The sequence below is a fragment of the Monodon monoceros genome, unplaced genomic scaffold (genome assembly GCF_005190385.1).
Source record: "Monodon monoceros isolate NGI ecotype Baffin Bay Population unplaced genomic scaffold, NGI_Narwhal_1 Super_Scaffold_18, whole genome shotgun sequence".
Classification (NCBI taxonomy): Eukaryota; Metazoa; Chordata; class Mammalia; order Artiodactyla; family Monodontidae; genus Monodon; species Monodon monoceros.
The window spans coordinates 18001304-18102258 of record NW_021703774.1 but is presented as its reverse complement, the minus strand read 5'-3'; the positions used below and the strand labels follow the sequence as shown (position 1 = coordinate 18102258).

General features: G+C 37.7%; 2 protein-coding genes and 1 pseudogene across 2 annotated transcripts; 1 reads left to right on the top strand and 2 right to left on the bottom strand.

Annotated features, from left to right (window-relative positions):
- Positions 1-1457: 1457 nt before the first annotated feature.
- On the bottom strand, positions 1458-69840 carry IARS2 (isoleucyl-tRNA synthetase 2, mitochondrial). The gene is made up of 23 exons (XM_029231056.1): positions 69453-69840; positions 67954-68076; positions 41987-42146; positions 40229-40377; positions 40096-40145; positions 39906-40015; positions 39728-39818; positions 39006-39121; positions 35777-35946; positions 34958-35048; positions 33503-33654; positions 31291-31451; positions 21282-21384; positions 20558-20651; positions 11290-11398; positions 10253-10355; positions 9079-9204; positions 8331-8462; positions 7183-7289; positions 5807-5952; positions 4915-5105; positions 2999-3143; positions 1458-1791 (listed from the first exon to the last, which is right to left on the bottom strand). Exons 1-23 carry the CDS (start codon positions 69717-69719, stop codon positions 1649-1651), a joined length of 3039 nt encoding a protein of 1012 aa, XP_029086889.1. The 5' UTR covers positions 69720-69840; the 3' UTR covers positions 1458-1648.
- A 3391-nt stretch (positions 69841-73231) lies between these two features.
- On the top strand, positions 73232-93226 carry BPNT1 (3'(2'), 5'-bisphosphate nucleotidase 1). The gene is made up of 9 exons (XM_029228429.1): positions 73232-73364; positions 77488-77615; positions 80853-80957; positions 81651-81758; positions 83196-83244; positions 84474-84565; positions 88912-89109; positions 91487-91592; positions 92634-93226. Exons 2-9 carry the CDS (start codon positions 77496-77498, stop codon positions 92780-92782), a joined length of 927 nt encoding a protein of 308 aa, XP_029084262.1. The 5' UTR covers positions 73232-73364; positions 77488-77495; the 3' UTR covers positions 92783-93226.
- A 2513-nt stretch (positions 93227-95739) lies between these two features.
- LOC114899683 lies at positions 95740-97903 on the bottom strand (annotated as a pseudogene).
- Between the last annotated feature and the right edge of the window lie 3052 nt (positions 97904-100955).

The following is a 100955-nucleotide window of genomic DNA, read 5'->3' as shown; positions in this document are numbered from 1 at the left end:
GTTGAGAATATTAATCAGCTGAAATACGGCTCCTAGAACCATAACATCGAGTCTCTAGTTAGATTTATAATCCTAAACTTTGCCATTCAAAGAATTTTAAAATTGAATTCTCAGTTGTATGGTTAAAAAAAGCAGTTAAATATTTTACTACTTCATTAAGGGCTTTTAAAATAAATCCGATAGAGGAAAGGAAAATAAATACCTGTGTATGCATTGTGTAACCATGAAGAGCCACAAATAGCGATACAGAATGGACAGTTTCTGAAACAGGTATGTTGCACATACTGCAGTTACTGGTGGGAAACCGATAACCAGCGAGTAGTGTTTTCTTAGATCTACTCCCACCGCCAACCCCCCAATACACCTTTCCTCATGAACATTAAATAGGCATTTTATACCTTGTTAAATTCTGTTGTATAATGCAAAGGAAAACAAAAGCGTTCAAATAATCATAAATTCTACATTACAGGTTGTATTTAGATGTAGAACTAGAAGAGACAGGATAAATGCAAATGAAGAGGAATATAGCACACCAAGCTTCTAAATGGTTCATGCTTTTGCAAAAAGAAAAATGAGGTATGGAGAAAAGTGTTTCACCTTTGTTATAAAAATTAAACTAAGGTCGAAGTAAACACTGTTCAATTTAAATTGCTTTCTTTAAAAAAGAAATTGATTACAGTTTAAAATCACAGAAAACTCAGATTTAATAACACTAAGCATACATGGAATAATAGGTTCACTTAGCAGTTGCTGTGGTTCATTTCACTTATAAGAGACAAATATTTTTAAAGTACTCAATGGCAACAGTGAAAGCCCTCTCTCGCCCTGACAGGAATGGATTTGCTGTATTTCTGCTAAACAGAATTAACCATCCTTGGAAAGATTTTAATCCAGTACTGAATTGTTTATAAAATGCCCTGTTATCTACTGTAATGTATTGTAAGTAGTCAAATTCTGTATATACTGCTATTTTCTGTGTCTGTTCATTGTAGTGAACTTTTATGTGTATTAGTGAAATAAATTTTCAGCTTTCATGTTGTTTCCTATAAGTATTAAGATACTTTCCGCTCTTACAGGAGAATAACAAACTTGGTGATGTCTTCGCTTCCGAGGCAACCCAAAAACTAGCTGTTCTGAAAAGGTCGGTGCGTGCTGTGAAGGCGGAGTGAAATTACTCTTGTCATCTCGTAAGCGAGACACCCCTCTGCCATTCCCCTTCAAAACCACAGGTTTTTTACTGGATATTCACAACTTTTGCACCACCATCAGTCAGTAATTTCCCAGGTGCCTTTATTTTTAGACATTATAGAACTTAAATACTGAGTCAAGAAGACTGATAAAATATAAAACATTTTCTGCTGAGCCACATTTGTAGGCAAGCATTTTCAGTGTCTATGTTCTGAGGAAGTCCATTATAGATCCATCTGCATAGGTATATTTTTCCATGTGTATATATACACGTTATTTTTTATTTAGTTACAGGAAAAACTTGTAGCTGTAACTCTGACTCTCATCCTCTATCACTTACTCTTCCACTCATTACCTAAATCTTGGATTTCTTTGCAGTGCTGTGCACAATCCACCTAAACCCCCAGGCAGTCCCGTCAGGAAGTTCTTGCTCAGAAAGCCCTCAACACACAGCGAGGTATCACTTCCCTCTCACAACTTCTGCGCATCGCGGACAGAGTGTGTCTGATGACTCAGCAGTGTACTTCCAACAGCGAGGGCATTTTTCCTTGGTAGTTGGCATGACAATTACTTTATATGAAGACTCTTCACGAATATCACCACCTATGAAAGAAAAACACGTGAAGAGTATTTTTCATAGGCCACTGAACTTGTACAACTCTTTATTTTTTAATTGGTAGGCAGGTGCTCCTTTTTCAAAGCTTCCTCCTTCCTGCCTTGGAAAATACTGCTTCGTTTGCACATTTGTACATAAACAAACAGCCAAGACAGTGGACTCACTCACTCATATACAACCTGACTGACTGGGGAGAGATGAGGAATCTGAGACCCTGAGAGACCGATTTTTCCACAGGTCACTGAGTTCTGTATCTACTCAGGCAGAGCAGGCCTTCTAGCTCTTCATCTGGGTACAGTTCTGATAAATTACACTGCCTCTCCAGCTACGTACTGGTTTAAGAATTTTAAAAAGAGCCAAATTAGACTGACAATGGCAGTGTCCCCACATTAAACTTCTTGGTTTGGACAAAAGGAAACAAAAACTTCTCCACAATGAATAGACCTCAGACTGGTAATGTACAGTAAAGAAAGTAAATTATTTTCTAGTCATTGCACAGAGAATGTAGATTAACATTTTGAAAAGCAAATTAAGCCAGAAGCTACTACATGGTCAATGCTGCCAGGCCTCAGATTTCAACCGACGCCTCCCACCTCCTGCTGGTACCTAAAAGCTATTATGAAAAGCACAGACAGCATCACTTTTCCCAAAATAGCTGCATGTTTTTCTCTCTTAACATTACTTGGCCTCCTTTCCATCAACGAGAATGAATTAAGTTGACAAAATCCCCTATCAAACAAATAACTACAAAATGCTTATATCAGTGTGGGAATGAGTTCAATAAAACTTCCTTGATTCTTCATTAACAGTGGCTACATGACACTTTAATTTGGGGTGAGCATAATAAGAAATTTTAGACTCAACAGTGGGGAAGGGTAGCAGGGCTGGGCAGGACTAAGTATCAAAGGACAGAGGGCACAAAAGTCAACCAAAGTAAGGTAGACTGACTTCACATGCAGTGACAATGACTTATTCCCTCTCCTCCCCCTACCCCTGTGTTCCTAAGATCGGCAGGTACGGCACTTTGAGAGCTAGTTTTGAAACCTGACCATTGTTGACACTGCTTCCATAGAAAACCGTATTCCAAGTGTATATGTGCCTTTAGAATACAAGTAGTCCACTGCAGAGCTGGAGATGACCTATAATTATCATTCAGTTCCCCAGATACCGCTGTTACTCTCACATCCTTCTTACCTTCTAGGTTGATTAGAAATGTCCCTTTAAGCTCAGTGACATCTGCAGTTACTGCTCGTGGTTCCTGAGAAAGCAAAGTTGTCTGGGACGCCATCATTAATTCATTCAGCTGAGAGGTGCTGGAAGTCTCCTCAGCCTGTAGCATCTGGGCACGAGCATTTGCAAGTTACTATCTATCTAAATTAAGCTGTTACCATAAACAGGTTATAAAAAGAGATGCTGCAAGTTCTTGTGTTTGGTGAGGAACCCTTTGGGACCATTACCTCCTGAGCTAATACTATTAAATAAATCAATTCTTACTAGTATAAAAAGGTAATAACTAAAAACTTCTAATTAATTATATTGATTGAGAATACACTGGAAGCCAGGCACTTCACTTTGCTAGATGGCTAAATGTCCATCCAGTATTTGTAATGATCACAAAACAGCTACAGTGTTTTTTATCCCCATTTTACAAGTGAGGAAGCTTGCTCAGAGAGGTTAACTTGCCAGGCGTTCCCGACCAGTAAACAGTGCAGCTGCAGTTCCAGCCCAGGTCTGTCCACCTCAGAGCCCATACTTCTTCCCTGTATCATGCTTCCTACAGTAGGAGAGGGGTTAAGATACTATCTAAACAAGGATCTGCTTTTAGCAGTGTAGACCAATGGTGACAATCTGAGTAATGCACAGAGCTCTTCTGAAGCACACAATCTGGATATCTGATAAGCACTCTTACATTTTTTGTTGTAATTTCCATCTTCAAAACGAGTGTGTGAGCTAAGTAATACAAAATTCCTTAAGGAAAAAAAAAATCAGCTCATGACAAAACAGGAGATTCAGAGATTAATTTGGTTTTAACAAATTCATACAGTTAGTAACTGACAGATCCAGGACTCCATTAGCTAGTGTAATTCCTAAGAAAAGTACATTCACATTTTTGAAAATCCCAAAGTATTTTTTTTACAATATAAATGATCCAAGCAAGCTGCATTGTTTTCAGCTTATTACTCAGACCTAATGAAGTCAAAGGAAACATGACATGTAGGGGAAAAGCCCAGTACTAGGCTGTGTGGCCCCAGCCAGGTCACAGCTTCAATGGGGCTCAGTTTCCTGGCTCATAAAATGGAGTCATCAGCTTCCCAGCTTGTAAATTTTAAAATGTGAACATCTTACCAAATTCTGTTATCTGATCAACAGTCTTATACCTACTGGCTATGTCAAGCCTCAAATCTTAATCAATTTAATTATATTAAAAGTTTAAATTGAAGTGCCAACCAAACGAGATGGTCATTTTTTAGTAAACTATGATACCAGTAAAACTTTCTTAAAAAACATATTCACTACCAATTTTCTTCTCAAACGTTAAAACTAGAGAAAAATCTTGAGTCTATGTTAAGCTATAAGTCAGTCTGCCCAATCAACCCCTAAGAATCCCAAGAAGAAACTTCTGATGGCCCTTTTGAAAATTAAAAAATAGGATGAATGCTTTGAGATGACATGATAATTTGCTGGAGCAAATGAATTTTCTTCAGATCTCATGAGAAAAAGATAAAAAATATTTTTTGGGATTTGTTTTGAATCTGGTCCAGATGAACAAAATTCTCAAAAGCTCCTGATTTTTGTGTATTCTGATACGACTGCCATATTGTCTAATTAGCCCTGAGGGCTTACATTTCAAATAGAACTTTATTACACCTTCCCATCCCAACCTAAAAAATAAGTAGCAACAGTACATGTTTCATAAGAGAAGAAAAAGGAAGCACAGAGAAGTTGGAAACAAAGAATCAGTGATTAGTATTAGGATTAGAAAACAGAAATCCTAATTTATAAATTTTTTAAAATATATTATTTACACTGAGATTTTTTAAAACTAAATTTCACATGAAGCTGTATGATATGAATGAACACCATTTCAAAAGGAACAAATTTCTGCTTACTTCTATTATCTCAAAAAGCAGTCCAGGCTCAATCACAATGATAACCTCATACTCAGCTGCATTTCTGCCAGGGATGCTTCCAAGAAATGAATCTCTCATTGCACATGCACTCTCTATTGCTTCTTCCAGTCCAGGCTTCTTCCAGATAGAACTGGTTCTAATCCATCCAGTACGAAAAACACTCTTGGGTTCTTATAAAAAAAAAAAAAGTTAACCAATTTACATATATTTTAAACTGTATATAAAGCTCAAACCATTAAATATTTACTATGCATGGAAAATAATTATTATTTATGACAATTAGCACGGAGCCATCCTAAATGCTTACCAAACATTTATATCAACATTTGGAAATGTAAACAAAGGATAAAGATATACAGTGAGATCTCAAAGGATGCCTAGAAGAAAATAAAATAGAAATATCCCAATATTACAGTAGTTGTCTCTGGGTTATAAGTAAGATCATGAGTGACTTTTGTCCTCTTTCTAAAATTGTTATACAGTTTCTAATTTTCTGTAAGCTTATTAATACAACCAGACAGAAAAAACTATTATAAAAATATTCACAGGCACTATATGTTTGTTTTAGTAAAAGCCTAAAATATATTTCTGACATTTACAAAGGTATTTAAGAAAAAGTGATTTCTCAATATAGTCAAGCTGCTAATACATTTCAGAAAGCACTTTAAGGTGGCATGAAGACCACGCTGAAATTCATCCTACTCCACACACAGGTGCAGAAACTACTAAATGATCGAGATGAAAAATGATCGAGGCCACAAAACAGTCACTGTAGGTGAATAAGTGCCTCTTTTGTGAAGTAGGTAAAATGAGAAGCTGCACCCTTAGCCAGGGTCTTTCTCATTCAGAGAACAAATCAAGTATTTCTTACCTTTAATGTAAGGTACGTACAGGAATACCTCTTCAGCCAAGTGAGGAAGAATGGGAGCAAAAGAACGAACCATTACATCCAAAATTTCGGCTAACGCAGTCTGACAAGAGCGTCGTTTGGGATCATCTGCATTTTCACAATAAAGCCTGTTGAAGAACAACTTACTGAGCGGTTGGCAACACTTTGTACACGATGACTGCCAAGATGGGATCTGCCTCAGGCTGAGTTCATTCTGACAGTGCCTAAGCTTATGGCTCCAACGTCTTATAATTAAAGGATAAAATATTCCATCATACAACTTTATTTTTTTTTTTTATTTATTTTTGTGTGTGCTGGGTCTTTGTTTCTGTATGAGGGCTTTCTCCAGTTGCGGCGAGCGGGGGCCACTCACTGTCACAGCCTCTCCCGTTGCGGAGCACAGGCTCCAGACGCGCAGGCTCAGTAGTTGTGGCTCACAGGCCCAGCCGCTCCGCGGCATGTGGGACCTTCCCGGACCGGGGCACGAACCCGTGTCCCCTGCACTGGCAGGCGGATTCTTAACCACTGCGCCACCAGGGAAGCCCCATACAACTTTTTTGATAACATCCTCTATGCCTTCCAAGTGTGCCCACCTCCTCAAAAACTCTCATACCTACGCTATGTCCAATTCTGTTTTTCCGATCAATAACAGCTAGAATCTAGACAACTGTGTTAAAGGAAAATTAATGTTAGTTGAAGGTATTTAAAAATGTGACTCCCCACCCCTGTGACCCTCTCAGTGTGTCAAGGGAAGGACTGGGAGTTACAGTCCCATTGGAAGGTCCCTGAGGTGCGGATAGACTGCGGCTGACACCTCACACTGGCTCAGTTACTGTCACACATAAGAGTCACACCGTGTCGCCTGCATTCTGGAGCAAAACATGAAGACAGCACCAAGCCTGCCTCTAAAAGGGTATCGCTGATGTTATACAATGTCATTATATTAATAACTGGCTGAATACTTTTGAGAAATATCCCCCTCAAGGTCAGCAAACTCCTGAGGACAAGCAATACGTTCGCTACCTCATATTCACAGCTAGTACTTACTGAGCACTTACTCTGTCAAACACAGCATTCAGCACATGACTTATATTGTATCTTTTCATTTCCACATTCTGAGACAGGTATTATCATCACCATTTTACAGATTAAAAAACTGAGATTACAGGATAAGTTGCCTCAGCTCATAAAGCTAGTGACAGGATGAAACTTCCTAATCAGACTTGACTCAAGAACCCAACTTCTTAATAACGGTACAGGGCAGCCCCTCTTGCTCGCCTCTGCTTTCCAACATCTGCCAAGCAGCACAGACGTTCAAGCAGTGTTTGCTGAGTATTTCAATATTCAGTCATACATACCTATCTTTGATTATGCTGAAATAAAAGTTGGAGAGTTCTCTGGTATAAAATGCTCGTAATAGCCGAACAACTTTTCCAAAGTCATACTGCTTATATGAATCGGTAATCTAGGGAACAAAGCCAAAATAAATTTGGAAGCTGGGATAAGCAAATAAAAATGCAAGTCATCATGAGCAAAATTTGTTCCTTTTCAAAATATGTTTCAAAGGCAGACAAATACAAAACCGGCAAAACGCGAGAGCACTTAAGCATCTTTAAAACATCATTTCTGGATATGAAAGTCACCATCCTCAGAAAACACTGAATAGTCTACCCTGAAAACTACAAAAGAACACACACCAAATGAAAAGATCAGGTTTTAAATGATGAAGCCACACCATTTTAAAACAGCAAAGAGTTTAAGTTACCAATGTTCCTTCATTTATGCCTGAAAAGTAAAATTGGGCGAAAATCTGCATGTACGACTCTTAAGGGTATGTGGAAGCAATTCTAATTTTTGAGAAAACACAAAATATCTGTGTTTATATATGAGAGGATATCTTATAAGACAACATAGGAATCATCGTTTCAGTTATTTCTATACTTTTGAGATGTTTATTTCTATACTTCTGCAGTTAAATAAAGTACAACTCTATTTTATTCCTTCCTATTAAAGAAATACATGGAACTGATTTCAAGAGAAAAATGTGGTCTGAGGGGAGGCCTGGGCCTACTGCTGCCACCAGGTACTCCTGTAGTCTTTTGAGAGACCAGGAAAGAAATCATAAGACTTCATACCTAATCAACCTAGGACCATGTGGAATTTATCAACTTTTTTTTTTTTTTTTTTTTTTTTGCAGTACGCAGGCCCCTCACTGTTGTGGCCTCTCCCGTTGCGGAGCACAGGCTCCAGATGCGCAGGCTTAGTGGCCATGGCTCACGGGCCCAGCCGCTCCATGGCCTGTGGGATCTTCCTGGATCGGGGCACGAACCCGTGTCCCCTGCATCGGCTGGCAGACTCTCAACCACTGCGCCACCAGGGAAGCCCAAGTATAACTTTTTTTAGTGCTTTTAGATACTATTTCTAACAAGGAATGCTCCACTCGTGTACAACCCAAATTTCAACATACAACTGTGCTATTTCCAAAAGCTTATAAATGCACACTTACCTTGTTTGCTAAATCCTGCAGTAAGTGTAGCATATACTGGTCTATGAAATACATATTGTTAACAGGGACAGAATCTGTTTCTGGGTTGAAACCAGCCACATTTCCCAAAAGAAAGCGGAGAGTATTCCTAAGCTATAAATATTGAGGAAAAAAATATACAGTCAAAAAATATATGAGTCCTTCAATTATTACTGAAAAATTATTTTCTTTCTCTATAATTTTTATCCAACTCATGTTACTTTCTTAATGGGATACTTTGTTATATCATTCCTATAATAAGACTACAAATGCAGAAAACAAACTCATTTCAAAAGCTCAGTTGCAGAAACAACCACTGTACTTTATACATAAAAACTGAATTTTCATTATATTTCTTTAAAATCTAAGGGCAAATCGCCTTTCAGTGGCCCAAGTTTGTTCATCTGTGTCGGTAAGAATGTTGTGTAGGTAAAAATAAATGGAATAAATGTGCACAGTCATTGAGCACATAAAAAGTGTACAAAATTCGTATAATTTCATATTATATTAAAGTATAAAAAGACAGTGTATAAAATTATCAGCATTACTACTTATATTTTTAAACAAATAAATTAGCACAGGATATTTTTAAAAGCTCATAACATGTGGAGAACTCATTTTCATTCAGTTGTGAAGTGCCAACAAAAATGTGCCTCATTATTTTTTAACAACGACTCAGTAAACTTTTCATTCGGGAATAGTACATAATAGAAAGAGTAGTGACTCTGACCTTGCTAATATCATCTCTGGCAGCATTCAGTACAGATGGACTAATTATCACTTCAGTGAAGACATTGGACTCAGCGACCCACCAGCGAAGGACATCAGCACCATAGGGAGGCTCTTTGCTTTGATCCTTTTCATTGAAGGAAAAAACATATAAACATATAAATGGCTTTCGATTACAATTTGGTGAACAGAGGCTTTACGTAAGACTCCTATTCAGAAATGTTTGAGCAAAATGTAAGCATAAAATATAACCGTACTGTAACAAAATAAGGGCTAACGATCTCAGAGATCAGGCTGAATCTAAAACAACAAAACTGGAAATAGGGAGAGTTCGGCCTGCAGTCTTGTTCAGTGGCTTCCTGTCATGTCTGTAAACAGCCACTACAGCAGGTGGACAGAGTACTGCCCCAGATGCGTCTGTGATGGGGGAGCGGGCTGGGGGAGGGGAAGGATTGCTTTTCCCTCGCAATATTCCCAAGCTACTCCAACAAAGAGCGTTGATTACTGGACACTAGGAGGGCAGTAAAAAGCCAAGGGAGTAAAATAACAGAGAAGGGCTTTCTTTTCTGAAAGCAACTCCAAAATAAACCAAAGTATCAGCAACCCCAGACTGATGTTCATTAATGACTTGCTTTAAAGTGTATCATTTCCAAGAATATAACAACATTCATTCATTCATTCATTTACTCATGGCTGCGTGGCTTGCGGGATCTCAGTTCCCTGACCAGGGATCGAACCTGGGCCCCCAGAGGGAAAGCGCCAAGTCCTAACCACGGGGCCTCCAGGGAATTCCCTGAAACATGCATTTAGAAGATGCAATCTAATTTTTTTCCTATACTGTTTCTGTTTAACTGTAAAACTACAGTTTATAAAGTTTTAAAGTTCAGACAATTAAAAGAGGGATAGCATGGCTCAGGACCTAACTGGAGATTCAGACCTGAAATGAGTCAAAAGGGCCACAATCCCAACCCTGCCCTTTTTCAAAACAAAAGAAAAAATCACATATCATTTGAGAGTCTAGATTTAAAACATGGTAAAGCATTTGCTATTAGTATAAAAGATAGTTTTGTGAGTTTTTTTTTTTTTTTTTTACATTGAAGTAACTATATTAATGGTTCTGGCTGCCAACTTAGCCTTAAAACAAAAATAAAATGAATTTTTAGGGAACCACCTACTTGTCCTCCATTAATGACAACATCAGGATCAATGACATTCCCGAGAGACTTGGACATCTTTTCTCCCTTTTCTCCAAGGGTAAATCCATGAACAACCACTGTCCTAAGAAAACAAATTAGCTATTATAATAATGAACACAATGATGATGGTCTTTTTGAAGATGACTCACAGCTTAAAAAGAGTAACTTAGTTTGACATAAAAATCTTTTTTCTTGACAAATTATGTATGAAAACTTTTCTTCAAAGTCTGACTCTCACCTACTTGTTTATCCTGATAAATAGTAAGCTCTCTTATACACAAAATTTTTATGTTTACATTCACTAAACAATTATCTCCTGAGCATCTATTATGTACTGATTTTGAACATTAAAACTAACCAGGAAAAAGTATGTCTTAAAAAATTATCTTCAGAAGGACAATTTGAGAGAAATATATATCTGCTGTTCTATCGGCTTTTAAAAGCATGTTATACAAGAAACATAAAACATGCAAATTGTGAGATGGGTTTTCACTTTAAGATAGCAAAAATCTTAAGTTATTAAAGAATCTTTCTGATGAGAACCTCCATTCACATATTTGAATAAGGAAAAGCTATTCTCTGTAACTAAATAAGAATCCCTAATTTAATAAAATTCACTAAAGAAATATTTCCATCCATTAGCCACTTGTGGAAATTACAAATGTAAGGATATCTGACTGAGGCTGTCCTCAGTCAAGCTAGAATATCCTTCTCCACATCCATCGTGTGGGTTTCTCCACTACTCCAGTCAATGCCGGTTTTACCTCTTCTAGGAATTATGACCTGTATTAGAGTGACAAGGCTTCTTTGTATTGCTGTCTCCATTTCTGTTTTTTTTTTTTTTTTTTTTTTTTACTTCAAACCTATTTCTCTCCTGAGATTGCAGACTATAAGCTAATTAAGGGCAGTGTTTTATCATATACATATTATTCAGTACAGTGCTTCACACACTGGCGAGTATTCAGTAGAAATACTCAACTGTGTGCTGACTTGTTTAGCTCAGGTGTAATACTTACTTAAAAGGTGATTTATTCCTTGCTGCCACACTTGTTAATAAGGAAGACTGAAACCAACCCCCAAGCTGGTCTTTTCCTTCCAAGTACAAATCTGCTCTTTGGTCAGTACCTCAAAAATAAATATGAAAAAACAAATTTAAGTTAATTAAATAGGAAAATGGAAATGAATATTTATCAAGGTATTAAAATATTAAAAGTAATCATGTTACTTATTTCTTGTGTCATGCTATACCCAATGGCTAGGTTGCATTCACTTGGGCTGTTACCCTCACTGCCAATTTATTAATCAAGATAAAGAAAATAAACCTTGGAGTATGATCTCCCAAACCACAGATAACTAAAATATTATCTAAATTAGGGACTGATTCATATTAACTACCAATATCAATATTTCCAGTTAAATCTTTTATGAAAATAAACTATTAATTCAACAATTATTTGCTAAGTATCCAATAACTTTATATGTTGTCATTTAATTCTCATAGTAACTCTAGAAAGTAGATATTATTATTATCCCCATTTTACTGATGAGGAAAGTGAGACACTGAGAGATTTTATAACTTGCCCAAGGTTATGCAGACAGTAAGCAGTAGACATGGAGTCTAAATGTAGACCATCTGGCCACGGAGCATATGCACTTAACCAAGATATTAAACAAATTAGGAAAAAATGTCTTATAAAGGGCAAGTTATTAACTTCTAATTTGACAACGACCCAGTCAAAAGATGGGCAAAGCATAAAAAAGCCCTATGAGCCAGGGGTTGAGGCACGAGGTTGGTGGCGGGGCAGGGGAGGAATGGGCAGGCAGAGTGCAGAGGATTTTTAGAGCAGTGAAAATACTCCAAATGATACTATAATGATGGATACATGTCATTATACATTTGTCCAAACAGTAAACCCTAATGTAGACTATCTACTCTGGATGATGATGATGTGTCAAGGTAGGTCCATCCGTTGTAAGAAATGTACCACTCTGGTGGGGGACCTTGACAACAGGGAAGACTGCCTGTGTGAGGGCAGAGGGTACAGGGAGATCTCCGCACCTTCCTCTTCATTTTGCTGTGAACCTAAAACTGCTCTTAAAAAATTAAGTCTTTAAGAAAAAACACGGCAAAAGAAAAGAAAAATGCCGTACAAATAATTTAGCCTCAAATTCGTTAGAACATATATGTACCCAAGCTTGAGAGCTACTTCAGCATTCAACAAATAACAACAGTTAATTCAAGAGTTAAAAATCCGAAATACGGGACCATTTGGCAAACATCATTAAGTAATGATCATTTCAGTCAAAAATCATCAAGGACGCTTAAACACTAGGTGAAAATCTGGTGAGAAAACAGGATATTTCCACAGTCTTAAAGTATCTCTCTACAAGATACGGTTGACCCTTGAACAACACTGGTTTGAAATGTGAGTGCCCACTCACACCCGGAATTTTTTAACGAAATACGTGCTATAGTACTACATGATCTGCTGTTGGCTGAATCCATGGATGTGGAACCACGAATATGGAGGGCCAACTATGAAGTTAGACTTGGACTGCATGGAGGGTTGGTGCCCCTACCAACGTTGTTCAAGGGTCAACTGTACGTATAATAACAATTACGATGGGGAGATGGGGGTGGGGGAGGAGTAACCCTGTAAGAGAAAATGGGCAGGCACCACCTTAACCAAGTGATCAAAGTTAAACATCACCAGCAAAAGACATCATGTGACTTCTGACATGACGCACTGAAAAGGACACAGTATCACTTCTGTGATATTTCTGCCGAAAATGCACAATCTAAATCCAATCATGAGAACACGTCAAAGAAACCCAAGCTGAGGTACTATCTTCTACAAAATAAACCACCTGTACCTTCATGAATGTCAAGTTTATGAAAGACAAGGACAAAATGAGGAGACTAAAGAGATAACTAAATGTCACATGAGATCCTAGATTGGGTCTAGACCCCTTTTTATTTATTTTTTTCTTTTCCCATATAGGACATTACTGGGTGAAATTGGAGTAAGATCTATAGATAGGTAACAGTATGGAATCAGTGCTAATTTCCTGATTTTGGCGTTCATATTGGTTATACAAGAGACTGTCCATGTTTTTAGGAAATACACACTGAAATATTTTGGGATAAAAGAGCATCAAGTCTGCAACTTACCTTTAAATTGTACAGAAAAAAGTTTGTTTATATATCCATATAGAAAAAATATATATAAAGCAAATGTGGCCAGATGTTGACTATGGAAAATCTAGGTGAAGGTATGTACTTCTTTATACTATTCTGTGACTTTTCAGAATAAAAATGGTTTTCAAAAAAAGGAACATGAGGTCTTTGGGGAAGATTACTTCCATATTTTAAACCTAAACTCAGAACTCTAAGAAACCCCCACAATCCCTTTTTATTTTAAAATGATGGTGATTTGCTCTTATGTCCTAACATTGAGGATTCAGTGTTGTAATCCTTATGTGACAAAGAGTATCTGGGTGAAGGTGGGAGACAAAACTGAAATAATGTAATCAAACATTAAATTAGTTAAATTCAACTAACATTATCAAGCACCTAGCAGGCACTGTGCTATCTGCTCTCTTGGAGATGACAGCCAATAGGGTAGATTTTCTGTTAAACAAGAAATAACTATGTTGTTATCAGGGTGAAAACACAGGTTAGCCTAGTCTATGTAGTTAGGAAAGCCTAGGATAATATAAAATGGTAAATGCCTATGCAATGAGAACAAAAATTTTATCCTCGACATCTAGAATGTTACATCTATATCCTACTTTCCTTCTTCCTCTACCAATCTGTAACCATTTAAAGTTTTACAATACCAGTACTTAAACCCCATCCCACCCAAAATGTTAACTTCCTACTGGAGACCACACTTTGGATGTAGCAATAATTAATGAGAAGATTAATAACAGAATACTAGGGGAAATCCTTCTCTGAAATAAGTGGAAAATGAAATAGCAGGAAGTATTCCCAAGAAATTTTCATTTCTTCAGAAAATACCTACTTCTGGCCTAATGAAATGACAGTCCATAATCATGAAATCCAACTAACGTTGTGTCATCTTGGAGAAATCATTGCTTCCAAGCCTCGATTAACACACCTAAAAAAACAAGGGGTTTAAATAATCTCTAAAATCTCTGCCAGCTCTAAAATTTTTAGTTTTAAGAAAGCTGGCTGTTGCCTAAGGACTTACACTATGCCGAATAAAAGCAATTTGAAGACTGCACAGTGGCTAGATTCAGACTGCCTGGGTCCAAATCCTGGTTGTGGCGCTTACTACCCATGAGGCCTTAGCATACATAACCTTTCCATGCTTCCATTTCTTCCTCACTGAAATGAGGATAACACCAAAATCTACTTACAAGGTTGTTCTAGAGATTAAACACGTAATTTAACATGCTTAGGACATAGTAAATACTCAGTAAATGTTAATTATTATTAAGATACATCATAAAGAGCACTTGATAGTTGCTGATGGTATATTTTTTCAAACAGTTTTATATGAAGGAATACTTGCAAAAATGTGATTAGGTATACTAAATTACTTTTAAAATACATGGTCTCTGATTCTGTCCTAGAAACACATGTTGTACCTAATAAAATCAGGCCATTAATAATAGCACAACAAAACAACTAATTCATATTAAGGGTAAAGTCTTGGTGTCTTTCTCATTTCTCATATATGCTGAATTACTGGAATTGGGTAAGGAGCAAAATATCATTCTGGAAAAGGAAGTGTAACCCTAGAAAATTTCTGCAACAAGAGCCTGTCAAGATGGTGTATGAAACCAGAAGAAAAAGATGGAGGTGGGGAAGTTTTGGAGTAGCAAAGCACTGAGTAAGAAATGAAAAGATAAAGTTTATAGGAACTTTCAAAATGAAGATGAGAAGTTTAGTCTTGGATGGTAAGTAATACGAACCACAGTCAAACTCAAGTGCTGGTATACTGTAGAATCATTTAACAACCTCATATAATTAATTACTGGGACTATTTTCTGTTCTAGTAAGTTTATTTTTAGTAATGCTTAATTTTTTTTCTAACAACAAAAAGCACATTCTCACTTTAAGAAACTTGTAAAACAGTAAAGTTCAAGAAAATAAAATCACATATATTCCTGATACCTGGAGATAATCACTTTATTTCAGCATATTTCCTTCCACTATTTTGTCTATGCATACCAATATTTACATGAGTAAATATCCTACATCTTTGTACTCTGCACTTTTAAAAATTTAACACACCCTTAAATAATACTTTCCCATGACCATTTAATGTTCAAAAAATGTTCAGAAACATGACTTAATGGAGGCATATCATTCTATCATATGAATGTATGCCATATCACTTTAGCCATTTTTCTACAGATGGACATTGGGTTGTTGGTCAATGTCATTTACTATTTGAAATAACACTGTAATGAATATCTTCACACATAATTTTTCATCCAGATCTGATTACTTCTATACTACAGAACAGATTCCTATAAGTGGAATCACTCAGTCAAAAGACAGAAAACTACTTCAAAGCTTTTGACGCATAATGTGAAAACCCCTTCTGGTAGGTCTGTGCCAATTTACACTTCCACTAGCAGTGTACAAGAGGGAGAAACGGTACCGTTTTTTTTCTGCCTATTTTTTATCCTTTTTCCTTCCTGCATAGATTTTTTTGTAATTTTATTATTATTATCATTATTTTTTAATATTTTCTTGGCAGCATGTGGATCTTAGTTCCCCAACCAGGGATCAAACCTGTGCCCCTTGCACTGGAAGTGTGTAGTCTTAACCACTGGACCGCCGGGGAAGCCCCTGCATAGATCTTTTAGTGAAAGAAAAATTTAGAACCTTCTTATGGAGGCATAGTATGTTTGGTGTCTTAAAATTCCAGGAAAAGTAGCGATTAACCATGTGGTAAAAAGTATTTCTTTACAATAACTTTCGCTCTTATGAAAATTGTAGGAATTCCCTGGTGGCCTAGTAGTTAGGATTCTAGGCTTTCACTCCTGTGACCCGGGTTCAACCCCTAGTCAGGAAACTGAGATCCCACAAGTTGCCTGCGCAGCCAAAAAAAAAAGTAAAGATTCACGTTTAGAGGAAACAACTGTTCAATACCTCTAGGATTGTGATTTAGGTATGGTAAAAATTTAAAGAATAAACCAACTGCTAAAAAATTACTATCAAAGAGGAATTCGCAAAAAACTGAGTAATCTACAATTTCATTACTAAATTTGTATAATTTTGCTGAATTGATGAATTTTGAGCAAGATTATTATATTGAACTAAGAAGGCAGGTTGTAGAACCAACACAAACATTTGGCAAAACTACTGTTTAATGTACATACATTTAAAAATAATTTAAACAAAAAATAATTGCTAAAAATAATCATTAATTTTTGAAAGTAAGCTATTAGTACTGTATATGTCCTTAAAAGGGTAACTTTAAAAAAAACTTATTTGTAAATCTAAGTTTCTGTTTCAAAAAATGATCTCTTTTCTCTACTTCAAGTTATTTATCTGTTAAAAAGAATCAGAAATGATGTAGAATAAATATTTTAAAACACTAATTACTTCACCAGGTGAATGGATAAACCGTGGTACATCCAGACAATGAAGTATTGTTCAGCACTAAAAAGTAATGAGCTATCAAGCCATGAAAAGACATGGAGGAACCTTGAATACATATTATTAAGTAAATGAAGCCAAAGCGAAAAGGCTACATCCTGTATGACTCCAACTATACCACATTCTGGAAAGGGCAAAATTATGGAGACAGTAAAAAGATCAGTGGCTGCCAGGGGTTAGTAGGGAACAAGGGATGAAAAGGTGGAGCAGAAGATTTGGGGGGGGCCATAAAACTATTCTGTGTGATACATGCCATTATACATTTATCAAAACCCACAGAATGTACATCACCAACAGTGAACTCTAATGTAAACTATGGACCCTGGATGATAACGATTTGTCAACGTGGGGTCATCGAACGTAACAAATAGGCCACCCTGGTGTGGGATGCTGATAATGGGAAGGCTGTGGGGAAGGGGTTCAAGGGGTATGGATTCTCTCTACTTTTCTATTTTTAAAAAATTTTAAACATTAATTAGTTTTATTTTTTAGAATTTTTATTGGAGTATAGTTGCTTTACAATATTGTGTTAGTTTATACTGTACAGCAAAGTGAATCAGCTGTACATATAAGCCCTCTTTGGATTTCCTTCTCACCACAGAGCAATGAGTAGAGTTCCCTGTGCTATACAGTAGGTTCTCATTAGTTACGTATTTTATACATAGTATCAACAGTGTATATATGTCAATCCCAATCTCCCAATTCATCCCACCACCCCCTTTCTTTCCCCTTTGGTATCCATAAGTTGTCGTCTGTGTCTCTATTTCTGCTTTGTAAATAAGATCGTCTATACAAATTTTTTCAAAAAAATAAAGATATTTTTAAAAAAGTTTAAATATTAATTAGTTTTAAATCAATGCAATAATTAATATCTTTGGTTAACATTTAAGGAATGTTTTAGAAATATGGATATGACTTATTACTTATATTTAATTCACTTTAAATGCCATTCCCTTTCAGAAAGTGTTCAAGTTTCAATTTCTTAAGTTTTACTGACCTTGAACTCACTCACAGTGAAACTCACAAAGAACTCACCAGGTACTTGACCTGATGTGAAAACAGAAGCGAAATCTCTTTCACTGCCATAAAATCTGTCACCAAAAAGTAAAACTGGATATGTATGCTATGTAATCACCAAATTCAACTCGTTAAACATTAGTAGATACTGATGAAGACTGGTATCTAAAATTAAGCTCAAAATCAAGCTGATTTTACTTTGCAATAATACACTCTCAAGGAAACATGCAGACATTGAATCATTTCATATTAGACTTGATACAAGCCATCTGAGAATGAAAAGTACAATAAGCCTTCCCAGGAAAGTACATGACTGCTCATTTTGTTTTGGTTTTTAAAGGAAAATCACCTTTGCTTTATGGTTTTTTGAACTATGAATTCACCTAGTATCTGGACTCCTTCCCGCCTCATTCTTTCTGCCTATCTTTTGAGATTTTTTATCATGAAAGAAGAAAAGGGAGGAAAACAGGATGAAATATAAACCAATTAATCTAAGTTACTGATCAATCTCGTAAGTTTTTTATTTTATTTATTCTTTACTTTTTTTGAGGAAGAGGAATATAAGATCTCAGTGAAAAAGCAGAAACTACAGTCTAAAATTGGGTTTGTGGGAATTCCCTGATGGGCCAGTGGTTAGGACTCAGCACTTCCACTGCCGGGGGCCCAGGTTCAATCCCTCGTCGGGGAACTAAGAACCCACAAGCCGCACAGTGCGGCCAAAATGAAATAAAATAAAATAAAATAGGGTTTGTGTATTATCTGTGAAGATAGTTTACTTATGTTCTGGCATCCTCCTATGCATACAACACACATGTTTTAATGGCAAAATGATTTTCTTTCTTTGAATTAATTAGCTATATATGACATGGAAGGGAAAAATGATTTACTGATTAGGTGCATTTTTACCACTAATTTCATCTGATAAACTATTTCTGTCACTGTCAAATATTTGGTTAAGAACAAACTTGAAATAGTACGACTAAACTCTATCTGTACCACCGACAGCAGCACAGATAGGTTTTAATGACAATTTTCACACAGTTTAACAGTCAATGGCTCCAGGTATAATTTGCACGTGCTGCACTTGGTAACATAAAACCACTTTAGAAATGTGGTTTTTTTTGCTGCTACAATGCCAGTAGCAGCAATGCTAGTAGAATTGCTGCTACAATTGTAGCTGCTGCTACAATGCCAGTAGCAGCAATTCTCACCAAGGCTGAAGCAGCTAATGAACTTTGAAATATACTTTATAAGTACTATTTCACATATGGCATATTTATTCTATTTTGAAATTCAGGATGCTGCCCCAAATGTGGTAGGAGGTAACTCTTTATCCTGTTTATAACATAACACTATTTAACCTACCTACCTACGTTCTGTAGTGTTATCTGCTGACATTTTCAATAAAACTTAGGGAAAAAAGTACCTAAACTGGCAATATTTTCTCGAGTATGGTGGGAGAAACGTATGAAATAATAATTCTGAAAATTACTGCATACAATATTATAAAAATTATATTAGATCATTATGAATTTTTATGTACAGTTTAGCTATAATACACAGTAAACACGAATTTCTGTGTATTTTGCTTTTCAAATTTCCTACGCTGAAAGAAAGGCCCAATTAGAGCATTCCTAGCATTTATCTGCTAGGAATCACATTGCTGTCCTCTCAGTAATGAGGTCTACTACCAGAAGTATACCTCAGGTAAAACTTGACCACGATCCCTCTTCATCCCTTTAACAATGGTCAGCTGAACAGGCAAGCTGTTTTCCCACATTCCTTTGCTCCAGAAAGCAAACAGGATCTCCTGGGTAAAAGCCAGCACTCAGCAGCAATGTGAGGACCTATCTGATGCAGCGTTGCTTCCCTGGCACCTCATCCCAGTCTTTAACCTCACAGTGGGGACAAGCTCTATTTCATTTCACTTCTAGCTTCTCACTTAGTATCCTTGAAGGTATCTTCTCACATCCAAACACGTCCTCTGTGTGCCTGCTACTACTCCCTTCTAATTCCTGCCCAATCTCACCTCCCTTTTTATCCACGGAGTCAAAAGCTTCCCCTAACTGTGAGGAAGTAGAAATTAGTCAGCTGTCTGCATAGACAGGGGTAAAGCTGTGAGAAGGTAACAGAGTACAGACGAATGAGAACTGGAAAGCAGGGTACCCGACTTCTAGCCTGACACTAAGCTATGTAACCATCACCTAATTGGACCCTAATCCAATCTCATCTCCTCTTCTGAAAAATGATTGGGTCAGGCTATTTCAGTGATTTCCAAACTTTGTTTTACAGAACTGAGGGCCTTGGGGTCAAGGAGAATGAGCTGACCGAGAGGAGGAAGAAAATTCCCATTTTTATTAATCTTATATATTGTGGTTCTATATAAAAATTTCAAATGGAAAAAAAAAAGTTTAGAAAGCATTGGATTAAATGATTTTTAATCATTTTTTAAAAATGATTAAAAGATCCAATAGCTCTTCCAGATCTAAAATTATATTATATTATAGCCGATGTACTTCCAAATAAAGCATAAAAAAAAAAGAGTTCTTGATTATAGATTTCTTCTGATAGCATTTATTTATTTTCAAAACTGCTTGATTGGTATTTAATCTACTATTTTAAATTACCTGGAAGAACATAAGACCATGAAGTTCCACTGTCAAACCAGATGTCCAAAATATCCTGACCTGGCACATACTCCAAAGCATCAGGACCACCAACCTAGTAAGATAATGTAAAAACATTTTAATTACACAGCCATCACAACATTTACAATTAATACCCAAAAAGGTCTTAAGAAAATGAAATACTTACAACCATTAAATTCACATTTTAAAATGAAATTTCAGGCATTTTTAAGTATTTTGCAATTAGGTACAACTGCTTCATTTGCATGTAAAAGTGATTGTGGCCACTTAATTACACATTTACTAATGGAAATAGAAACTTTTTATTTCTTGAAATAATCTTCCAATTTGGATTCTTCAATATGTGATGCCATCAGTTAACTCGAATTCATGTCCTACAAAGTCCTGATACACCAATGTTAGGCACTGTTCCCTCACAGTCACAAGTGCCTCTCTCTGCTCAGCCAACAAAGCAGTTAAAATCAATCTTGGCCCTCAGTGAGACAGCAAATATCCCTCACACTCTACTGCTAAACTATATACCCAGCTTCTCTAGCTAAATAAAAATGTCTACTCTCAAACTGCACTGGCTCCTCATTTATGATGAATAAACTCATGAACTTGACATGATAACATAACTACTTTTTAACTCCCAGGGAATCTCGTGTTGTCATTAAATCATGCAATACATAACAAAGGCTGTTAAATACGAATAGAAATTTACCTGAGATAAGACTTCTTTTGGAAGAAGCTGCTCCGGGGGAAGAGTCCACCAGATATCACTGCCATGCTCTTCCACTAGTTTAATAATATGCTCAATAGTTTGGCTATTTTAGGGGGAACAGAGTAAAATTGTTCACTTAATTATTGTGGTTAATACCTAATATTTTAAATTTAAGAAACAGTAGTATTTTTTCCCTATCTGCAGAATATTTATCCCAATATGCAGGGTATTTTTTCCTATCTTTCCCCCCAAATTTATTGGTATTATCTTCAGTTACTTGCTTACTTAGTTCCTGCTGTCATCTTAAATTCAATAAAATAAAATAAAATTGATCATATGGAGCCCTTAAAAGAAAAAGAAAAAAAAAAGACTTCTCCTGATATCCCTATTTCAGTTACTGATTTCCCTGCTTCTATCAGTCTATTTTCTATCCAAGTACCTATATTCAAAACCTGCTAATTATCTACCTCCTCCAATTTCTGCTCAAATTAAGCCAACACATTCTGTCAGTTTCTACCTTGAAATATTACTCAAATTTATTCTTTGAGTAAATAAAAGAATATTAGTCCAACCTCACTGCATCAATACTAGATTGATGCAATGGTTTGACTTTTCCCCTATGCTCATTCCTCTACATGACACATGAAATTTAATTTATATGACACATCTTTGAGAGAGTTGCACTCCTAAAACTGCTTTTATCACACCAATCCCCTCAAAGACTTGCAGTGCCCCCTCATTGCTTATAGGACTGAGTCCACATACATCTGCATAAGAGGCAATACTGTACCAGAGCACAGATTTTGATATCTGATATTTGATAACAGATATCCAGGCTTATATCTTGACTCTGCTACTTTTTATATATATGACCACACACAAGTACTAAAACTTCTCTAAGTATTGGTTGTCCCTTCTGTTAAGAAGAATAGTACAATTTTTGTTCAAAAATAATTTGAGTACCTCCAATGTTTTGGACGCTGTTCTAGGCACTGGAGATACAGCAGTTAACAAGGCAGATAAGATTCCCACTGTAGTGGAACTTGCATTTTAATGATCCTAGATACTCTCGTCAGAATGACTGCAAACTAAATGAGATGATCCAGTAAAATTTAACACATGCCTAACACACAACAGAAAGCCAATAAATGCATATCAAATGAGTACTGAAACTGATCATTATCTTTGGGAAGATAAAATACACAGTTATAAATTGTCTGAAAATTAAACTCAGGGAAAATCTTATACTAAATTTTCTCACAGGAATAATACACTTTTAAGTTATTATCACAGCTTTACTGACATTACAACTTCCTCTAGTTGCTTCCCACTGAGTCACAGAATGTATCGGTCAAGAACATAGACCCTGTGTGGAGACAGGGGAACCCTCCTACATTGTTGATGGGAATGTAAACTGCTGCAGCTACTATGGAAAACAGTTTGGAGGTTCCTCAAAAAACTAAATGTAGAGTTGCTATATGATCCTGTAATCTACTACTGGGCATATATCCAGAGAAAACTATAATTCGAAAAGTGACAGATGAATGGATAAAGAAGATGTGGTACACATACACAATGGAATATTACTCAGCCATAAAAAAGAACAAAATAATGCCATTTGCAGCAACATGGATGGACCTAGAGATTATCATACTAAGTGAAGTCAGACAGAGAAAGGCTAATACCACTTATATGTGGAACCTCAGATATGACACAAATGAATTTACCTATGAAACAGAAACACATTCATAGAGAACAGACTTGTGGTTGCCAAAGGGGAGAGGCAGGATGGATTAGGAGTCTGGGATGAGCAGATGCAAACTATTACATATAGAATGGATAACCAACAAGGTCCTACTGTATAGCACAGGGAACTATATTCAATACCCTGTGATAAACCATAATGGAAAAGAATATGAAAAACAATTCAGTGTGATACACTGAATCACTCTGCTGTTCAGCAGAAATTAACACAACACTGTAAATCAACTACACTTCAATAAAATAAATTAAAAAAAAAAAAAAAGAACATGGACTCCAGAGCCAGACAGCTTTCATTTAATTCCTGGCTCTATAACTTACTAGCTATGTGACCCTAGGCAAAGCACTCAACGTTTCTGTACCTTGGTTTGAAAATGCATATAGTAACAGTATCATTAACAGAGCTATTATGGATATGAATTGAGCTTATATGTAAAATGCCTAGAACAGTGTCTGGCACATATTAATAGGTATTATATAAGCATTAGCTATTACTTAAACTGATTCTTTTGGGGTTTTTTTGGCCTTGCCATGCAGCATGTAGGATCTTAGTTCCCCGACCAGAGATCAAACCTGTGTGCCCTGCACTGGGAGCACAGGGTCTTAACCACTGGACTGCCAGTGAGGTCCCATAAACTGATTCTTTGAAGTTAGGAAACTTAAGACAGTTAATTTTGTTAACCAGTTACCAAAACACATATCCATATTAATATTTAGAGATTAAAGTACATATACTAAAGCAAACTTTCCAATTATCCTCGTTTCTACCACACTCCATTAATGCAAGTAACTAAAAATGTAGGCCTATGAGAGTCGATGGAAATGGAAGGAGGAGCGGATAGGAAAAAGTTCTAAGTTCTTAATCTGGATCTGCTTCTTATTAATCATGACTATGTATGGCAAATCACTGAACCTCTCTGGGTCTGATAATTCAGATAAAATGAAGTGTTTATAAAAAATTGTTGTGGGAAGCAAAAATCAAATGGGCATTATAAATTAAATATGCTCTACAAATTGATATCCAAAATACCTAAGTTGATTACACTATGAAGGACAGAATGAAAAAGTATAATCCTACCATATCTATTCTGAAGAAATTATGAATAATAAGAATGTTTAAATGGGCACAAGTCCATATTTCTAATACAGTCACACATTTCAGGTGGACTTTAACAATAAAGATAAACTTTTGTGACGAGACCATAAAAACTTTGCGCAATAACAACCTAGTTATATGACAATATTTAGTTACATATTACTATTTTAATAGTGTGCACAGAACATTTTATCAGTTAAGAAAATATGAATATACTGTAACAGAAAATCTGAATAAACCTAATGCTATTACTCTTAGAACTAAAAAAAAGACAGATACTAGCAAAGTACATTTATACACATATATCATACCAATTATGAAATTTTCATTAAAAAAAGATTCTAAATATGAGTGCCATTTTTATTTTGCCCTTTTTTTTTTTTGGCCGCTTCATGCGGCATGTGGGATCTTAGTTCCCTGACCAGGGGCTAAACCCATGCCCCCTGCATTGGAAGCTCAGAGTCTTAACCACTGGACTGCCAGGGAAGTCCCCTCATTCTGCCTTTCTATCTTTACAATGTTATCATTAGATTGTAATTTTCGGTAAACAGTAAAATAAAAACAGTGAAGCACCTTTAAATGTGTTGGAAATAAACAGATAAAAAAATACAAACATAAAGGAAAATCATTCAAATTTCATATTAATTTAGAAAATAAGGTAGAGACGTTAAGATTAATATTATTATTAATCAAAATAAAAGCATTGGGCTTCCCTGGTGGCGCAGTGCTTGAGAGTCCACCCGCCGATGCAGGGAACACGGGTTCGTGCCCCAGTCCGGGAAGATCCCACATGCCGCGAAGCAGCTGGGCCCGTGAGCCATGGCCGCTGAGCCTGCGCGTCCGGAGCCTGTGCTCCGCAACGGGAGAGGCCACAACGGTGAGAGGCCCGCGTACCGCAAAAAAATAAAAATAAATAAATAAATAAATAAATAAATAAAAGCATTTATGTGTATACCACAAATTATATACACACATTTATGTGTATACTTTTAAAAGGACTTTACAAGCACTCTCTAATTGGATTCATAAAAAAACATATTTATAGCTAAACTGACAGATAAACTGTTCTGTGCCTTGGGGTTCCTTAAATCATGAGCCTAATAAGCAAGTAACACAACTAAAAGCCAGGCCTCGAAACTGTCTCTCCTAAATCATGGCTCGATTCTGCTTTTACTTCTCTATTCAGCCTTTCCAACTCATTTATGAAGACAAACACTGTATCTGTGAACTCACACTCCCCTTCTCTGGGGTTTGCTAAGCAAAGGCAAAAAGACTCATTACCCATGTGTAATGAAAGCGTGAACCAGAGACCAAGTCAGGGCAGCAGGGAGTCTCGGGAGATTAGTGTGCTGACAGAGCAGGCACCAAGTCCAAAGAGCAGAGGCTATCTGCGACTTATTAGATACTGACAGGAATACATCATGTTTTTTTTCTGAGCTTCAGTTTCTATGAACATTCGGAAAAGCTGGGAGAAGAAAGGCTATGTGAAAAATTTTATTCTTAAAAAAGTCCTAACATTGTAGCCAGTAACCTTAACAACTGTAGATGATACTTACATATCCGTTTCACAATGCCTGATTCAACTCTAATGAAACGAAGTTCTTTTTTATATCGCTAAATAGCAGATAAGTTCAATGAAGTTTCAGAATTATATTTTAAGTATTACTTAACTATATTCAAGTATCTTAGAGAGTCTGTAACTAAAAATACCCAACAGCAAAGAAAGATTCCAATTTTCCAGCTGGCATGTTACTAAGGCAACTATAAAATCCTACCAAGTTTAGTCAACCAGCTCTAGTCTAACTAAAGTTGAAGTTTTAATTGCTACATTTTCTTATAAAGATATAGGTTGTTCACTTAGATATACAATATAATATTTCAATATGAGAAGAAATTTAATCTTGTATTATATAAACCTTATTTGCAAATATACTTTTTAACTCATAAAGGTCTCTTATTTCAGTGAGGAGGAAAGTTTGGTTTTGTTTTTTTTAGTTTACCTAATAATACTTACTAAAAATGGCATAACCATACAATGTTAACTACACCAATGAAAATAATCCTGTAGTAGCTTTTAAAAATCTAGTTTCAAAAAGGCTGTCATAAATAAAACTACATACTACTAAAAATATGACTCATTATTTTTGTGTCCCTTCTGACATATACAGATGAATTTGGACCCCCAAAAAATGTTTTTTCCAGTGTATCGAAAAGAAATATGAAACATTTTAAAGAGGGGAGAGAAGCAGCTCTGCTTCATTAATAGGCCAATTCCTACTAATATTTAGAGCAAGACTTGCTTCCTTTCTTTTTATTGTGAAATATAAAAATATGATGTACTAAATGTACTTTAATGGGCATTATCTTCTGTAACTTAATTCTATTTTGAGATCTTAGACAACTATACTACTTAAGTTTTTAAAAACAGGAAAATAAAAACAACTCTGAGTTAGAGTATAAAAACTGAATAAAATTTATGACAAATAAGAATGCAGATTTCAAAGACAAAAACATTCTCACAATCCAAACAAATCAAAATTTAAGTGCACGGAATTGGTATCACTAAGTGAAAACTTTCTTCTGACTTGTACTCTGGTGGTCTGAATGCTCCTAAAAATATTGTGGCAGAGTTTTAAAAACAAAATTTGCAATAAAAAAACACATATAACCTCCAAACTTGAGGTAACTATAGTAGATTGCAAAATAAAGATAAATTTAACATTCAAACAAAATCTGAAAAGATAATTTCGATAAAAAATACAAGTAAATGCTGCACAAGTGCTCAGAAGATACTCATTATAGCACTAGCAAAAACTTAGAAACAGCCAAATGTCAGGATGGGCTACATTTATTTGATTTTCATACACAACCATTAAGAGCTAAGCTACCATTTTTAATGGCTACCTATTCATTCTTCCAGAATTGACTTTAATTATTTCTTCTTTTTCATATAATTACGTTTCTTTATAAACAACTGTATTAGACATCCTTACAGATATATATATATATCTTTGTATTAGTCCTTTTGTTTCCTTCGGATAAATACTTAGAAGTGTAATTTTTTATTACAAAACTGAGATGGTGATTTAAAAAGTTTTAAGACAATTTTATGGGCATTTCTAGTGATATTAAATATCCTTCCAAAAAACACAAGTAGTCAAAATTTGTCTTTTGAAATGTAAGAGTTCCCCCCTTTGTTAATTATACCCTATACTTAACACAAACACACAGTTAACTTATAACCTAAAGATCGTATAAATTACTGTTGATAAAAGTGGGTGAAACCACTTATCACTACATAATCTCTATGCTTCCATCTTAATGCTGTATTTCATAAAGCAGTAAGTCCATCATAAAACTTTGTACTTTACGCAACGGCCTTATCTAAACACACGCATTACGTGTCCTTCTTAGGTTTCAATCCATGAAAATCCGCTAGGTAGTATCAGCCACTATAACACCAACCAATCATTCTAAACTTCGCTATCAACTGGGCTGAAGCTTATTTAACGTGTTACCAGAAATTAAACAGCATTAAGATTGCTAGGTAATGAACAAACTGTTGCTGTCATTTCATTTTCCTGTATTTCGTCTTTATAAAAGCAAAAATATTAAGGACTATAATATTCTTTTCTTCTGGAAGTTACTGGAATAAGAATGAGGTAAGAGGCTAAATGTTTCATATTTATTTACTAAGTTTAATTCTAGAACACAATGAAATGTGGGGGAGCTCTATTTTTAATTTAATTCTATACTTTATGTTTTGAAGATGACAGGAAACAATTTTGGAGAAATTTTTATTTGATGAACATTATCAAACTTTTTCACCAAAAAGTCATTATTATTAACATGAGCAAAAATTTGAGGTAGCTAAAGCTAACACCCAAACTTGAAAATCCTTGCCTGCTTCTAGTGAATTTCTCACAATTTCCAGAATTTGGGGGCTAAGTTTCCTAAATGCATGTTAACTATTGCATTAATACTCTTAAATTGATTAAATGGTCTGAAATGAAAGAAATTTAACTAACAACCTCTTTTCCTTCCTAGGTGGCAAATGTTTCTACATTTTATCTTTTTTATGCTGAAAAGTATTTGTTTTATTAATTAGTAATAGATTTCCACCTAAAATATAAAGGCATTATATTACAGATTAAGAAAAATGATCAATGATGTTAAAGTCAAAAATGGAATTATTTCTTGAGAAAATACAAAGTGCAAGTGAGAACATTAATTCAAATCAAAATTAAACATCAGAGTTTCAAATCTACCCATCTCTCAGCTTATTCAGAACATGAATAAATCAAGATTTTCTTCTGTGAAACTAGTATCCTTAAGAGAGAATTTATAGACTTTCATCAAGAAAAGCAGAAAGGGGCTTCCCTGGTGGCGCAGTGGTTGAGAGTCCGCCTGCCGATGCAGGGGACACAGGTTTGTGCCCCGGTCCAGGAAGATCCCACATGCCGCGGAGCGGCTGGGCCCGTGAGCCATGGCCGCTGAGCCTGCACGTCCAGAGCCTGTGCTCCGCAACGGGAGAGGCCACAACAGTGAGAGGCCAGCGTACCGCGGAAAAAAAAAAAAAAAAAAAAAAGGAACCTTCTGATCTGCTTAATGGGGTCATCAACTGTAACAGCAACTCCATGTGGACTGTGCACCAATTTCCAGTGGAGATGCTGTTACTTTTGATGGCTACCAACTCACTTCAATGTAGAGGCATATTCAAGAAAGACGAAAAAAATTATGGTCACTTGATTCTCATTCGATTAAGGAGGAAAAAAAAGACAGCCTTTCATGCCATCTTTAAAAATTGACAAATAATTAAGAATTAACATCCATTTTTAAAAATTAACTGTTATGTCACTTAAAGGACCAAAAATGGAAGAGGATTAGAGTCATTATTCAGAAATGGTGTACAGGAAAATGACCTATGAATTGACAGACAGTATGTTTGTTTGTCTGTCACTTCTGTAGGCCAATATTCTGTATATCTCTGCGACTTCAGCATCAGAAATCAACTACACTATGCAAGCAACACAACGGCAGATGCACAAAAAAGAATCTGTTACATACCATGTAAATGTATTGACTGTAAATAAAACATAAATGATACCTAAAGAAAATCTGCTTCTGTTTCTCTGACAAAGCTCACATTTATTTCACCTAGGTTACTGACCAATCGATCTATGTACCATTTTATTGTAGTGATTAAATAATGGTCAAATAAACCAGCTTGCTCTACTTACTAATACGTACATTGGTCCACTTGAATCACTTCAAGGAAACACCCTAAAAATCCTGCTCTCTAAATATGGAAAAGAATGAGGAACAATGGCAGCGTCTTATAAAGGTTTCCTTAAAAGAAAACTCTCCAGTGTGGAATTTTAAGCAATTCTTGTGTAAGCTTATCTCAACTTTAATTCTTAGTAGGGGAAATAAGATATTAGTTTTTATGTGATCAAGCTCTAAATTTTAAGAACAACATATGCAACAATATTTAGGCCAAACAGTCTTAGCTCCAAGTTGTAATAATATTGCAATAGCCTTAAAATCACTTCCTGGTCTCTAACCTCTAGTTTCTTTTCCTAAAACATACCGTGACTCTTCATGCCTACTTAAAAGTTTAAATTCCTTAGCCTGGTATTTAAGACTCACTTCAATTTGCCCCAATCAATCTTTCTTAGGTGTTTATCTTTCTGTTCCCCTCACACAACCTGCAGCCCCATTATGGTTCCTGTAAACATGCTATGTTTTCCCCACTCTGGGTCCTCAGCTCCTAATCCCACTACCTTCCCCCATTTGCCAGCTAATCCTCCAGGCCCTACTCAAATGCCATATCCTTTATAACTGAAGCAAATGAGCTGTTTTAGGGTTCAATATTTGTTCAAGGCAGAGCCTTTAGTTCTTCCCTCTGAACCATGTTGCCATAAGGTGTCAGATTACCCATGAAGCAGTGATACAAGGAACATTTCAAAGTGAAAAGGAACCTTCACACCAAGGATACTAAGAACTAACTAATACTGGCTAAAGGTAATTAAAAAAAAAAAAAACCAACAGTGTAGTCAACAATTTAAAAACAACCTAAAATGCATATATTCACAAAAGTACCACCTAAAGAAATACTAATAATGTTGACAATGAAAAGCAGAACCTTTTTACAAAAATGATGATGAACCCCAAGGTAGGACATTCAACTCTGTCATCTCTCCATTACTTAAATTCTCCATTACTTGCTGGTGTCCATGCCTTCAAAACTCTCACTAAATCCTCAACTGATGAAATGTGAAAATACTTACCAAAACACAGTCAAACTCTTTGCTCATGTTCTAGAACAACTTAGTAAAACAAAATTACTCCAAAAAAATGATAACCCAGGATGTATTCGCAAAAGAAATGATTAATATTCCCCTTTCCACATCTGTTAATAACAGCAACAATACTGAGAGCCACCTTAATTTACTAGAAGATAAACTAGCTAGATTATCACCTCATCAAGAGCAGGGACCATGTCAGTCTTGTTTACTGCCTCAAAAAAGGGTCTAGTATATGATTAGGGAAAACAATCTTCTTTTTACTGTATAAGCTTTTCTACTCTGAATTGTTCACTAGGTTCATGTATTATCTTTCCAAATTAAAAAAAAAATTAAGGAAAAAAGAAATAACTAGGAATGTAATCATCACTAGAGTTAATTATGTGCATTCAATTATATTATAGTTTCTTAAATTTTAAATTACCTATACAATTACCTAATGCCATTTCTACTGAGAGGGAGCGTAGACTCGGAGTGAAAGACTGACACTAATTCCTGAAGAAAAATCACACACTGGGCTCCACCACTCAACACTGCTTATCTCTGGGCTCCTGACACCTTATCCCAGCACAGGGCACAGTCAGGGATAATGAATTCTCATAGGAAAATATTCACGGTCTCTGCTTCTACGTATCAATACTGAAAAAAATAATCTAGTGTTTGTTAAAATTTCATCCATCTGAAAGGATCTTTCTGAAATTTATATTTTACTCCCCTCAAAAAAGATAGCTATTTTATAATATTTTATTTAACATATATCAAGAGTTTTCAATAGTCCACTATTTTTCCATTTTTGAAGAAAATACAACTCACTTTAAAATGCTGAAAATTTTAGAAAGAGTTCTACCTGTTGATCAAGAATTCATCTTTTGTCTTATGATGAAACACAGGAATTGGAACACCCCAAACTCTTTGCCTTGATATACACCAGTATGGCCGCCTGTCCATCATTTCAACCATGGCATTCAGTGCTGATCCAGGAATAAATTTCACTTTTTTTAACAATTCCTGCAATTGATTCACAAATCAAGTCCAGTGAGAGAAAGCAGAACAAATTTTCTAGAACTGCCACTATTTATCCTAATACAGTTCTTTATTTTAGAGGTTTATAGTCATTTACATGCCCCCTTCCCCCACCAAAAAGAAACTAATCTAAAAACACCATAGATTTCAGAGCAAATGAGACAATGTTAAAATAGGACCACAAATGATCTAATAAATAACATCCAGAGCAGACTTCACCTTTGGAGGATGTGACAAGAAATTTTATACTAATTTCCAAGCACCCTAGATCAAAACTGGTAATAACAGGTTTAGTAGAAGTATTATACTTTATTAAACTACAGTTAAAATCAATTCAAACTTGATTTCAATAATTCTTCTTTAATTGCTTAAGAAATAAGCTACTATCTTAGGTGGACAAACAAGGACTGCAATGTAACCTAATTTTACATAGTATGGTTTACAACATAGAAAACACTTTCTCAAAATAAGTTACTTCCTATTTACTGGCTGTCTCTCAAGAACTCTCCTTCCCTCCACCTCCCTCCCCCAAAAGTTGTTAACTACTAGCATTTGCTTTCATTTGTTAATTACCAAGAAAAGAATTGTATAGCAAAAATGTTTAAAAATATCCGTAAGTGAAAATATAACTTCATTTTAAAAAGTCTCTCTACCCATCAATAAAAGTATTTTTACATTTTTAGAGCATGTTTAAACAGTTTCCTCGCTTACCTGAACCCCCAGAAATCCCCTCCCCCAAAGCCCTTTGTAGCACCACCTACTGGTAGAATGGCAACATTCGCAATTTATTTTGATTAAAAATTGAAACGTGATACTGACTTGATATTTGATTTTGTTAAGGAATAACTATTATTTTTTTAAGGTGGTAAAAATGGCATTAAAATTATGTTTTAATTTTAAATGTCAGATATACATGATGAAATATTTATGGAAAACATAATGCCTAAAAGTTGCTTTAAAATAATCCAATGGGTATGAAGTGTAGATAATGGGTAGGGATGCAGATAAAAATAAAATTGGCAAAAAGGTGGTTATTGTTGAAGTTGGGTGATGGAAACATGGCAGTACATTATTCTCTCTATTTCTGCGAGGAACAACTGAAAATTTTCTATAAAGAAGTTAAAAAAAAATATGGCTTCAGTGTATTGCATCAGCATCAGACTCAGATGTTCTGCAACAAAAATCCGTGCAGAGCTGAAAGTTACAAATTATAACATTTACAGGTAAGAAAAACAGCCTTCACAGAAATGTAAAAAACAGAAGAAAACAAAGAAACGGTCCATAGCACAGTTATCCACTCTACATGAATGTAGAAAGCATAAATTGCTTGCATAGCTTTGGCATGGACCCCAAATTGCCATGTCAACAAATGAACCAACTAATATTAGCAATGTTACATGCAAGCTGTAAAGCAAAATATCTGTATACTCAGCCTGGCTACCAAATATATATTTGAGTTCTTTCATTTAATAGAATCAAGTTGTTCATGAGATATACACACACACAGATACATAAATGTATTGAATGAAAGAGCTCAAATATATATTAATATTTAAAATGCCAGTTATAAAATATTTGTTAACTCAAAAGAAATAGCTTTTCAAATGAGCTGCAATTTCAATTTTAAGGAAGCAAAGAGTTTTAAAAGAGTTTTGCTGAATGCCCACTATGTGCCAGGCACTGTTCTGGGAACTTTTATTCACTTATCTTGTGAGGCAGGCATTATCACCACTTTTATACAGATGAGGAAACTGAGGTTCTGAGAGGTTAAACAATTTGCTGAACTGAAGTCCTAATTCTATGCTATTTTCACTACACTGGGCAGGAAATTAGAGCAAGTTAAACTCTTTAAGCATGTATAATGAAGGGATGGAAACCCAAGGTCCTTCCAGATCTAAAATTCTACAAGTTTATGAAACCAAATAATAATAGCATTAATCCCTTCTATTCCCAAAACCCTACCCCAACCTCACATGTAAACCTTTCATACTGAGGGAATGATAAACCCAGCCCTTACAGTAGGATGCCTTTTATACCTTGGCTGTAGTCTTAATATCCGTGATATTTACAAACCACTGCTTGCTGGCACGAATAACTACTGGTTTCTTAGTCCTCCAATCATAGGGATAGCTGTGTACCAATTTTTCCTCTTTCAACAAATTCTTTGCAGCCTGAAGCATCTTTATAACTTAAAAAACAATTAATAACAATTTACATTAGACACAATTAAAAAGCACTATGAAAATCCTAATAACTCTCTAAACTCCCAGGGAGTACTAAATCTGGGCCAACAGGTGACAGTAAGAGTAGCCATCTACCGGGTAGCAAAGGCATAATCTGGGAATCTCCGGGCAATAAAAGCAGAAACTGTAAAACCTTAATCAGACTCCCAATTATGCCATTCCCATGGCTCTTCTTTTCAAAGATGACAGAATACATCTAGAATTCTACATCTCAGAGTCACAATCTTTCATACTATGAATCTTAAAATGGTCTCCAGGTAATCCAGCAGAAACCAGGTATACTGAGTTGAATTCTGTCCCCCAAAAGATAGGTTCAAGTCCTGGCCCCTAGTACTTGTGAATGTGACCTTATTTGGAAATAGGGTCTTTGTAGATGTAATCTGCAATTAAGATGAGGTCACACTGGATTAGAGTGGGCCCTAATTCCAATGCCTGGTGTCCTTCTAAGAAGAAAGGACACACAGAGACACACAGAGCAAAGAAGAACATGTTATAATAGAGGCAGACTGGAGTGATACAGCTATAAACCAAAGAATGCCAAGGATTACCAGGAGCCACCAGAAGCCAGGAAGAGGCAAACATGAATTTTTCCATAGAGCTTTCAGAGGGAGCAGAGCCTGGCCAACACCTTTGATTTCAGACTTCTTGCCTCCAGAACCGTGAGAGAATAAGTTTCTGTTGTTTTAAGCCACCAAATTTATGGTAATTTGTGACAGGAGCCCTAGAAAATTAATATACCAGATCTAATTAGCCTTAGTCTTAGTGTGGGCAAAGAAAGGTTTTCATAGTACCTGGTCCTTGGATCCATATTTATAGAAAGGCAGAAAGAAAACTCAAGACTGGAGGACCCCTAAAATTGTTGATACATCAACTATCCTATATGTATCAGTGATATAAGGGTTACAAATGGAGTGCGAGTGTCTGATTCACAGTCAGCATCTAGTCCCAAGGTTGATTTCATCCTTCCACAAAACTAACACTGCTGATGACTATCCTTTATAGTCCTAAAATAACATCACTCTCTGTTGACTGCCTTGATTTGCTTAAACAAGTAGAGCAACTTCAAAGCAAAAGATGAAAAAGTGCCAAACTCCATTTTAAACCATGTGGCAAAATAAAATATAAATAAAATATAATTTTAGCTTTTTGTTTGTTGAAAGTACAAAATGAGAGAATTGTCAGCAAAGGTTACTTCTGGCTGCTTTTCAGAAAATACATATTTATGATACCAACATAAACAGTACTCACCCGCATCTGTTCCCTCTTCAAGAACAGCTTTGTTTTGCAGTTCAGGACCCGCAGCATCTGTGAAGACTCCATCTTCATTCACTAAACAATCCTAAAAAGAGTCATTTTGAACAATTAAAGTATCAAGACATTTCATCTTATGACAATATCTAGCAAAGCAGTATACTATATAAAACATCTCATTATAGTCTAGTCTTTCACTACACTGAAAATTTGGGTACTTCTTATTCAGTCAATCAGAATTTGTGAATTTACACATTTAAATCACCAAAGGCAAAATGTATTATTAAAACATACACCTAAAGTTTAATTACAAAAAGTAACAAAATATACTAAAAACCTCAATTTATAGATCTATGGCAGTGTACATACATTGTGACGACTCTGAGACTTGCCTTTAGCTAAATGGAAAAACTTGCTAAGTAACTGACGTGTGTAAAATAAATTTAGAGAAGACTGTTTAGTCTGAAAAAAATTTAAAAACCGGCTCTTTTCAACTATTTAGTAAAACCCACTTGCCATTTTTCAGGGATTGAAAGTAATTTGTCTATGTGACTTAATACTTGGAAAAAAAAATGCCCCCATTTACCATGCATTCTTCAATTCTAACTCTGTGACAATTTTGTGCTAATTCTGGGAAATCGTTCTCAATTAGTATGAGTTAATGAGGCTTTGGAGGCTTATTGCACAGAAGCATTTCACAACTTAACTACGATGACAAAAATTATTGTTTATTATCAAAAGTAAAGACATTAGTTAGGGTTTATCGCTTTAATTCTTCAAAAGCAATAATTTAAAAGGAAAAAAGAGGAGCAGTACCATGGACAAGTTGTGTTGAGAAGCTACACTGTAATCTTCCATACCATGAGCTGGGGCTGTGTGAACCAACCCTGTTCCTTTTGTCATGGTCACATGACTGGCAGGTAAAAGAGGAGACACCCTCTCAGAAATGAAAGGATGAGCACAAGTACCATTTTCCAAGTCAACACCTGTGCGGAAAGAAAGCCACAATTAAGAATTATTTTAGGGCTTCCCTGGTGGCGCAGTGGTTGAGAGTCTGCCTGCCGATGCAGGGGACACGGGTTCGTGCCCCGGTCCGGGAAGATCCCACATGCCGCGGAGCGGCTGGGCCCGTGAGCCATGGCCACTAAGCCTGCGTGCCCGGAGCCTGTGCTCCACAGCGGGAGAGGCCACAACAGTGAGAGGCCCCCATATAGCAGAAAAAAAAAAAAAAAAGAATTATTTTATATAGCAATTCTTCTACCTCTTTAAGATTAGCAATAGACATCAGCTGAAAAGAGCAGAATCTGGGATAAGACTGGGCTCAAATTCTGGCTTTCCCTTTTATTTGTTCTGTGACCTTCAGGAATCTATAAAATGTGAACAATTACGGTTCCTACCTCAGAGGTCTGCTGTGAACATAAACTGGGTTAATGCACACTAAGCATTTTGGGTACTTATCACAATACTTGCCGCACTGTAAATGCTTTAAAATATTAGCAATTATTATAAAAAATAATCAAATGAATCCAAAAAAACTTCTCTAATTTATGTGCAGTTATGTACCTTTTAGAATAGAGGACAAAAAATTCTAGATCTACAGGTCAATGACTAGTACGTTCTAATACTATCTCTGCGGGAACTCGTAGCTTTTCATAATGTTACCCTAAAAAGGTAAGAGATGATAAATAATACCCTACAGTTACTGGGCACCCACATGTACTAGACTCAACATAAATTCTTACCTCATCTTCATAATACTACAAAGCAGCTAACATTATCCCCAATTTACAAATCAGAAAACAAGAAAATATAGGCCACGAATGAGAAGTATATATATTCCTCTGAAACATGGTGGCTAAAAATGGCAATAATTAATTTTTCACAAAGTAATAATTTGAAACAATAATGCAGTCTAGAAAATGACCTTTAAATTTAACCTTAATACTTTCAAAACCCTTTGAGAAGCCACTCAACTTCTGTAACAACATCTAACATGTCAAGGAAGTCTATTAATACCTTTTGCACTTAAAAAAGAGGTGGGCTGTGGTTAATAATACTGTGCTGTATATTTGAAAGTTACTAAGGGATTAGATCTTAAAAGTGCTCATCACAACAAAAAAAATTTGCAACTATGTGTGATGATGGATGTTAACTAGACTTATGGTGATCATTTCACAATATATACAAATATTGAATCATTATTTTGAATGCCTGAAACTAATATAATGTTATATATCAATTACATATCAATTTTTTTAAAAAAGAAGTGAGAGAGGTGTATGGAGTAAAGAATATACTGGAGCCTCTAAGTTACCTAATACACCAACAAGGTCCAAAGGGTATTAAATATTAAACATTCTGGAGCTTCTTTCATGCCTTTGACATTAAAAATCTTTTGATTTTTGTTAAGTTTGTTTAAACCTCTAACTGGCTTATGTCTAAAGCAGTGCATTTTGAGGCCTTCCTTACTTTGCTAGGCAATCTTTCCATTTTTGAGTATCTATTCTTGTGATTTTTTTTTTCTTTTGTAAGAAACTCAAAGATATATCATCCCTAAGGATCAAAGGTAATTTTAAACTTCCCTAGATTTCCAGTTATATTTCTTTTTTTTTTTTAACATCTTTATTGGAGTATAATTGCTTTACAATGGTGTGTTAGTTTCTGCTTTATAACAAAGTGAATCAGTTATACATATACATATATTCCCATATCTCCTCCCCCTTGCATCTCCCTCCCTCCCACCCTCCCTACCCCACCCCTCTAGGTGATCACAAAGCACCGAGCTGATCTCCCTGTGCTATGCGGCTGCTTCCCACTAGCTATCTATTTTACGTTTGGTAGTGTATATATGTCCATGCCACTCTCTCACTTTGTCACAGCTTACCCTTCCCCCCCCCATATCCTCAAGTCCATTCTCTAGTAGGTCTGTGTCTTTATTCCCGCCTTGCCCCTAGGTTCTTCAGGACCTTTTTTTTTCCCTGAGACTCCATATATATGTGTTAGCATATGGTATTTGTTTTCTCTTTCTGACTTGCTTCACTCTGTATGACAGACTCTAGGTCCATCCACCTCATTACAAATAGCTCAATTTCGTTTCTTTTTCTGGCTGAGTAATATTCCATTGTATATAGGTGCCACATCTTCTTTATCCATTCATCTGCTGATGTACACTTAGGTTGCGTCCATGTCCTGGCTATTGTACATAGAGCTGCAATGAACATTTTGGTACATGACTCTTTTTGAATTATGGTTTTCTCAGGGTATATGCCCAGTAGTGGGATTGCTGGGTCGTATGGTAGTTCTATTTTGTAGATTTTTAAGGAACCTCCATACTGTTCTCCATAGTGGCTGTATCAATTTACATCCCCACCAACAGTGCAAGAGGGTTCCCTTTTCTCCACACCCTCTCCAACATTTATTGTTTGTAGATTTTTTTTGATGATGGCCATTCTGACTGGTATGAGATGATATCTCATTGTAGTTTTGATTTGCATTTCTCTAATGATTAATGATGTTGAGCATTCTTTCATCCATAGTTATATTTCAAAATCAGCCACTACTTCAGAAGTCCCAAATTATAGCTTACTAAGGATCCATTTCTATGCTATCTTGGGAATAACTTTCAGAATTTATTCAATTTCCTTATTAAAATCATATACCCCAAAATAAATGTATTTATTTCCTTCCTTGCTCCTTTGATCAAATCAGATAAAAGTAATTTTCAATAATTTAATTTTGAATAAAATTTTAGAGGGAAATTTGTACATTATATGTTGTACAAAGGGCATCTGTGTAATTTTCCACTGGATATTTGCCAAAAATGTTTTTTTTAATCTATTGTGCCTTTGTCAATGTTCACATTTTCTATACTCCTATCATGTTCAATGCATATTCTCCTTCAGTTTAATCAATGTAAAATATATTCTAGAAAGGTAGAGGCCATATCTGTTTTGATTCACAATAAGAAATCTTCAGCAAGGCACTAAACTAAGATCAACCCAATATTTTGATGACTTTGATGGTCAGAATACCTGTAAATCCTTACCAGAAAATGTTGAAATAACCTCAAATGTTGTTTCCAAAGTAGAAGCAACAGATGTTACTTTATCTGCAGCTAAAACATAGAAGTCTCCAGATTTGGAACACTTCACGACAGCATACCTAAAATAAAATTTTAGGAGTAAATTACTAATAATGAAAAAAGAAAAACCACAGATAACATTTTAAATGTTTTACATTATTTTAGAAAAACTAACTTTAAGATCAAAAAAGTACTATTTTCAAGGGACTTCATTCCTTACATTTCTGTTTTCTTTTCCAAAAAAGCTAGAAATAAGGTCTTAAGTAGAATCCTCTAAAGCTTAATAAAATCTATATGAACTGAAACTTATAATCTTTTTTTTTTTTTTGCGGTACGCGGGCCTCTCATTGTTGTGGCCTCTCCCGTTGCGGAGCACAGGCTCCGGACGCACAGGCTCAGCAGCCATGGCTCACGGGCCTAGCCACTCCGCGGCATGTGGGATCTTCCTGGACCAGGGCACGAACCTGTGTCCCCTGCAACGGCAGGCGGACTCTCAACCACTGCGCCACCAGGGAAGCCCTATAATCTTTAATCTATATGAACTAAAGCTTAATAAAATCTATATGAACTAAGTTATAATTCACTAATTTTAAAAGGATAATAAGGATTAAATAAGATCAAAATAATGCTAAAAATGGAATTGATCCTATTTGTGAATAAAACAAAAATTGCAATAATATACCTACTTTGATTCTGGCATATAACAAACAGCCTGATTGGCTGGAATTGTCCAAGGCTGGGTGGTCCAGACTAAGAAACTAACAGGAGATGAACCATCTGTGAAAATAAAATTTCAAATATGCTAGCAAATCAAATGTTATAATTCCATAACTTGAATAAACTCAAGCAACAGATAAATCTTACCTATAAGAGACACCAACTTAGGAGAAGGTTTCAAGAGAGGAAATTTTACATATACTGAGCAACTGACATGCTCTGGATTATATTCAAGTTCTGCTTCAGCCAATGCAGTCCTAAGGTTTAAAAATATTAAACATAAATATTTGGAACCCTCACAAAATTCTCCCCTTGAATACCAAAAAGACATAAATACCTTGATGAGGGAGACCAAAACACAGGTTTATAAGATCGATAAATCAAGCCCTATAAAAGACAAAGAAAAATGAAAGCTGGAATTCTGTAACACATATTTTAACATACTCAAAGAAAAAAAAAACTTTTACTACCTTATCATACATTTCATAGAAAATTCTCAACTGTCTGGCTTCATATCTTCCATCAAATGTATAGTAGCAATTATTCCAATCTGCCATTATTCCCCAACGAATAAATGCCGACTTCTGTTTCTCAATAGCTGCCTTGGCAAATGATCTAGCTAAAAACAATAAAGAAACAAAAAGCTTTTGAAAACAAATTAATTCAAATTCTTATTTAGCATGTATCTCTCTAAATGCAGGTACTGTACACAATTTAGACTATAAAAACTTTTTAATAGGAAAATTATCTGAAAGTTAAAGTGTTCAGAAGATACCTACAACAAATTCTAAAATTAACTAAAATTTCAAAAGTTAAAATTTTGTTACCATCTCCTCTATTATTGAGAGATCATAAAATGGCCTTACTTTTAGAAAAAATAAACTGGAAAAGTTATTCTTCATATTTCTCAGTTTAAGAAAAGGTCAGAGAACAATTCTTATTTCATTATATATACACACACACAAAATTAACCAGTACAACCAATAATACTCTTTCATAAGGAAGTATGAAATCTTCACAATCATATCCAATTATAAAATAGTTTAGGGACTTCCCTGGTGGCACAGTGGTTAAGAATCCCCCTGCCAATGAAGGGGACACGGGTTCGAGCCCTGTTCCAGGAAGATCCCACATGCCATGGAGCAACTAAGCCTGTGCACAACTACTGAGCCTGTGCTCTAGAGCCCGCAAGACACAACTACTGAGCCCGAGAGCCACAACTACTGAAGCCCATGTGCCTAGAGCCCGTGCCCTGCAACAAGAGAAGCTGCCACAATAAGAAACCCATGCACCACAACGAAGAGTAGCCCCTGCTCACCGCAACTAGAGAAAGCCCGCACACAGCAGTAAAGACCCAAAGCAGCCAAAAGTAAATAAATAAATAAACACTGAGGAGCCCTTAAAAAAAAAAAAAAAAAAAACAGTTTAACATATAAGAACAGAAGGGGGACTTCCCTCGTGGCATAGTGGTTAAGAATCCGTCTGCCAATGCAGGGGACACGGGTTCGATCCCTGGTCCAGGAAGACCCCACATGTCGCAGAGCAACTAAGCCCGTGCGCCACAACCACTGAGCCTGCGCTCTAGAGCCCATGAGCCACAACTACCGACCCCTGTGTCACAACTACTGAAGCCTGTGCACCTAGAGCCCGTGCTCCACAACAAGAGAAGCCACCGCAATGAGAAAACCGTGCACAACGAAGAGAAGGCCTGGCTCGACGCAACTAGAGAAAGTCTGTGTGTAGCAACGAAGACCCAATGCAGCCAAAAAAATTAATTAATTAAAAAAAAAAGAAAAAGGATAGAAGAGTCCTCCCTGACACATTCTATGGAAGGAAAGGATCAAAAAAAGAGATCTTTTAAAACAATTTTTAATTTAAAATTTACTTTTGGTTTAGCACCTAAAATAGGTCAAGTCCTAGCCAAGAAAGTAAATAAAAACATTGACCAAAATCATAATTTCAACAAAATGTGAAGACTAAAGAACTGAAAAATGTACTTGGATGTGTTCACAAATCTTTCCTTCATTTCTGAACATAAGTTCTCATAAAAGTCAATTACACAAAATCTTAATTTTCTTTGACACAAAGTGGTTTCCAACAGATGTCATTATAAGCGAAAAACAATAGCAAAAAACAAAAAACAATAGGTGTCTTTGATAAAGCCCTGACTTTTCCAAGGAAGCAGTGTTTACAAATACCATTTTAAAACAGAAATAGAGATTATTTACCTTTCTCTCTAATTTCCATAGCTGAAAGATTCTGAGCTTTTCCACCAAGTTCTGATAATACTTTTATTTCAATGGGTAAGCCATGACAATCCCAGCCTGGCACAAAATGTATTTTGGAACCTCTCATCATATGGTATCGGTTGGCTATATCTTTCAAAATCTGCAAAGATAAAATGATAATCATCATTCACACATAAAGCATGTGGCCTACAATTTATATTCTCTTCTTAATATCATTTTAAAACACTAAGAAAACCTAATTTTAATAAGATTTATATAGAATTATCTATTAAACCTACCAACTCCCTCAAGTTCTACATAAACACAAGAGTAACAAATACCTGATTTTTAAAATGCCATTAACTCCCCCAGAAGGAAGTTGAATTATAAAAGATTCTAAAGTGAAAAGCATTACATCCACATTTACTAATTTGTTTGTAAAGTTGGAGTATGCAAATATGCAAACCATACTACCTTTTTAAGAAATGATTTGAGGGCTTCCCTGGTGGCGCAGTGGTTAAGAATCCACCTGCCAATGCAGGGGACACGGGTTCGAGCCCTGGTCTGGGAAGATCCCACATGCTGCGGAGCAACTAAGCCTGTGTGCCACAACTACTGAAGCCCCACGCGCCTAGAGCCCGTGCTCTACTACAAGAGAGGCCACTGCAATGAGAAGCCTGCACACCGCAACGCAGAGTAGACCCCACTCGCGACAACTAGAGAAAGCCCACGCGCAGCAACGAAGACCCAACGCAGCCATAAATTAATTACTTAATTAATTATTTAAAAAAAGAAATAATTCGAACTTTCTAAATATCAGAGTACAAATTACAAATTTGCTTTACTCTTCTGAAAAAAAATTATTAATGTGAATAATCCAATATTATGTATATTTAGTTAATAAATATCATAGAATCAATGCAGAATTTATAATGCACTCGGAGTATGAAATATCACAGTTAACTTTTGTTTGTTTTTTTTTTGGCCACACCTCACGCAGCATGTGGAACTTCCCTGATCAGGGATCAAACCTGAACCCGCTGCAGTGGAAGCATGCACGGAATCTTAACCACTGGACCACCAGGGAAGTCCATGGTTAACTTTGTTATTACTAAAACCCTAAATAAAACAATAGACCTCTTCACTTAGTATAGTTCTAGAACTGTTTCTCAGCTCATTTTAGATAGTAGGGGGCAGCAGAGTCTTTTAAAAAATATATTACCACTAAGAAATGGGGGCGGGCTTCCCTGGTGGCGCAGTGGTTGAGAGTCTGCCTGCCGATGCAGGGGACATGGGTTCGTGCCCCGGTCCAGGAAGATCCCATGTGCCGCGGAGCGGCTGGGCCTGTGAGCCATGGCCGCTGAGCCTGCGCGTCCGGAGCCTGTGCTCCGCAACGGGAGAGGCCACAGCAGTGAGAGGCCCACATACCACATAAATAAATAAATAAATAAATAAGCAAACAAACAAACAAATAAATAAATAAAAATAAAAAATAGGGGCTCAGGGACTTCCCTGATGGTCCAGTGGTTAGGACTTCGCCATCCATTGCAGGGCATGCAGGTTTGATCCCTGGTCTGGGAGCTAAGATCCCACATGCCTCTTGGCCAAAAAACCAAAGCATAAAACAGAAGCAATATTGTAACAAATTCAATAAAGACTTTAAAATTGGTCCACATCAAAAAAAAAAAAAATCTTAAAAAAATAAAAAATGGGGGCTCAAAGACAAAGGACAGATTTGGCTCCAAGCTTAACTCCTTCTTCCCAAAACTGAACAGTGCAGTAGTCCAGAAAAATATTTCTTCCTTTCCATGTCTCTCAAAAGTAGAAAAGATAATACACATTCTTCCCACTCACCCCTTCTTCCACGTAAAAGTCTTTCAAACTTCTTACCAAAGGGCAGGGGGGCCTTGTGATCTGGGTGGTAGTAATACTGCATAAACAATCATCTACTGATATATACTTAAGATCTGTACACTTTATGTTATGTATATTACTTAAATCAATCAATATAAAAAACATCCTTCCCACTTATCCCTATTCAAAGTTATTTTATTTATTTAATTATCTGTCCCTTTGTGAGAAAATATAAACTCTCTGAAACCAGAGATTCCATCTGTCTTCTTCATCCATAAACTCCAAGCATTTAGAATGGTATGTGGAACTATTCTAAAGTACTTACTGAATAAAGGAATGCATGCATATATGTTCTAGACTGTGATGTCTTATACAGTAGTCACTAGCCACCAGCAGCTAATGAGCATCAAAACTGACTAGTCTAAATTGAGATGTACTGTAAATATAAAACATATACCAGATTTCCAATACTTAATACCCCAAAAAAGAATGTGAAATATTTCCAACAAAATTTACAATGGCTATATGTTAAAATGATGGCTCAGATATGTTGAGCTAAACTTAATATTAAGATTAATTTCATCTATTTCTTCTGAAATATTTTTATGTGGCTACTAAAAAATTTAACTTACCTATGTGGCTCACATTTGTAGCTTGCAACATTTCTACTTTACAGTGCTCCTATCCATCATGTTAACAGAAAGGCATCATTTAAGCTACTTTTAATTAACGAAAATTTTAATTTAATCACGAGCTAGTAATTAACAATGTCCCTAATAAGGAAAGACAGAAGCCTTTATTAGAAGCCTCTAGTAAAAGAAACAGCAGGGATGCAACAGGAATATGTTCCTAATTGCTCAGTATCAAACATTACCCTCCTCCTCTCCAAACAAGTTCCTCCATACTTTAAAAGCCATTTGTCTCTTTTGGTCATGACAGTCCTCTCTGTCCTCATTTCTCCTTTTGTTTTTCATTTTCCTATCGCAATACTCGTGTATTCCTTTGTTTAACAGACAAATATTTGAATGCCTGCAATGTGCCAAGCACTGTCCTAGGAACCTAGAGTATGGCAGTAAACTGGAGAAACAAGGTGCTTCTTCAGATGGAGGAAGACAGAAGATAAACATATTCACTCACTATGAAGTTAAAAGCATGGCAAAGGGTTTGAAAGAGGCATGTGGCTGGTGGTGGTGGCACTATTTTACAGGGACATCAGTAAGCCTGAAGAGATGACATCTGAACAGAGATAGGAAGGAAATGAGGAAGGCAGCCATCTGAACATCCGGGATGTATCCCAAGCAGAGAAAAACAAGCAAACTATACATGGCACTGTCTGAGGAAGAACAAGAACTGTTCCTCCTCTAGTTCCAAAGTGCCCATGGTCTTGGACAGAGACTTCAACTAGGCACAGAAGAGACTGTTTTGTGGGGTGCCTCAGTTTTTCAGAGAATTACTCCTCGATCCTTAAGCCATGTGGAGCCTACTGTCCTCCATTCCAGCTCTAAGGGTGAACACATGATCCACTGCAGCCATCAACATATTTTATCCCCAAGTCCAAATTGATTACTTCGGGGATAGACTTGTGACCCCAAACAGGCCAAGTACTTGTGTAAGAACTGTTAGAAAAGAAAGGATGGAAGAATGTAAGCCTGAAAATGTTGGGAAATGAGGGGCGGGGGTAAAGGTGAGGGTACAGACATCAAAAGGGGGAAAGGCTGCCTAAGAGTGAAAGTGAGAGAAAGCAACCCCTAATATTATCTGAGTCCCTGGGTGCAGCCATGCAAGGAGCTAAAACTACCATTAAAACAGTCAATAAATTCCGTTTTTTGATTAATCCACATAGAGTTGGCTTTTCTATTCCTAGGAACCAAAAGAATCTGGAACAGTAGAGTTTTGTTTTGGACTTTTATTATAACATACAGTCTCATTGAGTGTATTAAAAACAAGAGACTAGGCTATCTTTCTCAAATTAATTTAAAGTGTCTTCACTCAACATATGCAGCAGAAAGTTACAGAAGAAGAATGGAAAAGTCAGCCTTAAATAATTTAAAATAGAAGAAATGACTTAAAAGCAACAACTTTAAAGCAAAGATAATACCTATTCAAGTTTCTGTGTGGTAAATAACAATATATTAGACTAAAGATTAATCCAGACACCTGTTTTGTCTTATTGATCTGAACCACAACCAGATAATACTGCAGGATACTCCTAATGGATACAGCAATTCAGTCCTCAGTCTTCCTCTAAATTTTCTTGACTATTTAAACTCATTAACTTTCCAGATTTACTTTTTATCCATTAAGAACATTTAAAAATTTTTTCTGTAAGTGACGGCCTTCCTTTGCCAGAGGGGTATCAGTGAAAACTAGCTAAAACAGAAAGTTCTAAATAAGATGCCAAATCTCACAATACAGAAAATGCCAAGGTTTCAACAAAACTTCACTCATACCCAAAACCAGGAAGATCTGAAACTGAATAAAAAAAAGACAGTCACTAGATAACCAAGACTGAGACGAGAGAAATGTTAGAATAACCTGAAAATGACTTTAAAGTAACCATGATAAAAATGCTTAAATGACCAACTGTGAACACACTTGAAAAATATGAAAAAAGAGAAAGCCTCAGCAAAGAGTCAGTAGATATCCAAGAAAAAGTAAATGGAAAACGTTTTTTCTTATATTTGATAGCTCAATTTTACTGAGCTATCAAATGCAAATTTTAAAAGAGAAAAGTGAAATAAGTGAAATAAAAAGTTCTGTAGGGCTTTCCTGGTGGCGCAGGTGGTTGAGAGTCCGCCTGCTGATGCAGGGGACAAGGGTTCGTGCCCCGGTCCGGGGGGATCCCACATGCCACGGAGCGGCTGGGCCCGTGAGCCACGGCCGCTGAGCCTGCGCGTCCGGAGCCTGTGCTCCGCAACAGGAGAGCCCACAACAGTGAGAGGCCCACGTATCGCAGAAAGAAAGAAAAAAAAAAGTTCTGTAGTTGGGCTCAACTAAAGAATGGAGGGGAAAAAGAGAAGAACCACTAACCTTGAAGTCAGAACAATAAACGACCCAATCTAAAAAGAAGAGAGAAAAAGGACAGAAAAAAAATATCATGGAGCTGTGGGACTGTAACAAAGATTTAACTTTGGTGCCACTGCTGCCCTGAAAGGAGACTTTTTCAGAGCTGAAAAAGGTACACAAAAAAATAATGGCTGAAATCTCCCCAACTGCCATGAGACATAAACCTATAAATTCAAGAAGCTTAACAAAATCCAGAGGAAAAATCCAAAGAAATCCATGTCAAGACACATAATCATTAAACTTTTGAAAATAAAAATGTCTTGAAAGCAGCTGGAGAAAAATGACATGTTGTTTATTAGGGGAAAAATAATTTAAAAGACAGCAAAGTTTTCATTAAAAAACATGGAGGCCAGAAAGAAGTGGAACAATGTTTTTCAAGTGCTAAGAAAAAACTATCAATCCAGAATGCTATATACACTGAAAGTATACTTCAAGAATGGAAAGAAATCAAGACACTATCAGATGAAGGAAAACTAAAAGGATATGTGACCAGCAGACCTACCCTAAGGAATGGCTAAAGAAAACTGTCTAAACAGAAAAAAAAACAATAAAGCAGAGATGCTGAAACATCAAGAAGGAAGAAAAAGTATAGTAAACAAAAATATGGGTAAATATAATAAACGTTCCATTTCCTCAAGTCATCTAAATTATGTTTCACAGTTGAAAAGATAACTGTCAAACACTGTCTTATATGGACCAAAATACATGCAGAGGAAATATGTAAACCAAGCTAAAAGCAAGGGAAGGAAAAAAGATATAAAGGGACAACATGCTTCTAAATAATCCATGGATCAAAGAACTCTCAAAGGAAATTTTAAAAATACGATGAGATGGGGCTTCCCTGGTGGTGCAGTGGTTGAGAGTCTGCCTGCCGATGCAGAGGACATGGGTTCATGCCCCAGTCCGGGAAGATCCCACAGGCCATGGAGCGGCTAGGCCCGTGAGCCATGGCTGCTAAACCTGTGCGTCCGGAGCCTGTGCTCCGCAACAGGAGAGGCCACAACAGTGAGAGGCCTGCGTACCGCAAAAAAAAAAAAAAAAAAAAAAATACAATGAGATGAATAAAAATGGAAGTTCAACATGACAAAATTTGTGGGACACAAGCTACAGGAGTGATGACACAGAAATTTATAGCAATAAAATACATACATTAGAAAAGAATAAAAGTCTGATCAATAATATAAAGTCTTATCTCAAAAACTAGAAAAAGAAAAACAAATGAGCCCAACGCAGGCAGAAGCAAGGAAACAATAAAAAAAACCAGAAATTGATGAAATTAAGAACAGAAAAATAAAAGAAAAATCAATGCAACAGAATTTGACTTCAGGCATGACAGTGTAAAAAAGCTACATGGATGGGATTGCCAGGAAAACTGGTGAAAATAATTTAAAACCCTAATCATTTAAAGCTTCTGGAGGGACTTCCCTGGTGGCGCAGTGGTTAAGAATCCCCCTGCCAATGCAGGGGACACAGGTTCAAGCCCTGGTCCGGGAAGATCCCACATGTCACGGAGCAACTAAGTCCGTGAGCCACAACTACTGAGCCTGCACTGTACAGCCCATGAGCCACAACTACTGAAGCCCACGCACCTGCAGCCCGTGCTCTGCAACAAGAAAAGCCACAGCAACGAGAAGCCCGTGCACTCCAACAAAGAGTAGCCCCCACTCACTGCAACCAAGACCCAACCCAGCCATAAGTAAGTAAATAAATAAATTTATATTTAAAAGTAAATAAAGCTTCTGGAAATGGTCCTAAGGGCATATAGCAAAGGAAGAAATATCTAAACAAGAAAAATGCCATGAAAGTTTGGCAAGAAAAATGAGAACCAAGACCACTCCCTCCCTCCAGCCTGCCAGCTCTGTGAGGCCGACTCCACTCCAGACCGTGCAGCCAAGGACACAGGGATCCTGGGGAGAGCAGGGGGTCGGCATTTATGATCCTGTCCACCTACCTGTTGCTGAGGCTACAAGGTCGAGATTCTCTACTTCTAAGACCCCAATCATGGAACAGAAACTTTACCGTGTGTGAGAGTCTGCTGGGAATACTGGAGCTCTAATCACCCTTGTTTGGGCTCATGAAATGGTGGTTCCACACCCGGAAAGGCAGTTCAAGAAGATCTCAGGCTACTGACCCTCCCCATGGGTGCTCAGCTCCAAAAGTCGGGGTGTCTCTCATACAGAAGTGTAGTTTCCCCCACTCCCAGTTCCAGAGCCCTGCCTGGCAGGTTCTGCCCGGGGGAAGGAGAAGCGGGCAGTAAAACAAATAGCTCTTACTCTCCTCCCAGCAACAGAGCAAGGAGAGGTTCAGGCCTAAGAGGGCTCTGAACAAGAGTAGAGGCTGTGGTGAAATGTAATTGGGAGAAGGTTCATAGATTCAAGATGACAGAGCTAAACTCTAGGCCAGCTCATTTGCAGGAGAGAAGAAGGCTGGGAGGAGTCCTCCTGAGATCAGAACAAGAATCAAAGACTGACCTCAGGAACCAATACTTCAAAGGACCCCAAATTTGATTGAATTAGTCTACAAAACAGTTTATGCCCAAGGGCACTGTTGAAAACAACAGAGCCAAGAGCTGGAAAATTTCAGAACAAAACAGATGGGTGTTGGCAGGGAAAGACGATGGGAGCTCTGCCCAAACCACTATCCTCTGAGGGTGACTGAGCATACCCAAAGCTGCTCCGCCCTGGGAAACAACATCAGAGGCTTAACACTAGAGACACACGGGACGGGGTGGGACCAGACCTCATGAAAATAACCCTGCCAGTCACCAAACATATAAACAAGCAAATTATAATGAAAAGCCAGGGCAGGAAGCAGGCGGTGGCAGAAAGACCAATATACAGACTTATTATATTACTAGAATGCCTAATTTCCAAGAACAAAAAAAATTACAAGGCATACAAAGAAACACAAAAGTATGGCATATAAACTGAAAAAAAAAGCAGGCAACATCAACTACCTATGAGGGCAACCAAATGTCAGGTTAACAGAAAAAGAATTCAAGACTGCCATTATAAACATGTATAAAGGGGAATTCCCTGGCAGTTCGGTGGTTAGGACTCGGCACTTTCACTGCTGTGGGCCTGGCTTCGATCCCTGGTTGGGGAACTAAGATCTCACAAGCCACTTGGCATGGTCAAAAAAAAAAACAATGCGTAAAGAACTTAAAAGGAAACCAGGATTAAAGAGATGAAAGGAGGAATGATAATGATAATAATGTCATATCAATAGAAAATATCAATAGAGACAGAAATTACTATTTTTGTTAAAAAGACCAAAAGGGGAATTCCGGAGTTGAAAATAATAGCTGAAACAAAGAATTCCCTAGAGGGGCTTAACAGTATATATGGACTGGCAAAAGAAATAACTAGTGAATGTGAATGCAGAGCAACAGAGATTACATAAAACAAAGAAAAAACAGAAAAAAGAACAGAAAAAAATGATCAGAGCCTCACAGAAATGTGGAACATGCATATTCAGTATACGAACATAATGGAAGGAATGGGAGTTTCAGAAGAAAGGAAAGGAGCTTAAAAATATACCAAAAAAAGGGGGACCTTCAAGATGGCAGAGGAGTAAGACGTGGAGATCACCTTCTTCCCCACAAATACATCACAAATACATCTACATGTGGAACAACTCCTACAGAACACCTACTGAACGCTGGCAGAAGACCTCAGACTTCCCAAAAGGCAAGAAACTCCCCTCGTACCTGGGTAGGGAAAAAGAAAAAAGAATAAACAGAGACAAAAGAATAGGGACGGAACCTGCACCTCCGGGAGGGAGCTGAGACGGACGAAAGTTTCCACACACTAGGAAGCCCCTTCACTGGCGGAGACTTGGCGGGGGGGCGGGGGGTGTGTGTGACGGGGGCGGGGAGGGGGGAAGCTTCGGAGCCGCGGAAGAGAGCGCAGCAACAGGGGCGCGGAGGACAAAGCGGAGAGATTCCCGCACAGAGGATCGGTGCCGACCAGCACTCACCAGCCCGAGAGGCTTGTCTGCTCACCCGCCGGGGTGGGCGGGGGCTGGGAGCTGAGGCTAGGACTTCGGTCGGAGTGCAGGGAGAGGACTGGGGTTGGCGGCGTGAACACAGCCTGCAGGGGGGTTAGTGCACCACGGCTAGCCGGGAGGGAGTCCGAGAAAAGTCTGGAGCTGCCGAAGAGACTTTTTCTTGCCTATTTGCTTCCTGGTGCGCTAGGAGAGGGGATTAAGAGCCCTACTTAAAGGAGCTCCAGAGACGGGCACAAGCCGCAGCTATCAGCGCGGACCGCAGAGGCGGGCATGAGACTCTAAGGCTGCTGCCAACGCCACCAAGAAAACTGTCTGCAAGCACAGGTCACTATCCACACCGCCCCTCCCGGGAGCCTGTGCAGCCCGCCACTGTCCCCGTGCTCCTGGGACAACTTCCCCGGGAGAACGTACAGCGCGCCTCAGGCTGGTGCAACGTCACGTCGGCCTCTGCTGCGCAGGCTCGCCCGGAATTCCGTACCCCTCCCTCCCCCCGACCTGAGTGAGCCAGAGCCCCCGAATCAGCGGCTCCTTTAACCCTGTCCTGTATGAGCGAAGAACAGACGCCCTCAGGAGACCTACACGCAGAGGCGGGGCCAGTCCAAAGCTGAACCTCAGGAGCTGTGCAAACAAAGAAGAGAAAGGGAAATCTCTCCCAGCAGCCTCAGGAGCAGTGGATTAAAGCTCCACAGTCAACTTGATATACCTACCTTGCATCTCTGGAATACCTGAATACACAACGAATCATCCCAAAATTGAGGCGGTGGACTTTGGGAGCAACTGTAAACCTGGGGTTTGCTTTCTGCATTTAATTTGTTTCTGGTTTTATGTTTATCTTAGTTTAGTATTTAGAGATTATTAACATTGGTAGGTTTGTTTACTAACTTGGCTGCTCTCTTCCTTTTTACACACACACACATATATACATACATATTTTTTTTCCCTTTTCTCTTTTTCTGAGTGTGTATGCGTATGCTTCTTTGTGTGATTTGCTGTATAGCTCTGCTTTTACCATCTGTCCCAGGGTTCTACCTGTCCATCTTTTTTTGGTTTTTTTTTAGTATAGTTTTCAGCACTTCTTATCATTCGTGGATTGGTTTTTTTGGTTTGGTTGCTCTCTTCTTTCTTACTTTCTGTTTTTTTATTATTATTATTACTTTCCTATATATTTTTATTTTATTTTATTATTATTTTTTCTTGCGGTACGCGGGCCTCTCATTGCTGTGGCCTCTCCCGTTGCGGAGCGCAGGCTCAGTGGCCATGGCTCACGCGCCCAGCCACTCTGCGGCATGTGGGATCCTCCCGGACGAACCCGCTTCCCCTGCATCGGCAGGCGGACTCTCAACCACTGCGCCACCAGGGAAGCCCTATTTTTATTTTTAATAATATATTTTTTTTACTTTTTATTTTAATAACTTTTTCTTTTCTTTCTTTCTCTCTCCCTCCTTCCCCTCTTCCCCCTCCCTCCCTCTGTCTGTCTATCTCTCCCTCTCTCTTTCTTTCTTTACTCCCTTTTCTTCTGAGCTGTGTGGCTGACAAGGTCTTGGTGCTCCGGCCAGGTGTCAGGCCTGAGCATCTGAGGTGGGAGAGCTGAGTTCAGGACATTGGTCCACCAGAGATCTCCAAGCCCCACGTAATATCAAGCAGTGAAAGCTCTCCCAGAGACCTACATCTCAACGCTAAGACCCAGCTCCACTCAACGACCAGCAAGCTACAGTGCTGGACACCCTATGCCAAGCAACTAGCAAGACAGGAACGCAACCCCACCCATTAGCAGAGAGGCTGCCTAAAATCATAATAAGTCCACAGACACCCCAAAACACGCCACCAGAAACGGTCCTGCCGACCAGAAAGACAAGATCCAGCCTCATCCACCAGAACACAAGCACTAGTCCCCTACACCAGGAAGCCTACACAACCCACTGACCCAACCTTACCCACTGGGGGCAGACGCCAAAAATAACAGGAATTATGAACCTGCAGCCTGCAAAAAGGAGACCCCAAACACAGTAAGTTAAGTAAAATGAGAAGACAGAAATACACAGCAGATGAAGGAGCAAGATAAAAACCCACCAGACCAAACAAATGAAGAGGAAATAGGCAGCCTACCTGAAAAAGAATTCAGAGTAATGATAGTAAAGATGATCCAAAATCCCGGAAATAGAATGGAGAAAATACAAGAAACGTTTAACAAGGACCTAGACGAACTAAAGAGCAAACAAACATTGATGAAAAACAATAAATGAAATTATAAATTCTCTAGAACGAATCAATAGCAGAATAACTCAGGCAGAAGAAAGGATAAGTGACCTGGAAGATAAAATAGTGGAAATAATGACCACAGAGCAGAATAAAGAAAAAAGAATGAAAAGAGTTGAGGACAGTCTCAGAGACCTCTGGGACAACATTAAACGCAACAGCATTCAAATTATAGGGGTCCCAGAAGAAGAAGAGAAAAAGAAAGGGACTGAGAAAATATTTGAAGAGATTATAGTTGAAAACTTCCCTAACACGGGAAAGGAAATAGTCAATCAAGTCCAGGAAGTGCAGAGAGTCCCATACAGGATAAATCCAAGGAGAAACATGCCAGGACACATATTACTCAAACTATCAAAAATTAAATACAAAGAAAAAATATTAAAAGCAGCAAGGGAAAAGCAACAAATAATATACAAGGGAATCCCCATAAGGTTAACAGCTGATATTTCAGCAGAAACTCTACAAGCCAGAAGGGAGTGGCAGGACATATTTAAAGTGATGAAAGGGAAAAACCTACAAGCAAGATTACTCTACCAAGCAAGGATCTCATTCAGATTCTATGGAGAAATTAAAAGCTTTACAGACAAGCAAAAGCTAAGAGAATTCAGCACCACCTAGCTTTACAACAAATGCTAAAGGAACTTCTCTAGGCAGGAAACACAAGAGAAGGAAAAGACCTACAATAACAAACCCAAAACAATTAAGAAAATGGTAATATGAAAATACATATCGTTAACTACCTTAGAGGTAAGTGGATTAAATGCTCCAACCAAAGACATACTCTGGCTGAATGGATACAAAAACAAGAGCTATATAATTGCTGTCTACAAGAGAGCCACTTCAAACCTAGGGACACATACAGACTGAAACTGAGGGGATGGAAAAAGATATTCTATGCAAATGGAAATCAAAAGAAAGCTGGAGTAGCAATTCTCAATTCAGACAAAACAAACTTTAAAATAAAGACTATTACAAGAGACAAAGAAGGACAATACGTAATGATCAAGGGATCAATCCAACAAGATTGTAAATATTTATTCACTTAACACAGGAGCACCTCAGTACATAAGGCAAATGCTAACAGCCGCAAAAGGGGAAATTGACAGTAACACAACAATAGTAGGGAACTTTAACACCCCACTTTCACCAATGGACAGACCAACCTTAATGAAAATAAATAAACACAAGCTTTAAATGATACATTAAACAAGATGGACTTAATTGGTATTTAAAAGACATTGCATCCAAAAACAACAGAATACACTTTCTTCTCAAGTGCTCATGGAACATTCTCCAGGATAGATCATATTTTTGGTCACAAATCAAGTCTTGGTAAATTTAAGAAAATTGAAATCATATCAAGTATCTTTTCCAGCCACAACGCTATGAGACTAGATATCAATTACAGGAAAAAGTCTGTAAAAAAATAACAAACACACGGAGGTTAAACAATACACTACTAAATAACCAGGAGAACACTGAAGAAATCAAACAGAAAATCAAAAAATACCCAGAAACAAATGACAGTGAAAACATGATGACCCAAAATCTATGGGATGCAGCAAAAGCAGTTCTAAGAGGGAAGTTTATAGCAATACAATCCTACCTCAGGAAACAAGAAAAATCTCAAATAAACCACCTAACCTTACACCTAAAGCAAGCAGAGAAAGAAGAACAAAAAACCCCCCAAAGTTAGCAGAAGGAAAGAAACCATAAAGTTCAGATCAGAAATAAATTATAAAAGAAATGAGGGAAACAATAGCAAATATAAAAAAAAACTAAAAGCTGATTCTTTGAGAATATAAACATAGTTGATAAACCATTAGCCAGACTCACCAAGAAAAAAAGAGAGAAGGCTCAAATCAACAGAATTATAAATGAAAAAAGAGCAGTAACAACTGACACTGCAGAAATCCAAAGGATCATGAGAGATTACTACTAGCAACTATATGCCAATAAAATGGACAACCTGGAAGAAATGGACAAATTCTTACAAAACGACAACCTTCCAAGACTAAACCAGGAAAAATAGAAAATATAAACAGATCAATCACAAGCACTGAAATTGAAACTGTGATGAAAAATCTTCCAACAAACAAAAGCCCAGGACCAGGTGGCTTCACAGGTAAATTCTATCAAACACTTAGAGAAGAGCTAATACCTATCCTTCTCAAACTCTTCCAAATTATAGCAGAGGGAGGAACACTCCCAAACTCATTCTACGAGGCCACCATCACCCTGATACCAAAACCAAAGATGTCACAAAAAAAGAAAACTACAGGCCAATATCACTGATGAACGTAGATGCAAAATTCCTCAACAAAATACTAGCAAACAGAATCCAAAAACACATTAAAAGGATCATACACCATGATCAAGTGCGGTTTCTCCCAGGAAGGCAAGGATTCTTCAATATACACAAATCAATCAATGTGATAAGCCATATTAACAAATTGAAGGGGAAAAACCATATGATCCTCTCAATAGATGCAGAAAAAGCTTTCGACAAACTTCAACACCCATTTATTATAAAAAACCTCCGGAAAGTAGGCATACAGGGAACTTACCTCAACATAATAAAGGCCATATATGACAAACCCACAGCCAACATCGTCCTCAGTGGTGAAAAAACGAAACCATTTCCTCTAAGATCAGGAAAAAGAAAAGGTTGCCCACTCTCACCACTAGTACTCAACATAGTTTTGGAAGTTTTAGCAGCAGCAGTTAGAGAAGAAAAAGAAATAAATGGAATTCAAATCGGAAAAGAAGTAAAGCTGTCACTGTTTCCAGATGACATGATACTATACACAGAGAATCCTGAAGATGCTACAAGAAAACTACTAGACCTAATCAATGAATTTGGTAAAGTAGCAGGATACAAAATTAATGCACAGAAATCTCATGCATTCCTATACACTAATGATAAAAAACCTGAAAGAGAAATTAAGGAACCACTCCCATTTACCACTGCAACAAAAAGAATCAAATACCTAGGAATAAACCTACCTAAGGAGACAAAAGCCCTGTATGCAGAAAACTATAAGACACTGATGAAGGAAATTAAAGATGATATAAACAGATGGGAGAGATATACCATGTTCTTGAATTGGAAGAATGAAGACTGTGAAAATGACTGTACTACCCAAAGCAATCTACACATTCCATGCAATCCCTATCAAACTACCAATGGCATTTTTCACAGAACTAGAACAAAAAATTTCATAATTTGTATGGAAACACAAGACTCCAAACAGCCATAGCAATGTTAAGAAAGGAAAACAGAGCTGGAGGAATCAGGCTCCCTGAATTCAGACTGTACTACAAAGCTACAGTAATCAAGACAGTATGGTACTGGCACAAAAAGAGAAATATAGATCAATGGAACAGGAGAGAAAGTCCAGAGATAAACCCACGCACATATGGTCACCTTACCTTTGATAAAGGAGGCAAGAGTATACAATAGAGAAAAGACAGCCTCTTCAGTAAGTGGTGCTGGGAGAAGTAGACAGCTACAAGTAAAAGAATGAAATTAGAACACTCTCTAACACCATAGAGAAAAAAAACTCAAAATGTATTAGAGATCTAAATGTTAAGGCCAGACACTATAAAACTCTTAGAGGAAAACACAGGCATAACACTCTGTGACATAAATCCCAGCAAGATCCTTTTTGACCCACCTCCTAGAGAAATGGAAATAAAAACAAAAATAAACAAATGGGACCTAATGAAACTTAAAAGCTTTTGCACAGCAAAAGAAACCACAGAAAAGATGAAAAGACAACCCTCAGAATGGGAGAAAATATTTGCAAAAGAAGCAACTGACAGAGGATTAATCTCTAAAATATGCAAGCAGCTCATGCAGCTCAATATCAGCATCAAAAAAACAACCCAATCCAGAAATGGGCAGAAGACCTAACCAGACATTTCTCCAAAGAAGATATACAGATTGACAACACACACATGAAATGATGCTCAACATCACTAATTATTAGAGAAATGCAAATCAAAACTACAATGAGGTATCACCTCACACCAGTCAGAATAGCCATCATCAAAAAAACCTACAACAATAAATGCTGGAGAGGGTGTGGAGAAAAGGGAACCCTCTTGCACTGTTGGTGGGAATGTAAATTGATACAGCCACTATGGAGAACAGTATGGAGGTTCCTTAGAAAACTAAAAATAGAACTACCATATGACCCAGCAATCCCACTACTGGGCATATACCCTGAGCAAACCATAATTCAAAAAGAGTCATGTACCACAATGTTCATTGCAGCTCTATTTACAATAGCCAGGATATGGCTGCAACCTAAGTGTCCATCGACAGATGAATGGATAAAGAAGACGTGGCACATATATACAATGGAATATTACTCAGCCATAAAAAGAAACGAAATTGAGTTATCTGTAGTGAGGTGGATGGACCTAGAGTCTGTCATACAGAGTCAAGTAAGTCAGAAAGAGAAAAATAAATACCGAACGCTAACACATATATATGGAATCTAAAGAAAAAAAAAATGGCTCTAAGAACCTAGGGGCAGGACAGGAATAAAGATGCAGATGTAGAGAATGGACCTGAGGACATGGGGAGGGGGAAGGGTAAGCTGGGAGGAAGTGAGAGAGTGGCATGGACTTATATATACTACCAAATGTAAAACAGATAGCTAGTGGGAAGCAGCCGCATAGCACAGGGAGATCAGCTCGGTGCCTTGTGACCACCTAGAGGGGTGTGATAGGGAGGATGGGAGGGAGACGCAAGAGGGAGGAGATATGGGGATATATATATATATATATATATATATATATATATATGTATAGCTGATTCACTTTGTTATAAAGCAGAAACTACCACACCATTGTAAAGCAGTTATACTCCAATAAAGATGTTAAAAAGTTTTTTAAATATATACAAAAAAATAATAATTGACAATTTCTGAAATTTACTGAAAAACATTAACCTACTCAACCAGAAAGCCAAATGAAGTCCAAGTAGAATAAACACAGACGAATCCAGAAAAAATACATTAAAAATGCTGGAAGTGAGAAATAAGGAGAAAACCTTGAAAGCAGCAAGAGAAAAAAAGACTACAAGAGAACCCCAATAACACTAACAGCTGAGTTGTCAGCAGAAACAACGTAGGGCAGAGAGCAGTGGGATCACGTATTGAAAGTGCTCAAAGAAAACATTCTCAAGCAAGAATCCTACATCCAGCAGAACTAAATTGAAAAAATGGAAGCAAGATAAAGCCACTCTTTTATTTAAAAAAAAAAGAAAGAAAGAAAAAAAGAGAAAGAGAGAGAGAGAGAGAGAATGAATTTGTTGCCAGCAGACCCATCTCATAGGAAAGGACATGAGAGGACGTTTTTCAGGCTAAAAGCAAGTGCCCACAGATGGTAATTCAAATCCACAGGAAAAAAACATTCCATAAGATGTTACAGAAAAACCCTGAACGAAGTTTTTGGCCAACTGAATACTCTCTTCTCCTAACTGATGTAAAGGGCAAATGTTCAAAAATATGTATGTAATGTGTTGTCCAGTGTAAAACATACAGAAATATAATACATTTGCAGATAACAGCACAAAGGAGGTATATTTCTTAGCGTTGGGCTAAGAAAATGACTACAGATGGGAATGCAATTTGGTGCTGCCACTATGGAAAATAGCATGGAGTTTCCTCAAAAAATTAAAATAGAACTATGATATGATCCATCAATTCCATTTCTGGGTATTTATCTGAAGGAAATGAAAACACTTGGAAATATATGTGCACCCCCATGTTCATTGCCCCATTATTTACAACAGCCAAGGCAGGGAAACAACCTAAGTACCCACTGATGGATGAATGAATATGGAAAATGTGGTCTATATATACAACGGAATATTATTCATCCATAAAAAAGAAGAAAATCCTGCTATTTGCAACAACATAGATGGAACTTGAGAGTGTTATGCTAAATAAAGTAAGTCAGACAAAGAAAAGCAGATACCCTATGATCTAACTTATATGTGGAATATAAAAAAAAATCAAACTCCTAGAAAGATTCTGTTTGATGAAATCAAATTTATCCGTTTTTCCTCTTATATATCATGGATTTTTTTTTAAATCAAACAGAGAACAGATTGGTGGTTGCCATAGGTGGGGGCTGGGGGGGTTGGAGATATGGGTGACAACGGTCAGGAGGTACAAACTCCAAATTATAATACTAACCAGCTCTGGGGATGTAAGGTACAGCATGCTGACTATAGTAACAACACTGTATTATATATTTTAAAGTTGCTAAGAGGGTAGATCTTAAAAGTTTTCACCATAAGAAAATAAAAATTTAGAACTATGTGACACAATGGATATTAACTAAACTTACTGTGGTAATCATTTCACTATATGTGTGTATATATATATATTATATTATATATGATATATATAATAAATATATATATAAATAAATAAAACTGGGGGTAATTTTTAAAAATTAGTTCTCACAAAAAATTTGCATACTGCTTGCTGTTTACTACCTACCCACACAATTGACCTGGTACCTGCTAATACTCCCAAAATTCAAAGTCAAAAAAATTATTCTAAATTTTTTTTTTTTTTTTTTTTGTGGTACGCGGGCCTCTCACTGTTGTGGCCTCTCCCGTTGCGGAGCACAGGCTCTGGATGCACAGGCTCAGCGGCCATGGCTCACGGGCCCAGCCGCTCCGCGGCATGTGGGATCTTCCCGGACCAGGGCACAAACCCGTGGCCTCTGCATCGGCAGGCGGACTCTCAACCACTGCGCCACCAGGGAAGCCCTCTAAATTTTAATGTAAAGGCAAAGAAACCAAAATAGCTAAAGCAATTTTGAAAAAAAAAAAAAATGGGAAGAATCAGACTACCAAATTTCAAAACTTACTCTACAGCCATAGTAGACAAAACTGTGGTATTTGTGGAAAGAGAGATATACAGAAGAAAAAAACCAAACAGAATGTCCAGAAATAGGCCCACACAAGTTTGCCCAACTGATTTTTGACATTGGTACAAAAGCAATTCATTAGGGAAAAGATAATAATGGTGCTGGAGCAAGTAAACAACCATATGGGAAAAAAATAAACCTCAATCTAAGCCTCACACCTTATATAAACCCAAGACAGATCATGGGGTTTAAATGTAAAGTGTAAAACTTTTAGAAAAAAAAAAAATCTTCAGGACCTCAGATCAGGCAAAGAGTTCTTAGACATGACACTAAAGGCATGATTCATGAAAGGAAAAACTGATAAATTAGACTTCATCAAAATTTAAAACTTTCAATTTGCAACATACCCTGTTAAGAGGATGAAAACACAAGCTACAGACTGGGAGAAATAGTTGCAAACCACGTATCCCGGCAAAGATTTAGTACCTAGAATATATAAAAAACTCTCAAAATAAAATAGTAAAAAATTAAACAATCTAATTAGAAAATGGCCAAAAGACATAAAGAGACATTTCACCAAAGAGGCTCAACAGATGGCAAATAAATAGATGGAGAAGTGTTTAACATCATTAGCCATTAAGGAAATGCAAATTTAAAATCAAAATGGGATACAAAGCCATCAGAATGGCTAGAATAAAAAACAGTGACAACACCAAATGCTGCTGACATGCAGAGAAACAAGATCATTCGTACGTTATTGGTAGGAATGTAAAATGCTAAAAGCCACCACTTAAACCAGTTTGGTATTTTCTTAAAAAACTGAACATGCAACTACCATATGACCCAGCAAGTGCAGTCCTGGGCATTTATCCCGCAGAAATGAAAACTTACATTCAGACAAAAACCTATACGTGAATGTTTATAGTAGCTTTATTCCTAATAATATAAAAAACTGGCAACAAGCCAGGTATTAACAGGTGAATGGTGAAACAACCTGTGGTACATCACACCAAGGGATACCACTCAGCAATAAAACAGACTATTACTGATATGCTCAGTAACCTGGATGAGTCTCAGGGAAATTATGCTGAGTGAAAAAAGTCAATCCCCAAAACTGTATGATTACATTTATACAGCATTCTTGAAATGACAAAAATATAGAAGTAGAGAACAGATTAGTAGTTAGAACAGCTAAAGGAGGTGGTGGGAAAAGAGGGAAATGAATATAGCTATAAAAGGGCATCATGAGGGATTCTTGATGGAAATGTTTGGTATCTTGATTGTATCGATGTCAACATCCTGGTTGTGATATGGTAGTTTTGCAGGATGTTACCATTGGGGGAAACTGGGTAAAATGTACAAGGAGTCCTCTCTATTTTTCTTACAAATGCACTTGAATCTACAATTACTTCAAATATAAACCTTAATTAAGACAAAATTTGAGTGATATTGCTTTCGAATAGCATGTACTTAAAAAACAATAAAAAAAAAACCAAGCACTTCAGTTTTGTCCATGAAAAGAAATAAATGCCCTTTTTACCATCTGATGTAATATGTCTAATAATTTGAAAGTGAGCTATCAAGCAGCATAATTTGGCCTCTGTGGAAGCAAACAAACTTAATACTGAGGAATGTGCAATGTGTGTAACACATCTCAAATGCTTCAGAAGTTTTCAATACAATTAACTGTTCTAATACATTGTATAATACATATTATAATTCTGCTTTAATAGCAATACTGACTTGTTTAATGACCAGATTTCTGGTTTTGAAAATACAGACAGATGTCAAAGGTCGTGCCCTCTCCAAATTTTCCATTAAAGTATACATAAAAATAAAGGACTGAAAAAAATAGTGAATAAATTTTGGTACATTCTCTCAGTGGAATGCTACTAACCAATTAAAGACAATTAAAAAGGAATCAATTATTGACATCTATAATAGCACCTATGAGTATCAAAAAATACTACATGAGTTAAAGAAGCCAGACACAAAAGAATATATGTTATGATTCAACCCACCTGAAATTTTACAATGGGAAAAAAAATTAAAGCAATAGAAACCAAAACAGTGATGAGGGCAGGAACTCCTCATTCTATGAGGCCAACATTACCCTGATACCAAAACCACACAAGGACACTACTAAAAAAAGAAAATTACAGGCCAATATTACTTATGAACACAGAAGCAAAAATCCTCAACAAAATGTTAGCAAAGTGAATTCAATAATTCATTAAAAGGATCATACACCATGATCAAGTAGGATTTATTCCAGGGATGCAAGGATGATTCAGTTTCTGCAAATCAATCAATGTGATACATCACATTAACAGAACAAAGAATAAAAATCATATGATCATTTCACAAGGTGCAGAAAAAGTGTTTGCCAAAATCCATTTATGATAAAACTCTCAACAAACTGGGTATAGAGAGAACATAACCTGAAATAATAAAGGCCATATTTGACAAACCCACAGCTAACATCATACTCAGTGGTGAAAAGCTAAAAGCTTTTCTTCTGAGATCAGGAACAAGACAAGGGTGTCCACCCTTACCACTTTTATTTCAACATAGTATTAGAAGTCCTAGCCACAGCAATCAGACAAGAAAAAGAAATAAAAGGAATCTAAATCAGAAAGGAAGAAGTAAAACTGTCACTGTTTGCAGATGACATAATACTATATATAGAAAATCCCAAAGATGTCACAAAAAACTATTAGAATTCATCAAGTTCAGTACAGTTGCAGGATACAAAAATAACATACAGAAATCTTTTGCATTTCTTTACACAAACAACAAACTATCAGAAATAGAAATTAAGAAAACAATCTCATTTACAACTGCATTAAAAAGAATAAAATACCTAGGAATAAATCTAAGGTAAAAGACCTGTGCTCCAAAAGCTATGGCACTGATGAAAGAAACTGAAGATGACACAAACAAATGCAAACAAATGGAAAGATATATTCTGCTCATTGATTGGAAGAATATTGTTAAAATGACCATACTACCCAAGACAATCTACAGATTCAATGCAATCCCTATCAAGATACCAACAACATTTTTCACAGAACTAGAACAAATAATTCTAAAATTTATATGGAAACACAAAAGACCCTGAACAGCCAAAACAATCTTGATAAGGAAGAACAAAGCTGGAGGTATCATGCACTCTGATTTCAAACTACACTACAAAGCCACAGTCATCAAAACAGTATGATACTGGGACAAAAAACAGACACATTAATCAATGTAACAGAATAGAGAGCCCAGAAATAAACCCCACATTTATATGGCCAATGAATCTATGACAAAGGAGGCAAAAATGTACAATGGGAAAAAGACAGTCTCTTCAATAAATGATGTTGGGAAAACTGCATAGCTACACAGAAAAGAACGACACTAGACCACTTTCATATACCATATACAGAGATAAACTCAAAATGGATTAAAGACTTGTATTTAAGACTCCTAGACAAAAACAAAGGCAGTAAGCTCTCTGACATGGGTCTTAGCAATGTTTTTTTGGATCTTTCTCCTCAGGCAAGGGCAACAAAAGCAAAAATAAATAGGACTACATCAAACTAAAAAGCTTTTTGCACAGCGAAGGGAACAATCTAGAAAACTAAAAGGCAATCTAGAGAATGGGAGAAGATTTTCAAATGATATGTCCAATAAGGAGTTAATATACAAAATCTATAAAGAACTCATACAACTCAACAGCAAAAAAAGAAAGAAAACACACACACACACACACACACACACACACACAAAACTCAACTAAAGAATAGGCAGAGGACCTGAACAGACGTTTTTCCAAAGAAGATATACAGATGGCCAACAGGCACATGAAAAGATACTCAATATCACTAATCATCAGGGAAATGCAAGTCAAAAGCACACTCAGGTATCACCTCATATCTGTAAGAATGTCTATTACCAAAGAGACAACAAATAATAAGGACACAGAGAAAAGGGAACCCTTGTCTACTATTGGTAGGAATGTAAATTGATACAACCATTATGGAAGACAGTATGAAAATTCCTCAAAACTTAAAATCAGAACTATCAATACCACACTATTTAGCAATTCCACTTCTGAGTATTTGTCTGAAGAAGACAAAGACACTAATTTGAAAAGATACACACATTTCCATGTTCACAGCAGCATTATTTACAATAGCAACCTAAGATATGGAAGCAACCTAAGTGTCTATCAATAGATGCATAGATAAAGGGTATGTGGCATATATATAAAATGGAATATTACTCAGCCATAAAAAAACAATAAAATCTTGCCACTTGGGACAACATGAATGGACCTAGAAATAAGTGAAATAAGTTAGACAGAGAAAGACAAATATTGTATGATTTCACTTATATGTGGAATCAAACAAAACAAAACAAACAAATATAAAAAAAAGAAAAACAGACTCATACAGAGAACAAACTGGTAGTTGCCAGAGGGAAAGGGGGTAGGGCAATGTTCAAAAAGGTGAAAGGAAAGGTGAAAGGGATTCAGAAGTCCAATTTACACTTATAAAATAAATAAGTCACAGGGATGTAATGTACAGTATAGGGAATATAGTAATATTGTAATAAATTGTATCGTGACAGCAACCAGACCTACTATGGTGATCATTTTGTACTGTATAAAAATATTAAATCACTATGTTGTACACCTAAAACTAATTAATATTGTAAATCAATTATACTTCAATAAATGTGTGTATATATATACACATATATACATATCTTCTATATCTTGCACTGGGAGATTAACAGATGTATACAGCTGTCATAACTCATCAAACTGAATAATTTAAGATTGGTGCATGTTACCACAGGTTACTCTGGAAAAAAATTTTTGAGAACAATGAAATTATACATTCGTCCAGTACTATGCAAAAGTGCCAGTCTATTTCAAGAGAAAGAGCTTTACATCAAAATGTAAGTCAACTCACTGCTTCCTTCATCAAGAAAGTCTTGCTACAAAAATAGTCACTAAACTGTGTGCTTAGTAACCAAGTTGATTTACATTCTGGTTGAAGCTCTCTATTTCAACACAGGCAGGCCTGTAAAATACAATTGGATATCAACAGCCGCTCAGCTGGGCTAGCAGCCTGTGGGAGAGGGATGAAAGAAGAAATGGGGCTTAAAGCAAGCTTAAACTTGAAAATCCCTTCCATTCCTCTCAAATTCAAAGGAATTTTGTATTCCATTTCATATCATGTGTTACAGTCTGAATGTCTGTGTGTCCCCAAAACCCCTCCTTTCATATGTTAGAGCCATAACCCTCAATGTGTTGGGAAATGAAATTTGGGGGGTAATTAGGGTTAGATGATGTCATAAGAGTGGGGCTCTAATGATGGAAACAGTGCCCTTATAAGAAAAGCGTTCTTCCCCTCTCCCCCTCTTCCCTCCACCACCCCCTACCCCCATGTGAGGACACAGTGAGAAGGTAGCTTTCTGTAAGCAAGGAAGAGAGCCAAGATCAGCTGGCACCTTAATCTTGGACTTCCCAGCCTCCAGAACTGTAAGAAATAAATGTATGTTTGTTAAGCCACTCAGTCTAAGGTATTTTGTTATAGCAGCCCAAGCAGATTATTATGTGTCTTAACATAAAATGGTTTTGAATGACTGGTTAAATATCTTTTTTCTCCCAAACTACAAATAAAATTGATATTATGGGAAGATATACCACACTTACCCTAGTTTTAAAAATACCACCCAAGACTGGGGTATCATAATACCTTAAATGGATCAATCACATACCTGCCTATTTTATTTTATCTTATTTTATTTTTTAATTTAATTTTTCTTTAATTTTCTTTATTTTATTCTATGCTATTCTATTTATTTATTTCTGGCCTTGCAATGCGGCTTGCAGGATCTTAGATCCCCTACCAGGGACTGAACTCAGGACCCCGGCAGTGAGAGCCCCGAGTCCTAACCACTGGACCACCAGGGAATTCCCATGCCTCTTATTTTAAATAGAAAAACAAGGTTTAATTTATGAAAGTGCTCAAACATATCCATTGTAAATATTGGATAATACCCATAATGCAAGAACAGAAGGAAAAAATTACACGACATTTTGTCTACAAATGGGGGCATTTTGGGCTTCCCTGGTGGCGCAGTGGTTGAGAGTCCGCCTGCCGATGCAGGGGACACAGGTTCATGCCCTGGTCCGGGAAGATCCCACATGCCGCGGAGCGGCTGGGCCTGTGAGCCATGGCCGCTGAGCCTGTGCGTCTGGAGCCTGTGCTCCGCAACGGGAGAGGCCACGACAGTGAGAGGCCTGCGTACCGAAAAAAAAAAAAAAAAGCGGGGCATTTCAAGGAGTCTTACGAGGCTCATCCAAGTACCTGAGTAAGTTGAATAAAAGGGAAAAAAAATTCTGACTGGATGCTAGAAATTAAGATTTAGATACTCTTCTAGACTCAAAAGGAACACTGATGTCAAGCAACAAAATCATTGCTTTGCAAAGGCATGAATGTGTAATTACTGCTCTACTTGGCAAAAAAGTCTCTTGGGGTTCTGTAGGGGGTGGGAAGGAATGCCAAATGAATTTAAAAACTCAAGAATACTAATATAAAATGATTTAACCTAATGTAGGTGAGAAATAAGAATCAGTAAAGAAAGGTCAGCTGATAAATAGCCTGTAATAAAAACAACTGTTTCCTGGAAAGCAGACCACTTAACTACTATTACCTCAGCATAACCATGAAGCAAGCTATAACCATTCTTACTCTTCATGGTAGAAAGCAGAGAAAGCCTACGTGACATTCAGGGAAGTCAAGTGAGTTCTCTTAGAGGAGAATCTAAATTTCTCACTCAATTCATTTACTATTTAAAATGCACCTAGCAGCCACCCCTCAAAAACAAAACAAAATGCAACCCTGAACTGTATTGGGTGATGACCTATCAATTTACATATCCAGTATGGACCTCTCGCCTCCAACTGCCTGCCTATTTAGTATCTCCACCTGCACGTCTCATCTTGTCTCAAGGGAAACATGCCCAGGTCTGAACTCCTGACTTCTTCCCCCAAACTGATCTTCCCAGTCTTCTCCATCTCAGGTAAGAGCTCTTCTGACTTTCTAAGTGCTCGAGATGCTTCTTGGAGGCATCCTTGACTCTTCTCATTTTCTCACCCCACACATCTAATCCATCAGCAAATCCTGTCAGCTCTACCTCCAAACTATACCCAGAACCTGACTATTTCTCACACCACTTTCATGGCTTCAACCCTGGTCAAAATGACCATCATCTCTCTCCTGAATTATGCACTAGTCCCCTTCTTAGTCTCCCTATTTCCAAACTCCCTCTACCTCTACAGTCTATTGCTCACACAGCAGCCAAGAATGACCTAACCACCTCTCAAAGGCCCCACCTCCAAATACTACCACATTAGGGATTAGGTTTCAACGTATTATTTGCAGGGGGCGGGAGCCAGGACGACACACAGACAAATATTCAGTCTATAGCAGTTGCTATATTATCTAACATATTAAATATTTTACTTATTTATCTTATTATGCCTTCCTGTTTAGAGCACAAGCTCCATAAAGCCAGGACTTATCCTTATTTTGTTCACTGCTGTTCCCAAAGTCTAGACAATACCTGGCACATAATAGGCGCTCAACAATGATTTACTGAATAAAATGATACTTACTAATATAAAATAAGTTCAAAGCAAATACGAGTGATGTTATTTTTCACACAGTACTGAAACTGTTTATTGCTACTTTCTATTAAGACATTTTAGTTTAAGTATGCCAATGCAAATTTACATAACTGTCATAAAACTAGAATATACTCTTTTGCAAAGTATATTTAAATAAAGGTGTTCCCTCAAGTCTTGTAACCTAAATTATAATTACCTTATTTAAAGCATGTCCAACATGAGGGTCACCATTTGCATAAGGAGGTCCATCGTGAAGACAAAACTCTGTCTTCACTTTTCTTTCTCTTTGCCATGAATAAAGTTCCAAAAATCCACATTTCTGTTTAAAAAGAACAATAATGTCTGAACATCATGTAAATACATACTCCTGAATCTTACCATAAATAACAACCAACACTTGCTTATTTCCTATCCCATTCTAATGTATTCAACTCTATAACACAAATGGTGAGGTTTCTAAAATGCACATGTGAGTATTCATCTTTTAATACTTTTGAATAGCTTCTCCGTAGACTTCAGTTTAAAGTCTAAGTGCTTTATAAACGTATACAGGACCCTACAAAGGTTTAGTACCACTAAGTTCTTGGGCAGTTTCTCAGCACTTCCCACCCTCCACTCCATGGTGAAGGACCTGAAGATCCCCCATCTCTCTCTCTCTCTCTCTCTCTCTCTCTCTCTCTCTCTCTCTCTCTCACACACTCACACACACACACACACACACACGTACTCACATCTTATTCCTGCTATCCTTTGGCCTCAACACTTGCTACTCTCTTAATTTGGAATAACACTGATTGTAATCCCACTCTCCTTCCCCCACTTGCTGTGTAACCTTGACCAAGTCATTTTGCCTTTGTAGGCCTATTCCCTCATCTGAAAAAAATGTTAATAATATCCAACTCACCGAGCTGGTGTGAAGATTATATGAGAAAATCTCTGCAACTGTCACAGTTCCAGAAATACAGAAGGTACTGGATAAAACACTTTAAAAAATTAGATGGCCAAAACAGGTTTGTGAGTCTAGAACTCTGAGAGCTGTCATAAGAATATTTAATCTAAGCATATTTACTTAGACAATACATCCAAAATATCAGGGATTTTAAAGACTCTATAATTACACAAACTAACAGTGAATCTCTGCCCTTAGAAAATTCAGTCTAATACAGGAGACAGAGGCACAGTTTAGGAAGCGGACTCTGAGGAAGTAACCACAGCTATCTGACCTTTCAAACAAGCCGTAATTCCAACTAGGGACCTACTGATACCACAAGAGTGAGCTTCAACTTCTCATAATCGAATTTTTATTTATATGTGTACATGTTAATTTACTTTTTTAAAGCCACTGGAAAAGCGTCCAAATTCGACTGGTTCTGTCTAAGCTAAAACTGGGACTTTTATTCCATCCGTGCTGAGCATCGCTGGTTCCCCCTTAGCATTCCGCTCTGGAACCGGCCACCTCTATGGTACTTGCCTAGAGGTTTCTGCACTTCTGTTTTCACCCAATACAACCTGTGGGAAGCGCATGATTTCCACTGACCTGGTCCCAATACCCCCGGCCCAAAAGGGCCTGGAGCCTGCGGCCGGGTCCCGCCCCACCCGGGGTGTGAGTGGCCCAGGCGTGGCTCCGGAAAGGGCCCGTGTCCCCCCTCCCGAGGCCCCCCTCCCGGCCCGCGCCGCCCACAGGCCGGCCCGTACCTGTTGGACCTCCAGCTCCGTGTCGGGCTGCTGGCGGCCCAGCAGCTTCATGGGGAAGCTGGTCTGCGGCAGCAACACCGTGTCCCGATAGCTGCCATTACTCGAATTCTGCAGCTGGTTACTGGCCCCGGTGACTGACCGCACCAAAAGCCTCCTCGTCGCCCCTCGCCAGCCAGGCCGACGAGGAAGGCGGGGCGGCACCCACAAATTCCGGGCCACGGCCAGGGCCGCTGCTCCCGGCCCGCGAGGGCGCAGCCCGCAACGCATGGCGAGCCAGGCCAACCCCAGGCTCCGGAGACGCGCCAGGGCCTAGCTTCCCGCCCGGCTCTGGGGAAGAGGGAGGCCAGAGCACCTGCGCGAGCCTTAGCAGGAGTGCGCAAGCGCGGGGCGGGGAAGGGGCGGGGAGACGCAGGGGGCGGGGCCACATTCGGGTCCCCGCGGCAACCATCCCGGATCGGGGCTGATACCCAGGGGCCGAAGGAGATGGGGTAGGCGCGACCGGCTCATATTTCAATCACAGCGGCCTGCCTTTTTAGAAAGTATATTTTCTTTAATCCAGTATAACCCAGATATTATCACTTCAACAGGTAATTAACAAAAATTACAAGTATGATATTTCACATTCTTTCTCTTCATGCTAAGTCTTCGAAATGTGCTATGTATTTTACACATACAGCACATCTCCATTTGGACTAGCAGCTTGCCAGGTGCTCAACAACTACATGGGGCTAATGGCTACCTTACTGGGAAGCACCGCTTTAGCAAGTACAGCCTACCTCCACATAACATGTTCTTGAATGCAACAGTGCTCTCTGTTTACTCCTAAAACCTGCACTGAGGGTACACTGAGCTATCAGAGCATAAGGCAACTCTTTAGGACACCCGCACACCTCTCTTCCCACCTGTTGGGCTCACAGTCGGTTGTGTTTATCCTTGAACTTATTCATGCCAGTTGTACTCGCTGTGTAATTATACAATTTAATTATAAAAACCAATGGATGGTAAATTTTGTTATACTTATTTGTAACATAATAAAATAAATGGTCTGACTTAACTCAGTTATTATGAAAATCAAATGAGATTGTGTAAGTAAAAGTCTTCTCAAACTAGAACTCCATGTAATGGCAGCCATTTGTTGATACTGCTCTCTGGTGAGTTGTTTTTTTTTTTTAATAGAAATTATTGTTTCTTTCTAATTACAAAACTTTGGGAGTTACAGAAGAGCACACAAGTGAAAATTGTTCACTAACCACCCTCTCCCCGAAACCAATTTTTTTTTTTTAATTTTGGGCCCTGCCACATGCAGGATCTTAATTCCCTGACCAGGGACTGAACCCATGCCCTCCGCATTGGAAGCACAAAATCCTAACCACTGGGCCACCAGGGAATTCCCAAAGCAATTTTTTTTTTTTTAATGAAAACTAAGCTGATGTTCTTAAGAATCTAGTAAAGGCATGTCTCTAAAAAACAAGAACAAACTGCTGTTGAATTAGATGAAGCTAAAACAATTGTAAAGTAGTGGGGAAAACATTGTAAAAATTTTGTAAGTATTCTGCTCTTAGAGTTTTCCTAATTATCTAACCTACAAAACCAGATGGTGCAGTATGGCTCTGCATTATCAGGAAAGATAAAACAAAATTCCAATCTGGGGACAGAAGCTCTAAGAAGGTCTGGACACTCCTACACTGTTGATGGGAATGTAAATTGGTGCAGCCACTGTGGAAAACAATATGGAGGTTTCTCAAAAAATTAAAAACAAAACAACCGTATGATCCAGCAATTCCACTGTTGGGTATGTATCCGAAAAAAACAAAAACACTAACTGGAAAAGGTACATGCACCCCAATGTTCATAGCTGCATTATTTACAAAATTGTCAAGGTATGTAAGCAACGTAACTGTCCATCAACAGATGAATAGATAAAATGTGTTATGTCTATAAACAACGGAATACTTCTCGGCCATAAAAAATAATGAAATTTTGCGTTTGCTGCAACATGAATGGACTTGGAGGCCATTATGCTAAGTGAAATAAGAGAGAGAAAGACAAATACCGTTATGATATCACTTATACGTGGAATCTAAAATATACAATGAACTAGTGAATAAAACAGAAAAGAAGCAGACACAGATATAGACAGCAAACTAGTGCTTACCAGCAGAGAGAGCGGAAAGGGAAGGGGCAATATAGGAGTAGGGGGAAAAGGTTACTATGGGATTATACGAAATCATGTGCAAAATTTTTGAAAATTGTATAGCACTATAGAATTTAATGAATCTTTTACCCAATAAAAAAATGGGGCTTCCCTGGTGGCGCAGTGGTTGAGAATTCACCTGCCAATGCAGGGGACATGGGTTCGAGCCCTGGTCCGGGAAGATCCCATATGCCTCAAAGCAACTAAACCCGTACACCACAACTACTGAGCCTGCGTGCCACAACTACTGAGCCTGCGTGTCACAACTACTGAGCCCACAAGCCACAACTACTGAAGCTCGCATGCCTAGAGCCCATGCTCGGCAATGAGAGAAGCCACCACAATGAGAAGCCCACTCTCCGCAACTAGAGAAAGCCTGTGCACAGCAACGAAGACCCAATGCAGCCAAAAATAGAAATAAATAAATTTATTTTTTTAAGTGAAAATAAAATAAAGCATATGAAACTAGGAAAATAAGAAAAAAAAAGGCTTGGACAGATTGTTGTGGGGCTTTTTGATTGTTTTTCTTTTTTAGCAACGAGAATGCAGTGATGGGTTATTTAATTTTAAAATGTTTAAAAATAAAGCAGTTTTATTAATGTAAAGGATACCTTTAACCAAAAACAAGACTGTTCCCTTTGATAATTTTTCTTACCCTGAATTCTACTCTGATGAAACAGTGGGTTTGGCTTTCTAATTAATCAGAATTTCTGTCTTTAAATGGATGAGTTTAAACAATTTACATTTGTTGTTATAACTGATATGTTTGCTATTAACTCTGTCATCTTATTTTATGTTGTTATATTTTAATCACAGTGCCCTACTTTTCAATACTGAAAAAAAAGATCATTGCCTCTTCGCTCTGCTGTTCTCACCGCAGGTCGGCTCCCACATGGACACAGAAATACAGGCAGACACAAGAAGTGTGCTCCTTAAATATATGGTGAAAGCCAAAATGAATAAACAGGCAATTTTTGGTTTTGCTTGTTTGTTTTTACTTTTGGCAGTGCAATAAAAGTCGTAATTAGGTTGTTTTTTTTTTCTGTGCTTCAAAAAAACAAACAAAAATAATATGGTGCATCCGACCAGGAAGAGAAAAAATGTCCCAGGACTAATCAGTAGCCGAATGAAAGGGTCACAGACCCTTTCAGGAATCTGATAAATGCTTAAAAAAATAAAATAAACGCTAGTAACACACTTCTGCATAAAGTTTTCTTAGGGGGAACAGAGGTAGGGGCGTCGCGGACCACCTGAAGCCAGTCCACCGACTCGTAGGGTTTCGAGGTTAAGTAGCCGCCTGCCGCCACGGGGCGGTATCACTAACCCGACAAATATCTTAAGAGTAAACTGTGCGCACAAAGTGGATTGGAAGACACCTGAAACCAGAATCATTACTTAATACACCTTTCGGTTTGACTTTAGGGGACTGGAGCCTATGGAAAGCATGGAAAGCTTGGAAAGCTTGGAGAAAACGCGGACGAGTGGAACTTTCCGGCGGGTCTAAAATCAGACCGGGCGGTGGCAAAGTAGCTGTCCTGCGCCTGCGCCGAACTTCCCGCATGCTCAGTAGCTGAGGTAGGTTTAGTCTGCATCCACTGATGACCTATCCGCGGAGGGTAAACGCTGTACTGGACGCTGCGGGGGACCTGTTGCTTGGTAACGCTTTTTTGGTTACCCCTGAAGTCTCTTTCGTCTGACTTGGTGCCAGTCTTGTCACTGTAAGTAATTTTCTCTCCTGCGGGGCAGCGCAAGGGCCTTAGGCAGATCTGAGTAGTTTATTGGTCCCCTAACTCCACCCCTCTGCACAGATATGAAGAGATTCAAAGGATTTATGTTAAAAAAAAATTACGCAAATCAGAGTACTTCTCCAGATATTCCGATATCGGACCTAGATTCTTCAGTGTCAGCATTTTGATTGTTTACCTGTACTACTATTTTCGTGCCGCGGGGTCTTTTTATGGCCATATGTTGTTGAAATAACAAGGCAGCCTTAGACGGTGAGTTCTTTAGTGCATCCAAATTTAGAGACTGTCTTACGCCTAAAATTAAATTTCGTTAAAATAGCAGACATTCTTCCTACTGCCTTTTCTGGTTGTAGACTTGTTTTATTTATTTAGATTCCCTGAAAATGTGATTGCTAGTTTAAAAGATGTGTACATTTTACTGTTAATAAGATTTTCAAAAAAGCGGTTTCACCACTTTACATCCTCGCTAATAATGCTCAGGAGGATCTTCCCTCACACTCCAGCCAACACTGGGCAAACTTTCTTATCTATGCCAGTCTTACATATGAACAATCATTTCTCATTGTTTTAGATTGCATTTCTTTCATAATTAGTGAAATTGAGCATTTCACGATTTAATGGCCTTTGCTTTTATTTTTCTAAGTATTGCCTATTGGCGTCACTTCCACATTCTTCTGTTGAATCATTCATCTTTTACATATTGATATATGTAAGCCCCTTATGTAACAAAATTAGCACATTTGTCTAGTATGTGATACAAATTTTTGTTACCATTTTGTCACTCATCTGTTTGCTTTGTTTATGGTATTTTGGCTATATAAACATTTTAATTTTTATGCCTTCAGATTTATCAATATATAATGGATTCTTGGTTTTAGTCATGTTTAAAAGTGCTTTTCCAAATTTATAAAACATTTCACTCATGTTTTATCCCCATACTTTTGTAGTTTCATTCTTTACTTTTAAAATCATGCATTGATCTGGAATACACATTGATATAAAGAAGGCAAAAATATTCCAACACTTTTTTAAAAGATTAGCAGTTGTCCCCACCGTTTTTTGCAGAATTAACTTTCCTCCATGATTTGAATTATCACCTTTAGTGTATTTGGATCTATCTCTGGAATTTATTTGATTGCATTGATTTGTCTCTCAAATTCTGCCCAGGACTAAACTTTTAATTACTATAGTTTTATATCATATTTTGATATATGCTCATTTCTCTTTTTTTCAGAATTTGCTCTGTTATAGTCAAGTTCCAAAAGATAAATTATCTTAGTATTTTGATTGGGAACTCACCATTTATTTAGTTATTTATTTTTCTTTCTTTTTTTTTATGGTTCTGGCAGCTTTATTGAGGTATAATTATCATACAATCAATGTAAATATTTAAAGTGTATAATTTGATATAATTTGTTTATCCACTCACCTGTTGAGGGACATTTGGTTTGTTTTCAGATTTTGTCTGTCACAAATAAATCTGCTATAAACATTCACGAAGAAGTCTTGGGACTTCCCTGGCGGCCCAGTAATCAAGAATCTGCGCCTCCAATGCAGAGGGCACGGGCTCGATCCCTGGCTGGGGAACCAAGATCCCACGTGCCGTGCTGTGTGGCCAAAAAATTAAAAAAAAAAACAAAACCCAAACAAACAAACAAACAAAATTCATGAAGAAGTCTTTGTGAGCACTTACACTTCTTTTTCTCTTGGCAAATAGCTAGGAATGGAATGCTGGGTCAGCCAAACTGTTTCCCAAAGTAATTGCACCCTCTTACATTCCCACCCGCAATGTGTGTTACTCTAACCAGTGTCTTGTGAATGATGAGGTCTCCCACTGGCTAGTGGGTGCATGAACTTCCAAGCCGTGTGAGCTCTGAAGATCACACCTACTGTTCCTTCAGGTAGTTTCCTCACCTGCCTGCACTGATTAACAGGTCTCCAGAGGTCTCTCTGGTACTCTGCCCTGCACACTCCTATCATCTTGGCCTCCGCAGACACCCAGCTCCATCTCCTCAACTTGGATACTACTGCACTCCCCCTGGGTTCCGATTTCATCATTTATTTTAAGAACCTAATCCTCATATGCTCACCACCTTTATATTGAATTCAAGATACCTCTCCCAGGCTATGAGAAGAAATGGATCATTGATTCCTATTGTTTTTGTCCTTCTGAACTAGCCATGTTGACAGCTGTAAAGATTCCTTAAATGATAGGATATTAGGTTGATTGCCTTAAATGTTGTACAACCTTTTTTCATACTCCAAGCCTCAAGCCCAGAACATTATGAAAAAGAACCTGTGCTGTGATTCTGGGTCATATTGGTAATATTATATCCTCAGAGTCAAAATAATGTTGCAGAAGCTATAGGATTTTTTTTTTTTTTGCCATTAACGCTGCCCGAATGTCCCTGCAGGATAGCCAGCAATGAGAATAATCATTGTAATAATGGTTAGCCAGCATTAGTTAGTGCTTACCTTGTGCCAGAGACTGATTTAATAATTACCATGACTCACTATTGCTAGCTCCATTTTACCAATCGAGGCACGGAGAGTTTAAGTGGCTTTCCCAAGGTCACACAACTAATGTGTGCCAGAGCTAGGAATTGAACACAGGAAGTAGGCTTCAGTGCCTGTGCCTTTAATCCCTGTTTTTGATGAGCTTTCAGAGAGACATGCTTACAAAAGTTAGTGTTTTACAAGCCAGAAGGTGTAAAACTGGTAGAGAAGGAAGTACAGTGGATGTAATCTGAACTGCTATAAGGAAGTTAAGGACTTGCAGCTTCATTTTATTGACATATTTGATAAGTATCCTTTCTACATCCTCCTCTTCCACAGCACTTTTGAAAAGATGCATTCAACAAGTTTTTTAAACTGTATTTAAGTTAATGGCTAAAGAGAAAAAGACAGTCAGGGCCGGAGTCCTGCAATCTGTCAACCAGTGACCCTTTTCCAGCTTGAAAGTGAATCATGAATAAAATTATGGGGTAACATTGTTCACCTAGTTATGAGTACACCTAACAGTGGCTCAGGATGGGGGATGAGGGCAGTTGGACCATGATTCAGTCCCAACTAAGGCTCAGCCCACCCCACTGGGAATTTGGAAGCTAGGAAGGCCCAGCAGAATTGGGGTGGCAGCCCAGCTGGAGTGAGGAATGGCCTTTACACCCCCCTGTTGACCAGTTTCAGGTGAAATGACTCTTTCTCAGCAGATAAATTCCTAAAGAAAGGTGGCAGCCAAAGACCATCTGTTGGCAGCCCTCTCAACAGTGGGGAAGTAAGTTGGCAGCCCCAGAGGGAATCTGGGTGATGTATCCCAGCATCAAAGCAGTCAATAAAATTGCAGGATTTGAATCTGTATTTTCAAAAAGGAAAGTACTTGATCCTAAAGACTGTTTTTTTCATAGTTTTTATTGGGCCAGGGGCTGCTTGACACTCATTACTTTTCCAAATGCTTGGTCTTCAGTCCAGTGGTTATCCTGCTTGTTCTCTTTATTTTGCTACTGATAAGGATGGTAGCCAATAACCAGCAGATTAAATTTTATTCAATCTCTAAAGGAATATTCATTGAGTTTCAGAAACTAAATGCAATCACATGCAGTCCCTCCCCTTTTTAATTACTTCCCACATACACACACATCCCTTATGCTCTTCATACCTCTGTCAGCACTTACCAGTTTTATGTTATAGACATTAGCTTACAGTATTTTACCCTCAGCCCACCAAAATATTAGCTCCTTAAGGGCAGATATTATACCTTATTTTTTAGCCCCTGCAGCACGCCCACAGCTTTTGTACATTACACTTGTCATACATAAAACTTATTCACATGTTTGTAGTCCTGGGCCAGTTACCCCCATGCCTCAAAATGTCCCATCTGCAGAGAAAAAGAATACTATAGAATTTATTGGGAGAGCTAATGCTGAAATGGAGTCTTTTTCCAAGTCTCTTTTAGTAGATGTTTATTAGAGAATCTATACAGTTAATTGAAGCAGTCTCAAGTAAACACTCAATACCAATATGTTGAATTGAATTCAAGTAAATGAAACCAGCAGTTGGCTTTGAAAGTAACATAACATTTCTCTCGATTTTCCTTTAGGGCACATCATGGCTTCCAGTCACACTGTGTTGATGCGGTTGGTGGCTTCAGCATATTCTATTGCTCAAAAGGCAGGAACGATAGTCAGGCGTGTTATTGCTGAAGGAGACCTGGGTATCGTGGAGAAGGTACTGAAAGTCTCATCTCATTTTATACCAACTCTGTTTTTGTCCCTTGAGGTTTAGCTAAAAGGATATAATAATCTGGACAGACTTTAATAGTTGAAATACTCAATGGCTCCCTTATGGAGATTGCAAGACCCTTAGTTCAAATGGGCTCCATTTCTGCTCTGCGGAGGACTCTAGACTTCCCATCTCCAAAACCTTTACTTATATGACTGGGCCTTCTAACCGCTGTCTAGCTCCAGAGCACTGGAACCAAGCTTCATATCCTGAAGTAATCTACTTCATGCAAAGCCGTGCAGTCCTTGGTGAACTTGACATGTTTGGTAACATCTGGCATTTAAATAAGTACCCCCTGTATTCAAAGCTTTAAAATGTTTTTTCTGCATGGAAAAGAAACCTAAAGCAAAGGTTTTCTTTCCAGTATGGTAATTAAAAACTTAGGTAAATCAACAGAAAGATAGTTTATAGTGGTAGTTGATTCTTAAAAGAAATCCCACCGTGCATGTGTTCTAGTTTAAAATATAATTTCTTCCACAAGATTTGATGATTATTTCACATTACAAATTTTCTTGTTTTATTTTTGCGGTATGCGGGCCTCTCACTGTTGTGGCCTCTCCCGTTGTGGAGCACAGGCTCCGGACACACAGGCTCAGTGGCCATGGCTCACGGGCCCAGCCTCTCAGCGGCTTGTGGGATCTTCCCGGACCGGGGCATGAACCCGCGTCCCCTGCATCGACAGGCGGATTCTCAACCACTGTGCCACCAGGGAAGCCCTGTCATAATCTTTAAGGAAAATTGTATTGTAATTTTTCCCAAGTGGGAAAATTTTAGGATATGATAAACATTTTAATGATTTGAAATAGAGATGTAGTTAAGATGCTCCTTTATGATTAGTCAAGCATCTATTTAAGGCTATTTGTATAAAAAAATAAGGACCTTATATATAAGTAAAAAACAACTTAGAAATAAGTTCCTGTGAACTAATTATAGGATATTCAACATATCTACTTTTAAAAATTAAGAATAAAAATCACAAGAACTAGTGAAATAAATCTCATTTCCTTTTTTGATAGATTTATGGGCTTAATAGTATAGGAAATAGATATAGGGTATCTTGATTTTGAAATCAAAATTGATTTGAATCAACTTTTAAAAAAATTTGTTATGGTCCCTCATTTTCCATTTTCAAAAAGCATTCAAGCTGTTTATAATATATAGATGATATCTCTCATCCCCCATCCTGAGCCACTGTTAGGTGTACTCATAACTAGGTGAACAATGTTACCCCATAATTTTATTCATGATTCACTTTCAAGCTGGAAAAGGGTCACTGGTTGACAGATCGTAGGACTCTGCTCCTGACTGTCTTTTTCTCTTTAGCCATTAACTTAAATACAGTTTTAAAAATTTGTTGAATGCATCTTTTCAAAAGTGCTGTGGAAGAGGAGGATGTAGAAAGGATACTTATCAAATATGTCAATAAAATGAAGCTGGAAGGGCTAGTTGTTGTATTGGATTACAGAATAAGTATTCAAAATAGTTGCAAACTCTGAGAAAGGTGGGCCAAATTCAACAAGATATTACAATAGGAATAAAGTCCTATATTAATGTTCAAGTAATAAGGGGGGAGTCTGATTCAAATTTGTGTGAAAAAGAGGTTTTAGTTGATCACATACATGCTCAATGACAAGCCAGCTACTTGTAAAACAGTAGTTTTAGTAAAACAGTAGTTTTAGTTTTAGTTTTTAGTTTACTGCTAGTAGTTTAGTTTAGTTTTTAGTTTACTACTACAGTAGTAAAACAGCTACTTTCAGAAGGCTACTAATCTTACTGTTTTTTCTTTTTTATTGTTTTCTCTATTATGAAACATAGGAAGTGGAGAAAAACAGCAAAAAGTACAAAATCATCTATTAGGCCAGCACAGCCAATATTTTGGATCATATCTTTGCATATTTTTCTCTTAGCATTATTTATTTTGCTTGAATTGATTTTCTCTTGTGATTATATTAGATGGACCACTTTGTAGCCGATAGCTAAAGAGTAATAGAAATATAGTGTTCAAGTTAGAAAGAAAGATAATAACCTCACTGTCCTCTCTACTGGTCAGACACTTCTAGTACTTTATATCCACTTGTTGACACCTCATTTTAAAAGAGACAGGGCAAAAACAGATTTGTCACACAAAGTATCTAGAATGGTGAGATCTGGCACTATGTCGGTAGAAAGAGCAGGGAATATCTTATCCTAGAGAAGAGTTGGGAGAGCTTTCCTCATAGAGTTGAATGACTATCAATGTGTCTTTTTTTCTCTGGAGCAGTGGTCTCTAAACTTGATTGATAGGTAAGTAATCTTGAATTTCAACAATTATTTTAAGTAGTTTCATTCCACAGATATTTACAGAGCACCTACTGTGTGCCAGGCACAATTCTTTAGAAAATAAAACAAAGATCTCTGCCTTTGTGGCACTACATTCTAGCAAAATTGTTCTTTACATTGAGATAACCAGCAAACTTCACTGTGGCAGAAAAGAGTTTGATTTTCGTAGTCATTCCTTATTTCACTATGAAGTATTGCAAAAGATCTGCTATTTAAGATAAAATAATGTGTAAATCCACGTAAACAGGCATGTATAGATTGCAACATGTCCTAATTCTCTGAAAGCAAGCTAACCAAGGAAGTGGTCACTGTCTTTCACAAGTGTGACTATATGAGTTATGGATTGAGTTGAGTGCCATAGGTGAGATATGTAGTAAATACTACTGCCATTCACTTTTTTTTTTAATAGTTTAGAAATAAAAATTTTGAAATAAGAAATGACGAATCATTCTGAGGACCTCTTGAATTATTAAAATTAGGATTGAGTGGAGTTTATAGAAAGATCCATATAAGAAATACCTTTTAAATAACTAAAGAGTTATTTATTAACTGCCTTGAAAATTGTGAATTTCCTGTCTGTCAACCTGCTTAAGCAAAAGATTAATGTAGAGATCTTATAAAAGGAATTTGTGAACTGGGGGAGAAAATATTCTAAGTAATTTAAAAGCTCCTTTACAAACTTTAGCCACTATAAATCCCATGAGAAAAACCCAGCCAAGAAACTGTCTCATATGATGTTAAGCTTGATCAATCTTAAAACAGACAGTGTAATTTAAATGGATATAGATAATCACGCATGAGGCATCAAAGATGCATCAAAGATTTCATACTTAGTTCTGCTAAAATGTGCGTTCTTTGTTGCAGACCTGTGCAACAGACCTGCAGACCAAGGCGGACCGATTAGTTCAAATGAGCATATGCTCTTCTTTGGCACGGAAATTCCCCAAACTAACAATTATAGGGGAAGAGGTAAGACTATCATATATTTTTTTAAATCCCTGTTTACTGTATGGATTTGTAATTGCCCCTTTAGTGATTTATACACTACTTTTATGATTTCAAGCATTATATTTTTGTGTTTTAACACAAAAATAACTATCATGTTTCTTGGACTTTCAGAAAATATCTGCTTTTAATATTTTGGTTTATTTCTAGGCCACATATGTCAGTTCCATAGATGATACGGTTACTGTTGTGACATTCAACATACAAAGTATAAGATGGGTAGAGTTCTAGAACTTTGGAATAAAATGGGTTTCAGTGTTCCTTTTTTTTTTTTTTTAAATTAAGGCTTATTTGCATACTTATTCAAAGACTAACACTGTGAAGGTGAAGGAATTGACATCTCATGTATTTGAGAGTTAGTTAGACATAGCTGATAGCAGAGTCACTTGTGTAAATAGGTGTATAATACTTAAAAATTCTTTTCTTTTTAATCCTTGTTCAGGATAATGAAGTTGGGATCCTTTGTAATCAACTTTGATGAGCCATATGTGGTTGTTTTTGCAATTCTATTCAGTGTGCTTTAAAAGCTCTACATAGAAATGGTAAACAGGAAGGACTAGTGAAACCTGTGATACTGCATTTCTTCTTGTTGCTGAGGCAGACGGTATTCTGTAAACAGGAAACAGCTTCGGTCATCATCAGTGTTCTCTGCTTTAGGATCTGCCTCCTGAAGACGTGGATCAAGAGTTGATTGAAGATGGTCAGTGGGAGGAGATACTGAAGCAGCCATGCCCATCACAGTACAGCGCTATCAAAGAGGAAGACGTATGATCCATGTTATTACTTAACTTCCTATTAATCTTCAGTTTTTGTCGTAGTAAAGGAAATAAAATTTGCCATCATGATGAAAACTTGGTAGTTATAAAACATGGGAAACCAGGAACTTGAAATCTTTCAGAGCCAACATATAAGTGCCTGGCAACCATATGGGATGTCTGACCTATTAACTTCGAGTTCATTTTCTCATCCTATTGATTTCCTCTTCACTCTAAAACTGTTATTAAAAACACTTTTGGGGGAACTCCCTGGCAGTCCAGTGGTTAGGACTGGGTGCTTTCACTGCTGGGACCTAGGTTCAGTCCCTGGTCAGGGAACTAAGATCCCGCAAGCCGCATGGCATGGCCAAAAAACAAAATACTTTTAGGGAGAAAATCTAATTTGTTATTTAGTAAATTTGGTAGGAAAACATTTCATTGGTAGTTGGAGCTGGAAGGAGATGAAATGGATTGCTACCTTATATTTTTGGAAGGCCATAAAAATTACCCCCCTTGCTTTTTATTGTTGCTTAAATTAAATCTATGACTTCAGATAACTATCAAACTTCTTTAATTTTTGAGTTTTAGTTTATGTAACACTCATTCGTTGAGCACTTACTATGAGTAAGGCATTTTGTTCTGTGATATGCAGTATAGAAAAAAAAGATGTGGTGTCTCCCGTCAGAAATATGCCCTCACAAATTTACATCAAGCATCTAGTGGTTAATGGCTGCGTATCCTGAATCATATTAAAAGTCCTAAGAAGAGGGGACTTCTTTTTTTATGCTACTGCCAGTTTTATAAACCATTCATTTTTCTTGGCCGCATATACATGTGTCCTTACGATAATCAGACTGTCATTATTTATCTTAAATCAACATTTATATATAAAAATGAGTAGCATCCACACAAAACATTTTTGGTGCCACTTTAAAGTTTTCCTTATATCACCATCTAGAGCCCAGGATGTTCATGGCCACATGTTTAGTGTTCAGGTAACAATAAACTTTTACCAGTTAACCATTTTATATCAAAAAATTTTTTTAGAGAGGCCAAAAAAAAAAAAAAAATTTTTTTATTGAAGTATAGTTGATTTACAATGTTGTGTTAATATTTTACTTAATATTTACTTTTTTACTATTATTTTTAATTTTTAAATTATTTTTATTTTTTAAAATTATTTTTAATTATTATTTTTAAATTATTTTTATTTTAAATTATTTTAAATTATTTTTATTCTAATTATTTTTTTAATTTTAATTATTATTTTAATTATTATTTAAATTATTATTTAAATTGTTTTTTAATTATTACAAAACTGATGACATCGGCTTAAGCCACCCATAATATAATTTCAAAAATTAAAAAAAAAGGTAGTTTTAGTTTATCCATTTAAATCAATTTTTTAAATTTTATATGCTCAATTTGGACATTTCCTCTTTTTTAGCTTGTGGTCTGGGTTGATCCTCTGGATGGTACCAAGGAATATACTGAAGGTTGGTATCTCTTTTATATTTGTATTTGACAGCAGTAGGACTAATATATGATGTTTAGCTGTAAACATTTAATCTCCTTCAAATACCACCACCCCCATACTCCACCAGTCCCACAATCCTAATGTCCCCTAGATGAAAATAACTAACGTTAAACCAATGTAACCGAAGGGACTATACTGAACCCCCAGCTTTACTGGGTAGAAAAATGATGAAAAGTGTCACTGTATCGCCTTGCTCTGCCACCATCCCATGCCCATCCCTCGCTCGCTTCCTCTGCGAACTGCTGTCTCACTTCACAGCCTCACCTCTAAAGATGGGTTTTGAAACACAGTGCAATATTTCTCCTTCCTGAAATTATCTAAGATGAGCAAAATTAGAAGGCAGCAAATTAAAATAAAGTTGGCAACGTTAAAGTGAGAAGTGCCAGGCTCAGAGCCAGAGTGGTAGGTTTTAGGAGTGTAGCATAAGCTTAGATTCTTATTTTTGAGAGGAAGATCAACGTAGGTTTTCTTATATTGGTTCTCAGCTGAAAAAAGAAAACTGTCTCGTAATTCCTAGAAAAAACTCTCTCTGTCCTTGGATGAGACATATCTACGATGAGTGAATCCTGTAGTGCGTGTGAAAATATCTCGTAATCCATTGAGAAATAGGGGCGCTCTAGGCAGCTTCAGTGAGTGTAAGAACAGCTAAACAGCTCGTTCAGCTCTCAACCCCGACCTCCAGAGGTTTTGATTCACTACCTCTGCAAAGGAGCCTGAGAATCTGTACTGAAAAAATTGAGCCAGTTAATTCTAATGCTGCTTGTTAGTCCATGGGCCCCACTGTGAGAAATCTTAATTTAGAGGCTTGAAATGCAAACCTAGAGAGTAATCCTGCAATCGAGAGTGATCTAGCAGGCAGAGGTGAGTCGGATGGTGGTAGAGGGGGGCACAGAGGAATCTAATGATGATGGCTGCAGAGTTATGGCTGATTTACTTGATTGGTTTACAGATTATTACTAATGAGACCATGAGACCATGTGTATCAATTCAATTAAGTGGCTGTAGCCCCTACTTCTGTCCCTGGCCAGCTCTCATAATTTGTGTATTTTGCCAGAGTAGGTTTAATCATGGATGAATCATTGCAAATTCCTTACCTTTATTGCAAAAATAACTTGGAGCCGTTGATGTGCTGACGATGGGTCATAGCCTGAGAAGGGTATGTAATTGATACAAATTTCTTCTTTTTAGGTCTTCTTGACAATGTAACAGTTCTTATTGGAATTGCTTATGAAGGAAAAGCCATAGCAGGAGTTATTAACCAGCCATATTACAACTACCAGGTATGACTATAAATGATACCAAAATATTTTATTAGATAAATAATTATGGTATTATATGATTCTTAATGTTATCTGATCCAATGATTTCTAGCTTGGTTGCACATGCAATCATCTGGGGGGGCTTTTCAAAGTAAGGATTCCCAGGTTATACCCCAGATGTACTGAATCAGGTCCTCTGGGGGGTGTTGATGCCAGGAATGTGTGTGTATGTATGTGACTGTACACAGACACACTGTATGATTTGCACATATTTGTTATGTATGCCTTATGATTCAAATCATAAGCAAAAGTTTGGGAATTACTGATATGGCTCTTGGTTAGCTTGGTCATTGAGACACCTGATTTACAGGTGGTGCTTGAAGCACGTTGAAGAAATGAGCCATTTCAACCAAGAAAAGAGGCTAGCCATGTTGTTTTGCAGGTAATACTACATAGTGCCTAAATTATAGTCAGCATTAACTAAACATGTTCTTGTACTCTTTTCTCTCATTTTGTCTCTCTAATCTGCTTTGACCTTCTACTATACTCCCAAGAAATTGTCTTCCTTAGAAGAGGCTAATGTAATTCCAAATCAGGAATATACTGTTAGATCACATTAAATGTTAAAGGAAATTGTTGCAATAAAATACTTAAGGTATTTACGTTAGTGTGACCTTGATAGAACTTTGGAGAAACAAAGTAACCAGAGTGGGGACTATTACTTCTGAATCTCCAATTTGAGCTAAGAGCAGGATTAATCTCTAGTTCTAAGATAAGTTTGTTGTTTTTAATATCATTTATGTGATTATAACTTTTTATTTATAATTGTGTGCATCTTACGATTATTCAGCAAAACTATTTATGCATTCATTACTGGGAAAGTCTCACATTGAACTGCTTAAGAGTCCATTAATTCTTTTTTTTTTAAATTAATTAATTTATTTGTTTATTTTTGGCTGTGTTGGGTCTTTGTTGCTGTTCACGGGCTCTCTCTAGTTGCGGCGAGCGGGGGCTACTCTTCATTGCTGTACACGGGCTTCTCATTGTCGTGGCTTCTCTTGTTGCAGAGCATGGGCTCTAGGCTCATGGACTTCAGTAGTTGTGGCACGCGGGTTCAGTAGTTGTGGCTTGCAGGCTCAGTAGTTGTGGTGCACGGGATTAGTTGCTCCACGGCATGTGGGATCTTCCCCGGCCAGGGATCAAACCTGTGTCTCCTGCATTGGCAGGCAGATTCTTAACCACTGTGCCACCAGGGAAGCCCCATTAATTCTTTTAATATGACTAATGTTTATATAGTATTATATGCAGACACAAGTTTGCAGTTATCATGTAAACTTTAAAGCAAGCTAATACTGTTACTTGAAATAGGGGCATTTAATTCATAGATAATATTGCAGTGCATGGCACCTTCTATCAAAAAAGGATCTAAGCGCTTAGGAATTGTTAAAAATTTCCGTCACTTATTTCTAAGATTAGAAAAATTGTATTCATTTTCCACAGAACAATGAAAATCAAAAGTTAAGGGAACCCAGGAATGAAGCAAAGGTGAGAAAAATAGCTAGGCTTTTGGCTGCACTGGTAGGCAGAAAAGAGGTAGGCAACTTGTGGTACCCCGGTAGTCACTGTCTGTCCCACGTACCAGCTCATTTTCTCCTGCTCTGCTTCTCTCCTTTGTTACCTGTCCCTTCACCACATTCCCTTCTGTACACTTTCTTTCCCTCCTCTCTTCCTTCTCCCTTGCTTATGCCTTAAAATTTGTTGCAACAAGGAGAAAAGTTGCTTAGCTTTGTTGGTAGTTTTCAAGGCTGAATGTCCAATTTAAAGTCATTATCATCATAGCTAACATTTATCAAGAGCTTACTGTGTACTGACGGACTCGAGGGATTCACATGCATTATCTCATTCTGATACTCACCAAAGTCCTTTAAGAAAGCCTTTATCCCTGTTTTAAAGAAGAGGAAACTGAGACAAGTAACTTACCCTAGTTGGTCAATGGCAGGTCTGGTATCTGAACTGCAGTCCAAGCTCTTAGCCGCTGCTCTACATTGCTCTCTTGAGCCAGATAGAAGACTTTTTACACTTCAGACTTTATTACTGCTTCTAACAGATCCTGAAGCTGGGAAGCACTCAAAGGAAAGAGCATGGAATAGTGCAAAGAAACCCAGTCTGTCTGTATATCGGAGGTAGCTCCTTAGCCATTAGGAATCTTACTGAACTCATCAGTAAGGTGGAAATGTTAGCCTTTTTTACCCCCAGACAGTTGGTGTGGGAACTCTGAAGGAGAGAGTCAGCAAGAGAGGCTGAGAGATCAGGAGCACAGAGGAAGGCTAGCTGGCTGCCTCGTGGGATTGCATTTACCTCATCAGGGGGCCAGATTCCACGGTCCCATTCTCTTTGCTGACATATTCATTCACAGAGGTCATTCTCCTTTCTTTTTCAGAATAACTGGAGAGCTGAATTAGTAAATAGGTGTCTTGAGTACATGAAATTAGTCTCAGCAATTGAGCTGACGCATAACGAGCACACAGAGCCTCTCTATACTTTTCCCATTCCAGCCTCTCCTATAGTGTAAACTCAAGAGGGAAGAGGGGAAGCACTTGAACATACACTGAGCCCCCAGTGCTTGTTTTTTGGTTCCTCTGTTGCCCCATTTGCTGGGAGTGCTGTCCGCACAAAGCCTTCAGCTCTCAGCCTCTTTGGGGATCGCCTCGCCTGTGAAGAACCGCCTTGCCAGTGACACGCCCATTCCCAAGGCAGTCCATTTCTAGTGACTGATGATTGGAGGGGTGCAAAGGCCTGGCATTTCGTCCCAGTTTGGGATGTGTTCTCCCCAGTTTGGTACAACTCTGAAGAGCCATTCTGGCTCCAGAGCTCCCCATGGGGTTGGCTGAAGCTGTGGTCGTGTCTGCATCACAGCTCGGTTTCTCCCTCTGCCCACTCCCCTCCCTTCCACAGGTGTTGATCTCCGCTTCCCAGGGAATCCAGCCCTGCAGCCCAAGCATATTTCACTATAACAGCACCCAGAGTACTGCTGTAGGGTAAATAAGATGATGTGCGTGAAAGCATTTTGAGAAGTAAACCGAGGTAGTCTACTAGTTTAGTGACGACAAACATTGGCTTTTTAAAAAAAATTTATTTATTTATTTTTGGCCATGTCCTGTGGCATATGGGATCTCAGTTCCCCAACCAGGGATCGAACCCACGCCCCCTGCAGTAAAAGTGCAGAGCCTCAACCACTGGACCACCAGGGAGGTCCCGAAAAATACTGGCTTTGAACACAGATGAGCCTGAGTTTGATTATGATCTTCTTAGAGTCCTTGGTCAGGTTACGGAATGATTCCAAAACTCATTTTTCTCATCTGTAAAATAAGGATGATAATACTATTTCATGGGATTGTTCTGGGGATTAAATGAGATAATATATGTAAAGCACTTAGTATGGTGCGTGGTACATGTTTAGTATTAAGTAAAAATATATGTCTGTATGTCTACTCTATTGATAGAGTGGTATCTTGACGACTTTGTGTTAATCTTTTATGCATCAGGTTTACTTTCCATGAAATACCGGTTATGTTTTTCTATATGAAGTGTATAGTTATAACAGTGTGGCTGAAAGGTCTTTGAGTGCTGCAAAGGAAAATACAGATTCTGGGATTGCACTGTCATTGTCATTTTACCACCCCAATTGTCAGTAAAATCTTTTAACCCTGACCCCATTATACATGGCCACTCTTCAGTATTGGCATATTCACTCGCTTTGTCTCTATAGCAGCATTATTATATTATCACCATTACCTATTCCCATAGTAATGTGATCCTTATTGTTCCTTGGACAATGAAAAGTAATCAATACACGGTGTTTCATTTCCTGGGGACTTTACGTACCTTTTGCAAACAGCTATTTTCAAATACAGTAATGAGATTGTTGGATAATTCTGAAAGGAACAGGAATCAGTATGTGATGTTGCCTTTCCTGAAGACTCCAGGGAATAACCAGAAATTCCTTTCCGTACCTTTGGAACCCAATTATTATTATGTTTCTTGGCCGTGCTGTGTGGCTTGTGGGATCTCAGTTCCACGACCAGGGATAGAACCCAGGCCACGGCAGTGAAAGCCCAGAATCCTAACCACTAAGCCACCCGGGAACTCCATGAAACCCAATTATTAACCAAAACAACAATGAGAACGATCAGTTGATGTTCTCAGGAAAATTTCTTTGTCGATGATACTGCTTTTGTACTTTATAACATTATCATGTTTTTATTTTTAAAAAATCATGTTGCTAATATAACTAAATGTTCTATTTATGGCGAACGTTTCTCTCCAAATGATGACAAGCTTTGCCATTGTTTCACCCATTTACGTAGGCAGGACCAGATGCTGTGTTGGGGAGAACAATCTGGGGAGTTTTAGGTTTAGGTGCCTTCGGGTTTCAGCTGAAAGAAGTGCCTGCCGGGAAACACATTATCACAACTACCCGGTCCCATAACAGCCAGTTGGTTACGGACTGCGTTGCAGCTATGAACCCTGATGATGTGCTGCGGGTGGGAGGAGCAGGAAATAAGGTACCAAAATCCATCCATCATCTACCCTGAAATGCAATTGAATTATTAAAAGAAATACTGCGCTGTTAGAAAATGTGAAATAAGAGTTTGGGAGAAGAGATTAAAGATTGTAATTTGCCATTAAAGACACATTTCAGCAACATTTGAATTTTTTTTTTTTTTTTGGCCGTACCACGCGGCATGAGGGATCTTAGTTCCCCAACCAGGGATCAAACCTGTGCCCCCTGCAGTGGAAGCGTGGAGTCCTAACCACTGGACCACCAGGGAATTCCCTGAATTTTTTAAAAATGTTGTGGTTCAAGTCTTTTTTATCTAAGAGAATTCAGTGATAAGCCATTTGGATAAGACCCCGGGCCTCTTGCCAGTCCTCATCTTCTCAAGGATCTTCTTGGATTACTTCCCAGACCTTTCTTCTACAGACTCCAGGATGGGCCTGCCTGCCCCTTTCTGGATACTTACCCCATTCATTCACCTAGGCTCCCATCCTCCTGAGAACATTGTGAATTGGAACACAATTTGATCTCCATCCCTGATCTCTTCTCATCTGATTGCCCCTTGGTTGTCATGATGACATCCATCAGGTATCTCAAATTCGGCATCCCCAGTTGGAACGCATCCTCTTTCTACCTGCCCCCAGATGTGTTCCTCTCCCTACTTCCTATCTGCCTAATGGCACCGCCATTTTTCTAACTGCTCTAGCCAGACATCTGAAAGCCATCCTAGCCTCCTTCCTGCCTCACATCCTATCAATCTGATCCTACCTATAGACCTTAATTCTTCCCTAATGTCTCATCCATCTCAACCGCCAGTGCCTTAGGTGAAACCTGTCATCATCCAGCCTTTACAGCAGCTTCCAAAGTGATCTCCCTCTAAAAGCATTTACTTATAAGAGGATGAAAAATGGAAGTTTAAAAATAGCAGTATTTTGAAAAAAATGTAAAACATTTCAAAGTAAAAATATATTCCTGATAGTCACTGAAATATGATTTCTCTTTGCCCCTACTTTTGTAACTAAAAAATGCCATTACCTCTTTTATTCCCAAGGAGGTACCATTCCCCGTAGGAGCAAAGTCCCCACCCTACACAGCTCCCACCTTTTCTCCTTGCAAAGACCTTGTTGGGCAGTTCTTAACTTTTCTGCATCAAGGACCTCTTTGAGAATCGGACGAAAGCCACAGTCCCTCTTCCCTCAAAAAATATACCTGGCATAGTTCTTGGCACATAATAAGACTTGACACAGATTTCTTAAAAGAAAGAGAAAGCTTTTACTCAGAAGTCTGCAGCAAGGGTTAATGGTTTGAACGTGTCATTGAATACAGTAATCCTAAAAAGAATAGCTGGTTACCTTGTGTTCACTGAGCCTCTCCTTATTCTCCCAGGCTGGCCTCTTCATCTCAATATTTGAAGTCTGAATTTTATGGCACTAATTACTTTGCAGTATAACCAAAAAATAAGACAAGCAACTAATGAAAGGCTGACAGCAAGTTACTGCTGAGAGTCATGCGGTTTCTGTCGGTGACCTCAGATTTTTTTTTGTTGTTTACACCACGCGGCATGCGGGATCTTAGTTCCCTGACCAGTGATCAGACCCGCGTCCCCTGCGGTAGAAGCATGGAGTCTTAACCACTGGACCACCAGGGAAGTCCCTCAGTGACCTCAGTTTTGTATGAATATTACAGGGCATTAGTAAGATGACTGTTTGATTTGATTTGATTTTTATTTATTTATTTATTTTTTGGCACACTGTGCAGCTTGCGGGATCTCGGTTCCCCAACCAGGGATCAAACCCGCACCCCCTACAGTGGAAGCACGGAGTCTTAACCACTGGACCGCCAGGGAAGTCCAAGATGACTCTTTTAAAATTCATACTTCGGTAGCAGAAATAGCAACAGATATGATACCGAAACAAAGACTTATTAAACTGCTTGTTAGACTAGTCAGCATCACATATCTGTTAGGACTTATTACAACCTATACATTATTGTACTGGTTGATATTTCTGTATCCTTTATATAATAATGGTCAAATTTTTACAAGATTAAAAAGCTTTATTTTTTCTACAACAAATATATATTGCTTTTACTGTAAGAAGAAAAGACAGCATAAAAAAGAAAACCTTATTTTAACTAACTTAGAATATAGAGACCATTCAGATATCCTCCTTGTAGCTCATTTGACTTCTTTTTTTCCCATCAGATACTACATTATTATGCATGTATTCTATATGTTTCTTCATAATACTCATTTACACCTGCTAAAGGCTTTAACCCAATTCTGACAGCGGAATTGAAATATACTGATAGAAACAAGCAGTTTCTCTTTATTTGTACCTCAGTTATTTCATGGTTGAGGGATAATTATTCTCTTAACCTTACAGATTATCCAGCTAATTGAAGGCAAAGCCTCTGCTTATGTATTTGCAAGTCCTGGATGTAAGAAGTGGGATACCTGTGCTCCAGAAGTCATTTTACATGCTGTGGGAGGTTAGTCCATTTTATTTGGGGGAATTACAGTTTTTATACAGTTTTTGTATTATGCTAGGACATGATATTTCAGTAATGTTACTTTACCTAGACTCTTAGGATATAAAAGATAGAAGGAAAGTTAGGGGTTATCCAATCTAAGCTTCGCATTTCATAGGTGAGAAAGTAGATTTTCAGTGAATTCATTTTCCTTTAGTTACAGTTTCTCTTTTGGACCTCGATCTGCACACAGTTCATTTAATTAAACCCTTATTAATTTATGGCTTTAATGCTTTTAGGGTTTATTTTTCTTGAAAAGTAAAATATTCATCATCGTCCTCATTAGTTGCTTTTGAGCCAGTATTGTATTGGTAAATGTCTCAGTGCTAGTGCTTAAAGATCATGGAGTTGGAATGTTTTTAATCTGCCTGCAAAAATACTACAGATATATACATAGCAAGATGATTTTTCTAATTCAGATAGACATCAGATCACATCTACTCTTAAACACTTGATTTTTATTTTATCATTTCTCCTGGTACATTATTGTGTCGATATATCAGCATATTACATGACAAGGAAGTTAAATTCATCGCGATCCATTCTCATTAGAATATTAAATGAGACTGTAACACAGTTATGTTTTATGAACATACTTCACTTAAACTCTTACCAAATAAAGTGTTACTAATAAATGGTAGAATGAAGGAAACACTTTTGAAACCGGGAATCGTGGGTGATGGAGTATAACCAATAGGAAATGTAATCACTCCAGGAAAAGAGAAATTAATTGATACTGAGAAGTATAAATTGAAAATACCAAGTGAAATTATTTTAATCAGGCAGAAAAAATTATGATTTAGCCTTTAGTTAGTCAAGTTTCTCTGTAGTCTTAAATTGCAAGTGAATTAATACTTAACCTTTGTGGTCATGCATTATCTTCCTTATTTTATCCAGAATTCAATGGATATTATTATATAGGGAAGCAAGAAGCTGTTAGAAATAACTAGAAACCTAATGATCCGATCAGCCATTGACATTGTATTGATGTTTTTTCCATAGGCAAGTTAACCGATATCCATGGAAATGCCCTTCAGTATAACAAGGAAGTGAAGCACATGAACTCAGCTGGCGTCCTGGCCACACTGAGGAATTATGACTACTATGCAAGTCGAGTTCCCGAATCTGTTAAAAATGTACTTGTTCCTTGAAGGGAAATCCCGTCGACTCACCAGGAGAAGGACTTGCTCCTCAAAAACTAATTGGATGGAATTTGAGCTCTACCTTTACTTCATTCATTGTTGATCACCGATTTACATTTGGTTACTTAGGAGTAGAAAACTGAATTTTTAAACGTCTTGATTAATGAATCAACCAGACCAATTTTGACATCTGGAAAACTTGTAAAGTCAGTATATTTCACATTTCATTTTTCCTCCTTTTATTTGGAGCAGTGAAAGTAAAGCTTAGTTCCAACTGGCCGTCCTGGTGCACTGTTGAATCAGCATTCCTGTTTTGTAAACCAGATTTCTTTAGGGCACAGAACCACAAGTTATTACCTAAATCTCATTCTTGTCTTTCACAGTAATGTAAAACATTTTCCTACTCCCATTCTGAATACATTAAAATATCATTCTATATGTTGATGAAACAGATTTTGGAGAAATATTTCTTTATAATAAATTATTTAATTCTAGCTCTCTCTGTTATTCACCAGCTTTTTTTGTTTTTAAGTAGTTGGAAACTATGTATTCTCTGCTGTGGGCATTACTTTATCCTTATGGCATCATTATGCAGTTTAACTGTGGAAAGTTAGGTAATTGCTCCTATTCCTTCCAAAGGAAGATTATAATGTATGCTATCAAAATTATTCTGACATTCTGCCTAGGTTTTTATTGTTTAGGTCTCTGTCCTGTGCTTTTAAATAAATTTCTCTCATTGTATTAAGCAAGTGGTTTAAATTAATCATTCCCAAACCCACTGCATGTCAGAATTACCTGGGAAGCTTTTCAGAAAATACGAATTCACAGGCTCCAGCCAAGCGGTTTTGTCTTAAAATTCCGTGTATTTTAAGACAGCTACTCCAGGGATTCGGTAGTCATTTAAGTGTAACACTCACTAGAGACGGTGTTGGAGTACTGTTTTCACAAGGCAGCTGCAGGAAGAGGTCTTTGTGGCTTTGACACCATTGGCCCCTCTCCCTCTTGCAACTCTCTTCTCACTGTCCTGTTTTTCTTCTTCCCCCTAATAGCCACTCCTACTCAGTCTCCTTTCTTGGTTTCTCTTTGTCTCCCTTTCCTTGAATGTCAGTGGTCACCATGATTCTGTCCTAAGTTCTCTCTAGATGATCTAATCCACAAATATGGCTTCACTTAAGGGCCTTTTACACATAATTCCAAAATCTGTATCTAGCTTAGAACTCTCAAACTCTAGATTTCTATACCCAAAAGCCTACTTTGATGTCTCACAAGTATCTCTGAATTATGTCTAAAAAACTCTTCATTCTTGCCTACCCCTCCCTAAATTATTTTACAAATCCCCAAGGTGATCCTGATAATTGGCCATGTTTGGAAAGTACTTCCTTCTAAGAAACGAGTTTTCTGTCTATATGAAAAGAGTGGACTAGAACTAATTTTTAAAAAATCTAAGTACAATATGAGAATAACTTTGAAGTTATTTTCTATAGGCTCTTATATAAAAACTTTATCCAAGTGACATATTTGGAAGTCTGCATTCTCTCTCCACTCCCATTTCTTCTACATTAATTTACACACTCACACCGCTTTATTTCTTCCTTGAATCACTGCAGTGTCTTCCTGTCTAATCTTCCTTCCTGCACTGTTACTCCTCTCCAATCCATCTCTCATTGGCTCCAGGTTTTTTAAAAAGCCAAATCTAGTAATGCCACTCACTTCCTCAAAAATCTTTTATGGCTTCCTATTGCCTTTAGGATAAAATGCAAGTTCATTACAATGACATGTGAACCTCTTGATGTTATAGCTTCTTCCTTCTCCAGGATCACCTCTGTTCACTAACCTGTATTCCAGCCATGCTTAACTATTTAAAGTTCCCCCAAAATACCCTGTTTTCTCTCACCTTGGCCTCCATTTATTCCATCATTCATTTACTCAACAAATATTTATTGAGCACCTGCTGTATATTAGGCATGGCTCTAGGTACTGAACATTCAACAGTGGACATAAGTCTGTTCCATTGTTGAGCTCATGTTCTTGTGAAGCAATACAGATAATAAGTAAATGAAATTATTTTAGATTGTAGAAAATGCTGTAGAAGAAATCAAGCAGGAAGATGAGCTGGGAAGCGGCGGAGGCAGGGAGGGAGGTGGGGGAAGAAGATATCCGATAGATAAAGTGGGGATGTCTTCTCTGAAGAGGTGATGTCTGAGCCGAAAACTGGCTGGAAAGAGGTCAGCCATATTGAGAGCTGGGATTATTAGTAGGAATAATAAGCACATTGTCTCTGAGAAGAGAAAGGAAAAAAACAAACACAGAAAGGAAGCCAGAGTAGGCGGAAGTAAGGTGAACAAAGAGAGGAGTGTTATAAAGTGAGGTCGGGGAGGCAGGCAGGTGCCACATCATCAAAACCATTTTTTTTTTTTTTTTAATTTTAAGGGTTGAGGGAAAATGAGAGTGGCTATTGAAAGGTACAGAGCTTTTTTTGGGGAGGTGATGAAATGTTCTAAAATTGATTGTGGTAAGAATTGGATGATTCTGAATATAGTAAAAGGCATTGAATTGTACTCTGTAAATGGGTGAATTGTATGGTATGTGAATTATATATATATATATATTTTTTTTTTTTCATGGTATGCGGGCCTCTCACTGTTGTGGCCTCTCCCGTTGCGGAGCACAGCCTCCGGGCGTGCAGGCTCAGCGGCCATGGCTCACGGGCCCAGCCGCTCTGTGGCATGTGGGGTCTTCCCGGACCGGGGCACGAACCCGTGTCCCCTGCATCGGCAGGCGGACTCTCAACCACTGCGCCACCAGGGAAGCCCCAAAGGGAATTTTAATGGGACAAAAAGAGGGTTTCTCTTGTGTGTGGAGAGAGATTGCCTGACATTCTATTTCAACTATTAAATTCTTAGTGATGACTATGATATTGGAAAGGAAAATGAATCAAAGAGAACCTATTATTTCTAGCAATCAATTTACTGGAACAACTCTGTGATCTTTTCCCAAAAGTAGTGACAGGCTAATAGCATCTGAGAGAAAGAAGCTCTGCCAAAGAAGATGATGCCGTTGGTTTTACTGTGCTTGATAAAGAGAAAGGGTAATCACAAAAGAAATGTTCATAAATTGGTAATGATGCTAGAAGAGTCTCCACACCAGTGGCAGCTGCAGCCTCCATGCTCTGCTCAGTCACCTCCACATAGAACTTGTGCAGGATTTTAGACACCATGGTGCCTGAGAAGCCGGTGTCCTACTGACTGAAGGTGTCCACCGTCTCCATGGCTCCCAGCATGGCCTTGAGGTCCTAGCTCTCTTCCATTTTGAACTGAGGTAAGTACAAATCCACATCACTCTTGCTCATGTTCTGTGAGCTTGCTCAGGCTCTTAATTTCTCAGTGGTGAGTTTACCCTCAAGCTCCTGCAGACCATGTACTTCATTTGGCAGCAGCAGAGTCATGCTTGGATCAGCAAAATCATGCTTGCTTTGTATGGTATTTCCGGGATCTTGGCTTGCACATCCTTCAGGAAGGTGAAGTGAAGGGTCTTGCTTTGTTCCATCATCTGCATGGATTTGCTCACATCCTTGTTCAGCCAAGAGTCTCCTTCTTCAGTATTTTCTTTATCAAGGTCCTGGTCCCACTGCCCTTTGTAATAGACTGTGTCCACCAGAGCCAGGATGGCAGAGCTGCTGAGAGAGCCCTTGGGAAATGGATCCTTGATTTTTTTTCATTCGTTTGGCTTTCCACCCAGGAATTAATCTTTTTACTTTCTTCTACAGCATTTACAAAACCAGCATATTCCACACTGACTAGGTAAAATTTCCTAACATTATTCAAGTACTCCTAAAGAAATCTATACATCATTTCTCCTTAGAGTCTGTTGGTGATGTTCAGTTCAATATGTATCAGTGGTTTCTTTAATTCAGAAGCTTTTGAAATTGGGGATGCACATTTCCCGACTTTTCAGCATGATCTATTGTAGCTCTTAATTTTGTGTTCATTAAAGTAAAGGACCTTAATTTTGAATGCAGTGTTTTCTCAGGCTTCTACACAGAGCAGGCCTAAGGCTGATAAGATACTGATGGGAAAAGAAAATATTGTCCTCTCTTGACTTTATGAACTTATGAAACAGATGAAATGCAAATTGGCTGTTTGCTTCACTGAATCATGTGCTAGTATTTTCAAACTAAAGACCTATTATGCTTTTAATTTTTTGATCTATATTTTCTTCACCTCAAGCTTTTCTTTTCCACGAATTACTGAACTGCAGAATTTTTGCCTATAAATATTTTAAAATAAAATATACCTTTTAAACTTAAAAACAATACATATTCACTAAGTGAATATTCACTGTCTTCACGGTACACATAAACTTTTTCATAGGGCTTTCCTCAGCAGTTATGAAGAAAAATAAGTTATCCACAAACACCATTTTCTTTTTTAGTGTCTGCTAAATATGGCACATATCATGACAACATTTATAATTACAGTTCACTGCACTACCTTCTATAAGAAAGAGGCACAGCCAAGAGTAGAGAACTGTTATCAATGACACTATGATAAACATGATTTACTGTATACAGTAAGACGCTGAAGAATTTTTAAACTTTGTAGTAGCCAGTCTCCAAAGATTGCCCATCTATTAGTTTCCCAGAGTGGCTGTCACAAATGACCACAAACTTGGTGGCTTAAAGCAACAGAAATTTATTCACTCACAGTTCTGGAGGTCAGAAGTCAGAAACCAAGGTGTTGGCAGGGTTGGTTCCTTTAAAGGCTCTGAGGGAGACCATTCCATACCTCTCTCCTCCTTTCTGGTAGTTTGCAGTAATCCTTGGCATTCCTTAGCTTGTGGCTGCATCACTCCAATGTCCGCCTCTGTCTTCACATCTCCTTTCCCCGCTGTGTGTCAAATCTCTTTCTCCTGTCTAGGATGATGTCATTGCAAGATTCTTAACTTTATTTCTTATGCAAAGACTCTATTTTCAAATAGTTAACATTTAGGGGTACTGGGGGCTAGGACTTGGACATATCTTTTCCAGGGGACACAATTCACCCCACTACAGTCCCCAGTGAAACACACCTCCTGGTATTCATGCCTTTGTATAGTACACTCTTTTGTATCCAGGCGGGTCCTGTGACTCATTGGTCACCAATCTAGTGCCACAGAAGTGATGCTGTGTGACTCCCAAAGATAGATCAGGAGAAGTCTTGCAGTCTTCATCTTGGTCTTTTGGAACCTCCACTCTTGGGGCAGCCAGCCACAACTTATAATGTCTTACTACCCTGCTTGTTGTATCACAGGGAAAGTACCTGAGAAAATGTGGAGAGTAAGCAAGGTCCATCTGAGCCTAAGCTTCCAGACTTCCTATCCTAAGCACCAGGTGAGTAAAGTTTTTTGCAATTTCAACCACCCTAACCTCCAGTTAAATAGCACCAAAAGACCCCACTTGATGTTACTTGGGGCTTCTATTGGTTACTCAGCCAAGGACTGTCCAAATTCCTAAGCCACAAAAATATGAGATCTAATAAAATGGTGGTGTTGCTTTAAGCCACTAAATTTTGTGGTGATTTGTTAATAGCAAGAGATAAACAGAAAAAGTTACTTTGAATTTCTATTTTTCTATTGAAAATAAATAAATCACATATTAAAATAAGGGGACCAATAATAGTTACATAAATTTAATTGTAAGGAACCAATTTATAATTAAAGCATCAAGAATCCTGTTAGATAAGGAACTAAATTATTCCTCTTCCAGTTCTTACAAATCCATATGTGCACTTGACATTTAACTCATGTCTTTAGTTTTTAAGTCTTCATGTGTGTTATTAGGTGGGTTATTGAGTAAGCATAGTATATTATAGATTGCTTTACATGCATTTATCCACTCATTCATTCAACTCAACATTTATTGAGACCCTTCTATAAGTCAAGCACAGTGAATAATGTTGGAGACCCAAAGATGAATAATACATAGCTCTTGGCATTGGAGGGCTCAGGTTCAGTGACAGGGTTGGTTTATATCAGAGATTTGCATCTGAAAGATTCTCCAAAGCAGGATCTACAAATCTTTCTTTAAGAAATAAGTCAACTTTCCCTCCAGTGATGAAACATCAGATCTTTGAATACTTGTATCCTTCTCATTGGACTGGGCTCAGTGTACATGCCTTCTCAAAGAAGCCTTTGACAACTGTATCTGAAGTTCCCCTTCTCTGATTTCATCCCTTTTAATCCTATCATATCCTTTTGTTGTCTTTATTAAACTTATTATTTTATGAAATTAGCTGGTTTGTTTATTTTTTGCCTCATCCCACTATAATGTAAGCTCCACGAATTTAGAGATCTTATTTTTGTTCACTACATATTCCTAGCACAAAGAACACAGCCTGGCACATAGTTAAAATGTTAACTTAAAAAATGTTGTTGAAAGAACAATGTATCAAAATTACTGTAGTATGTGTTGAAACCTTTTATGGTGCCCTCTCTATAAGAAACCTTGAGAATGTCTCTGTATTTAATTTAATTCTGGTCTCTGTATTAGCACAGTTGTGCTTTCCTCAACATATAGTAAATATTTTTCCTCTTGGCTTTGATTCCAATTTTTTAGCTCATCCCAAGAAGGTGAATAGAGTTTCATGCCATCTATTTAGTGTTCTAGCTTCTCTCTTGATGTCACCTTCCTTTTACATTCTTATTGTCTGCTTTCCACAATTAAAATGATTTGTTTTATCATGTTTCTAAGTGAGGAATTGAAGGATTTACTCCTCAGAACAAGATAAGGCAATATAAGTAAATAAGTATGATTTAAACTTGGTAAGATCCCAGGTGACTGTTTTTCATTTTGCAAGTCTCTCATAGACCTGTTTTCCTGATATCCCTCAAACTAGCTGGTCAAAGAGCAGGCCCAGGGCTTCCATGGTGGCACAGTGGTTGAGAGTCCACCTGCCGATGCAGGGGACACGGGTTCGTGTCCCGGTCCGGGAAGATCCCACATGCCGCAGAACAGCTGGGCCCATGAGCCATGGCCACTGAGCCTGCGCGTCCGGATCCTGCACGTCCGGAGCCTGTGCTCTGCAACAGGAGAGGCCACGGCAGCGAGAGGCTCGCGTACCGCAAAAAAAAAAAAAAAAGAGGAGGCCCACATTTCTGCATTTGCCCTAAAATGGGATGAATCATAAACGATTCTAGTTTGGTAGTGAGTCACTAATAGGCAAAAATGTAAAGTTTTGTTCTTAAGCCCTTTCTAGGCACTTGTGGTCAGTGCTTTCCAAAAGGACAGCTCTTAGGTTCCTGGCCCAAAACTCTTGCCTCATTCCCTTTGCTCAGCAAAAGTCAAACAATAAAAAGAAACATTCAATATCTAATTTATTCTTTGTTCTAAGATAAGAATTAACACATAGTTGCAAGAATACCTAAATTTTGTAAGATAAAAGATGCAAATTTATTTATTTTAAAAAATTTATTTATTTTTATTTTTGGCTGTGTTGGGTCTTCATTGCTGAGCACGGGCTTTCTTTAGCTACAGCGAGCAGGGTCTACTCTTCATTGTGGTGCATGGGTTTCTCATTGTGGTTGCTTGTCTTGTTACAGAGCTTGGGCTCTAGGCACACGGGCTTCAGTAGTTGTGACACATGGGCTCAGTAGTTGTGGCTCACACGCTCTAGAGTGCAGGCTCAGTAGTTTTGGTGCACAGGCTTAGTTGCTCCACGGCATGTGGGATCTTCCCAGACCAGGGCTTGAACCCGTGTCCCCTGCATTGGCAGGCGGGTTCTTAACTACTGCGCCGCCAGCGAAGTCCTGCAAATTTATTTTCATTGTTTCATAATTCTTAATTATATTTTTCAAAGTCAATGTTTAAAAAATTAATTAATTTATTTATTTTTGGCTGTGTTAGGTCTTCGTTGCTCCACCCAGGCTTTCTCCAGTTGCAGTGAGCGGGGCTACTCTTCGTTGTGGTGCGCGGGCTTCTCATTCTCGTGGCTTCTCTTGTTGCAGAGCATGGGCTCTAGGCGTGCAGGCTTTAGTAGTTGTGGCACGTGGGCTGAGTAGTTGTGGCTTGCGGGCTCTAGAACTCAGGCTCAGTAGTTGTGGCGCATGGGCTTAGTTGCTCTGCAGCACGTGGGATATTCCTGGGCCAGAGCTCTAACCCGTGTCCCTTGCATTGGCAGGCAGATTCTTAACCACTGTGCCACCAGGG

What these genes read in the sequence shown, in the direction of transcription:
- IARS2 (XM_029231056.1), bottom strand. Translation starts at nt 69,719, where the DNA reads ATGCGTTGCGGGCTGCGCCCTCGCGGGCCGGGAGCAGCGGCCCTGGCC. An exon ending in TTGTCATTAATGGAGGACAA is followed by an intron (nt 9,205 to 10,252) that starts GTAGGTGGTTCC and finishes TTCAATGAAAAG; the next exon opens with GATCAAAGCAAAGAGCCTCC. An exon ending in TGCTTTTTGAGATAATAGAA is followed by an intron (nt 3,144 to 4,914) that starts GTAAGCAGAAAT and finishes GCTCGTGCCCAG; the next exon opens with ATGCTACAGGCTGAGGAGAC.
- BPNT1 (XM_029228429.1), top strand. Translation starts at nt 77,496, where the DNA reads ATGGCTTCCAGTCACACTGTGTTGATGCGGTTGGTGGCTTCAGCATAT. An exon ending in ACCTGGGTATCGTGGAGAAG is followed by an intron (nt 77,616 to 80,852) that starts GTACTGAAAGTC and finishes TCTTTGTTGCAG; the next exon opens with ACCTGTGCAACAGACCTGCA. An exon ending in TGGGAGGAGCAGGAAATAAG is followed by an intron (nt 89,110 to 91,486) that starts GTACCAAAATCC and finishes TTAACCTTACAG; the next exon opens with ATTATCCAGCTAATTGAAGG.